Source organism: Mustela erminea, chromosome 17 (genome assembly GCF_009829155.1).
Source record: "Mustela erminea isolate mMusErm1 chromosome 17, mMusErm1.Pri, whole genome shotgun sequence".
Taxonomy (NCBI): Eukaryota; Metazoa; Chordata; class Mammalia; order Carnivora; family Mustelidae; genus Mustela; species Mustela erminea.
The window spans coordinates 68,997,943-69,102,328 of NC_045630.1; the positions used below are offsets into that span (position 1 = coordinate 68,997,943).

The 104,386-nt window shown below is 60.4% G+C and overlaps 8 protein-coding genes across 32 annotated transcripts; 4 read left to right on the forward strand and 4 right to left on the reverse strand.

Annotated features, from left to right (window-relative positions):
• The first annotated feature begins 733 nt into the window (after positions 1–733).
• MEX3A (mex-3 RNA binding family member A) lies at positions 734–7,382 on the forward strand. Its single transcript, XM_032317168.1, has 2 exons — positions 734–1,960; positions 5,548–7,382. The coding sequence occupies exons 1-2, from the start codon at positions 1,507–1,509 to the stop codon at positions 6,651–6,653; spliced, it is 1,560 nt and encodes a 519-aa protein (XP_032173059.1). The 5' UTR covers positions 734–1,506; the 3' UTR covers positions 6,654–7,382.
• A 4,506-nt stretch (positions 7,383–11,888) lies between these two features.
• On the reverse strand, positions 11,889–17,579 carry RAB25 (RAB25, member RAS oncogene family). Its single transcript, XM_032317778.1, is given in 6 exon segments — positions 11,889–12,154; positions 12,157–12,254; positions 12,666–12,746; positions 13,533–13,726; positions 14,436–14,631; positions 17,260–17,579. Coding segments are annotated over 6 exon segments (858 nt in total). The 5' UTR covers positions 17,303–17,579; the 3' UTR covers positions 11,889–11,908.
• Positions 17,580–18,614: 1,035 nt separating this feature from the next.
• LAMTOR2 (late endosomal/lysosomal adaptor, MAPK and MTOR activator 2) lies at positions 18,615–21,273 on the reverse strand. The gene is made up of 4 exons (XM_032317780.1): positions 21,161–21,273; positions 20,797–20,959; positions 18,996–19,085; positions 18,615–18,809 (listed from the first exon to the last, which is right to left on the reverse strand). Exons 1-4 carry the CDS (start codon positions 21,226–21,228, stop codon positions 18,753–18,755), a joined length of 378 nt encoding a protein of 125 aa, XP_032173671.1. The 5' UTR covers positions 21,229–21,273; the 3' UTR covers positions 18,615–18,752.
• UBQLN4 (ubiquilin 4) lies at positions 21,202–36,819 on the forward strand. Of its 2 annotated transcripts, none has more exons than XM_032317776.1 (11): positions 21,202–21,745; positions 23,689–23,840; positions 24,412–24,629; positions 25,220–25,482; positions 26,825–26,983; positions 31,647–31,872; positions 32,859–32,998; positions 33,402–33,485; positions 33,606–33,721; positions 33,896–34,082; positions 35,324–36,819. In XM_032317776.1, exons 1-11 carry the CDS (start codon positions 21,227–21,229, stop codon positions 35,474–35,476), a joined length of 2,217 nt encoding a protein of 738 aa, XP_032173667.1. In that variant the 5' UTR covers positions 21,202–21,226; the 3' UTR covers positions 35,477–36,819. The 2 variants fall into 2 exon arrangements, with proteins under 2 accessions (XP_032173667.1, XP_032173668.1); XM_032317777.1 differs by lacking the exon at positions 21,202–21,745 and adding an exon at positions 22,147–22,314.
• A 5,994-nt stretch (positions 36,820–42,813) lies between these two features.
• LOC116576614 lies at positions 42,814–45,095 on the reverse strand. 2 transcript variants are annotated; one of them, XM_032319036.1, is made up of 4 exons: positions 44,848–45,095; positions 44,621–44,749; positions 44,069–44,116; positions 42,814–43,774 (listed from the first exon to the last, which is right to left on the reverse strand). In XM_032319036.1, exons 1-4 carry the CDS (start codon positions 45,073–45,075, stop codon positions 43,478–43,480), a joined length of 702 nt encoding a protein of 233 aa, XP_032174927.1. In that variant the 5' UTR covers positions 45,076–45,095; the 3' UTR covers positions 42,814–43,477. The 2 variants fall into 2 exon arrangements, with proteins under 2 accessions (XP_032174927.1, XP_032174928.1); XM_032319037.1 differs by lacking the exon at positions 44,069–44,116.
• Positions 45,096–50,467: 5,372 nt separating this feature from the next.
• Positions 50,468–56,447, forward strand: SSR2 (signal sequence receptor subunit 2). Of its 2 annotated transcripts, XR_004280101.1 has the most exons (7): positions 50,488–50,561; positions 50,869–51,087; positions 51,938–52,036; positions 53,480–53,588; positions 55,287–55,364; positions 55,578–55,670; positions 55,911–56,003. XR_004280101.1 is itself a non-coding variant. In XM_032318376.1 (6 exons), the coding sequence occupies exons 1-6, from the start codon at positions 50,553–50,555 to the stop codon at positions 56,019–56,021; spliced, it is 561 nt and encodes a 186-aa protein (XP_032174267.1). In that variant the 5' UTR covers positions 50,468–50,552; the 3' UTR covers positions 56,022–56,447. The 2 variants fall into 2 exon arrangements, 1 of the variants encoding a protein (XP_032174267.1); XM_032318376.1 differs by lacking the exon at positions 55,578–55,670 and having other exon boundaries at positions 50,468–50,561; positions 50,933–51,087; positions 55,911–56,447.
• A 432-nt stretch (positions 56,448–56,879) lies between these two features.
• LOC116576724 lies at positions 56,880–60,167 on the reverse strand. 2 transcript variants are annotated; one of them, XR_004280260.1, is made up of 3 exons: positions 59,877–60,167; positions 59,174–59,255; positions 56,880–57,963 (listed from the first exon to the last, which is right to left on the reverse strand). XR_004280260.1 is itself a non-coding variant. In XM_032319200.1 (2 exons), the coding sequence occupies exons 1-2, from the start codon at positions 58,642–58,644 to the stop codon at positions 57,577–57,579; spliced, it is 900 nt and encodes a 299-aa protein (XP_032175091.1). In that variant the 5' UTR covers positions 58,645–58,820; the 3' UTR covers positions 56,880–57,576. The 2 variants fall into 2 exon arrangements, 1 of the variants encoding a protein (XP_032175091.1); XM_032319200.1 differs by lacking the exons at positions 59,174–59,255; positions 59,877–60,167 and adding an exon at positions 58,132–58,820.
• A 3,845-nt stretch (positions 60,168–64,012) lies between these two features.
• Positions 64,013–103,045, forward strand: ARHGEF2 (Rho/Rac guanine nucleotide exchange factor 2). Of its 21 annotated transcripts, none has more exons than XM_032317229.1 (28): positions 64,014–64,163; positions 66,084–66,397; positions 67,550–67,667; positions 75,938–76,055; positions 76,643–76,682; positions 78,205–78,298; positions 88,680–88,824; positions 90,812–90,879; positions 91,187–91,250; positions 91,819–91,948; positions 92,170–92,279; positions 92,364–92,510; positions 92,949–93,199; positions 93,341–93,466; positions 93,803–93,920; positions 94,021–94,269; positions 95,738–95,814; positions 96,548–96,717; positions 97,853–97,920; positions 98,877–99,074; positions 99,396–99,515; positions 99,608–99,690; positions 99,797–99,832; positions 99,989–100,091; positions 100,241–100,478; positions 100,635–100,684; positions 100,943–101,060; positions 101,964–103,045. In XM_032317229.1, exons 2-28 carry the CDS (start codon positions 66,105–66,107, stop codon positions 102,334–102,336), a joined length of 3,705 nt encoding a protein of 1,234 aa, XP_032173120.1. In that variant the 5' UTR covers positions 64,014–64,163; positions 66,084–66,104; the 3' UTR covers positions 102,337–103,045. The 21 variants fall into 21 exon arrangements, with proteins under 21 accessions (XP_032173117.1, XP_032173119.1, XP_032173118.1 ...); XM_032317238.1 differs by having other exon boundaries at positions 64,015–64,163; positions 100,041–100,091; positions 100,877–101,060; positions 101,964–102,070; XM_032317240.1 differs by having other exon boundaries at positions 64,015–64,163; positions 100,041–100,091; positions 101,964–102,070.
• Positions 103,046–104,386: the final 1,341 nt, after the last annotated feature.

The window sequence follows — 104,386 nt, forward strand, 5'->3', positions numbered from 1 at the left end:
TTACTTTCACCAAATGTCCAGAGTCAAAGGAGCTGCAGTAATGGGTTTTCAGTGGCGGGGGGGGGGGGGCGCGTGGAATGCTGGTGGAGGCCAAAGAGCAGACCCCCCCAAGCCCCCAGCCGTCCGCGGGGCGCGGGCCTGAAGCAAGTTTGGGTCCCGAGTCGACCCCGTCTCCCCTCCCTCCTTCTGCCGAGCCCTGCGCTCAGGGCTCTCCCCCGAAACCGTTCAGTCCCATCTTGCCTTTAAGACTCCCCCTGCCTCCCCGCTCCCGGCGCTCCGCTTCCCCCTCTCCCTGCGCCCGCCCATCCTCCACAGTCCGCCCGCTCCCCTCTGCCGCTCGGAAGGACGAGAACTAACTCACCTCCCAGTCGGTGCCGCTCAGATCTCCGAGACTGGGGGGCGGGAGGGCATGGGGGGCGGCCTGCCGCTCGGTGGGGAGCGCACCCCGTCGTTTGCCAGGGGGTCCCGCCCTCCAGCCCCGCAGCCCATCCTGGCCTCCACCGCGCGCACGGCCCGGCGGCGCCCGCATCGCGCTGCGGGCTTTGTCTGCTCTGCGGAGAGGCTGTCCCCGCGGCCCGCAGCCCGGACGACTCCGGGGGAGGGAGGGGCGGGGAGGCCGCGCGCGGGGAGGGGGCGAGGCCGGGGAGGGGGCCGCCGCGACCCGGCCGGGCGGCTCCCGCCCCTCGCCCCCTCATTACCATAAGAAGGGGGGACCCGGGCCGGCCGGGCGGGGGCGGGGTGGGGGTGGGGGTAGGGGTGGCGGTGGGGGGGGGGTGGGATCCCGTCTGGGGAGGGGGCGCTCCGCTAGCCTTTTCCAACCCGCTCCGTTTCCGTCCCCCGCGCCCGCCCCTCGGAGAAATTAGGGACCTCGCCTTCCACCCCCCCCCCCGCTTCGCCTCCGAGCGGGGCTAGAGACCGAAGGCACGTCCCCATCCTCCGCGGGGCTGGCAGCCCGAGCCCGCGCCCCCGAGGGCGGGAAACTACAACTCCCGGCATGCCCCGGGCGCCCCCGCGGCCCCCCCGCAGTTCCATGCTGCTCCATCCAGTTCATTTAAAACAAAAGAGTTTGAGCGCTGGAAGGGGCTGGGCTCGACTGGGGGCCACTGGGCGCCGCTCCCGGACCGGGGCTTGGTGCGGGAGCCCGAGAGGGGCGTCTGGACGGCGGGGTCTAGAGCCGCCCGGGTCGGAGGCGGGAGGGGTGGGGGCAGAGATCCCGCAGCCCCCCGCCCCCCGTCACCCCCGAGAGGAAAGGAGAGCTGCTTCCTCGGTTTTGCTTCTCTTTCCCCCCACCCCCACCCCGGGGGCTGGGGCGAGGGGAGTCGGGTTACAGGGTGTTTGGGGAGGGGGGCTTAGGGGGAGGGTCTATCTTTCTATCTCGCTTTCTTCCCCCCTCCCCAGTTCTTTGTTCCCCCCTCCCCACACGCCCCCCTCCTCTCCCCTCCCCTCCTCGCTCCTCTTTTCCCTTCCACCACCTCTCTCCCTCTCTCCCCCAGCTTTTGTTTCGCCATGCCTAGTCTAGTGGTATCTGGAATAATGGAAAGAAATGGGGGCTTTGGAGAACTAGGATGTTTCGGGGGAAGCGCTAAGGACCGAGGGTTGCTGGAAGACGAGCGCGCCCTTCAGCTGGCTCTCGATCAGCTCTGCCTCCTGGGTTTGGGGGAGCCCCCCGCCCCCACGGCGGGCGAGGACGGGGGAGGTGGGGGGGGCGGCGCCCCCGCGCAGCCGGCCGCCCCCCCGCAGCCGGCCCCGCCGCCGCCGCCCGCGGCGCCCCCGGCCGCCCCGCCGGCGGCCCCCGCGGCGCAGACGCCCCAGCCCCCCACCGCCCCCAAAGGGGCCAGCGACGCCAAGCTCTGCGCTCTCTACAAAGAGGCCGAGCTGCGCCTGAAGGGCAGCAGCAACACCACCGAGTGTGTCCCCGTGCCCACCTCCGAGCACGTGGCCGAGATCGTGGGCAGGCAAGGTAAGCGGGCGCCGGGACCGCGGGACTGGAGTGGGGGGCACCCCATCCCAGCACGGAAAGTTCATTTCCTCTCTCCTTGCCCGCCTCTGGCTCTGTCCCTTCCCCACAAAGGGGGACCCGCCCCCTACCCCGATTCCCGAGTGCCACAAAGTTCCCTGCCGCCCCCAGTCGGGACTGTTCTTCAGATAGTTCCTTCCCGAGGGCCCTGCCTGCAGACAAAGAAATACCCTCTCCTCCAGAGAGGGAGAAGGGAGGGGATGGGTCTCCCAATGCCGGGAGGCTGTCCGGAGGGGATGTCCACTCCTGGCCCGAAAAACTGGCAGAATGTGCAAAGAGTTACTCAGAGGCCCCTGCTCCGGGATCCGCTGGTGGGCTGGGGAGGGGGCACCCCTGGGACCCCCTACAGCTGGAGTTACAGACTTTGGGGGAGACCTGGCCAGGGAAGCCAGACTGAGTATCTGTCTCTTTGTTGGGCTGAGTGCAGGAATGGAAGGGGGTGTGGCTCATGGGAGGGTCCCAGCCCAGGGGAGAGGTGGGGAGGGGGGCTGCTGGGAGGAGGGAGTCCTGTGGTCACCCACACACCAAAGTTGAACGGTCTGTGGGGTTTGGGAAGGGTTGCCTCTGGAGAAGTGCGGCGTCCTGGCGTGGACCTGTCCTCCTCTCTCTCAGGCTTTTGTTCTGGGCTGGCCACGGCCAGGGGCCAGAGGCCTGGAGAGGGGTCTCTCCTAGTACAAGAGTAGGACAGGGCAGGAGGGGGCATGCCGGGCGGGGGGGGGGGGGCAAGAAACCTTCACGTGGAGCCTTGGTCGGAGGGCGTGTGTCTGGGTGTGCTGTGGGGTGGGGGGTGTAGAATTAACCCAGCCTAGTGTGTCTGATACCACACCCTCCTGGGCTCCAGCATCCCTGGGCGGGTGCGGGTCGGAGTATTGGTGAGGGTCCAGATTCAGCAGACGGGATCTTGGGGACCTTTCCCTCTCCCCGTTTCCCAGAGGAGAGTGGGGGGGGGCGGGATTTGGAAATTGCAGGAGGGCTGGGCTGGGGAGGTCTGGGGTGGGGGAGGAGCGGGGGAGGAGCTGTCCCACAGTGGGGAACAATAGAGGGGCTGCATTCCGGCTGGGAGTGAGGGAGAGGCCGGCTGCCGGCAGGGTGGGGGAGAGGGGAGGCGAGCCAGGGGGGCACCCCCCCAGCAGCACACCCCGTCTCATCTCCCCGAAGTGCTTGGAGGTTGGGGGCATTTTGCCGTGAGATCCAGAATGGAGGAATGGAAGATACCACTCCCCATGTACGGCCCTCATCCCTCTGGGGTGCTCCATCTCCTGAGATTTCTGGTTCAAAAAGTTGGATCTCCTCTTGTTGCCAGAAACTAGGGACCTGGAGCCCTGGAACTGGGTGGGGACACTGATATCTTCCCTTGGGCGGCTGGCCTTGGGGGGCCCCAGGATTTCATGGAGTCATCCTTCTGCCTCTCAGCACATGGGCCTGTCTCTCTTACAAGTGGGGGCATTTCTCCTATTCTAAGAAAAGAGGCTTCCCCTTGGTCCTTAAGTACGTGGAAGTCCTTCCTCTTGTCTGACCTCCCTCCCCCGCTGCAGTGCCAACACGCCTCTTTCTGACCTCTAGAAAGGTGAAGTCCCGTGGCCTTCCCTTCCAGACATGCTTGTCCAGGGCTCCAAACCCCAGGGTGAGGCCCACCGGTTCTGCACCCCGGGGCCCCGCGTGTCTGCCTCACCCCAAACCCGAAGATACCCAGCTCCCACTTAAGTTGATGGGCCCAGAACTTAGAGCCAGCACCCAGGTGCCTCTCAGAGGCTGTGGGAGTAGAGAGTCGTAGGAGGAGGAGTCCAGGCCCCTCACCCCTTGGTGCCTCACACTTAGGACGAACGCTGACTGCATTAAAGCAGCAAGGGTGTGGGCTTGACAACAGGTAGGACTTCTCAGCTGCCCAGAGGTCTGAAGACAAAAAGGGAGGAGCAAATTCTCCTTCCTGAGGTCTCTTGAAGGTGAGGAACTCCACCCCCAATCCACTCCGTCCCCCACCCCCAGGCCAGTCCAGGGGGTTAGAGAAGAAGCATCTGGAGTGAAGGAAGGATGCAGGAAGCCCGTGAGCTCACCGCAGGCCTGGGGCTGGAGGCCCGGGGCAGCGTCAGAGAGCCCGGACGGACGGCTGGCCTTGGTTTTGGGGGGAAGAGGTCATGTGGTGGGGGAATGAGAAAGGGGTCAGGGAGTGTGTACCTGGAGAGGGGTGTGAACATGTGTGTGCGGGTGCCTGGGGGGCAAAAGTTGTGGGTGTGTGGAGGGGCGTGCCCTTTGAGGGCCGGGGATGTTGGAGGTTAGAGCGTGGGGTGTATGGAAGGTCAAACACAGGCCATCCGTGTGTGTGTGTGTGTGTGTGTTGTGGCACATGTGTGCACGGGCATGTGCATGCGTGTGCACCCTGGGTGTGCCCCGCCAGTACTGTTTAGATAAAGGCACACAGGGCATCGTGACTCTTAGGTCCATGTGTGTGCGAACTCACACACGTGTAGCATGTGTGCCCCGAGAAAGCGCGTGAGCCTGGCTTTGCGTGAAGCTCGGGGCAGGGAGAGGGAACTTGGGAGAGGAGGAGAGGGGCCCGCCCGTGGGCCATCGTGGGGCCGCAGCCTCGAGAGACACCGTGGCGGTGCCGGCCTCCGTGGCGGTGCCGGCCTCCGCGGCTCCCCTTCCCCTTCTCTCTCTTTGTCTCTCTTTGTCTCGGCTCTTTCTCTTCCTGCCTCTCCCTGCAGTCTTCGAGCTGGAACCCACTCCTGCTTCAGAGCACGAGGATGGGTCCCCCCAGAGCCTTAGTCCCCAGCCCGGCTCGGCTCCCCCGCCGCCAGCAGACAGGGTGGCCCGAGTGTCCATGGGGGTCAGGGGTGGGCCCTCAGACATCATTCTCGGCATCTTCATACTTCTTTCCCTCTCCAAACTCTGGTTCTCAGACCCTTCCCAGTCTCCCACACTCAGCTAGCTGCTGCAAACTTGCTGTGAATCTGCGGCCCTCTGAGAGGCATTCATGGGTGGAAGGCATGGGAGGGGGTCATAGGTCACACAGCAAATGGGTGCCAGTGGTCCCTGAGTAGACCGGAGGACACTTATAATGAATGGAGCTCAAGTCAGGAGTAGATTGGGGGGTTCTTGAGTACTTTGGGGTTCTGTGGAGAGCTCAAGGTCAGTGACAGGCTCCGGTGGTGGGAGGGAGGGGTGTGTGAGGAAGTGATCTGGAAGTCTGCGAGTGGCCAGGAATCAGAAATTGAGGGCAGGGCGCATGGTTGGGTGGAGTTAGTCGATTTGAGGTTAGCAGCTTGTCTGGGAGGGTCAGTGGCTTTTTTCCTGGTTGCAAGGAGTGACTGGGATGGGAGGGTCCTGCGTGGAGCTGGAGGGAAGGCTGGCACGTTTGGAGATCTGTGGTTGACGTGGCGGAGATCTGAGAGGCTCTGGGCGGACTGCTGGAGGCGGGGTGCGCTCGTCCCCGCGGCCGGCGGTGGTGATGGGGGAGCGGACTGGCCCGGGCGCAGACCTTCTTGCCCTGTGAGTTTCCTTCTCTCTGCACTCCCCCCCGCCCATCCCAGGCTGCAAGATTAAGGCTCTGAGGGCCAAGACCAACACGTACATCAAGACGCCGGTGCGCGGCGAGGAGCCCGTGTTCATGGTGACCGGACGGCGGGAGGACGTGGCCACAGCCCGACGGGAGATCATCTCGGCGGCCGAGCACTTCTCCATGATCCGCGCCTCGCGCAACAAGTCCGGCGCCGCCTTCGGCGTGGCTCCCGCCCTGCCCGGCCAGGTGACCATTCGCGTGCGGGTGCCCTACCGCGTGGTGGGGCTGGTGGTGGGCCCCAAGGGGGCCACCATCAAGCGCATCCAGCAGCAGACCAACACGTACATCATCACGCCGAGCCGCGACCGCGACCCGGTGTTCGAGATCACGGGGGCGCCGGGGAACGTGGAGCGCGCGCGCGAGGAGATCGAGACGCACATCGCCGTGCGCACCGGCAAGATCCTCGAGTACAACAACGAGAACGACTTCCTGGCGGGGAGCCCCGACGCCGGGCTGGACAGCCGCTACTCCGAGGCCTGGCGGGTGCACCCGCCGGGCTGCAAGCCGCTCTCCGCCTTCCGCCAGAACAGCCTGGGCTGCATCGGCGACTGCGCCGTGGACTCGGGCTTCGAGGCGCCGCGCCTGGGCGAGCAGGGCGGGGACTTCGGCTACGGCGGCTACCTGTTCCCGGGCTACGGCGTGGGCAAGCAGGACGTGTACTACGGCGTGGCCGAGACCAGCCCCCCGCTCTGGGCGGGCCAGGAGAACGCCACGCCCACCTCGGTGCTCTTCTCCTCCGCCTCCTCGTCCTCGTCGTCGTCCGCCAAGGCCCGCGCCGCGCCCCCGGGGGCGCACCGCTCCCCCGCCGCCTCCGCGGGGCCGGAGCTGGCCGGCCTGCCCAGACGGCCGCCGGGGGAGCCGCTGCAGGGCTTCTCCAAACTGGGCGGCGGCCTGCGGAGCCCCGGCGGCGGGCGGGACTGCATGGTGTGCTTCGAGAGCGAGGTGACCGCCGCCCTGGTCCCCTGCGGACACAACCTCTTCTGCATGGAGTGCGCAGTACGCATCTGCGAGAGGACGGACCCGGAGTGTCCCGTCTGCCACATCACAGCCACGCAAGCCATCCGAATATTCTCCTAAACCCCCTGCCCCCGGCCTCCGGGCTCCCTCCCTGGGCCGAGGGCGCCCCCACCCCCACCCCCACCCTCCCGCCCTGGATCTGTTTTCCACCGGGGCCTTTTGGAAATCAGTGGGCTCAGTGGGCAAGGTGCTTTGACGTACTCGATCCGTGGGGAGGGGTCGGGGAGGCGACGGTGGCTGGGGGGGTGGGGTGGGCCACCTTCAGAGCCTCTGGCCACCCAGTCCTGGAAAGGTTGGGAGGGGGCCAGGCAGGAAATTTTACTAGAGTTACAACTCTGATACCTCAACACACCCTTCTATCTGGAAGCAGCTACAAGAAACTTTTGTTTGGCCAGAGGGGGCCTCCCGCTAAGGCATCCTGACCCCCTCTGCCCAGCCCCCCATCTGCGCCACACCACCCCTTCCTCTCTGGGGGGGATTGGGTAAAGGGAGGGGGAGCATTACCATCTGTATCTGGAGGTGCTCTTTCCAGCCCTCGAGCCCGCTCTGGCCCTGACCTTTGACCTCCTTATGTGACCCTTAAAATACCCCCCCGCCCCCCCCCAATGCCATATCCCCTTTGGGCATCTGCTCCTGAGTTTCCAGTGGTCTGAGGGAGTTGGGGCCCTTTCAGAAGTCTGCACAGATTCCCTGGGGTTGGAGGGGAGGCGTGTCCATCCATAAAGGGCTCAGAGCTGGATGGAGGGGTGTGGAGAGCGATTGCCTCTCACCCTCTCCTCCCCACCCCTCCTCCCCCTGGGCTGGCCTCGCCTCTCCTCCGCCACCAGCTCTCCGCTGTCGCCTGTCGGCTCTGTCCTCCTCTGTCTCTCTTCCCTCCCCTCCTTCCTGGCCCTTCTAGTCCAGCTTTGGGCTCACCATCCCCCTGGGGAGAAGTAGGGGAGAAGAGCATTTGGGTGACCCCCCAATTCCTCTTCTGGCACCTGGAGGCCCTCCCCACTCCTCCAAAGAAACACCTCAAATTCTTGATAGAATGTATCCCCATTCTCAGTGAAAATTTGAGGAGGGGACTAATACTGGGGTACATCAGGGGTCAAACCTCTGCCTCTACCATCTTTGGGCATTGTATTTAGGGAGCAGTTCTCGGGCTGGATCTTCTGGCGGCAGGCGGAGGAGAGACAGGGTCCCGCGTCTGCTGTTCAAGGGGCAGGAAGGAGCCTGAGGCAGGTGGAGAGGCTGGTCCACGGAGGGCCTGCCTCTCCCAGGGCCTGCGCCCCCTCTCTGGACCTGACCCAAACCCCTATTAGCAAGCAAATCATGAAGTCTCTGTCCCACCCTTCGTGGTTGTGGGGAGAGGCTGGGTCTTCAGAGAGAGTTCAGTCCTGGACCAGGCGGGATTGGGGTGCGACATTCTGGTCCAGTATTGCTAACAAGCCTAGGACCCCGCCCCACCCCCACCCCCACTGCTTCCCTAAGGCTCACTTGGGGCTGCCACCAGCCTCCCACCCTCCTGGTTCCGCTGGCCGGCCCAGGAGAGGGTGGGGGATGGGAGTCCCTGGGGGGGTCCCAGGCGATTCTTGTATATAGTGGGGTGGGACTCTGTCCTAGGTGACCTCTGAGCACGTAGGCTCGGGGAGTCCCATTCTGTCTGCTGGAGAGGGGGCGCGGGGATGGAGGCACAGGGGGGATTTCCTCCTCTCCTTCCTCCGGTTGTGAATTCACTCACCTCTCCTCAGCCTGCCCCTCCAGACCACCAGCCAGGGAGGGGAGAGGAAGGAGGTCCCAGTCCGGAAAGTGGCCTGGGACAACTTCCCTCCTTCCCGCCAACGTGAGCCATCCTGAGATGTGTGTACAATAGAAACCAAACCAAATGGGCGCCCTCGGTGGGTCGGTCGCCGAGGGGGGTGGGGAGGGGGGTGGGAAGAAGGGATGTCTGTCTGTCGGTCCCCCTCCCCCTCTCCACTTCTTACCCACAAAGGCAGAAGACTGTTAGGCTAGGGGGCTCAGAGAATTCAGTCCCGCCCTGACTAATTGAGCCAAACCTAGAAACCAACGCAAAACACACATAGTGAGAGACAAAACAGAGGAGAGAAAGCGCGAGAGGGAGCGAGATAGGCGAACAACACAGGAGACAAAACAAAAATAGCAAAAAAAAAAAAAAAAAAGCAGTTCTTTATAATTTAATATTCTATTTTAATAAAGGCGTTTATTACCGTATAAATGTAGCAAAGAACCTGGGCTAATATGAAAAAAAGACTTTTTATTAGGTAATTTATTATATGAAAAGGATATTTTATTTTATGATAAAGTGATCCTTAAAAAAAATAAAAAAACTTTAGAAGGTTTAGAATATATGTAGGGAGAGAAGAAGAAAAAAAAATACATTTGTATTCAGAGTTAAATCTTAAAAAAAAAAGTGTTTTTAATATATGTTCGGGTTTACGTTCCTTTTTTCCCCCACTTTTATTTGGGGAGGAATGTCATTTGCTTTTTGTGGGGAGCGTCCTGGGATGTGTGGTGGAGCTGGGGGGCCTGGGGGAACCTGGTCCCTCTGGGGCCCCGAGTAGATTGGATTTCACTCCATGGGCCCCCTCCCCACTCCCCTCCCCCTCGGGGGAGCCGGCAGAGCCAAACAAAGAAAGGGATTAACAAGAAAGGAAGAGCGCTTGGACTGAGGATCCTGGGCTGCCCCCCCCCTCCCCTGCCCTGTCCCAGGGGCGAGTGGGGAGGGGAAGTCCAGAGCTGAGGCCTAGCAGGCCTGCGGGAACCCTCAGAGAGGTGCGAGATTTAAGAGAACTAGTTTTGTTTTGTTTTGTTTTGTTTAACCAAAAATGAGAGAGAGAGAGAGAGAGAAGAAAAAGAAAGAAACCGAGGGGTTTAAAAGAAAAGAATACTACAAAATAATAATTATTAATAATAATAATTCAAATTTATTTCATATAATCCTAGAGAAAAAGAAAGAATTACTAGTTACTTAGTAGATGATATTCAGATAGCTTAAAGTTTAGTAGCATCGAGGGCCCCTGGGTCCAGTAGAATGTATAAAAGTTGTAACGAGAGGAAAGTAGTTGACGGAAGCGGTCAAGTGCACCCTGCATGTGGGGAGCCCCCATCTCCAGATACCGGGCAGGAGCAGGCCGCTAGCGGAGCTTGGAGCTTCTGGTCTGCTGGGGTTGATTCTGAGAATCCTTGGATTTTTAAATTGTAGGACAAACAGATGAGGGGCTCCATCCCCTGGGTCTTTGAAAGATGGACACTGATCCATTTCAACTACATGGGAGCTGGGCCGGCCAGGGCGGAGGGGAAGGTGAGTGCCTTCGCCTGTGCCCTTGCCCCTGGGGGCCCACCACCCTGTCGGTCCCCAGGTCTCTGCAGAGCAGTCCTTACTTCTAAGTGCTGTGTCCTCTTGGGGCTCTCTGGGAGGGTGCAGGCTTCCCAGCTCAGACCCTCCCGGACCTGCTTCTCCCAGGCCCCAGGAAGTCCTTAAAGTGCAACCTCGATTCACCCCGCGGGGAATTGATTCAAGAGCCTGGTAGGTCATTCTAGAAACAAGACACACACACACTTCCCACCTTCCTGGAGCTTCATGAGGGCTGGGGGTCAGGCCCCTGTCCTCACTCCCACACGGTATCCCGCTTAGTTTTTGGCCTCTGTGGGATTAACAATCTCAGTCATGGCTCTTTCTCTGGGCCTGCTTTGTCTCCTAGAAGTTAGACTCCAAGAAGGACTTCCCACCCACTGGGGTACAGTGTAGATACTCCTTGAAGGCCTGGGAGAACTGGGGCCCCCAGGGGTATGAAGGCAGGGGGTGGGCAGCAGGGACTGGGGGGGGGAGCACTGCCCCTAGCCCTGTGCTCCAGGCCACCTGCAGCTCTAAGTGTTCAGGACACAGCCTCGCCCCGGGTGCCCTGCCCTGGGGGCACCTCGCCCTCCCCACAGGAAACCTGGGAGCGTGGCTTTGCATGTGAGAAATCACCTCCTGTTTTCTAGCACTTGCCTCCCACCAGCGGCTCAGGGCCGGCCCTCCGTCCCGCCCCAGGGAGCACAGGGGACCTGCTCCAGCGTCACACCTGAGGCTCTGTCGTGCCCCTCCCCGGCCCTCAGCCCCCAACACATCTCCCTCTCCCCGGTTTACTCTTCTCACCCCACCTAGGGAGAGTCCCCCCTGCTCTTTTTGTCCTAGAAACCCCGCTAGTTTGGGAAGGTAGAGTCTGGGGTGGGGAGGGCTTCCCCTTCCCGCCGGAGGGTGCGGGTGGGGTAGGGAGGGAGGGGAGACAGCCCTGGGGCAGGGGGTGGTCTCCACGGTAGAACGTAGAGTAGGATTGTGGTCAGACTTAATTTGAGGCATCTAGTGAGGACACGTAAAAATCCACCAAGGAAAAATATTTCAGAAACAAAATAAAGGCAGGAAACAAAACGAACCCATGGATAATCAAGTCAAAGTGAAGTTGCACAAAACGCAGAGAAACCAAGAAGGGGAGGGCTACTGTATTAAATGTGCTATTAAGAACTTAATTTTATTAAAAGTATTATTAATTAAGGCTCTGGCCTCTTTCTCCGCGTGTGGGTCTGACCTGCGGTGGGGCAGAGTGAGGGGCCACCTCAGGAATTGCCGGATTGGGGCAAGTGACTCCGGGGGCCCTGCCCCCTTGTGGGAAACGCCACAGGGCACTGTTGGGCGCTGTTGGGTCTCCAGGTCCCTCCCGTTCCTCCCCATTTACCACCTAGTCCTCCTGGGGGTGGGGGTGGGGGTGGGGGGGCGCAGCTTGTCCTGCAGAGCAGGGGCCGGCCAGGCCCAGGACCGACGCTGGGAGACTCTCCCCAGCCATCCCCCTGGAGTGGGGCCCTCGCCGGACCCCACACTCCCTCTCTCTGGGGTCAGGACTGCGTCCTGGGCAGGAGGCTCGACCTCCCACATCCCGGGCTGGCTGTGACCCACCCCCCCTCCCAACACTTCCCCTGCCTCCTCCCCTCGCCCCTGGCATTGGAGTGACCTCAGTTCTTGGCACCAGGGCCCTGGGCACCAGATGGTGCCTGACGGTGAGTTCCTTTGTCTCTCCTTCCGGACACCCCTTCTTGGCCACGCTGTCCCCCTCCCCCACCTGCCCTGGGGGTTGGCAGAGGGAAGGGTGGGCACCTCCCTCCCCCTTGGCACTGTCCCCAGACCACAGGACTCCAGAGGCAGCTGGCCCTGGGGGGCAGTGGGTGTGGTGGGGCGGCTGGGGGTGGGGGAGGGGAACAGGAGCTCAGAGGGGCCAGAGGTGAAGGGGGACAGGGATGGGAGGAGCAGGCTGGCCAGACATTGGTACAAAACGGCTTTATTGGAAGGCTTGGTCTGTGTGGTGGTGGCGGTGGTGGCGGGGCGGATTCGGGGAGGGACAGGTCATAGAGATACAGGGGTCGGGGGACGGGAAGCTCGTGGAGCTCCGTGGGGCCACTCTGGCATCTGGAACCACAGGGCAGGGAGAGATCCTGGACCCGGGGTGGGAGTGGGGCACCAAAAAGCCAGCGGGGGCCGGGCAGGGGCGGGCCGGGGTCAGAGGCTGATGCAGCAGGCCCTCTTCTCTCCTGGGCCCTGCTCCTGCCCCGCCTGGGCACCGCCTAGAGTGATGGCGTTGGTCCGGCTGCTGCTCTGCCTCTGCTTGGACACTTTGGTGAGGATCTCTGAGGGGGTGCGGAGGGCAGTGATGGGGTCAGAAGACCGAGAGCCCGCACTCCCCCTACACACCGGAGGCTCGCCAAACACGGGGTGTGACCACACTTCAAGGAGGCTTTGCTGGAAGAAGTGGAGTTTGGGCACCGTGGCCCTTCTACTGATTCGGGTGGAGAAGGGCTAATGCTTAGCTCCGAGGGAAATGTGACCTTCTGGTTCCCTCCCCAAACCCTGGGCTTAGGGGTGGGGTGGGGTGGGCGCTGGGGAGGCTCTGAGGAGGCTGGGGGCCCATGGAGGGGCGGAGGGATCATTGGGGTAGGCCAGGGCCGGCGCGGCCAGGGCCGGCGGGACTGCACTCCAGCCACTGCCCACAGAAGCCTCAGGACCGGAGTGGGGCCGCCAGGAGGAGGCAGGGCTCTAACCTTTGAGGACCGTCTGGAAGGCCAACTCGACATTGGTGGAATCCAGGGCTGAGGTCTCCAGGAAGAGCAGCCCATTGTTTTCTGGCAGGAAAGGCAACACAGTAATAATAACATTGACCCTGTGTTTACTGGGTACATCTGCAAGGTGCTAACCCGTTGGCATGTGCAGTTCAATCCATGCTTGAAACCACCTGCCAGGGAGATTTGAATAGGACCCTTTCTCGCGCAAGAGGCCGGTGAAGGCCAGCGGCACAGAGAGCTAAACAAAGGCCCGGCCAGGCAGGGGCGCGGGACACCAAGCCTGTACCCTTGACCACCGGCTTGCTGCCTCTGACCCCAGAGGCCTCCTGGGGAGATCGTGAATGGAGAAGGTCATGGGGAGCGCACCTCCCACACCCTGGGGTCTCGCGGAGTGGCCGGCTTTAAAGTCAAGGACAGGGGCGCCTGGGTGGCTCAGTGGGTTAAAGCCTCTGCCTTCGGTTCAGGTCAGGATCCCAGGGTCCTGGGATGGAGCCCTGCATCGGGCTCTCTGCTCAGCAGGGAGCCTGCTTCCCCCTCTCTCTCTGCCTGCCTCTCTGCCTACTTGTGATCTCTGTCTGTCAAATAAATAAATAAATAAAATCTTTTAAAAAAATAAAATAGAATGAAGTCAATGATAAGCAATCGCCCATAAAGACAATCCTGGGGCAAGTGGTGGGACCGGATGAGGGACCCAGGGTGACTGAGAGGAAGGGCTGGGAGACTGCGAGGAAGGAGTGACGCTCGTGGGGGCTCCGTGGAGGAAAGCCAGGCTGGGGCCCCGGGGCAGGAGCAGGGGCTGGGGAGGTGGGAGCTGGAGGGGCCGGGCTGGTGGTGGGGGGCTCTCACCGGCAAACATCCGGGCCTCTTCTGTTGGCACCTCCCGGGCCTGCTGGAGGTCACTCTTGTTGCCCACGAGCATGACCACGATCGTGGCCTCGGCGTGGTCGTAGAGCTCCTTCAGCCAGCGCTCTGCCACAGCGTAGGTCTGGTGCTTAGTGAGGTCAAACACCAGCAGGGCCCCCACCGCACCACGATAGTACCTGGGGGGTAGAGCGGGGGACAGATGCAAGGTCAGAGGTGGGTACCGGAGATGGAGAAGTACGACAGCTGAGGTCAGGGGACCCGCGTCTCCAGGCTCGGGGCCTGACACTGAGCCCTTCTGGCTTGCTGGTATGACGGGGCCGGGGACCCCAAAGCGGCCCCTGCTTCTCTGAAACCACCACCTCCATCCTGTCTTTCTAGCCACGGCTTCCTTGGGTCTTTTGTTCCGACGTTAGCCCTCGCGGTCGACCCTCGAGCGCCTGGGCCGCGGTCAGGCCGGCCTCCCGGATCCCGCCTTCCGTGGCAGGTTCCTCATGTTCCTCCTGCCAGGGTGTCCGCCCTTCCGGGGTGTCAGAAATGGCCAAGTGCGAGGCAGACGCGAGGCAGACGCTTCTCCATCCGTCCCCCAGCCTCCCCCAGCCCGGGTGCCTCTGACACCCTGCTTGAGCCTGGGGTTCTTGTATTAAGCAGGGATTAATTACAGCATCTTAGTCCTCCGGAACTTGGAGGATTACACCACATGCCCGACGGAGAGTGCCTGGTACCCCCCTCCCGGCACGCAGCAGAGGCTAGGGCAGTCGGTACCACTGTACCCGCACCTGGGGCTCACGGGGTGGGGGGGGAGGGGCACAGAGCGCAGGGCCCCGCGGCCTCTCCTCCGGAGGCACTCCCGGACTTCCCCAGCACCCCCCAGCCCCGGGGGCTCACGCGGAGGTGATGGCTCGGTACCGCTCCAGGCCAGCCGTGTCCCAGATCTGCGCCTTGATGGCGGCCGTGCCCAGCGTGACCGTGCGGGTGGAGAACTCGACCCCGATGGTGGTGCGGCTGTCCTGCTTGAACTCGTTCCGTGTGAACCGGGACAGCAGGTTGGTCTTCCCCACGCCCGACTCGCCGATCAGCACCACTGCCGGCCGGGGAGAGACAGGGCTGAGCTGGGGGCCACCCATTGGGAGCAGGAGCCGAGCCCAGGAAACCAAGGGAGGAGCCCGGCCTCCTGGCGGAGGGTTCCAGACTCCCAGGTGAGGGGCTGAGAGTGGAGGCTGCAGGCCTGGCAGGGCTCTTGGTCTGGTCAGCCTGCACTTCCGCTGAGGGGCGCCAGCCACTGGCTGTTTGTGGGTGTCGGTGCTGAGGACTATGAGGTTGGCAGGGTGTGGATGCGGTTGGGGCATAGGTCTGGGAGGGCTCCCGTCTCTGGACCAGGCCGTGTGACGGCTTTGTGCCTGCCTGCGTGCGAGCCGTGAGGACGGGGAGGCTCGGCGTGCAGGTGTGCGTGCGTGTGTGTGTGCACGCGTGTGTGTGTGCATGCAGGGAGCCGCCACGTGAAGGCAAATACAGGGAGAAGAACATTCGGCAGCGACACGCCTGGGGAGGGAGGAAAGTTCAGGGGGTAAGAAGTTAGGATCCGAGGGGTGCCTGGGGGGCCCAATCTGTTAAGCATCTGCCTTCGGTTCAGGTCATGATCTCAAGGCCCTGGGATCGGGCCCCACATCGGGCTCCCTGCTCAGTGCCCCCTGCTTCTCCCTCTCCCACTCCTGCTTGTGTTCCCTCCCTTGCTGTCTCTGTCAAATAAACAAATAAACTTAAAACAACAACAACAACAAGAAAACAAGAAGTTAGAATCCAGCTGTCTCCAAGGAGGGACACAGGTAAGAACACGGGGCCAGCCTACCCTGACATGCGTTTTCACAGGAAACATGGGAATAGAAATACTGTCTCTCTTCCAGATGGTGGTGAGAAGTGAGACGCTGCTCAGGCTGATTGTTGCGGGCCGGCCGCGCTGTCGCCGTTGGGTTTCCAGGGGCCAGGATCTGCCAGGGGCCATGAAGAGCCTCCGGGCTGATGTGCGATGTCCAGGGCCTAGCCTGACCCACGCCGCAGAGCTGGGGGCTGGCTGGGGGTGCGGGGCCAATGCAAGGACAGTGCACAAATTGCGTCACCCCGAGCGACACCTGGGATTACAGGGGGACCCCCAGCTGGCGCCCGGGGAGCCACATTTTCTGGGCACTGGCCTCTCACTCGCTAGAGACCTCGAACGAGCGGCTCAGCTCTTCTAGGTCTTGGGCTCCTTGTTACAAAATCTAACAAGTCCCCTGGAAGGTGTGCAGGGAGGGAAGAGGGCTGGGAGCAGTGTGGGCGTGGGGGGGTGTGTTCCTGACCCTTCCGTCCCCCTGCTGGGACCCTCCTCCTGGCTCACCAGGCTCACCCCTGCAGGTGGGTGGGCTCCTCGCGCTGCCCGCATGCCCAGAAGGTGCTCCGGGCAAGGGCCTTCGAGCCCCACACCCTTGGGTTCGAGTGTTGACTTTGTGACCATTTCAGCTACTCCCTGCCTCATCCTCATCTCCAAATCCGAGACACGAGGTGGTGGCAGTGGCCAAGGGCCTGACACTATTGACTCCTTTAGTCCCCAGCACGGCGCCCTGACGCCAGTACCGCGATCACGAGCGTCCCCTTTTTACAGATGCGGAAAAGCAGGCACCAGAGGGAGAAGGGGCTGGCACCAGACAGCACGGCTGGCCTCGCACACACAGAGGTGTGCTGCCCCAATCTGCCTCCGAGGAAGGCCAAGCCCCCAGCCGCCAGCCCCCTCCGCGACACCCTGTACCCCGACTTCTCAGTGTCTGCTTCTGGAGATCCCCACCTGCACAAGCTAGTCAGGGACAGAGCAGAGATCTGAAGACTCAGTCTGGAGGCTCCCAAACTCCTGGCTGGCACAGAGGAGGGCTCTGGGAAGGGCAGCAGACTAGCAACAGCCACCTGGCCTCCCCTTCCTAGAACAGGGCCCGGAGTACAGCTACCCCAACCGGAGCAGCCTGAGTCCCAGCTTCCAGGAGGGTGGGGCATAGGCCGGGAGAGGCAGTGGGGTGGGGTGGCTGCCTCTGTGGTCTACCCCGCCCTGAAGGAGACGGGGAGGTGGGGGGCCGGGGGCTGGGGTCTGAGGGGTCCCACGCAGGGGCAGAGGTCGAGGAGCAGGAAAGATGCCTGTGTGCCTCCAGGATCAGCCAAGTGGACCCTGTGCCTGGCACATGGGCCCAAAAGGGCTGCCAAGGGACAGCAGACAAGGCCGCAGCCCTCATAGTCTTCTGGGCTCTGTCAGACCCTGCTCTCAACCTACTACATCTTCCCTGCCTTCACCCCGAAATGGACAAAGCTCTCCTTTCTCTTCTTGCCTGTATGTCCACTCGGAAACAGGACTTCCTTCCCCTCCAGTGATTCCCTCTCTTCTCCAGAGGGAAGTTCCCTCGGAGATCTCCTGTGCTACCGCGCTTGACGGCTCCTAGGCCCGGGCTTCCTTCGCCAACTGAGCAGAGGGACCCAACCCGGCCCCACCGGGGCAGTGGCCAACATCATTCCCTTCAGGAGCAGGGCACCCCGGAAGTTCCAGAACTTCTGCCCCAGTAACCAGACCCCCCCCCCGCCCCGCAGCCTTCTCCTCTGTGAAGGAAGGACGGCCCAGGAGGGTCCTAGGAACAGGTAAAAAGACAGGAGACGCGCTCTGGCTCTGATGTCTCGCTCCCTATGGACCCCAACTCACCCTTGAAGACAAAGTTATAATCTTCCTCGGCTCTGTTCCCCATCCTGGCTCTGCATGGAGGGGAGGAGGGGCTTCAGGGGCAGAGGTGACAGGTCTACGCGCTGGCTCAATGCCCTCCACCCTGGGTTCTCCGGAGACCCAGATCCGCAGCTCCGCTCATCGGGGGGTGAAGAGACTTCTGCAGGCGGAGGGCTTGAGGGCCTGCTAGAGGCTGGGGAGGGCCTGGGAGGCTCAGCTCGGGCAGGTGGGGGTGCTGCAAGAAGCCACGGCGAGGAAGCTGAGAACAGGAAGAGCCGGTGCCGGACCTGCCGCCCAGGGGGGCGGGGAGAGGATGACGTCAGACAGGTTAGGCAGGTTGAGTGTCTGCTCCCCGGGCTGCCGGCGAGTGGGCGGGCCAGGGGCTGGGGACGCAGAGCTGGGGGGAGCTGAGACAGGCACAGGACCTTCAGAGAGCAGCTGATGGCTGAGTGCGTGGTGCTAGGGCTCCTGGGGCCCGGGACCTACCTGGGCAGCTACCAGTGAGTGAGAAAGAGCCTCTCAGGCGAAAGCCTGCTTCTCCTGCTTTTCCTTCAGCGCCTCTGGTTGGGGGGTGATTGGGGGCACCAGGGGAAGGGCTGTTGGGGCGAGGGGCTGGGGCTGACGGGTGCCATCCACCCTGCCGCAGTTCAGAACTCCAGGAGCAGCACTGTGGACACGGCATCTTCCGCCCCTCCTGACAGCCCAGGGCCTGGGATGGGCCATGTTCCTCACCCAGGGTGGGGCTGAGACTCACAACCTACCCCCCCCCCCCCCCCCGCCGGTCCCTTCCCATGGCGCCCGGCTAGGGGCTAGTAGCACCCTGTCCGGACCCGCTGTAAGCACCCAGGCTAGGGGGAGACCTGCCGCAGAGACAGACGGGCGGACTCAGGTGGCTGAGCGCAGCACAGGATCTGGAGATGGAAGGCTCCTGAGAGGCCTTGGACACTCCCTCCCCAGGACCTGTGGTCCAACCTGCCTGCAAAGGGCTTCAAGATCTGGAGGGTCTGTGTGAGTGTGGGGCCTTGGTAGGCGTGCACACTCTTCCAACCCTAAGAGCAGAAAAGCCATCCCCCACCCCCCCCAGCTTGGGACTAAACGACGCTGGCCTTACAGGGCCCTATATTCTTGCTGTCCAGGACAACCACCACCAGCCCCCTAGCAGCGCGCTGCTCCTCCGAGGTCACTCCCAAACGTTTGCCCGACAGGGAGTGGAACTTCCGGAAGCTCAGAGGCAGGGCTGAGCTGTCAGAGGGCAAGGTGCCAGGCAGGTTCTCCGGAGCATGCTCGCTCCGTCCCACCTCCCTGGGCTCCCCAGGGTCAAGAAAGCAGTCAGCACGCAAGATAGGAGTTCAAGTTTATTCTTGGAAAAAGCAAAGTCTCGCTCTCCCCTCCACCACCCAGAAAGGGCTCCATGGGGGCCCTGCCCCTCCACACGGTCATTGTTCTTTTCCGAGCCCAGCTTCAGCCGAGGCCCACTAGGAGGCGGCCACTTGGGTTAGGGGTTCCTCCAGGTACCGCACCAAGGCCTGGGCCTGCAAGAAGGGAGAAGTCAGGCCGGCCCGGGGTCCGCTGCTGGACTCCCGCTGCTGAGCACCCCTCCCCGCCCCGCTCCTGGGAGCTGGCCCACAGCGGACTCCAGGAAGGTGGGGGGCTGGGAGTGGGCCGTGAAGAGCACAAAGGCTGGGCCCACAGGCCCAGAGGGATGGGCATATACACACCTTGGCCTTGAGCATTCCGAAGCCCACTGTCTCCTTGGCATACATACACAGCAGAAGGTTGGCCACCCGGGTGATGGCGACACGGCCCTCCTGGTGGGGGTGACATTGAGGAATGGGAAGTTCTGCTTGGCACCCTTAGCCCTCGCTTTTCCCCAGGGCCCCTCTTCAGAGAGCCTATCATCTTCCTCCCATGCCCTGGGCATGGCAAGGCTTCAGACGAGGGGCTCTGGCCGCAGCCCTGGACGTGGGGTCCTGAGCTCAGACTCCAGGATCAGCACAGCCCCTGCTAACTGACCTCCCCTAGGAAGCTCCACCTCACAGACCTTGGTTTCCCTTCCCATGACTCCCGTGTCCTCCCCGCTGGTGAGGGTGCTAGTACACAGGACGGAGTTTTGAAACTGGCCAGGGCTGTCCAGATGGGTGACGTCATGATTACGGGTCCGCCCCAAAGACCCCGGAAGGAACATGCAAGCATAGAGTTTTCTTTTCCCAAGGTAAAGCTTTTCGAATTGCAGGTCTGACTCTAGGGTTCGATCAGTTAAGGGGGTGGGTCGGCATGGAAAAGAGTAACGGAGCACGCTGCGTGTTTGTCTTAGTTGAGGGGTGTGGGCTCGGACTTCACAGGTACTTCTTACGGCTGGGGTGCAGATAAGACACTGGAAAGCTACGGCCCTACAGCACCAATTCGAGGGTAGGCAGCACGCAGGAGTCATCAGCAGAGCGGAAATGGCATCCTTGGTTGGATATGGGGTGAGGACGAGGCAGGGGGCCCCAGGACAGTGGAAATCCTTTGGGAGGAGTTCACTCCGGGCCTTTTCAATTTGGTTCAGCACACTTCCACTGGGCATCTGCTGTGCGCTGGGGCCCAGGGGCAGCACTCCCTGCCTCTCTGGCCTCCCTCCTACTCACCTCCCCCATTCCCAGGCCACTTGAGCTACATCAATCTTGTTGATCCTCGACCAGACATTAGTGCACCTCAGGGCCTTTGCACCTGCTGTTCTGTCAGAACTGTTCTTCCCCTAGAGGGCCGGGCGGCTGCCCAACTTCCTTTGGATCTTTAATGAACTATCTTTTCAGTGAGACTGTCTTGAATACGTGCCCTCCTCACTTCCGTTTCGCGTAGCATTTCCGGTATCTTACATCCTAGTGTTCTGACTCACATACATATTTTGTAACACACATAAAACCCTGGGCTGCCGTGAGATATCAAGGCCGCAGTTTGGGTCCTGTTTGCTCCTCTCTCCCTAGTGCTCGCGAATACTGCAGGGACCTCAACATCAACATCTGTTGGCTGAACAAAAGAAGGTGCGTGAGACAGTTTCCGGGAAATTCACAGTCTAATGGCCACTTCCCCTTTCTGGACTGCAGCTCCTTCTTCTGTAAACTGCAGGGACGGGCCTAGGGTCTGGAGATTCTGCTGTGCTTCCATGAGCCTGTGGCTCTGGGGTAAGGACACTGCCCAGTTTACATCCTTTTGCATGACCTTCACAAGCCAGTGTGTATGCGCTCCCCGCTGCGTCAGGGAGGCGGTAAGGAAGTTCAGAGAGCTTCCCAGACACACGCAGGGCTCCGGGACTGACCAGCGGCCAGCAGAGACCAGAGGCCCAGGCAGACACTGGGACCCCGGCTCCCTGCTCACCACCGCAGGCTGTCTGGGGTCCTGCCTACCACAGAGCTGCAGACCAGCTCTCAGTAGCCCTGGGAGATCCTGTCCCTGCCCCTCCAACCATCCAGGCTGGGAGCGAGGGCGCCCCACGGGGATCCCCTCGGGGGACAGAGGGGGCGGCTCTGTTCTCCATACCATGCAGTCCATGAGGATGAATTTGAGATTGTCTTCGTTAAACGCTTGGTTCCCGTTGCGGTCGTAGGCAGCCCAGATGTTGCTGGCGATGGCCGCGGTGACCCGGGCGTCCGTGTCCCCGTAGCCGGAGTAGGCCAGCAGGGATCCCTCGTTATTCAGCAGCCTGGCGGGCGGCGGTAAGCGACAGGGACGCGCTCGGGCGGCGAGGACAACGCCTGCGCTCTCGCCCCACCTCCCGCCGGGGCGCGTCCAGAAAGCAGGGTCCGGGCGGAGCGCGGTGCTCCCCGCGGGCCGCGGCCGCTCTGCCCCGGCCCTCCCCGAGCCCCGTCCCCAGCTCCCCTCCGCGCCCGCCGGCCGCACTCACAGCGTGCTCTGGACACCGCCGGTGTTGGCCTGGCTTAGCACCTGGGTCAGAGCCTTGGGACGCAGCATGCCTGCGGCTCCCAGGCCCGGGCCTCCGCGCCAGGCCCCGCGCTGCCTCCCGCGGGCCCCCGCGGGCACCTCCCTGAGCTCCCGGCCGCTCCGCAACGCCGCGCGACCCGGAGGTCCCGGCCCGACTCCCGGGAGGCGACGCAACGCCGCCCCGCCGCGGGGGGCGCCGGGAGTTGTAGTTCCGCGGGGCCTCGCGGCGCACCCTGGGAACTGTAGTTCGCCTTTCCCCGGGGACCACGCGGTTGTTGGGGGGAAAAGAGCGGGAGCGAACGGACGGGGACAGGACCGGAAGGTCCCGTCCCCCCACCCCGGGGGGAGAAGCGTCAGCATGCCCGCTTCACAGTCCACGACCAGAAACCGAAAGGGCAACCCCAGTCTTTGTCAGGCACACGTCCGGTCACTGTCCCGAGCGGTTCCCTACGTCACGCACGGCCCCGTGAGCCGGGCCGAGGCTCCGAAAGGCCCCTTAGTAGACTCGCGCGGGCCACGGCCTCCGGGGACGTGGTCGGTCCTAGAGGTGAGCCCTGGGCGCACGTCCAGACGCGGCCCAGCCCAGCCTCCGGGACGGGAGAGGCCCGGGGCGGCGCGGCGGCGACAGGGACACGGCGCTTTGTCCCGGAGCGGCCGTCACCGCGGAGGCTGCGGGCCCGGGCGGGCGGCCGGCTGTCTCGGGGAGCCCGCGCCGCCCCGCCGCGCCCCGCCGCGCCCCGCCCCGTCCCGCCCCGTCCCGCCCCGCCGCGCCGCGCCCCGGCTGCAGTGCCCCCACCAGGCCGCCCGGGGCGCTGTGGGCGCGGCGGGTCCCGAGGGCTGCGCGGCCGCGGGGAGGGGAGGGCAGGGCAGGGGAGGGCGGAGGGCGGAGGGGCGGAGGGGCGGAGGCCGGAGCGGAGCCGGCCGGGCGGCGGGGCGGGGGGGGAGGAGGAGGAGGAGGAGGAGGAGCCGGGACGGGCTGGCGGGCGGCCGGGTGGCGGCGGCGGCGGCATGGCGGAGCCGAGCGGGGCCGAGGCCAGGCCCCCCATTCGGGTCACCGTCAAGACCCCCAAGGACAAGGAGGAAATTGTGATCTGCGATCGAGCCTCCGTCAAGGAGGTAGTGCGCGCGGCGAGGGCGGCGGCGGAGGGCCTGCGGGGAGAGCGGCGGCTCCGAGGCGGCGGGCGGGGAGGGCGGGGGCCCCGCGGGCTCTCGGAGGGGCGGCGGGGCAGGAGCGCGGCTGCGGGCGTCCCGCGCGGGAGCTGGGGGAGCGCGGCGCGTGCGGCGGACGCCAGGCCGGGGCTCGCCTTGTGGCCTGGGCTGGGGGCGTGGCGGAGAGCGGGGAGGGGGCGCCTCGCTCCGCGGAGGGCAAGGGCGCGCGGGCTGAGGGCAGCGTGCGCCCCGAGGACAGGTCGGGGGGTCGGGGGGCCGCGGCCGGCCGGCCCCGGGCTCGGCGCTGCGCCGGGGGAGCGGGCGGGGGGCGGCCCCGGCTGCCAGGGCGCGGGGCGCTGGGGGAGCGCTTCCCTCGGTGCTCGTCCGTCCACCGCCTCACGCTGAGGGGGTTCCAGCGGGCCCTCGGCCGCTCCGGGGCTTGCGGGGAGCCGTAGGTGCTCAGTGGAAGCGCGGCGGTTGAGTGAGTGAGGGGACACGGCCCGTGTCCGCCGCCCCCCCGCCCCGTGGCTGCTCCAGGATTTGTCACAGGCGGGGCGTGAGGTGGGCCGTCGGGTTGGACGGAGGGAGCAGGCAGCGGCCTCGCGGAGCAAGTGCACTCCGGACGGAGAGGGTCCCGTTTGGGCTGGTTTGGTTGTTTCTGGGGGGGAGCTGATAGATCCGGGCGGTCTGACCCTCCCAAGCCAGTCTCCGGGGCCATCACTGCCCCCTCCCCTGCCGAGAATGCCCAGTGCCCGCCTGCGGCAGAGCTCCGCTGGGAATCAGCTTAGCTCAGAGCCCTGTGTTGGGTCCAGAGCCAGGGCTTCGGTGTCAGGGCCGCCCAGGGTGAGTTACCTAACTGTGCTGATCCCCAGTTTCCTCATCCTGAAAGTGGACGTGGAACTTCTTATCTGTCTCACAGGACAGAGACTCGCTGCTGTGAGATCACCGGGGTCTGGGTGCGGTGATGGGCGCAGGAAGGCTGGACGGCAGGGGAACCCGGAGTCTAGAACCGAGGGCTGGAGGGAGGCAGGCCTGGGTCCAAGCCTGCCGAAGGAGTTGGGACAGAGACACGGGCACAGCGCCGTGGTCCCCAGGGGCTGGGGGGAAGGGGCAGAGGAGGGAGGCAGAGGGAACTGGCTGGGCCTTCTAGGGCACACGACCCTGGGGTTAAGCTGAGACAGAAGCCTGTCCCTGGTCGTCTCTTCGGTTAACAAGGGAGTTGCTCGTGGCCGCTTGGTGGATGGGGCCTTGACTGCGGAGGGGACTCCGCAGATCAGAGGCAGGGTCCCTGCGGGTGGAACCCAGGGGAGCCGAGCCGTGACCTCTGCCTCTTGACCACAGTTCAAAGAGGAGATCTCCAGGAGGTTTAAGGCTCAGCAGGATCAGCTGGTCCTGATCTTCGCAGGCAAGATCCTCAAGGACGGGGACACCCTGAGCCAGCACGGCATCAAGGACGGGCTCACTGTCCACCTGGTCATCAAGACCCCGCAGAAGTAAGTCCAGGGCGCCCGGGGGGCAGTCGGTGAAGCATCTGCCTTCTGCTCGGGTCGTGACCCAGGGTCCTGGGATCAGTCCCAAATCGGGCTGCCTGCTTGGTGGGGAGCCTGCTTCTTCGGCCTCTCACCCTGCTCATTCTCTCTCTCTCTCTCTCTCTCTCAAATAAATGAATAAATAAATAAAATAAAACAAAAGAAGAAATAAGTCCCCAAGAGGAGCAGATGCCGCTGCTGACTGGGCTTCCCCATCCAGGCCTCACTCTCACCTGTGGCTCCCCTGAACCCGGAGGGCCATGCAGACACCCAGGAAGGCGGCTCCCAGAGGGATTGCCAGGCAGCCCTGGGGTCTCCCCTGCAGGGGAAAGGAAGCTCACCTCCCTCTCCCCAGTGCCCCAAGGCAGATAGGCGGTACCAGTTCCTCCCTCATGATCCCCACCCCCTGCCCCCAGCACCACCCACCACCGCCTCAGGGTGGCTTCCGAGGCGGCTAAGGTTAGGGCAGGAGATGCACGGAAAGGAGCTCCTGTCTCCCCTTGCCTGTTCATCTCAGCTAGGACTTTGTCCTCAGGGCTCAAGACCCGGCTGCTGGCGCTGGGTCCTCCCCCTCTACTCCGGACCCTGCCTCCGCGCCGTCTACCACGCCCGCCTCGCCCGCCACCCCCGCCCAGCCGTCCACCTCTGGCAGTGCAGCTTCAGACGCCAGCAGCGGCAGCCGGAGGAGCAGTGGGGGGGGGCCCTCCCCGGGGGCTGGGGAGGGACCCCCCAGTGCTGCCGCGTCCATACTCTGTAAGCCCTCAGGGAGTTCTCTGTCCTGTCCGGGGCCCGGGAGTCAGGGAGAGCCAGGAGGAGGCAGGAATGTGGTCCCTGCTCCCAGGCTGATGGGCCCAGGGCCCCCTGGGCCTGCGGTTCCAGACACTGGGACTTGGGAGGAGCTGGGGCAGAAACTGGCCTCCCGGGGCCTCTCGGAGGAGGGGAGCGTGGATGAGCCTTAAGAGGGAGGGACGCAATGCAGCTAGGGGTGTGGAGCACGGCGGGTGAGGCTTTCGGGGCGGGGACGAGGGCGTCCAGCAGCCGCTGGTTGGGGGATGTTTGTTGTCCATGTGGCAGCCCCCGCAGGGCACCGTCTCTGTGCTGTGCCCAGTGCTCAGCCTGTGCCACCAGCGAGGTCTGAGGTCTCTGTCTAGGAGGGCAGTGGAGTGGGGTGGGGGTGCGGGGGTGCGGGGGTGGGGAGGATGGAGGGACCGGCAGGGGAGAGGCAGGGGAGAGAGGAGAAGCCGAGCAGCTGGTCCTGGAGCCCCGAGCATGTGGCCGCCCTGGCTGTGGCCCGGTGGGGGCGGGGTCTCGCGGCCGCTGGTGACCCCGGCCCCTCCCCACAGCTGGCTTCGGGGGCCTCCTGGGCCTGGGCAGCCTGGGCCTGGGCTCTGCCAACTTTATGGAGCTGCAGCAGCAGATGCAGAGGCAGCTGATGTCCAACCCCGAGATGCTGTCGCAGATCATGGAGAACCCGCTGGTCCAGGACATGATGTCCAACCCCGACCTCATGCGCCACATGATCATGGCGAACCCGCAGATGCAGCAGCTCATGGAACGGAACCCCGAGATCAGCCACATGCTCAACAACCCCGAGCTCATGAGGCAGGTACGTGGGGGGCACGGCGGGGGTGGGGCTGCCTCGTCTTGCCCGGGCTCATGCGCGCGCATGTACATATACCCCCCCGCCCCCCGCCCCCCGCCCCAGGCACCCGTGTTGTGGACCCTGCAGCTGGAGGCCTCGCTTTCCGGGAACATCCGGTCTCCGAGGCGAGTGGGCCAAGCGGGCTTGTGGTTATGGTGCCGAGCGGTGGGTGCCATCGGAGAGGCACCCGCAGGAGCTCCCAGGAGCCTGGACGGGGCTCCCAGCCCTGCCCTGGAGCTCAGGGGAGGCTTCTGGAGAAGGTGTCCCCAGAGCTGAGACCCAGAGGAGGAGAAAGAGCGCACCCAGGGCTGAGGGACAGCAGGTGTGAGGGCAGGAGGGCACTTGTGGAGCCCTGGGGCTCGGCAGGGCTGGTGGCAGCCGGAGACCCTGCAGACGCAGTGTCGCGTTGGCCTTTGGGAGCTGCGGCTCCCCGCCCAGCGCAGCGAGGGACGAGGACAGATGCTGGCAGCAGGGCTGTGGGCACCGGGGCTGCGTTCACCAGGAGAGAAATTCCTTCAGAGCGAGGATTTGAAGGTGTTTTCTTCGCCGTCTAGAGCAGTGCCTGGTGCGCGGAAGTCCCCAGGCAAACACTGAATGCGGGCGGGAGTCACAGGACCAGGAGTCAGGGTCCCAGCGTGGACATAAAGGTGTCACAGAGGCAGGTGCGGAGCGGGCTTGGGAGTAAGGACAGGAAGGCATCCCCGGTCCTTGGGGACAAGAAGGCACAGTGTGCGGTTACCTGCGTCACGGACTGCTTGTCTCCTGGTCGACACTGACATGGGCAGCCCTTAACTGACACTGAGCCTTGCTGGCTCCAGAGAGAAGCCCCCATCTTCGGGTTTCGTGTGGTCTGGCCAGCCAGAAACCCCAGGCCGGTGTGAGAGTGTGGGGAGCGCTGTCCTGGCTTGAACGCCTTCCCTCCCCGACTCGTAGTCATCGTCAGGAACCACAGTCGGTCTCGGGCAGACAGACCTGCCTGGCCCGGAAACCTGGTTCTGCCACTCCCTGGCTCCATGTCCCCAGTGAATCTCAGCCGGTTTCCTCATCTGCAGAATAGGGACAGGAATGTCTCCTTGGGACGAGTGTTGTGGGGATGCCATGACTTTGGTCGTGTACATGGCTGTGCCTGGTGTCTGTATGCAGTAGGTGCTCAGTTGATTTCTTCTGCTGCCTCTTCCTCCTTCTCGTGTCCTTTCTTACTTGGTTTGCCCGTCTGATGCAGGACCCCCTCTGCAGCGCCCACCCTCTTCCAGGCTTGGTACGTCCCTGGTGCTAGGATTCTTCCTGTCTCTCCCTTCCCCACCAGACCATGGAGCTTGCTCGGAACCCAGCCATGATGCAGGAAATGATGCGGAACCAGGATCGGGCCCTGAGCAACCTGGAGAGCATCCCCGGGGGGTATAACGCCCTCCGCCGCATGTACACAGACATCCAAGAGCCGATGTTCAGTGCTGCCCGGGAACAGGTGGGGCTGGGGGCCGGGCTGGGGGAGGGCTGCTGGGGCTCAGGAGTCCCTCCCCCGACCCACGCAAGCCTGGGGTGATGTCTGCTCCCCTCTTCTGCTCCAGCTCTCCGGGAGTGGGCCTGGGCTTGAAGCACTTCTGCAGCAGAGGCAGGGATGGTCCAGCCTGGTGAGGGGCCGAGGCAGTGGGGCAGCCAGTAGCAGAATCCCCTGGGGATGCTGGGCGGGCGTGGCATCCGGGGATCCGACTGTCTCGTGCACCAGGGGCTCAGAGGTCGTGAGGCAGAGTTGGAGTGGGACAGCCGAGCCCAGCACATGCGTCTCCTGTGTGGCCCACGGGTCCTCTGTGTCAGCATCACCCTGGGGGCTTGTCAGAAAGGAGCTTCCTGGACCCTTCTTTGAGCTCTTCATTGGTTCAGTCTCTGGGATCAGGCTTGGGAAGATGTGCTTTCGAAAGTGCCTTAAGAATTATTCCAAGTGCAGAAAAAGTATAGAAAAAACACAGCGTTCTTTTGTGTCCATGCTGCCCTAACGTGCTGACGTGTGTAGCTTCATAAGAGCTTTGGCTCTTTTTTTAAGTTTAATTTATGCTAAATATGTTATACATTTATACACTTCCCCGTTCTGAAGTTACACAAAGTAAACCAAAGGGGTCCTTCTATTTCCATGTCCGGGCCACCTCTTGTCCACCCCAGAGGCATCTGATGTTAGTATTTTTTAGTTTCCTGGACGTGTTTAGTGTTTGCGAATAAGATGTTCCAGATAGAATCGCAGCCTCCAGGTACCCCTGCTCCATTTTACCCTTTTCCGTCTCTAGAGCGAACTGGCTCCGAGAAGTCGGGCTGTTTATCATTTTCCTTCTTTTATGGCCTGTGTTTGTAGCCATGAATAACCCACAGCACTGATCTGCATGTTTTTAAACCTCACAGAAGTGGTATCTTGCTGTTCGTATCATTTTTAACTTGCTTTTTCAAAACGTTTAAAAAATGTCTTTCTGGAGAGTAATACAACTTTGGAAAGGTACCCCTGTTGTAAGTGTGTGTCTTGATGGAGTTTCACACACTGAACACCCCCCAGCCCCTGCCCGACCCTGTGCCCAGGTGGGATGGTGGGGTCCCACGTTATCTTTTCCTGGGGGAAGAGAAAAGCCCCAGCTCCTTGTGGTTCACAGTAACCCAACAGATTCCCTTGTCCACGCCGCCTCCGGCCTGCAGCACGTCTCCAGAGATCAGTGTGTGTCTTGCTGACTGTCCAGGGTTCCACTGGTCGGTCTGTCCCTACAGTGATACCACATTGTCTTCACTAAGTCTGGGTTCCCCCGTAGAGTAAACCCCCCGCCTTAGTCTCCAACGTCTTCTTGGTTAATCTTGGCATCGCTCTTTCAAATTTAGAAAGTGCGTATAGGGATCAGTTAGGAGTCTTTTAAACAAATTTCTTCTTTTTTTTTTTTTTTTTTTAAAGAATAAGCTTTTTGGGGGGTACCTGGGTGGCTCATTGGGTTAAAGCCTTTGCCTTCGGCTCAGGTCATAATCCCAGGGTTCTGGGATCGAGCCCCACATCAGGCTCTCAGCTAGGCAGGGAGCCTGCTTCCTCCTCTCTCTCTGCCTGTCTCTCTGCTTACTTGTGATCTCTGTCAAATAAGTAAATAAAATCTTAAAAAAAGAATAACCATTTTTCTTTGTAAAAGATTTTATTTATTTATTTGACATACAGAGATCACAAATAGGCAGAGAAGCAGGTAGAGAGAGAGGAGGAAGCAGGCTTCCTGCCTAGCTGAGAGCCTGATGTGGGGCTCGATCCCAGGACCCTGGGATCATGACCTGAGCCAAAGGCAGAGACTTAACCTTAACACACGGAGCCACCCAGGTGCCCCCATTATCTGCTTTTTCTTTCTTTTTTTTTTTTTAAAAGAAGATTTTATTCATTTATTTGACAGAGATCACAAGTAGGCAGATAGAGAGAGAAAGAGAGGAGGAAGCAGGTTCTCCGCTGAGCAGAGAGCCCGACGTGGGACTTGATCTCAGGACCCTGAGATCATGACCTGAGCTGAAGGCAGAGGCTTAACCACTGAGCCACCCAGACGCCCCCATTATCTGCTTTCTAAAAGAAGAATTTATTTATTTATTTATTTATTTATTTATTTATTTATTTGACGGAGAGGGAACATAAGCAGGGGGAGTTGGAGAAGCAGCTTCCCCAGAACAGGGAGTCCGATGCAGGGTTCGATCCCAGGACCCAGGGATCATGACCCGAGCCAAAGGCAGAGGCTTTAACCCACTGAGCCACCCAGGTGCCCTGAAACAAATTTCTTCTTAAGATTTTTCTTATTTACTTGAGAGAGAGAGAGCACGAGAGGGAGGAGGGTCAGAGGGAAGCAGGCTCCCCACCTAGCAAGGAGCCTGATGCAGGACTTGATCCCAGGACCTCGGGATCCTGACCTGAGCTGAAGGCAGATACTTAACCGACTGAGCCACCCAGGCGTCCCTTAAAGAATTTATTTTTCAGAATTTATTTTTTATTTTTTTTTTAGATTTTATTTATTTATTTGACAGAGAGCGATCACGAGTAGGCAGAGAGGCAGGCAGAGAGAGAGAGGAGGAAGCAGGCTCCCCGCTGAGCAGAGAGCCCGATGCGGGACTTGATCCCAGGACCCTGAGATCATGACCTGAGCAGAAGGCAGCAGCTTAACCCACTGAGCCACCCAGGCGCCCAAAGAATTTATTTTAATAAAAAGTTATATAAAGTAAAAAAGGAACTTATTTATTTGAAATTACATGTAAGTAGTTAATTTAAAATGTTCATAAAAGTAATGTGTGCACATGGTTCAAAAAAACCCGGTAGCTGAGAAAGGTTCCCGGCAAGCACTCTGGCTCGCTCTGACGCACGCCAGGCTGCAGGAACCCCCCGGGGAAGAGCCGAGAGCTGGTGTCCGCAAACCAGGCTTCGGGCGCTCACCCCCGTTCCTAGTGGTGCGGGCGAGTCCTTTCCTTCCTGAGACTTAGCTTCCGCGTCTGCAGACTGGAGGCAATGCAGCAGAGCAGAGGTTCTTGATCCTTGGGGCCTTGGACCACCTTAGACGGTTAGGAACCGCTGGGGACCCAAAGAGCTTCTGTTTCTGTGGGTTAGAGCTGTCCCTCTTCACCGCATCTGAATTACACCTGGGAAATGCAAGGAAGGTGTAGTAATTGGTTTTAAAATAAGAGGAAATGCACTACACATTAACATAGATGGCATAATCTTCTAAAAAAATAACTTCGTTTTCCTAAACGAAGGAAACGTGAGCGGAGCGTGGCCTTGCTTTAACGTTTGCCGACGTCTTTAAGGTCTTTAAGGTCTGGCTTTACCGCCGGCTGGACTCCCAGCCGGGCTTCGGCATTCGGGCTCTTGCCATGTCCCATGTCACGGAGCCTCTGGAAAAGGCCACTGAGCAGTCAGGAAGACAACAAAAGGGAAGAAAAGCAAACAACCCCCCAGAACTATACAAAGCTGTGGACCGGCCCCAGGACCACACTTTGAGAGCTGGTGTATCGGAGGGCTGCTGTAAACGTTAGAATAAATGTGCCAGGTGCAGAGTAGGTGCTCCGTAAATGGCGCTCTTACTGCTGGAGGGAGGTTGGAAAGGGGTTTGGTCGCCAAAGCGTACCGGAACCCAGCCATGGTGGGTGTGGGGCACCAGGACAGGACGGCAGAAGCAGGGACAGAGCCTCGGGGTCGTGCGTGGGCCTGGGCCCATTGTCAGCAGTCATCTGGTCAGACGGGGGAGGCGTGGCTCAGGGCTGGGGTCCTGGTGAGCTCTGCTCCCCATAACCCACTTTGAATAAGCAGGAAGCCCCACGGCGAGGAGGGCCTGCCATTGTTCAGTGCCTCCTGCTTAGGTGCGGCCCACCCAGACCCTCCGGAGAGGGAGCCTGAGCGGGAGCATAGGGTGCGGATAGCCCTGCACAGGGCTTTCCCAGGTGCAGTGGGCCCGGAGGGAAGGACTCCCAGGGCTGCCTTAGGCAGCGCACCATCTGATGGGGTGCAGACCCCTGGGCAGTGTCACAGCGGGGAACCTGGTGCAGAGGACCTGTTTAGCTGAAGGAGGCCGAGGAGGAGGAAGCAGCGGGGTGGGGGTGGGGGGCGTGCTCAGCCAGAGGTGGGCTTGTGGCCCTCGGGGGATGGAAAGCCATTTAGGGTCCCGGTGGGGGGGGGTGCGGATTCTGGGGAGTGGGTGCTGGAGCAAGATGGCTGGAAAAGGGGAAGCCTGGAGGCCGATCTGGGCTGAGCTTGAGGCCGCTCCCATCAAGCCAACAATTCTGTCAGGGGAAGGTGCAAAGAGGAGCCTGTTTCTGCCCCTTGAGCGCCAAGGAAGACAGACCCATGGTTTTGCAACGGGAAGCGTGTGTGTGGAGTCCCACGGGGCGCAGAGGAGACTAGAAACCAAAAGTTGAGAGGCACCGGGACGGACGGGAAGTTTCCAGTTATCTGTTGTGGCCCGGGTCGCCGGCACTGGCCAGCTCCTACGCTGTGGGATGAGGGGTAGCTGCCCATTGTGAGCTGCCCTCGGGGGTCTCAGGCCCCTGTCCCTTTTCCAGGGAGGGGAGGCTGTAGGAGAGAGGAGGCAGGGGCCTGGCCCTAAGCCCTGGATTGTTTCGGTCCTTAACCCAGAGCCTTTCCCTCCTCCCAGTTTGGCAACAACCCCTTCTCTTCGCTGGCCGGGAACTCCGACAGCTCGTGCTCCCAGCCTCTGCGGACTGAGAACCGAGAACCCCTCCCGAACCCCTGGAGCCCCTCACCCCCCACCTCCCAGGCCCCCGGGTCCGGGGGGGAGGGCACCGGAGGATCGGGGACCAGCCAGGTGCACCCGACAGTCTCGAACCCGTTTGGGATCAATGCGGCTAGCCTGGGGTCAGGTAGGTCCTGGGGGGGGAAGGAGTTTAATGGGGTCATCAGGGTGGTCCCTGTGCCCCAGGACTGAATGGGGCTCACACTGCCCCAGAATATGAAGACAGGTGAGACTATTGAAGCCACGGAGGGGCTCTGCGGCCTCAGAGGACGTGGGGTGGTGTGTGCTGTGTCTCCTGTCCCTGGGAGCAGCCTGAGTGGTGGCTCACCTCCGAAGTTCTTGCAGCCCCTAATGGAGCTGTCCAGCGTCACTGGGTCGGACTGGGGAGGAGCTTGCGGGGGAGGACTCGGCACACGTGGGGCAGGCAGGTGTGAGGCTGGGGGAGAGGGATGTGCAGAGCTGCACGGAAGGGGGGGTTACGCACTGCACAACTGTTGGGGATGCCCCATGTATCTGGACTATGACTTTACGTATGAGCCTGGGGGTATCTTTGGTAGATGCCCTGATTTCTCTGTGCCCCAGGCCAGGGGTGGGCAGGTACCTTGATCTGAAAGTCCCTTTCCCTCCATATGCTTCATTTCCCTTGTTTGTAAAATCAGGGGTTTGAACCTGATCCACTGCTTTAAAATTGTACTCCAGTCCTGGGGTACCTGGGCCAACCCCGGGAGAAGGAAGGACCCAGTGGGAGGGGCTCCAGCCATCCTGCCGGGCTCTGAGCAGACCGTTGGCCTACTTGGTTTTGGAATGAGATGTGGTTTGAGGAAAGGCTTCCGGCACGAAGACAAGCCTGCAGACCGCAAGTCTAGGTGACCTCTGACTGACCCTTTCCAACCCTGACGTCGAGCCTGGGGCAGGAGCAATTGGGGGACACGAATGAGAGAGACCCAGTTTCCAACCGGGAAGAGGGACCCGCGCCCCTATACTTGGGGGCCTGTGTTAGCGCTGCCCTCTGAGCCGTGTCGCCGGGCAGCATTACAAGGAGGGGGTGGAAGGGCGGCACCCGGGTTCCACCTGGACCCTTGTTCTCCTGCTGCCTTTTCTTCCGTGTGCCAGGGGTGTTCAACAGCCCAGAGATGCAGGCCCTCCTCCAGCAGATCTCTGAGAACCCCCAGCTGATGCAGAACGTCATCTCGGCCCCCTACATGCGCGGCATGATGCAGACGCTGGCCCAGAACCCCGACTTCGCTGCTCAGGTATGCAGCTGCCCTGAGGGGTGCGCTGGGGGCAGTGGCTCGCGCTGGGCAGCTCGGTCCCGAGTCAGCCGCGGGGCGTGGGTCTCAGGCCCACACGGAAGCTCCGGGTTAGTTGGCTTGCCAGCGGTCTCGGCAGTGGCCCCTTCCTCCCGGAGCTGTGCAGGCTCCGGGAGTTCTTAGCGGTGCCCAGAACGGGCGTGGTGCCGCGGGCACCGTGAACTGGCCGTCGCTGCCATCAGCGCCCAGCGTGGGGTGAGCGCCTGGGCTCGCCGCCCGGAGTGTGCCTCCAGGGTGCCCTGAGACCCGCGCTGCCCACAGTGGTCAGGCTGCGGAGGGAGACCGGGGCTGTGGGGACTCTTGGGGCGGACGGGCCCAGCCTCCCCTGCTGCCTTCACCCCTGCAGATGATGGTGAATGTGCCGCTCTTTGCGGGGAACCCCCAGCTCCAGGAGCAGCTCCGCCTGCAGCTCCCCGTCTTCCTCCAGCAGGTGCGTGAGGCCCTGAGTGTGGGCTTGGAGGGCGGGGCAGAGCTCTGGCCTCGGGGCGCAGGGGGCCTCCGAGTCCATCAGGCTACCTCCCATGGCCTTCCTGTGACTGTTTCCCACCAGATGCAGAACCCGGAGTCCCTGTCTGTCCTCACCAACCCCCGCGCCATGCAGGCCCTGCTGCAGATCCAGCAGGGCCTGCAGACCCTGCAGACCGAGGCCCCTGGGCTGGTTCCCAGGTGAGGGGCACCCTGGGGGGCAGCAAGGTTCGGCTCCTCCTCCCTTCCCCCTCCCCTGGCGGCCTCACAGCCCCGTGGTCTGCTCTCCTGTTCCCACCTCTCCCCCTCCGGACCTCACGTGCCCGCCCCGATCGCAGAGGCTGTCTCCCACCTCTTGGTCTCTCCTGCCTGCAGCCTTGGCTCCTTCGGGATGTCCCGGACCCCAGCCCCCCCAGCAGGCAGCAACACCGGCTCTGCACCCGAGGCCCCCACCTCTTCGCCTGCGCCCCCTGCCACATCTTCTCCAGCGGGGGCCCCCAGCGCTCAGCAGCATCTCGTGCAACAGATGGTCCAGCTGTTGGCTGGGGGAGGGGGCTCACAGGTATGGGGAGTGGGGCTGCGCTGGGGGGCGGGGCCGCAGGATGGAGACAGCCGAGCATCTGCAGTCAGCCGGCCCGGCCCTCAGGCTCTAGTTGGCCACCCGCCGGCCTCGGGTGGGTTGCTGCCTTCCCCGTGTTCAGTTCCTGCTGCTATGACACGGGGCTCAGACTAGTGACCGTCCCTGCGGGCTGCCACGCACCGTTCTGAGCACCTTCTGTGGGAGGGCGCATTTGTTCCATGTTCTCCCAGACACGAGAGGGGAAACAGAGGCCCAGAGAGGCCAGGTGGCTTGCTCAGGGTCACACAGCCAGTAAGTCGGTGACAGAGCCGAGATTCCGACCGAGGCACGCCGGTTCCCGAGTATGAACGTCAGCCGCCGTGTCCCAGCGCTGGTGCTGCCATCAGGGGGCTCTCAGGGTCTGCAGCCTCCTCCAGCACAGAGGCTGGGGAGGAAGCTTCTGGGGGACGAGGTCACTAGAGTCCTGGAATGCCAAGTCAAGGCCTGGGCATCGGCTGGGGAGTCAGGTTGACCCCGGGCGAGGCCCTTCTTTTTCTGGCCTCCGTACCTCCCCTGGGAAAAGCCTTTCAGCAGAACCGTCAGCGGGCCCAGCTCCATAGGAGGCTCTGTGCTGCAGAGCCCGCGGAAGGCTGGCGCCCAGAGTCCCTGGGGCCCAGCCTGCGGCGGGGGACGGCACAGAACCGCCAAAGGTTCTCGCACATTTCCTGTGGGGGTGCCACTGTCCCGTCAGAGGCCGGTGGGCTCCCAGGTCAAGATCTAGACTCCGCCCGCCTCTGTGTCCCGCAGGGAAGCACTTCTGGGTGTTTACAGGAGGGTCCAACATGAAAAGTCTTCGCTTTTGTAAATGCGTGTATTTGTCGATTGGCTGAGCAAAACCCAACGGGTTCTTTCTCGCCCGGGCCCTTCTCCGGCCTCTTCCCTGGCAGAGTGTGGACGCGGCCGGGGTTGGCTGCGTTTGGCTTCCAGAACCCCGCTAACGTGTCCCTAGCGCTGAGGGGAAGCAGTCAGGACCGTGGGCTGAGGAGCTGGACGTGAGCCACGCCCCACCTTCTGTCCCACGGTCGTTTAGTGGCCTGGGTGCGGGCTCCTTGGCCCCTGTTGGCCGATCACCCCGCCCTGCCCACTGGTTGACCCTGAGGACATGCGAGATGACTTCCTGCTCCCCCTCCCTTGGCCCCGGGGGGTGGGTCCTGTGTGCCCCTCACGAGGCCTGTCCCCTCCAGGTGCAGACACCAGAAGTGCGGTTCCAGCAGCAGCTCGAACAGCTCAACTCCATGGGCTTCATCAATCGCGAGGCCAACCTACAGGCCCTCATTGCCACGGGAGGGGACGTCAATGCAGCCATCGAGAGACTCCTGGGCTCGCAGCTCTCCTAACCGCGCGCCTGTGCTCCTGCCTCTCCCCTCCCCGGGCGCCAGCCCCCGCCCTCTGTGCCTGCCGCCCCATCGCTCCCCGTCCTCTCCAGAAAGGAGGTTGGCCTCAGGGCCGCGGCCTGGCCCCGGAGCTCTGACGATTCTGGTTTCACTTGCACATCTCCCACGGAGTCTTCTGTACAGGTCCTGCAGGGTTGTGCGGGCTGCTTTCACAGTGTCCCGGCCCAGGCCCCGCTCCCGGCCCCGCTGCAGGGCCCCTCGTGCAGCCTGCAGACGCCCCGGGGGTGGGGCAGGGATGGGGTCTTCCGCAGGGCCCACAGGAGCTTGTATCGATGCTCGCGGAGACTCCCCCTGCCTCTGCCCCCTCCTCCCACCGGCAGCCTGGCCCGAGCCAGGGTCGCACGCTCGGAGGGAGGAGCAGGTGCACAGGCTCTTGGCCTCCTCACCCCCCTCCTGGCCCCCTCATCCAGACTTTGTTGGGATGTCCCAAGAGAGGAAGCAGCCTGTCCTCCCTGCCTGAAGGGGGAGGCGACCGCCCTCGCTGTACAAGGAGCGAATGAGCCCCGGACCAGCCCCGTGGAGATCCGTTGGAGGAAGGGAAGGGGGAAGGACTGAATCAACGGCTCAGAAGTTGGACTTGACACTTGGGGACAGAAGCCCTGCAGCTGCTTTAGGAGGGAGAGTGCGGGCTCAGGCCGGGCAGAGAAGGCCTCGAGATGCTAACAGAGCTGGAGCTGGAGGAAGGGGTTGCTCCCGCCCCCGGGGCCAGGACCCACCAGTGTCCCCGCGTACCGCTGGTTGGAACCCCCCTCGAAAGACGTGAAGGGGTTGGGGTCCCGGCAGTGGGGGTGTGTGCGCGTGTAAGCGAGTTGCACAGGGGGTGTTTGTTCCGTTCCGCGCTCTCCCACCAGAGAGAAGGGGGCAGAGGGCCGGTCTCGGGCGGGAGCACAAACAGTCCACAGAGCTAGGCCCCTCGGGCCCCTCGTGCTGCGTCCCCAAGGGTAGTGTGGCCGCCCCTCCCCCTTGTGGGAGGGGGTCGGTACAGGAGGCTCCCCCACGCCCCCACGTCCTTGGCCTTTGGAATCTTCACTGTTTGCTTCCAGGCCAGAAAGTTCTATTTGAGGAAGGAAGGGAAGGGACAGGGCGCAGTCATGCCTCTGATCTGGAATTGGACGTGGCTCTCGGAGCGCCGGGAAGGCTCGTGCACAGCTTAGCGCGTGGAAGCAGGGTCTCCTCCAGGTGGGCAAGGGTCCCAAGCAGTCCAGAGAGGATGGCTGTGTGGCTTCCCCTCCCTCCCCAACGTCCACACTGGCCTTTGTAAATAAATGACGTGGTCTTTGATGTCACCGTGTCTCGGAATCTTGTTTTCTGGGGGCGAGGAGGCTCGCCGAAAGCAGCTTGGTTCCAGGATTTTTACCAGGCGGGACCTGGTGGGAGTGGCTCTTGGGTCCAGTCCACCGAGACGCTGAGCGTTGAAGGTGCGGGGAGAACTGCGGGGCACAGCCGGTCCCCAACCCCTCCGGGCTGAGGGAGGCGCAGAAAGGTCCTTCCTGCCGACCGATGCGTTGGCAAGACTAGCTCCCCTCACCTTGGACAACAGGCAAAACACCAGGGAGCCTCGCCGCCCGGACCTTCTCCAAGTGACCTTTAGGGGCTTCTGGTCTTGAGCTCCGAGACCAGGCGGGGCTGGCTTGTCCCGCCGCTCGTGCCAGCTAAGGAAAGTCGAGTGCTGATGGTGTCCCGTGCACGAGGTTACGGACTAGGCCACAGTGTGACACGAGGGAGCCGTGCGTGGGAGCCCCGCTTCAGGTAACGTGGGCTACACGTCCCTCGCCAGCACTTTAACTACAGGGTTTGGGGTTTTTGTTTTAAGATTTAAATTTATTTGACAGAGCAAGAGACCACAAGCAGGGGGAGTGGGAGCGGGAGAAGCAGGCTCCGCACTGAGCAGGGAGCCCGATGCGGGGCTGGATCCGAGGACCCTGAGATCATGACCTGAGCCGAAGGCAGACGCTTAGCGATGGAGCCACCCAGGCACCCGTCACTACTGGGTGAAAAAATAACTGAAAAAGCGTCAAAGGGCCACCGAGAACCGGTGGGGGCACTGCGGGGAGGGGGAAGGCCACTGCCCTGCAGGAGCCCTGCCTCGGACCCTGCGGCTGCTGCCCATGGGGAACACGACGGAGGGGCCGCGCTGTGCTTTGAGAGCCTGGAAGGACAGGAGCCGGGGGAACAGCAGGCCGGCGTCCCCGGGTGCGTGGCAGCAGCAGCAGAAATCTCCAGAACGTACTGTCAACCGTGTAAAAGTGAACGATGCACCAGTGAGGACAAGGTGCTGCCCGTGAGGCCAAGCGGGAACGAGGGACAACGGACGGACCCACGGCGACTCCAGCACCTGGGCTTACAGATGAGCACAGCTGCTTAGGGTCGCAAGATAAAGACCCAACCTGGAAGTTCCGGCGAGACTGGAAACTACCAAACCAGACAACGTCCCGGTGGCAGAAGGACCAAGTGGAGAGGTGAGCAGGGCGTGGAAGCCACGGGAGCAGGGCGTCCGTGGACGGGCACACTAGCCAATGCCACGCAGCTGCGCTGGGAGCTGGTGCAGACGGCCAGGCCACGAGGATGGGCACGGGCTCCACTGCACGTCTAGGTCACATCACAGTGACAGAACTGATGAAAACCACAATTTACAGATTCAGGAAACCCAGTGAGTTACAACAGACTTGCATTCTGCAAATAGGTCAAAAGCAGCGAGAGAACGAGGGCCGACGAGCCCGAGAGGGACCGGGCCCAGCACCGCTGTGTCCACAGCCACATGGGAGCCTGGTGGGTGGGCCAGCCACCTCCAGGTCCTCAACAAGATTTTTTTTTAAAAGATTTTTATTTATTTGACAGACAGAGATCACAAGCAGGCAGAGAGAGGGGGAGGAAGCAGGCTCCCCCCTGAGCAGAGAGCCCAATGCGGGGCTCGATCCCAGGACCCTGAGATCATGATCAGAGCTGAAGACAGAGGCTTTAACCCACTGAGCCACCCAGGCACCCCTCAATAAGATTTTTAATTTATTATTAGGTAGAGACCACAAGCAGGGTTGGAGGGGCAGAGGAGAGGAAGAAGCAGGCCTCCCGCTAAGCAGAGAGCCTGGTGCAGGACTCCATCCCAGGACCCTGGGATCACGACCGGAGCTGGAGGCAGATGCTTCACTGGTTGGGGCTCCCAGGCGCCCCCAGGATGGATGTTTTCTCGCTCAGCAAACAGAAGCACAATGTGTTCCTGCCAAACGACTGGAGGGAGAAAATAAAGTGAGGGCTCTGAGGCAGGACAAGAAGGAAACACCATGTCAAGAAATCTGGGAGCTTTCCCAGCACGGCGGAGCCATCATGCATGGTCCTGCCCCGGTGGATATGTGACACCGCCGGCACGTTTACCAAGACCCATAAAACCTTCCAGCAGAGGACCCTAGGATATGCAAACGAGAAACATGTCATCTAGGAGGTCAGGGGACACCAGGACAGGATGAGGAATGTAACCAGAGGCTCAAGCCATGTCATAAATGGATGAAATCAACTCCCCGAGGAGGGGCGTCAGCTGCGGACCCAGAAACTCAGAAATGAGTGGCATCTGTGAAAACAGCGGCAAGGAAGCCTAGCACTGGGCTTGGGGCGACACGCATCCCTCGGATGTCTTGTTAACAAGCCTGGTCTAGCCCACGGGGATAGACCTAAGTAAATGCTGGATCCCTGGGGCGTGCGGTGCTCCCCGGGGAAGCGGGAGTCTACAGACAAGTGAGGGGCTGAGTCTAGAAGGACCTGAGTCGTCCTGGATTAGAGGTGAGACACCAGCACGTACTCATGTTTAGCTTAATGCAGCCGCAGAGGCAAACGCCCGGGGAACATGAGTTGGCACCGCCTGCGTCCTGGCTCTCCGTGGCAAGGGGGCCGAGGAGGTGCGACACGTGGGGGCGTCTTGGGCACCTGGCTGCCAGGCCTTAGTCTCTGACACCATCCTCCAGGGAAGTCCCCCAGGTCTCCCTGAGGAACGGCCAATGCCGGGACAGGGCACCTGCTAGATGAGCGGGGAGCACACCGGGGGGACCGGCAGACCCCCAGCGACCAGGGTGTGGCAGGTGACACGGGAGCCCCTGGAAGGCCTCCCAGTGGCGGCATAGAATTGAAACCCAGAGTGCAAAGTATGCCCATGAATCTACTGATGCACATCAATAATGGATCAAAAAATAGGCGAAGAGAGACAAATGTGTGCAGGAGAAGTTCCCAACAGCGTATGGCAATCTTCCGCCTAAAGGAGGTCGAGCAGATCTGCCCGCTCCTCAGGTGTGGGCTGTACAGGCCTCCCTTCCAAAGCAGGGAAAGGGCACGGCCGGGTGACTTTAGAGAGGGGACGCGACCTCAGCACGGGGGTGGAGGTCAACAAGAAATCACGCCGATAGCATGTGCTCATGACAGGAGGCGATGCAATCAGCATCTGACCTCAGTTCTCTTCCCCCGAAACTCCTATCTCCCGTCCAGTCACGAGGAAAACACCGCGCTGTCCCGTCTGCGTCCTCCTCGGAACCGTCAAGGTCATCGGAAACAAGGAGAGTCTGAGGAACTGTCACGGTCGTGAGGAGCCTAAGGAGACGCGACCATCAAAGGTGACGGAGCATCCGGGGTGGGCGCCCCAGAGAAGACATCGGCTGAAAACTAGAGAAATCTGAGTGAAGTACAGATGTTAGTTAATAACAACGCATGAGCCACGCGGCCGCCTTAACACCCGTGACAGTGAAGGGTGACCGTAGGTGGGGGAACCGGGCCCAGGGTCTGTAGGAACCCTCTTTGCTGTAAGTTTTTTTATAAATCTAAAATTCTGCACAATAAAAAGTTTATTTAAGATGAGAGAGGGCGCCTGGGTGGCTCAGTGGGTTCAGCGTCTGCCTTCAGCTCAGGTCATGATCTCAGGGGCCTGGGATGAGCCCCACATCGGGTTCTCTGCTCAGTGGGGAGCCTGCTTCCTCCTCTCTCTGCCTGCCTCCCCATCATGTTGTTTCTCCCTCTCAAATAAGTAAAATCTAAAAAAAAAAAAAAAGAGAGAGAGAGAGAGAGAGAGAACATTGAGAGCACCATAAAGAGAACAGGGAAAACCCTCAGTCACGGCCCTGAATACGCATCTCTCTGTAACTGACGGCTGCAGGCCGAGACATAGCCATAGGGTCCAACAGACCATGAATTCTAAGATACAGAGTTTTTTTCAGGGTGTGTGGGTGCCTCAGTGGGCAGATTGTAGAACTGTTGATCTCGGGGTTGTGAGTCTTAGCCCCATGTTGGGTGCAGAGATTACTTAAAAATAAAATCTTAGGGATGCCTGTGTGGCTCAGTTGCTAAGCCTCTGCCTTCAGCTCCCGTCATGATCCCAGGGTCCTGGGATGGAGCCCCACAGTCGGGCTCTCTGCTCCACGGGGAGCCTGCTTCTCCTTCTCGCTCTGGCCCTCCCCCTGCTCATGCTCTCTCTCTCTCTCTCTCTCTCTCTCTCGAAGAAATAATTTATTTTTATTTTTATTTTTTTTAAAGATTTTATTTATTTATTTTACAGAGAGAGATTGATAGATCACAAGCAGGCAGAGAGGCAGGCAGAGAGAGAGGGGGAAACAGGCTCCTCGCTGAGCAAAGAGCCTGATGCGGGGCTCGATCCCAGGACCCTGAGATCATGACCTGAGCGGAAGGCAGAGGCTTAACCCACTGAGCCACCCAGACTCCCCTCGAAGAAATAATTTAAAAAAACAAAAACAAAAACAGGGTGTCTGGGTGGCTCAGTGGTTAAGCGTCTGCCTTTGGCCCTGCCTCGGGCTCCTCCCTCTTCCACTCCCCCTGTTTGTCTTTCTCTCCGTGCAATAAATAAAAGCTTAAAAACAAACAAGCAAACAAAAAAACAGCAGCAGCAAGTGCTGGTGAAGATGTGATGAAACTGGATGTCGGCATTGTTGGTGAAAATGTGAAATGGTTAGAGCAGTTGTGGAAAACGGGGTTGTAGCAGCGTCTCAAAACACGGAAAATGGAGCTAGCACACGGCTCAAATTCCACTCCTGGGTCTAAGCTCAAAGGAATGGAAAGGGAGGTCTTGAAGAGATGTTCGTACACCCGTGTTCATAGCAGGATTATTCCCAAGAGCTAAACCGTGAAGTCAGTCAGCTGTCGGCCCATGGGTGACAGGAGCCGCAGAGTGCGGGACCGTCGCTGGGGCCTGAGGAGGAGGCACCTTCTAGTTTCGTTGCGACAGGCACGAGCGTCGAGGACGTCGCAGCGCCCGAAATAACCAGTCACCGTCAGGAGGAGCCCGCATGGTGCAGGAGGCCCGGTCGCGTGGCCAGCCCCGCAGAGACAGAGCAGGGGCGGCCGCAGGGCGGGGGCAGGAGATGGAGGGACCGGGCGCCGCGGGCCGGGGTTTCGGGGCTATGCGGTGACGGGTTCTGGAGGCCGACGGCGGCCGCGTGTTGGCTGCCCTGACGTGAGCCCTTGAAGCGGGCGACACGGTGGATGTCCTGTCGCATATCTTACCACAATGGAAAAGGATTTAATCAATAAAATAGAAAACACAACAAAGCCAACAGCGTGGGGAGGGATAACGAAAGAATATGCTGTATCGTTTCACATACATAAAAATCTAAAGTGGGCAAAATTAAACTTTACTTTTTAAAAAAGATTTGTATCATTTATTTATTTATTTATTGAGAGTGAGCAGTCAACAGGGAGGGGCAGAGGGGAGAGAGAATCTCAGGCCAAACTCCCTGCTGAGCGCAGAGCTCCATCCCGGACCCTGGGATCGTGACCTGAGCCCAAGGTAGTCGCTTAACGACTGAGCCACCCAGGTGCCCCTGTTTTTATTTTTAAGCACGCTGCTGTAATACACTTTTTAAAGGTTTTATTTATTTGACACAGAGTGAGAGAGCGCACAAGCACGGGCAGAGGGAGAGGGAGAAGCAGGCTCCCCGCTGAGCAGAGAGCCCGATGTGGGACTCGATCCCAGGACCCTGAGATCATGACCTGAGCCGAAGGCCAAGGCTTAACCCACTGAGCCACCCAGGTGCCCCATGTAATAAACTCTTCAAGCACACACGGAGCATTCACAAAACTTAAATACACCCGGGAAACAGGACGAATGTCAGTGAATTCGAGGAGCTGTTATGATGGCCCCTGGGCCGATCCCGGGGCACCCACCCCGCTCCTCCGGGGGACTTGCCAACCGCTCACAGCAGGGACCTCCACCCCCACCCCGGGGGGGCTTCCAGTGGTTAATGGGCCACTGAGTCTTTGCGACAACTGCTGCCCCTGAGCCCCCAGAAGGGGCCGAGGCCACAGCCCACTCAGCCTTTCTCCCGGCGGGTCCTGTGTCCTCACCGCCCTTCCCCGCGGGGCCCTCAGCCTCAGCAACCTGCGGGAGCCCCAGCTAGGACGGCTGCACGTCTCCACTTGTCCCCACGGGCCGCCCTCCCAGCCAGCCAGGGGCAGGGCCCGAAGGAGGTCCTGGAGGGCGAGGCCCCTCTGCCCCTCGCTGAGGCGGACGCCAGGCGGGTTCCGGCAGGCGAGGCGGCCAGCGGCCTTTGTTCCCATCTCAACTTTTGCTAAGTGAGGAGCCCACAAGCCTTGTCTTGACCTGAGCATCTGGGTGGCAGCCGAACTCTGGAGGGGGTGGGGGGCTGACGAACGCGCCCCCAGGCCTCGCCTTTGGCTCTTTCCCTCTCCAAGCCGCAGCCCCCCCACCCCAGGCCTCGCTCTAGGGACAGAGATTCCGACGCAGCTGGAAAGGTGCTCAAGCGCCCAGAGAGGACAGGAGGAGGAAAGCGGGTGCGTGTCCCCCCCCGATCCACTCACCACCGTCCCATCTGTCCGTCCCGCGGTCAAGGGGCTGGCACCGGCCTCCTCGAACAGAAACTGGGCTTTATTTACAAAGGTTGACCGTCTGGGGCTCCCGGCTCCGGGCCAGGCCTCGCCCGGGCACAGCCCCCGCGAGGCCTAGCCGTCGGGCCGGGGGGCCCCGGACCCCGACCCCCGCCCCGACCAGCGAGCGCAGCAGCAGCCGCACAGACAGCGGCGCAAGCCGGCCAGGCTCCAGCGGGAGGCCGGGCTCTGGCTGTAGGCGCCGCTCCCCGGGGCACTGGGGCTGGGGCGCTCCTTCTGCCGTGGCCTCCGGGACCGCCGGGGCGGGGGGCCCCTGTCGGCCTCGTCCTCCTCCTGCTCATCCTTCTCCCCCTTGTGCTTCCTCAGGCTCCGCTTTTGCCTCCGGGCCGGCGCCAGGCCAGGCTCTTCTTCCTTGGGGAATCCGAGAGCGAGGCATGACCCATCCCGCGACCCACGGGCCTCGGTGTCTGAGGGGGCAAGTGAGGCAGAGAAGGACCGAGGTCGGAGGGGAGGTCAGCGAAGCCTGCCCTTCCCCCTCGGGGACCGCGGGCAAGTCCCCAGACAGCCCCTGCCGGGGGGTTCCTTCGAGGCTCCCGACGCGGATACTGTGGTTAAACAAGACTCATTCTGCGAGGCAGATCCTGCCCCCCGGGGGTCCCCTCTGGAAATCCTGGCTGCTCCCGCTTCGGGGACGGATATGTCTACCGTGAGTGTGATGGTTTCCGAGGTCGCGCACCTTCCTCCTCGGCAAACCTGCACTTGAGATAGGAGCAACTTGCGGATCAGCGACCGCGGCCCCGACAGAGCCGCTCCAGCCCACAGGCCGCTCAGTCCCTCCACCAGCCGGTTTCCTGCCCAGAAATGTTGCGAGGAAGCCCCGGAGGAGGGGTGGAAAGGCGGTCCGGGACTGAAGCACTTGTGGGGGAGGACCTGGGGTCAGACACCCGGCTAGGCACCGAGCATCTCCACTTCTGACCCATGTCATCTTGGGAGAGTTATGTCCCTTGCCCGTGCCTCAGTTTCTTTATCTGAAAAATTGGGACAATAATAGCATCTACCCAGAGAGGCGTATGTAAGCTGTGCTTTCGATGACTGTGGGCCTTTTACTCTGGAGGCAGTCATTTGAGCCACGCCTAGTGAGGATGTGGGCTGGAAGCATGCGGGAAGGTCAGCAAGGTGGCCGCAGGCCATTGCCGGGCACGGAGCACGGGCCGGGGGCTCCCAGGGGAGGCAGGGTGCGGGGGAGGCGGCACTCACGCTGCTCAGCTCCCGGCTCCCTTGGTAGCCGAGGTCATCAGTGAAGCTGTGGACGGACGTCGAGGATCCGGCACAGGAGTTAAAGGAGGGATCTCCCGTCCCTGGGGCTCTCCTAGCTTCTTGGGTCCCCTGAGGGCGAGGAGGGGTCAGGAGGGTGCAGCTCACACTGAGCAGGCGCCTGGGGTCGGGGGCCTTGCCCCGGCCTGTGCCCCAGCCTGCCCGCTGACCTTGAGGGAGGAAGATGAAGACGTGTTCTCTTTCTTCCTCATGATCATGAAGTTGTCGGAGCGCGCATGCGGCGAGTCCGCGTCCCTCCCTGCCCACCGCACACTCACGATTCTAGTCTCCATGTCCTCACAGAACTGGTTGTCATAGCAACAGGAGGGTGGGGACCCAGGGCCTGGGGCTCCGGGGTGGGGGCTGCTCTGAGGGGCCGAGAGGGCACGTGCGCCCATTCACACACACACTCCTGCTTCGCTTCTCTCGGGAGGAGGCTGGAAATGCTCATTCCCCGGCCCCGACCGCCCAGGGCCAGCAGAAGGAAGACTGGGCTTAACTACAGACTGCGGTCCGATTCCGAAAAGGGCGCAGACCCTGCAAGGGCTTCAAGACGAGGCTGACGCAGACTCGAACTTGGCTGACGCAGCCAAGAACTTCAGGTACCGGGTCTGTCTGAGATATTCAAGGGACCCAAGGACTTAGAAGGGCCCCTCGAATGTCTGTGCCAAGAGCCAGAGCCACCTCTCCCGTTCTCCTCTCCCTCAAATGGCACACTGCGATATGCAACCCTTCACAGGACCTTAGGGTCTCTTTGAAAGTTCCTAGAGGGTGTTTGGGAGAAAACTGAGTATGGACTCTGTAGCAGAAAATCGTAGATTATGTCAGCGTCAAACTTTGGGGGTGCAATAATGTTATTGTAATTACAGGAGAAAATCTTGCTTTTGGTCCGCTCTGGGATGTGCCCAGGCAGGGGGCCTAAGGCATCCTTCAGAATTTCTGCTCATCCTAGTGCCAGCCCAGTTTGCAGATCTGAGGAATGCTCTCGAGTAGCAAGGAAGGCGTGATTGGCTTGGAGAGGCCAACCAAGTCCCCCGGGACGCAGGAGAGGAGGAGAAGTAGAGGGACAGTTAGCAGGGAAGGGGACTATGCCAGGGAGCCTGGGAGAGGGCTGAGGGGCTGTGGCTAGACTCAGAGGGAACCTGTAGTCTGAGAACACACAGGATCAATGTCTTAAGGGGTGCCAGAAAGGAAAAGTATTGATAACCAGGGGGCACCTGGGTGGGTCATTCGGTTAAGAGACCGACTCTTGATTTCGGCTCAGGACATGATCTCAGAGTGGTGAGATCGGTCGGACCCCACATCAGGCCCCACGCTCAGCACAGAGTCTGCTTGAGTTTCTCTCCTTCTCCCTCTGCCCTTCCTCTTTCTCTCTCCCGCCTCTCTCCCTCTAAAATAGATAAATAAGGGGCGCCTGGGTGGCTTTGTTTGATAAGTGTCTGCCTTCGGCTCAGGTTATGATCTCAGGGTCCCGGGATTGAGTTCCGCATCGAGCTCCCTCCTCAGTGGAGAGCCTGCTTCTCTCTCTGCCGCTGCTCCCCCTGCTTGTGCTCTCTCTCTGTTAAATAAATAAATAAAATCCTTTAAAAAATAAATAGAACCCTAGATGGCAAAGAAAGGTATACTTCTAAAAAATAAAAATAAATAAATAAAATCTTTAAAATATACTCTCCTGATGATTCCTAAGGACTTCCCATAGCTAAGAGAGAGAGAGAAAAAAAAAAAGTATTGATCACGAATCACCCTGCGTCTGGCACGTCAGAAATCCTCCCGAAAAGTAGAGGTGGCTCTGGAGAAAGTGACCAGGAGTCCGTGCATTAGCAGAGATCAAGTTGTTGCTGGTCTGTGGAGAAAAGACTGGACACAGAAATGCAGCCTGGTTCCAGAAGAACGAAACGGCAGCCAGCAGTTCCTGGGCATCAAAATTTGCATCCAGACATTTAGACTCACTATTTCAGTATTTGATTTTGTTTCACTGAGAATATAAGCCTGAATTACTTCTGTAAAATAAAATGAGTTCGTTGCTTGATTCCACTGACAGGAAGTAGCTAAAGTAATCAAATTCATAGAAACAGGAAGTAGAGTAGTGGTTGCCAGGACTGGGGCAGGAGACAGAAACGGGCATTCCTACTTGGTGGGTACGGAGTTTCCGTTCACGAAGTTGAAAACTTTCTGGAGAGAGATGGCTGACAGCCAACAGTGTGGACGCCCTTCATGCTACTGAACTCTGGCCTCTAAACGGTTAAATGGCAAATCCCATGTTCGATATATATTTTCCGCAATAAAAAAAAAAAAAGACTCTAAAAGAGAAAAAGTTACAACATTGCTGTCATCCTGTGCTTCTGGATGCTTCTTTTTTTTTTTTTTTAAGATTTTATTTATTTATTTGACAGAGAGAGATCACAAATAGACAGAGAGGCAGGCAGAGAGAGGAGGAAGCAGGTTCCCTGCTGAGCAGAGAGCCCTACTCAGGGCTCGATCCCAGGACCCTGGGATCATGACCTGAGCCGAAGGCAGAGGCTTTAACCCACTGAGCCACCCAGGAGCCCCTCTGGACGCTTCTTGAAGAGTGGCGTGGCTCCGAGTTAATCTATAACCACTTAGGGAACGCCCCGCCCGCTAGTTTGTGCCCATCAGAGCCGCCTCCATCTGGCAGTGAGGCTCCTTCCGGGTGCCTGTTAGGCCACCAGCCAAAAAACAGTTGGCCATTTCCTTCTCAGCTTAGCCACACACTATCTCGGTTTCCTTCTTGTTTCCGATCCCGAAAGAGAGGTCAGTGGGCAGCGTGGGCTCCATCTTGACCATCGGGGGGAACAGGGCAGGAAAGCAGCAAGCAGCTCACACGGGCCCCACACGCCTGGCCTTCTGGCACACGGTTCCCTGCACGCCTAACAAGGTTCTACCCAATCTCTTGGTCTGTGGTTCCTCTGAGGTGGCAGGAAGCAACCGTATTTGTTTGGGAGTCTTTCAGCAGAAACATTTCCGTGACGATTAGCTGTGAAACCTCTCCTCTAGCCGGAGCAGATTCTAAGAGGGAGAATGCAGACCGAGACGGCGCGTCTTCACCGGCCCTGGCCTCGTCCGAGACACTCCCATCCGCACGGGGATGCCGGGGGTGAACTGGGCTGTTAGCCCAGCATTTTCCAAGGTTTTCTCTGGTTCTAGAGAAATAAAGGAAAAAGCCGTCTATAATTCCAAGGGGTTTGTGAAGCAGCCTCACTTGGATATAGGTCCCTTTAGTTAACCGTGTTCGCCACTGTCGGTGGGGGACGTAGGTGATATGTTCTGTCCTAACTCTGGTGTCTATTTCTTGCCGGAACGTCCGCCGTCCACACGTGGGCCCAAAGCACCAAGAGGCAGAATTTCACAGGCAGGATGAACTGCGTGTTTTAGAGAACATTATAATTAAAATGAAGAATCCTTATTTGGGGAAAAGACACAATGAAGAGAATGTGAAGGTAGACCAGGCCTTGGAAGCCCCACACTAACCTTTTTCAGAACACTTAGTACAGGGGCACCTGGGGGGCTCTGTGGGTTAAAGCCTCTGCCTTCGGCTCAGGTCATGATCTCAGTGTCCTGAGTCGGGCTCTCTGCTCAGCGGAGAGCCTCTCTCTGCCTGCCTCTCGGCCTACTTGTGATCTTTCAAATAAATAAAATCTTTAAAAAAAAAACAAAACCCACTTAGGACAGCGTAATGAGTGTGTTCATCTGTCCCCCATTCCTGCCGCCCCCCCCCCATTCCAAACTCTTCCGAGTCCAGTGTGTCTTCTACGTGCTTGTTCTCTTGGAAACTAGCATGGGGCTGGTGACAGTAAGAAGTCCATGAAAGCAATTGCTTTTTGTCCCAATAACTCGCACTGATCAAACGTCTGAAAGTGAAAAAGTGGGCAAGAAGAAATGGTTCGTTTGGCTAAAGCAGAGAGGGGTCGGGGTGACAGTGAGCATCTCGGTTGTCAGACAAAGGGATAGGATTCCATGAACAATGTGCAGCACTGTTGTGTGTGTGTGTGTGCGTGCGTGTGTGTTTGTCAAATCGTACTTGACATTCCATTCACCTTTTCACTCTAGTCATGGGGCTATCTGACCCCATTACTAGGTTCTAAGCTTCTTGAGGGCATACCATACCCTGTTTCTGTGTCTCCCAAAGTGACTATCGCAGCTCTTGGTACACGACAGGTACCCCCCAAAACGGAGGCTCAGTGGATCCACGCATGAGCAAGAGACTCAACCAGAAGGGGTACAGGCAGAAGGGTCAGTGTATAAACGGGCAAAGTAAGGATGGAGACATTTCTGTCCGGGATCCAGAGTGGCTATTGGTAGGGAATGTCCACGGCGTGTGCTGAAGATATATTCCTTTTGTGTACAGCTGAGTCCAAGAAACAAGGACATCCACACTTGGTATTTCTCCAAGCCTGGAGAAATTGCCATGAAAACAATGCTTTGAAAAGGGGAAAAAAAAAAGTCCCTCAATCAACAAGGATTTTTTTTTAAAGATTTTATTTGTTTATTTGTGAGAGAGAGCGAGAGAGAGAAAGAGCGAGCACAGGCAGGCAGAGGCAGAGGGAGAAGCTGGCTTCCCCTCCAAGCAAGGGGCCCGACGTGGGACTCAATCCCAAGACGCTGGAATCATGACCTGAGCCGAAGGCAGCCGCTTAACCAGCTGAGCCACCCAGGCGCCCCAGACTTTTTTTTTTTTTTTTTTTTTTAAGATTTTATTTATTTGACAGAGAGATCACAAGTAGACAGAGTGGCAGGCGGAGGGGGGGCAGGAGCAGGCTCCCTGCTGAGCAGAGAGCCCGATGCGGGACTCGATCCCAGGACCCTGAGACCATGACCTGAGCTAAGGCAGAGGCTTAACCCACGGAGGCCCCGGCGGCCCGGGGGGACTCCAGGAGCACCCCCTTTGCGCGCAGCAGCATGGCGGGACCGCGGGCCGAGCGCGGGGGACAAACAGCGTGTCCTCAAGAAGACGGAGACCAGGGGCAGGACGGTCAAGGCCAGCGCTGGAAGGAGCCACGGCGTCGGGCAAAGCCGGGGCAGCCTGCGGGGGGTGGGACGCAGAGTTCGCCCGAACGAAGGCGGAAAACGTGCGTTTCTCCGCAGGAGCGTGAAGCCCCAGCGAGGAGGCTCCTCGGTCCCCCGCGGTCCCGGGGCAGCGCGGGCGCAGGAACGGCGGCCCGAGGGCAGACGCGCCGCCCGCAGACCCCGACCGCGCAGCGCTGTGGTCGGCCGCGCCCGCACCGTCCGCGACCTGCACGCCCGGGACGCCGGGTCTCGTCCCGGAGCCGAGCACCGGGGCAGAAGTGACCGCCGTGAGGGTGCGCGCCAGCCGCAGCCCTGAGCCCCCGGTTCCCGACGCGGAGCCCCGGACACCCTCCCCGGAGCGCGGCCTGCGGGGTCTGCCCGGAGGAGCCCAGGCGCGCGCGCCCTGCGAGAACACGGCCGCGGGGCTCCCGGCGGCCGCGGCGAGGCCACCACTGCCCTTCCCGGCCCTCGAAGGCTCGAGAAGCTCGGGGCCCGGCGACTTCCGGGGCGCAGGGGGAACCACGTCGGTCGCCGGGAGGCAGAAGGGAGGCCGGCAGCCCTGGGGGGAGGAGCCTCCGCTGGTTCGAGGTTCGCGGCGCCCGCGACGCCGCAGACTGCGGACCCGGCCGCAGGGCACCTGCCCCGGGGCGGCCGCGCGCGGGGGCGCAGGCCCGCTCGGGTCCCCAGCCCCGCGGGGCGCCGCAGAGCCAGAGGCGGGGCCTGGCCCCGGAACTACAATTCCCAGGAGGCATCGCGCGAAGCACCGCGATTTCCGGCCCGAGGTCACTTCCGGCCTTCGGGCCGCTGACGCTCTCTTCCGGTCTCGGTGGCCCACCGAAAGGCCTGTGGGATGCGCACGGTGAGTGCTGAGCCCGGGGGTGCGGGCGGGGCGCCTCCCGGGTCCGCGCGGTGGCCGGCGGCGGCGGGGTTTCTCAGCCGCGGCGGGGACGGGAGGGCCGCACTGGCGGGGGAACCCTAACCCGAAGGGACCCACGGAAGGGAGGTGGGGGCCCGGGCAGGCGCGTGGGGAGGGCCCCGTGGGGCTGGGCGGAGGCCGCCTGTGCGGGGGTCCCCGGCACCCCCCACCCGCCGACGGCAGGAGGGCGGTAGGGCTGAGAGGTGGGCGATCGCGGCGTGTGGCTCAGCCCTGCTGGGTGATGGGGAAGGGGCTGCCAGGACTGCGGTGCGCTTCGTGCGGGGCTGACGGCCCACGGGCGTTTTCCCGCGAAGATGAGGCTGCTGGCGTCCGTGCTGTTGGCCCTCTGTGCTGTCAGTCATGCGGAGGAAGGAGCGCGGCTGCTGGCCTCCAAGTCGCTGCTGAACAGATACGCCGTGGAGGGGCGAGACCTGACCTTGCAGTACAACATCTACAACGTCGGCTCCAGGTGAGGCGGCCCGGGCGCTGCGGGCGGGCCCTTGTCCTTCCCAGCCGGCCGGAGCCTGCGGGGGACCTGCAGCCACAGGTGTCAGCACGGAGGGAGCGCTGCTGGACCCATTCGCCCAGGCTCCCAGAAACCGCTCCCGCTGGTCGAGCTGGGGGAGTCTCGGGGGGGGGAGGAGGGAAGGACGAGCCTCCAGTGGGGGGCGGAGGAGGAGCCCCGTCCTTCCCCCTCGGGCTTGCAGGGTTCGGCTTCCTTCCTGCCATTAACCTGTAGGCTCGTGTGTGGCCTTTTTGAACTCCTATTTGCGTCCATTCTCTCTTCCAAGTGCGTCTTGCTCGGTAGGACACTCTGTCCCCTCTGTCCACGTGACACACGTACACATAGAAGGTGGTGGGCCTGTTCCTTCCGTGGCGCTTCTCAGCCAGAGAATCCAGTCCGTGACCCGGATTCTCCGGTGCAGCAAACCCAGCTTACTGTGTGGCTCGTGCCTGGCTCGGTAGTTCTGATTTTTGGGACAAGTGGGCAGATTTAATTGGTGATTACTTTTTTTTAAAGATTTTACTTATTTGACAGAGAAAGTGAGAGAGGGAACACAAGCAGGGGGCGTGGGAGAGGGAAAAGCAGGCTTCCCGCCGGGCAGGGAGCCCGATGCGGGGCTTGATCCCTGGACTCCCAGGTGCCCCAAGAGTTTATAGTTAAGTAATCTCTCTACCCAGCAAGGGGCTCCAACGCAGAACCCCAAGATCAGGAGTCCTGTGCTCCCACGACCGAGCCAGCGGGGCGCCGCCAGTTGCCGGTTACTGTACTTCTGGGTCCGTTGCTTACTAAGCTCTCTTGTCCCTCCGTTGCGCAGCGCTGCGTTGGATGTGGAGTTGTCTGATGATTCCTTCCCTCCCGAGGACTTCGGCATTGTCTCCGGAATGCTCAATGTCAAGTGGGACCGGATTGCCCCGTATCCTTGACGCTGGGTGGTGAAGGCTGGTGTTGGGGAAGACACGGACACAGCAAGGTCACTTCACATAGTCTGGCTGCGCGTGGCCGTTCTGTCACCTCTGCTGAAGAGACGGGACAGTGGAAAATGGGGTGTGATCGAGGGGAGACCTGGGGAAGGAGGGTCCTCGAGGTCCGGTTGTAAGGTGCTATAGCACGCTGTCTGGGGAACAGGGGGACATTTAAGAGGCTGTTTGTGGCTGGACGAGGGTATTTAAGCTGCTTTTACGGGAAGGTCAGTTGAGAGCTAGCACGGAGCCCCAGGGGGTCTCCTAAAGATACTTCTTGCCCAGTGGGTCTCTTTCTGGCCTCCACCAGTTAGTTTCCAAGTGGGATTAGCTAAAACTCTTCCCCCGTGAATGAAAGTATTTAGATTTTCTGGTGAGGGTAAGTGTTCTTTCTTTTTTTTTTCTTTTTTTTTTTCTTTCTTTCTTTCTTTTTTTTTTTTATTAAGATTTATTTATTTATTTATTTATTTATTTTTTAAGATTTTTATTTATTTGACAGACAGATCACAAGTAGGCAGAAAGGCAGGCAGAGAGAGAGGAGGAGGCAGGCTCCCTGCTGAGCAGAGAGCCCAATGTGAGGCTCGATCCCAGGACCCTGGGATCATGACCTGAGCCGAAGGCAGAGGCTTTAACCACTGAGCAACCCAGGCGCCCCTAAGATTTATTTATTTATTTATTTATTTGACAGAGAGAAATCACAAGTAGGCAGAGAGGCAGGCAGAGAGAGAGGGAAGCAGGCTCCCCGCTGAGCAGACAGCCCGATGCGGGACTCGATCCCAGGACCCTGAGATCATGACCCGAGCCGAAGGCAGCGGCTCAACCCACTGAGCCACCCAGGCGCCCCTTTATTGATTTATTTGAGAGGGAAACACAGCGAGAGCGGGAACACAGCAGGGGAGTGGGAGCCGGAGAAGCAGGCTTCCCGCCCAGCAGGGAGCCCGATGCCGGGCTCGATCCCAGGACCCTGGAATCATGACCTGAGCTGAAGGCAGAGGCTTAACAACTGAGCCACCCAGGCGCCCCTCTTTCTTTTTTGTTTGTTTGTTTTGTATTTTCAGTTCTCCCTTAGTTAGTCAGTGAAAGAATTTCTGTGGAAATGACTTTTCCAGTCATCGTATGTGTTGCTTTGAACGCTGACTTCAGAAACCCCAGGACCGAGTCCAGCTTGAACCTGCGTGTTGCGTGTCTCGGAGACCCCTTGCGCTGGGCTGGGATGACGTCCTGTCACGCCCCACGTTTCAGGCCTAGAGAACGGTCTGTGTTGATTACTCCCGCGGAGGATTGCAGGCATGAAGCCCCCGCGTGGGCCCCCCTTTCTGTGGACGGTGCGTCCGGCCTCCACGGTGAAAGGGCGCTTCACCGGCTGCTTCTCCTTGCTTCCTTGACGGCCGGGCCAGCGCTAGCAACGTCTCCCACACCGTGGTCCTGCGCCCGCTCAAGGCCGGCTATTTCAACTTTACCTCGGCCACTGTGACCTACCTGGCCCAGGAGGACGGGCCCGTCGTGGTAAGTTGCCCAAACCTTAGCTGGACGGGCCTAGATCTGCCTTTAGAAACTTGCAGAGACCGAGGCAGCCGCCGCACTCAGGATGGTAAGAAAGCCCAGAGGCTGCGTGCCGCCTGGGGAAGCAAGGCGGTTGGTTTCCAACTGGAAAGCTCAAGAATGAAGCAGTTGAGATGGTGGGACAGGAGAACCGCGGCCTCGCCTCCTCATTCTACCCCCCCCCCCCCCGCTTGCTTTTAACCTGGACGGCGCTGCTTGCCGCGTGGTGGGCGCTCGTGGGTCGCCTGGGCCCCTCCCGCCCCACCGCTGCGTCCGCCTTTCCCTTGCTTCGACCGCTCCTGCCGCAGACACTCTACTGGTGTAGCTGGTCTCTGCCTCCAGCTTTCCGGCCCATTCCGCCCGCCGCGCCCTCTCTCGTTCTCATTCTCTCTCTGTTGGAAGGGACCCCTCCTCCCAAGGCCCAGGTGTGGACGGCATCCCCTCATTTCTGTCTTCTGCTCTTAAACCCCCGGCTCTGTCCTGCTCAGTCTCTCAGCAAGTGTTTGCTGACTGCATAGAAGTGTCTCGAGCCCTGATGGCCTCGCTGACCGGAAAGTATGGTTGTCTGCTGTCTCCGAGCCTCCTTTGCTTACGTGTAGGTCTTCAGCCACTCCCGCTCCCAGTGCAGTGGTAAACTCCTTGAGGCTGGGAACTACCTTTGTCTTAGATGACTCCGTTTCTCACGTACAATGGAAAATAAACAGCGAATTGTCCCTCGGTCGGCTGTTGAGAAGGTCGGCAGACACAGCCCCGGCAGCGTGCTGGGATCTAGGGAACAGCCGGGAGGTGGGGACGCGGTCTCCGGCCGGAGTTTGTGAGGCCTCCGACAAGACGCTGTGGCTGGGCTGCCGGCTCCACGGCGAGTGTGCAGCCCCGGAGGCGCTCGGGTCAGCCGCTCGGGTCGGCCGCTCGGGTCAGCCGGACAAAGCCAACAGCCTCTGGCGCTCACTGCACTTTGTAAATTTTTTTTTTTTTTTACCAAGACGTGGGACCATATTCTTGCAAACCTCACTCAGTTTTCACATCCTGGGTCCTTTCTGCTTTCAGAACTGGCCCCAGGACTCTGGTTCTACCTGGTATTTGATAGGTTAAGAGACACCGGAGAGACACAGGCTGTTTGCAGTGTGCTCCGGCGCCCAGCCGTGCTCCGGGGCGGGACTGCTCCTGGCCCCGGCCCCCCGGGCCGTTGCAGTTGGGTGAGGCGGCCCGGCCCCCTGTCCCGTGTGCGGTTGGGTGAGGCTCCGTGGTCCGCCAGATTCCCGTCAGGTCGCAGGAGCCTCCTGTCCGTTGTGAAGTGGGGAAGAGCATTTCCGCTGGAGGAGCAGGGTAGCCACGGCCAAGGGCAGTGCCTTCTGTCCCACACCTCGTCCTGCAGAGGGGCCGAGACAAAGAGGAAGGATTTGGTCTAACTCAGCCGCTCGCCTGGCCTGCCCTGTTGAGGACAGGCTCCTCGTGTATCCCCTGGCTCCCGGCGGACTCCTTGTCGGCCTGCTGAGCATCGGGCAGCTCTCTCGTTCAGAAGCGTTCCCGCATCTTCTGGACGCTCTCTTGCGCCTCGGGGAACCGAGAACGTCAAGCTTTGGCTTGGGTCGGCCGGAGCTGCCGGTCGTCCCAGGAGGAGGTCTGGGACCCGCGCTGACGCCCGCCCTGTCGTCATTTCAGATCGGCTTCAGCAGCGCCCCCGGACAGGGAGGAATCCTGGCCCAGCGCGAGTTTGATAGGAGGTTCTCCCCGCATTTCGTAAGCTCCGCGCTGTTCTCTCCCTCTCTCCCTGGGTCCCTTTCGGTTGTGGGACCTCCGGGTCTCCTCAGAAGGTCGTTTGGTTCTCGTCACACCTGCTTTCTCAGGTCTGACTCAGCCACCACCGAGTGTCCTCACTGAGCCGTGATTAGAGACTCCTGGCCGTGGGATGACCGTGGCCAGAACCAAAAAACGGCCCTTTTCCCTGTGCAGCCTCGAGTCAAGTCCCATCTTGGAGTCCTGGGTCTGTTTTGAGGTTTACAAGAACAAGTGTGTAGACTCCCAGAGTTGCAGAGCACTGGGAAGGTAGAGTGGGAGCACTAGTGGTCCAGAGAATCTTCTCGTCCATTCTGGGTCGGGTCAGGCAGGGCCTGGGGCTCCATGGCTTGGAAGATAGGTGGGTCTGGAGAGAGCCCTTCCTGCCGGGAGCAGTCGGAGGCGCCTCTGCCGGGCTCGGCCGAACGGGCGCTCCCTCCCCCGCCGCCGCCTTCCCGGCCCGCCGTGGCCTCGCCCAGACTCGTAAACAAGGGCCTCTGTCGTCCACAGCTGGACTGGGCCGCCTTCGGGGTCATGACGCTGCCCTCCATCGGCGTCCCCCTGCTGCTGTGGTACTCCAGCAAGAGGAAGTACGACACTCCCAAGACCAAGAAGAACTGAGGCCTTCCTCGGGCCGCCCTGCCAGGGGGTCCGGGGGCTTTCCAGGCGCCGGAGGGTCTCTCGAGTGCAGCCTCTTGGCCCCCAGCCCTGCCACCTTCTGGATCCTGCCTGCTCGACCAGAGTGCGGGACCGGGCCGCAGGTCTGTGACAGCCGCCTCGCTCCGTCCCGACGCCATGTGGCGGGAACGCCTCGGGCAGGGAGCCTTGAGGGCCCTCGGTGCCCCTGCGGGCCGCGGTGTGAACTCTGAGGGGCGCAGGAGGGGGCACCCCGGAGACTGCCTCGACCTCCTTCCCCTACCCGCCCCTCTCGGAAGAGGCAGGAAGATCGGACGAGGGCTGAGGGACACTCTGAGGCTCCCCAGTCTCTGTTCTGGGTCGGGGGGCGCTGACCAAGTGGGGTTTTCTAATAAAAACATGCCACGCTGACTCGTCTGCCTCCTCGTCACCCCTGGGCACCCCGGCTCCTGGGCAGGTGAGCGGACCTCCCGCCGGCTTGTTGTGGCCTTTGGGTCTGTCTGTGCGGACGTCTGCCCCCACCCCGGATGCCTTTGCCCACGTCCCCCCCTTCCCCTCCGCTTTCGCCGCGCCGCTCCCGCCACCCTGACCCGTCCTTGCTGCGGCCTCTCCACGGCAGGAGGACGCAGGGGGAGAGGAAGGGCCTCGACGCCCGGTGAGAGCTTCTGGTCTTGATTTGTTCACTGACCTACCTACTGAAAGAACTATCTCTCGACACCTGCTTCTAGCACTTCCTCTTTAACAACTAGCTTTTCTTTCTTTCCTTTAAATTATTTAATCTCTACACCCAAGGTGCGGCTCGAACTCACAACCCCGAGATCAGCTGCTGATCTTGGGGTTGCGAGTTCGAGCGCGTGTTCCCCGACTGAGCCAGCCAGGCGCCCCAAGAACTAGCTTCTCTTAACTTGAATTCGTTTTAGTTCCACGCACCTGCAGCCCTCGAGCTGTGCCCTCAGCACGGCCTGTGGCAAGGCCGTGGTTCTGGCTGCCGGAGCAGCGGCCCAGAGTTGCCTCCATCCGAGCCAGGAATGCCGTGGTCCGAGAACAGCCTCCCAGGCAGGAGGGAAACCCAACAAACACCGGCTTTGTTCCTGCCACCAAGTTGCCCAGTTTAGATGCTGTTGGGGGTTGAGCGGGGAGAGACTGCCCAACCGGTTTAACCTTTCCTGGGCCCAGCGCGCGCGGAACCCGGGCCCAGGAAGGATGAAAAGGACCTGGAGACAAAGGGAGGCTCCCAGCGGGGCCGCCGTCCGCCAGCTCACCTCCCTCCTTCGGGGGCTGCGGCTCGGACACCCCAGCACCGGCCAGGTCAGAGGGCGAGGACGATACGTTTGCTCTTGTTCGTTGTGTCTGGGGGAGACCGGGGCTTCGCAGAGGGGGGGAAATTAATAGGTCGGAAGCTTGAGGTTGAGAACAAGGACACGGAGGAAGCACGGGGCCGGCCGGACAGCGGGCGTCTTGCTCCCAAGGACTGGGACACTGGTCTTCTGAGGAGGGAACACACTCCTCTGTCCGCGTGGTCCCTGCCGGAAACAGGCGTTCACCTATAGTGGGAGGCGCTGCGGTTTAGAGGACGAGGTAGAAGCCGGGGTAGGGTTCCTGACTCTGGAAGGTGCCACCGGAGCCTTCCTCCTAGCCCGAGCCCCAGGTGGCAATCCTTTCCCTCCTGCCGGGCGGTCTTCAGGGAGAACGCCACACGGGGGGCCGGGGGGCACCCAGGTCTGATGCAGATGACAAGAGAAGCATTGAGAAGGCAGCTGCTGTCACAGGCCCGTTGAACAAAGGCCGAAGCCAGGCTTCCTCTGGAGAGATCAGGCTCCCTGCAGTCAGGATGGGGCGGGAGGCTCGGGCTGGGGCTGGCACAGCCGGCAGTCCCGTGGGCAGACCTAGCGGGGGTAGCTGGTCCTGGCTCGAGCCCTCGGAGCTCCTGGAAGAAATCTAATGGGAGACGACCAGCAGACGGCACCCCTCCACCCTCCTGGAGACCACCGCGGGAGGTGTGACCCGCAGGCAGTACAGATGGGGGACCCAGCCGTCATGTCCCGGACCCTCCCACGCCGGCAAACCAGCCCTCCATCCTCCACGTAGGCCAGACCTGCAGCTGGTAGCGGCTCCCCCACACCCCACCCTGGTGCCGGGAGGAGCCAGGGGTCCAGATTTCCACGCGCCTCACAGACTGGGCCCTGGGACTCCCCCTGTAGAAAGTCTGCGGGGACCGGTCTAGGAATTCCCAAGAAGCCGACAGGACGGAAATCCGGGAGGCCGGATCCCCTGGGCTCTCTGGGACTTCCCCTGTGACCGCCCAGAATGCCACCTGCCTCAGAGTCTGTGTCCTCGTCTGGATGCAGGTGGTTTGAGGGGAGGCTCCGCAAGGACCCCCACCCATAAAATGAGGCGGGGTCCCCCTGTGTTCTTGTGAAGCGAGGAAGAGCCCCTGGGGCTCCTGTGGTTTGGGGCCTGGCCAGCGGGAAAGGGCCGGTTTCCACGTGTGGCGGCAGCTGTCCCGTCTGAATTCTGGGGCCTGGCCCGCCCACCAGGGGTCGGCTAACTCAGTCCTCTGGTGTCCCTGCTCAGGACCCGGGAGCCCACGGTGAGGGGCAGCCAGCATGTCACCTGCATTAGGGCTGTGGGTGCAGCATTCCTGTCCCACTGCGGGCACACCTGTCACTCCAGGTCCCCGCTTGACGGACAGGGAGACAGGCTGCCGGCTTCCCCGGGCCTGTGGGGCCCTGGGCCTGGGTGGGACCTGGCAGAGCCCGCCAGGTCCTTGACCACCAGGAGGAGGGCGGGGAGGGCCCTAAGGTCAGGACCTCCTCCGCCAGGGGGAGCTGTGAGGGGACTCAGCCCCCAGAAGCTGGGATGGGGTGGGGGCAGGCTCCCGGCCAGGGCCTGGTAATCGGCCCTCCCCCACCCCACACCTGGAAGCTGCCTCTTAAAGGGACCAACAGGAGATTTGCAGCCTAATTAGAGAGAGGACAAAGGTCCTCCCTGGTTCTAGGAGGACCGTGCTGTCAAGTAGGTTTCCAGCTGTGGGCCTTCCCTGGGATGCTTTCTCCCCCCTCAGCTGTCCCCGACCCGCTGGAGTGAAGGGGACGGTGCCCAGAGTCTCCGGGTGACCCCAGCTTAGCTTCGTCCACCTGTTTCCATGTGGGCCTGAGTCCAGTGGCCGCTCTCTGTTCAGGGAATGCTGAGGTCAGGGGACCCAGGGATCCTCGGGACCTGCCATGGTATGCAAGGGGTTAAAGGCCTGGGCACTGCACCACAGGCTGGGGTGTTTGAAGTGGGGGGAGGGCTGTGCATGCAAACTCCTGGACCAGCCCCCACTGAGGTGTGGGACTGGGTTCCTAGAGAGTCTCCCTGGAGCCGCTTGTCCCTGTGCTGAAGCCAGCAGCCCACAGAGGAGTGAGTTTCCCTCTTCCCTTGCCCCGGGCCCTCACCCCAGGAGCGGGGATCCCCCTGGAAGCAGAGCTCCTCGACCCCTCAACACCCAGGAAGAGGCCATGTGTAACTGTCCGGCCAGCTCCGGCTTTCGGCGCCCAGTTTTAATCCGAGAATATCGTGTCTTTGGGGGACGGTGTGAGTGTGTAAATGAGGGCTCTCAGGTTCCGCCAAGAGTTCACACTTACTCTCGGGTGACAGGTGATGCCAAGTGCGTCCTTAGAAGCCTCCCGATCCCCACTCATCCAGGCTCCCTCCCTCTGAGGCCTGACACGGGTCCCATACTCTTGGCCACCCACTATGAGATTTCAGGGGCCACAAGCTCCTGCCAGAGAGTGAGGGACTCCTAGCTCCCAGTTCAACCCGTCCCGTCCACCTCCCACTGTGGCTGTCCCCTGAGACCTGATGGGTTCATTCCTTGGGACGCAGTGGCCAAAGTCTTCTCAGGTGTGTCCCTCTGAACCTCAGAGCCTCTCTTGCCCCACCCTTCTGGCGCTGAAAACCCTGACCGCCTGCCAAGGAACAAGTGGGCCGGAGTTTGGAGAACACTGGTGGGCCCTGCCCGAGGCTCTCCACTCCGAGGAGCCCCTGGTAGGATGAGTTCGCAGGCCCAGGGAGGAGGAGGAAGGCGGGCCCTCAGCTTCAGTTTGCAAACCAATTAAACAAAAAAAAATGGTTAGCCTTGGAAGCCTGAAGCAGCACAATTCCTTTTTTTTTTTTTTTTGAAGATTTTATTTATTTATTTGACAGAGGTCACAAGTAGGCAGAGAGGCAGGCAGAGAGAGAGGGGGAAGCAGGCTCCCCGCTGAGATGCGATCCCAGGACCTTGCAATTGTGACCTGAGCCAAAGGTAGAGGCCCAACCCACTGAGCCCCCCAGGTGCCCCGAAGCAGCACTATTCCTGATTCCTGAGCCTGGCATATCCAAGAGGAAGGGCGGTTTCGGGCGGGTGTCTGGAACACACTTGTGCTGGCTTAAGTAGAGGGAGGTGTGCTCACCGGAGAGGGCTGGGGACACCCAGCTCTCTGGCTTTGGACTTCCAGAATTAAGTGCGAACAATAACATCGATAAATTCGCCCTGTGGGTCCTGCACGCAGGTGGGCGCCTCTCAGAAGTCAGCCTGGAGGGCCTCTGGGGGGCCCAGTGGGTTAAGTGCCTGCCTTCAGCTCAAGTCATGATCTTTTTTTTTTTTTTTAATATTTTATTTATTTATTTGACAAAGAGAGATCACAAGTAGGCAGAGAGGCAGGGGTGGGGGTGCAGAAGCAGGCTCCCCGCTGAGCAGAGAGCCTGATGCGGGGCTCGATCCCAGGACCCTGAGATCATGACCTGAGCCAAAGGCAGAGGCTTAACCTGAGCGCCCCACCAGGGCAGGATCTTGGTCAGGTCATGATCAGACTCCTTCTGCCGCTACCCCTCCCCTCACCCCTGGTGTGCTCTCTCTCTCAAATAAATAGATAAAATCTTTATTTTTTAATTTTTAATTTTTAAATTTTTTTTATATTATTTTTTTTTTTTTAAAGATTTTATTTATTCAGGGGCGCCTGGGTGGCTCAGTGGGTTAAGCCGCTGCCTTCGGCTCAGGTCATGATCTCAGGGTCCTGGGATCGAGTCCCGCATCGGGCTCTCTGCTCAGCAGGGAGCCTGCTTCCTCCTCTCTCTCTCTCTGCCTGCCTCTCTGCCTACTTGTAATCTCTCTCTGTCAAATAAATAAAAATGAAATCTTTAAAAAAAAAAAAAAAGATTTTATTTATTCATTTGACACAGAGAGATCACAAGCAGGCAGAGAGGCAGGCAGAGAGAGAGAGAGGAGGAAGCAGGCTCCCCGCGGAGCAGAGAACCCGATGCGGGACTCGATCCCAGGACCCTGAGATCATGACCTAAGCCGAAGGCAGCGGCTTAACCCACTGAGCCACCCAGGCGCCCCTAATTTTTAAATTTTTGAAGGATTTTTATGTATTTGACAGAGACAGGGCGAGAGAGGAAACACAAGCAGGGGGACTGGGAGAGGGAGAAGCAGGCTTCCCGCCAAGCAGAGAGCCCGGTGCGGTAAAATATTTAAAAAAATTTTTTTTTAATTAAAAGAAAAGAATTCATCCTGGAAGCCAATGCGGGCAGATAGACGGCTTTTGCCTGTCTTGCCCCCGACCTGCTAAGGGACCGACCGTGCGGGGTTTGTGCACAGACCCTCTGGGTCCTCCTCTCCAGCCAAGGCAAGGTCCGCTGAATGAACACCAGCCCTCGGCACACACCCTTGGCCTTTGGACCGTGGGAATCGGTATCCTGCTGTCCGGTATTTGGCAGGACACCTTAGCGACATCTCATGTGCTCCCCACCAAGAAACAGAGTCGCGGGAGGTTGGGGGTGGGGTGCTGGGCTCCTGCCATAGAATGGGGTCAGGGGAGCTGGGCGGAACCAGCGGTGGCTCCTGCAGTTTCCTTGATCTGAGGCAAGGAGAAGCCCAGCTCTGGTCCTGTCTGGGGTCACTGCTGGATTCATGACTCACTGTCCAGGGCAGAAGCAGCAGGAAGATCACATTTTGAATCATCAGAGGGTTTTCCATGACCCTGTCCCCCCAGGGCTGGGAGAAGCCAGCCGAACAGGACATCTGGCTCCGTCTTCCTTCCCATTCTTTATTACCTGGTTCTTTTGGGGGTCGTCTTCCTGATTGTCACCCTTGGGGAGACTCAGGACCCCAGGGCCAGGCCCAGGAAACCCCCAGGCTGTGAAGGGGACTGAGCAGAGTCCCCCGCAGTCCGCTCTGCCCGGCCGGGTGGGTGCAGCAGCGGCATTCACAGAAGCCCTGCCCGCCCTCCCCCAATTTCTAAGATGACAGAGGGAGTAGGAAGAACACATTCGGTCTCTCTGAGAACCCGTCTGATCGCCTCCTTTCTTGGGCTGGCGGAGGGGCAGACGCGGAGCGTTGAAGAACAGCGGCACTGCGGGGCGCGCCTGGGGGGCTCAGTGGGTTAAGCCTCTGCCTTCGGCTCAGGTCATGGTCCTAGAGTGCTGGGATGGAGCCCCGCATCAGGCTCTCTGCTCCGTGGGGAGCCTGCTTCCCTTCCTCTCTCTGCCTGCCTCTCTGCCTACTTGTGATCTCTGTCTGTCAAATAAATAAATAAAATCTTTAATTAAGAAAAAAAAAAAAAAGAACGGCAGCACTGGGGATGCTGTATTTCACAAGATGACTGTGAGGGTCCCACAGGACAGCGCAGGCTGGAGGGGGGAGGTTCCCACGACACCACGGGCTCTGCACAGCTTAGCTCCTCCTCCGCGGGCTCCAGATCCCGGTTAGGAAAGGCCTTGGGGACTTCAGCGCCCCCGCCCCAGGCTTGGCGCCCAGCGCCTGCTCCGGGGACCTCAGCAACCCTCCTTTGCGTGCCTTCTTGTCCATCCTGAGATTCGGAAACCCAGTTGCTCTAGATCAGGAGTCTGCAAACTTTCTGTAAAGATCCAGATACTATTTTAGGCCTTGTGGGCCAGACGGTCTGTGCCGCAGCTACAACTTTGCTGCCGTAAGGCCGACCCCGCCGCAGATCGTATGTAAGTGAACGAGCGGGCCGTGTTCCAAAATAGCCTTTATTTATGCTCACTGAAATCTGAATTTCATAGAACTTTTATGTGTCACAAAGTAGTGTTCTTCTTTGGATTTTTCCCCCCAGCCATTTAAGAAAGATAGCAGAACAGATCTGGCCCACAGAGTCCACTAGCCGCTGCCCCTGAGACCAGAGCGCTCTGCCCCCGCTTCTCCCCCAGGCTCCGCCGGCCCTTCTCGCCCCGGACGCTGGCTACGGCCCGTCCTCTCCATCCGAGGGCGTCCATGGCCACAAGTCCCCGTCGTGCTGTGTTACTGCGCACCTGCCGGCGAGCTCTCCAGACGTCCCGGTCTCAGACTTGTGAATAACGGAGATCTCTCTCTCTCCCTGTGTGCTCCTGTCCCTGCGCCCCGGTGTGCCCCACAGAGTACGGGTGACTCGTGTGGTCAGTGGACGGCCCCCTCTCCGAGCAGGGGCAGGTGACGCTGATGGTGTGCGCTGGTGGGGAAACCATTCAATCCAGAGACAAGAAGATAACACGACTTCTTAGAGCCCCTTCCTGCTTTCCTCCCGGGCCTTCCTCTGGAGCGTCTGACCCCAGACCTATTTCAGAGTCTCCTATCTCTGCTCCGCGGCAGCGGGTAGTGACATGATGGGATCTCATTTGGGGGCTAAATACAGCCATTGTGCGAGAGCCAGCCCTGGCCACTGCCCGGCACCATTTCCTGAGCTCCGGAGGCTGGGGGAGCCCGGAAGGGCCTGGCGGGAGCTGGCGGAGGAGAGGGGAGAAGGCGACCATGCGGGCAGCTTGCGTTTCAGAAAGCGGAAGGAGGAATGTCTCCGGGAGGGGTTGAGGCCGCCTTGCTGCACCTCATCCCTTTGAAGGACAGAATGGACATTATTGACATTGTGGCGTGGAGGGGGCGGAGTTGAGAGACCAGGACAAATGGAGAGAAATGGAATGAAGATATGAGGCAGAAGGAGCCCCATCGGGTACATTTGCACAGAGGGCGGAGGCCGGGAATGAGTGACGCAGGCGCTGGGCAAAGGTGGGTCTCCCCGCAGAGGCCAGACTCCAGCTGGTCGGAGTCCGAGGAAGAAGGGTGGGCGTTCAGGACCAGAGCCTCTGTCTCCCACGGACCGTCTGCAGCAGGTAGCATCCCCAGGGACAGAGGGGAGGAAATGCTTCCCACCAAAGCCAGCGCCACACACGCCACTGGGACGGGCGTAGCAGACAGAAGCTGGGGCTGGTGACTCGGCCCGTTGGCCTCTTTTGTGAGGTCTCTGCCCCCTTTCCAGCTCCCCCTGCTCCTCTGTTCCCAGGGAGCACCCGGTCCTCCTCTTGCCTCCGCCCCAGCCTCTCACAATACTCTGTGAGCATTTCCCCTCCCTGCCCCCCCACCAGCTCTGGAGACCCTTAGAGGGCAGGCTGAGGCTCTGGCCCTGGGACCGTGCCGTGCTGGCCGTGGCGCTGCCCGTCCCATTTCTAGCCGGCACATCAGGTGCACCAGGCCGTGTTCGCAGACGCAGAAAGCGCGGACCTGTCCTGGCGGCTGGCTGCGGGCCCCACGCCCACCCCCCACCCCCCCACCCGTGGCTCCCGGTGTGAGGAGCGTGGCCCAGCTTTCCAGGCCTCTCCCTTCCCCCTCTGTCCCCAGAGCCGTTGGTGGGGCCGCAGGTGCACCTGCCTTGGCCCAAGCACTCACCCCCTTCCTTCCGCGCTGTGGCCGGGACAGCACAAGGGCCTCTCTCTGGTGCTGGGTGGAGCAAGGGGTGGGGACAGGTTGCAGGGACAGTAGGAAGAGTGGCTTGAAGGAGCCACCTTCCGGCAGTGGGACTTCTGGTGTGGGTGGTGAGGAGTAAGGTGACAGGCGGAGGCTGGGCGCCCTTGTGGAGAGCCTGCGGGTCAGGGGAGGGCTCTGGCTCCCCGCCGGCTGGTCCTCCGGGGCCCTCCCAGCAGCTCCACTGGGAGACTCCCCGCTAGCAGAAGACCCCATAGGGACAGGGCCTAGGACACAGCAGCACAGGGGCCGGCAGGAAAGGAGAGGTCCCGCCCGCCCCCCACCTCGGGTCCTTGGTCCTTTGTTGAGGAGTAGGGCGTCTCAGCTTCAACTTTAAGAGCTCCTGAGGGTTCTTAACTCTGAGACACACTGAGGCTGGCCCCGAGGGCCGCCGGGCGCGGGGGTGTTGGGTGGCGAGAATAGTGCTCACGTCAGGGACAGAAGAAACTTCCAGGTGGCGGCCAGTGGTGTCCAGCGCTCTGCTTCTGGAGAGAGGACTTCTGGCTCTGCTCCTTCCACATGAGCAGCCTTGGAGGGGCCAAGCTGTCCTCCCCGCCCCTCTGTCTGCCTAGACTCCCCCCTTGAAGCCAACCACTCGCCCCTCTGGACCCCTCAAGGGCCACTCACTCCCTTCGGTTTCCTCTTCCTGAGTTTTCTTTTCTTTTAATTAAAGATTTTATTTATTTATTTGGTAGACGGGGTGGGGGGAGCCCGATGTGGGGCTCGATCCCAGGACTCTGGGATCGTGACCTGAGCCGAAGGCAGACACAACCCACGGAGCCACCCTGGCGCCCCTCTTCCTGAGTTTTCTGAGGGGCTATGAGCTCACTCCTTCCACACCCCACAGCCTTCTGTCGCACCTCACTAGCCACTCTGGCCACTCAGTCATCTGTGATTTGGGCTTCTGTCTCTGCACACGCACACATGTGCACACACGTAGGCATGTACGCACACACTCCTGCACACACACGCATACACGCGTGTGCACAGGGGCTGTGAATTCCTTGAGGACAGGAATGGTATCTGTCTCTTTGCTCGGCTGGGTTTTCTGCTGTGCTGGTCAGGGCTCAGGACATGGGCGCATCCTGGGGCAACGAGGATGTCCTCACACCCTGGAGAGAGCACCGGGCTGGGAGTCAGCGATGCTGCTTACCCCTCTGGGCTCCGCGCCGGCCACGCCCCAGCTCCCCGCCTCAGGAAGGGAAGGGTTGGCTGTGATACCCCCCCAACCCCCCCATCCCAGGATTCCAGGATTCTAGAACTCCTCTCGCCCCTTTGTCTTCTTGACTCAGACTGGCCCGTGGGTGCCTCCCATGAACGGAGACGCCCCAGAAGTGTTCCTCGCAGGCGGAGACCTGGTGTCCCAAGGCTACACTCGCCGCTGCCTATCCGCAGTCGAGTCCGGAGAGCAGCTGGAGGAAGACGAGGAGGAAGACGAGGAGGAGGAGGAGGAGGAGGAGGAGGAGGGAAAAACAGAGAAGCGAGATGGCTTCCACGCTGTACCCCTCCGGAGGTCAGGGGCCTTCCGTGCCCATGGCCACAACCACAGCCCGTTCAAAAGACACAGCTGGGGGCCAGGCAGGGAGCACGAGGATCCACTGAGCAGGTAACGCCCGTGGGCCCTGCCCCTCCTCTCCTCAAGTCCCAGACCCTGGAGAAAGGGGGAGGCAGGGATGCCGGGAGCTGAGGGTACCTGGGCCCTGGCCCTCCCTGGAGAGTCTGAACCCGGCCTGTCTCTGGCTTTTGGGGGAGATGACCCTGCTTTTCAAAGTGCGGCCCCCCTCGCTCCTCTCCGGCTGGTCTGGGGGCAGATGGGGGAGGCCGTGGAGGGGAAGGGACAGGCCATATTGCCTCCACCTCCCACTCTGGGTTTCACTGACCCATAGAGCTGGAAGGGACTCAGGCATCATGAGGCCCGAACTTGTCCCTGTGCAGCTGAGGGAAGTGAGCCCAGAGAGCTTCGGAGACCCCTTGGGCAGCGTCCCCGGGCTGGGGCATTGCTGGTTCTGGGCTGACCCAGACGCAGGACGTCGTAGGCTTGTCCGTACAGCAGCGCAGGGCGGGGAGAGGGCTGTGTGCATCTTCCTGCCGAAGACGGGGACCGGCTCTCCTCCCCTTCTGGAAAACCCCAGACCACTTCCCCAAAGACAGGGGAAGTCAGAGTGGAGGTCTGGGGGTCAACGTGGAGAGCTCAGTGTGACGGGTCTCTGAGAGGAAGGGCACTGACCGCTCTGGCCGTGGTCCCCAGGGGCAGGTTCGCTCAGCTCAGGTGAGTAGACCAAGCTCCTGGGCCCAGCTGGCTGAGCTGCGGGAAGGACAGGGCCCTGAACGGACTCGACTGGGAAGCCTGGCCCACGGGGCTCATGAAACCTTCCAGAGAGCAGCCCGTCGGAGGCAGAGATGCCCTGGGGATCGCCATGGGGGGCTAGCTGTATCGCAGGGCCTTTCAGGGGTCACCTTTCGCCGTCAGGCACTGATTCTGCCCCTTGGGCTTTGAAGGGGCAAAGCTGGGCATCAGAATCCGGGCAAGGAATGAGACTGCAGCTTGCCCTGGGGTCTGGCGAGCGCCGGTGTCCCTTCCGAGGACAGTACTGCCCCGTGGCCAGCAGGGGCCACCCTTGCCCGCAGCTTCGCAAAAAGCACAGCCCCAGAAGCCCAGTTTGGGTCATCAGGAAGGGCCCGGTGGGGCGGTGCCCCTCCCTGGTGCCCGTCACTAGCCACTAGGTACTGAGGGCAGTGGTGACAATGTGTGTTTCAGGCACGAACTGCAGGCACCGGGATGCACAGGCGCCAGGGAGGCCGCCTTGCTGCAGAGCCGAGAGGAGCTGGACAGCTTTCTGGGGCCGCAGAGCCAAGGCAGTCAGCCCGGCCGCGCGGTATGGACAAGCATCCCCACGGAGGCCAGCGCCTTCTCCCCGTCTCCTGCCCCCTTGTCTGTCCAGCCACCGCTCTGTGCCCCTCTGTCCTGCCAGCCGCCGGGTCTGTCTGTGCCTGGACCTTGTCCCGACTCCGACTCACTGAGGCTGTGTCTGCTGTGTGTGTAGCCCTCTGTCCGCCTCCCCGGGTCCGCACGCCCTGTCCCCCACTCCTGGTGTCCTGCCCCTGCCTCTCTCTCTACGACTCGCTGTCCCCACCTCTCTGAGTCTGAGCTCTGCGCTGATGTGGGCCTCTCTGCTCCTCTCATGAAAAGGCTCCTGTTCCCCTAATTGTGATAACCACTTCTTCCTGTGGGCTTCACAGTTCTCAGCGTGGAGCCCGACTTAGACTATGTGGGAAGAAACCAGGCGTCTCGTGCCCTGAAAGGCAGTGATCTCTAACAAGAGAATCATAGACTGGTGCATGAGAAGGGGCACAGAGTCTGCCCTGCCTTCTGGCTTAAGGGAACGCATCTGGCGGATCTCAAGCCAGGACCTAGGGACCCCTGGGGATACACGGGCCTTTAGGCGCACCCCTGCGTCAGCTAAGCTCAGTCCCTCAGGCTCCTCCTCTAGCTGGCCAGGAGCCCCAACACCAGCCTCCTAGGGCCAGCCTGTGGCTTGGGGGAGAGGGTAAGGGAGATGGGCCGCTGCAGACAGTAGCTGGACCCTTCTCGTCCCGCCGGCATCCCCACGGCCCCCCTCCTCCAGCGCGGCGCTGCAGGAGGAACAGGGTGGGGAGGCAGACCAGCTTCCAGATCCTTCACGTACCTGCTAGAGGACCTAGCTCTCTCTCCAAAACTCAGGATAATAAAAATTGTCTTTTAAAGTTATGATTATTTTGAGGGCGCCTGGCTGGCTCAGTGGGTTAAGCCTCTGCCTTCAGCTCAGATCATGATCCCAGGGTTCTGGGATCGAGCCCCGCATCGGGCTCCCTGCTCAGCAGGGAGTCTGCTTCTCCCTCTCTCTCTCCACTGTCTGCCCTACTCGTGCCTCTCAGTCTCTCTGTCAAATAAAGAAATAAAATCTTTTAAAAATTAAATTAAATCAAAATAAAATAGGGCGCCTGGGTGGCTCAGTGGGTTAAGCCTCTGCCTTCAGCTCAGATCATGATCTCAGGGTCCTGGGATCGAGCCCGGCATCGGGCTCTCTGCTCAGCGGGGAGCCTGCTTCCTCCTCTCTCTCTCTGCCTGCCTCTCTGCCTACTTGGGTTCTCTGTCAGATAAATAAATAAATTTTTTTTTCTTCTTTAAAAAAAAAAAAAAATAAAATAAAATAAAGTTATGATTATTTTGAAAAGAAAAACAAAAAAGGAAGGAAGTTCAAGTGCCCAGTGCAGAGGCTGGCCCTCAGGCTGAGCCCGAGGACGCGCAGACCCTCTCCCCTGCTCTCCCTCAGCCCTGCCTGCCCCCTGCCTTCCTGCCCTGCTCCTCCCCCTCCCCTCCCCTCCCCTCTCCTAATCTTCAAGCCCTCCCCCTGTGCTTCTCCCCGTCTACATGTTGGTGTTTTTGTTTCTTCCTCCAGAGCCAGTGCGTACAAACACCACCGAGGTCTAGGGGCCAAAAGCTCGAGGCCCACGAGGGTGGCCCTCGGCCTGCAGAGGGGGTGCCTGGGGCCCCCAGGAGGTACTCTGTGTGGCCAGCGCAGAGCTGACCCTCTAAGACTCAGCACTGGGGCTGCTGGCCGGCTCAGTCAGGAGAGCCCGTGACTCTTAATCTCCGGGTCCTGAGTTCCAGCCCCACATTGGGCCTAGAGATAACATTTAAAAAAAAAAAAGAAAAAAAAAAAAGATTCAGACGTCTTTTTTTTTTTTCTTCCTCTTAACCAGACGCCACACCCAACGTGGGGCTGGAACTCAGGACCCGGAGATCAGGAGTTGCAGGTTCCGCCCCAACTGCGCCCACCAAGCTTCTCCTAGTTCAGACGCCTTAAGTGGGGCCTGCGCTCTTCCCTTTGCCAGAGTGACTAGGACCCCCTGCTGTATTTCCCTCTCTGTCTCTCTCTCTCTCTCTCTTTTTTTTAAGATTTTATTTTTATTTATTTATTTAAAAAAGATTTTATTTATTTATTTGGCAGAGAGAGATCACAAGTAGGCAGAGAGGCAGGCAGAGAGAGAGGCAGAAGCAGGCTCCCTGCTGAGCAGAGAGCCCAATGCGGGGCTCGATCCCAGGACCCTGGGATCATGACCTGAGCCAAAGGCAGAGGCTTTAACCCACTGAGGCACCCTTGATGCCTCTAAGATTTTATTTTTAAGTAATCTCTACCCCCAACATGGGGCTCAAACCCAGAGCCCTGAGATTAAGAGTCCCTTGCTGCACCTGCTGAGCCAGGACCCTCCCTTTCATCTTTAAGTCCATGTTTGAAATCGAATGCCCAGTAAATCAGCGCCTGCCTCTAGCCCTTGAACACTACCAGTGCCGGGGGGTCTTGGTCCGGCCCTTGTCCCCTCTGCTGCTCCCTCCCTGCCCCACCAGAGAGAATCACTTCCTTGAATTTTCTGTATAACCCATCCACATTTCTTTATAGTTGAACACAAATATATATGCATTACCTAATAATATATTAATTTTAATTTTAAAATGATTTTAAAACAATGATGTTACGTGGTACAAAATGGTCTATAATCTGCATTTTCAGTCCACACTCTAATTTTTATCAACGTGTCGCTGACGCTTCCGGTTTATTCGTTCCCATCCCACTCTGCCCTCGAACGTGTAGACAGTGTCGGCTCTGCTGTTCGAGCAGCGTCACCGTGAACCTGCTGTTGTCAGTCTTCTGGCCACATTTGTAAGCGTTTTCCGAGGGCAGACACCTCGGTGGGGGAGCCGAGGGGTGACAGCGCACCTCAAACTTACAGGATCGCGGCAGACTGTTTCCTCCCCCTCATAAGTGTGGGAGAGGCACTCTTGATCCTCGTCTTTCCCGGCATTCGGAGGCCTGAGACTTGGTAATGCTGCCGGTCTAGTGATCATAACCCCCACCGAGGCAGCAACCCCCACGGTACGTGGTACGTGCGGCTGAGCATCCTCTCCTGGGCACACAGGTCCTCTGTGCTTCCTCTTCCTGTCTCTGCCCATGTCTCGCCTTTGTTGTTATACACATTGCAATGATCTTTTCACCACATGGAGAAAAATGGTTTGTCTTTTCCTTCTCCTGTGGTGACTTTACATAAATAGAATTTCCTAATTTCTAATTTTATTTTAAAATATTTTCCTTTTAAGGAATCTCTACACCCCACGTGGGGTTCGAACTCACAACCCCCACATCAGGAGTCACATGCTCCGCCAACTGGGACAGCCAAGCACCCCTGAATTTCTTTTCTTTTTTTTTTTTTTTTCAAGATTTATTTATTTATTTGACAGACAGAGATCACAAGCAGCAGAGAGGCAGGCAGAGAGAGAGGAAGGGAAGCAGGCTCCCTGCCGAGCCGAGAGCCTGATTCAGGGCTTGATCCCAGGACCCTGAGACCATGACCTGAGCTGAAGGCAGAGGCTTTAACTCACTGAGACACGCAGTCGCCCCGCACCCCTGAATTTCTTAGTTTTTAAAAAGTAAACATTTATCAGACATTTATCAAAAGTAAAAAGTATAACACGTATATAAAACATGCATTAAAAAAAATAAAACATGCATTAAAACATGTTTGAGATTTTAACTAGAATTGTAATGAATCTGGAGAATAATTTAGGGAAAGTTGACATCTGTACAATGTTGCTTCTTCCTTTCTATGAAGAATAGTACACCTCTCTAATATTTTTTTTCCCCATACAGACCTTGTAGATATAGATGTATTCTTAGGTATATATATTTTTTTAAGATTTTATTCTTAGGTATATTATACTTTTGTTGTTTTAAATTTTAGTCATTCTGGTGGATGTCTTAGAGGTATCTCATTATGGTTTTAATTTGCATGTTCCTGTTGAAACAGTTTGTTGGGCATTTATCTTTCTTTTCTTTTCTTTTTTTTTTTTTTTTGAGAGAGAGAGACCATGGTAGGGGAGAGGTAAGGGCTAGGGAGAGAGAGAGAATCCCAAGCAGACTACAGGCTTACAGGCTCAGCACTGGATCTGATGTGGGGATTATCCCTGAGAAAACAACGTGAGCTGAAATCAGATGTTTAGCAGAATAAGCCATCCAGGCACCCCACTTATTCATATTCTTATTGGCCAGGTACATATCATCCTTTGTGAAACATCTGTCCAAGCCTTTATCCACTTTTTTTTAAAGATTCTATTTTATGGGGCTCTTGGGTGACTCAGCCATTAAGCGTCTGCCTTTGGCTTGGGTCCTGATCTGGGAGTCCTGGGACCAGGCCCCACCTCAGGCTCCCTGCTCAGCGGGAAGCCTGCTTCTCCCTCTCCCTCTCACCCAGCTTGTGTTCCCTCTCTCACTGTCTCTGTCGCTGTCAAATAAATAAATAAAATCTTTTTTTTAAATTCTACTTTTTGGGGCACCTAGATGGCTCAGTTTTTGGACTTCTGCCTTTGGCTCATGTTATAGTCTCAGGGTCCTGGGATTGAGACCCGAATCAGGCTCTCTGCTCGGTAGGGAGCCTGCTTCCTCCTCTCTGCCTGCCTCTCTGCCTATTTGTGATCTCTCTGTCAAATAAATAAATAAAATCTCAAAAAAAAAAAGATTTTATTTATTTGAGAGAGAGAGACACAGAGCATGAGCATAAGCAGGGGGAGGAAGCTGAGGGAGAGGGAAAAGCAGACTCCCGCTGAGCAAGGCACCGTGTGCTGGGTCGATCCCAGGACCTGGAAATCATGACCTGAGCTGAAGGCAGATGCTTCACCAACTGAGCCACCCAGGCACCCCTTTTTATAACAATTTATCTGTGATTTTTTTTCTTCTCTAAGTAGATAATTATGTCATCTGTAAATGAGCTTCGTTTCTTTTGTTCCAAAATTTATTCCTTTCCTTTCTTTTTCTTGCCCTCGGTGCTGGCCAGGATCCTACTGTAGTGCTGAGTAGGAATGTGATAACAGTAGTCTTGTCTTTTTTTTTTTTTTTTTTTTTAAATGAAAAAGCACTGTGCAGTGTATTTTGGTGTTTCTATTCACGAGAATGGTTTCCTTGTCTCTGATTTTAGAGGGACCACATGTTATTGAAACTGATTTTTGGCTGTAAGTGTTTAAAGAACACTTTTTATCAGGTTAAGGAAGATTTCTTCTATTCCTAACTGCCAAGGCTTTGGTTTAACAACAAATATTGAATTTTATTCTCTGCTTTTCTGCTTTTGCAGAGATAGTTATGTTCCTCCTTGAATATGTTACTGAGGGAAATCACATGTAAAGATTTTTCTCATGTTAAGCCACCCTTGTATTCTTAGGATGAATTATTTGTTTCAGGGGTACAAGTCTGTGATTGACCAGTCTTACACAATTCATGGCACTCACCATAGCACATGCCCTCCCCAAAGTCCATCCCCCAGCCACCCCATCCCTCCCACCTCCCTCCTCCCCAGAAACCTTCAGTTTCCTGAGATTAGTAGTATCTAATGGTTTGTTTCCATCTCTGGCTTTGTTTTGTTTCATTTTTTCCTCCCTTTCCCTCTGATCCTCTGTCTTTTCTGTCAAATTCCTCGTATCAGTGAGATCATATGATAATTGTCTTTCTCTGACTTATTTCGCTCAGCATAATACCATCTAGTTCCATTCACGTCATTGCAAATGGCAAGATTTCATTTTTGATGGTTGCATAGTATTCCATTGTAGACATATACCACATCTTTTTTTTTTTTTTTTAAAGATTTTATTTATTTATTTGACAGACAGAGATCACAAGTAGGCAGAGCAGCAGGCAGAGAGAGAGAGGGGGAAGCAGGCTCCCCGCTGAGCAGAGAGCCCGATGTGGGGCTCGATCCCAGGACCCTGAGACCATGACCCGAGCTGAAGGCAGAGGTTTTAACCCACTGAGCCACTGAGGCACCCCGACATATACCACATCTTTATCCATTCATCTGTCAATGGACATCTATGGCCTGGTGCATTTTGTTTTATTTATAGAAATTAATTAACTACCAATTCCATTTCTTTAATAGGACCATTCAGACTTTCTATTTCTTCTAGACTTAATTTTATTAAGTTATATATAGATATACATATGCATTTTTATAAGGAATTTTGTTTGCATTTTCAAAATTGCTATCATCAGGACGCCTGGGTGACTTGGTTGGTTAAGTGTCTGCCTTCAGCTCAGGTCATGATCCCAGAGTCCCAGGATCAAGTCCTACATCACCCAACGGGGAGTCTCTGACCCTGCCCTTCTCGTGCATGTCTTCCCTCTCTCTCACTCTTTCTCTCTCAAATAAATAAATAAAACCTTTTCTATTTTTAGAGAAAATTTTATACCACCATCACTCATCAATTATTAATTTTGAATCAAAAGCACTTAGTTTAATAAAAGTATAAATAAAATCTTTTTTAAAATTGCTATCATCAAGTTGTGGGCAGTTTTCTCCTGCTTTCCTTTTTTTTTTTTTTTTTTAAGATTTTATTTATTTATTTGACAGAAAGAGAGAGATCACAAGTAGGCAGAGAGGCAGGCAGAGGTGGTTGGAAGCAGGCTCCCCGCTGAGCAGAGAGCCCGATGCGGGCCTGACCCCAGGACCCTGAGATCATGACCTGAGCCAAAGGGAGGGGCTTAACCCACTGAGCCCCCCAGGCGCCCCTTCTCCTGCCTTTCCAATCACTGGGTCTGTCCCACATTCTTCCTCAGTTTGTCCCTTCCCTCCATCTGCCCAAAAGTTGTCTACAATTTTTGGCTTTATTGATCCTGTTTTGTGTTTACTGCTCTGTTGATTTTTGCCTTTTTAATTTTTTTTTTTTTTTAAAGTAATCTTTCTGCCCAACGTGAGGCTCAAACTCACCTCCCTGAGATCGTGATTCACATCCTTGGCCAAATGCGTCACCCAGGTGCTCAGCTTTCCGCTTTTATCCGTACTATATCCTTCCTTCTGTTTTCGTTGAGCTTCTTCTGTTCTTTTTCTAACCTTTTGAAGTTGACCTAGTTCATTAATTTTCAGCTTTTAAAATTTTTTGATATAAACATTTTAAGGCTATAAACTCCGTCCGAAAAACTACTTTGGCCATTTCTCACAAGTTTTGCTCTGTGGTTCTATAGTATTTTCATTATTGTTGTTATAAAATATCTTTTTAAAGAGATTTTATGGTTTATTTTTATTTAATTTTTTAAGATTTTATCTCATTTACTATTGTTATAAAATATCTTTATTTTTAAGATTTTATTTTTAAGTACTCTGTACACCCAACGTGGGGCTCCGAGATCATGACCTGAGCCGGAAGCAGATGCTTCACTGACTGAGTCCTCCAGGCACTCCTAGTTTTACCTATTTTAAACTTTATATGAATGTAATCATACAGGACGTACCTTTTTTGTGTCTTGACTCTTTCCCTTACTGTTGTGCTTGTGAGATTCACCCTTATTGTTAGGCGAGCTGCAGTGTGTTTCCTTTTCTCTGTTGACAAGTACTTTGATGTGATACACCCCGGGTTCCTCATCCTGTCCATTGGAAAGGGATTTCTGGCTTGTTTCCTGTGGTCTCTATGATACAGGTGATTTGAAATATGTTGAAATTTGCCTTATGACCCGATTCATGACCAGTTTTTATAATGCTTCATGTAGGCTTGAGAAAAACATTTATTTCCTAAGGGTTGGGTGTGTGGTTCGTGAATGTTCCTGCTGCCTTTTGTCTTACCCCCAGGCTGTCTCAGTCATGTCCTTTCCTTTTTATTACCTGCCTGGCCTCTATAGCTTGAGTCTGTCGTGTCTGGAAACACTTTGGGGTACATTTTTTTTTCTTTTTATTTATTTGACAGACAGATCACAAGTAGGCAGAGAGGCAGGCAGAGAGAGAGGAGGAAGCAGGCTCCCCGCCGAGTGGAGAGCCTGATGTGGGGCTCGATCCCAGGACTCTGGGATCATGACTCGAGTCGAAGGCAGAGGCTTTAACCCACTGAGCCACCCCGGTGCCCCTGGGGTATAGTTTTTCTAAGTGATTCTCTGTGCTGGGCTTGAGCTGCAGCAGAGGGCTGAAGGCTAAGTGGCAGGAATGACTTGCCAGGGATTCCCGGTGGAATGTCGCCATGTCGCAGCCGTGGGGAGCACAGAGAGGGTGTGGAGGTAGCCTTCTGCGGGAAAGTGGGTGCGCGCAGAGCAGGGGTGGGATGAAGCCTGACTTCCTGTGGGCGCTCTCCATGTGATTCTAGGGTCAGAATTGCTGTCATCCGTCTGCCGGCGCTTTGGACCACTCGGCCCCTGGCGTGCTCTCCAAGTCTGTATCCATGAGTGGCATCAGTAGCCTCTTGGGGTGCTCCGATCCGGCTGGTGAGTGGGGGTGGGCAGCGAGGCCGCTCTGGCCCCTTCCCTCTTCGTCTCTCCACCGCGCCTCAGGTGCGGCTGGGCGCTCCTGGGTTCCGTTTAACCACACACCCTTGGCAACACCAAAATGCCTCTGTTCCGGTGAGAGATGGGAATTCAGGACTTTGGCGTTCTAAGACTTTCCTTCCAATGAAGGAGAACGTGAGACAGATTGCGGCTCCCCAGCTCCCCCTGCCCCCGGACAGGGAGGACACTTAGCTGTGACGGACCTTGTCCTCAGGAGCAGGCCCTGGGAGCTGGGGGCTGGGGTGAAAGCTCTGTTCTCCCGGTTCCCAGAAGCAGGACTGAGACGTCCGCCCTCCGCCCCGCTCCGCAGAGCCCTCCCTCTCTGCTCCGTTCCCTGGCTCCCTGGCCCCTCTGCTCTGGTCCACTCAGACCCCACCTCCCTCCCTCCTCCTGAGCACCAGCCCCCAGGACCCGCGGGAGCACCTGCAGCTTGGGAACCTGACCTGGGTGGAGGGGGCGGGGGAGGCAGCCCCGGTGTCTTTGTCTGGCTTTAGCCCGACACCTCTGGTCTCCTTCTGTGTTGTCAGGGACCTTATGCCAGTCCTCCACCACTGCCCTCAGCCAAAGGTGAGTTTGGGAGACCCGCAGCCCTTCAAAGGCCTTGCTGGAAGAGGGGTGATGGGCCTGGACCGCGGATGTTGTAACTCCAAGGGTCTCTGCTTCCTGAAACGTTGCTCCCCTTAACATTTTTTTTTTAAAGATTTTATTTATTTATTTGACAGAGATCACAAGTAGGCAGAGAGGCAGGCAGAGAGAGAGGAGGGGAAGCAGGCTCCCCGCTGAGCAGAGAGCCCGATGCGGGGCTCGATCCCAGGACCCTGGGATCATGACCTGAGCCGAAGGCAGAGGCTTAACCCACTGAGCCACCCAGGTGTCCCTCCCCTTAACATTTAAAAAAAAAGATATTTATTTAGACCAGGTGCATGTGAGTGGTGGGGAGGGGCAGAGGGAGAGGGAGAACCTCAAGCAGACTGTGCGCTGAGTGGGGAGCCCGATGGCGGCCTTGATCTTGTGACCCCGAGATCATGACCTGAGCCAGAATCAAGGACATAACCTCTGAGCCACCCAGGCACCCCTCCCCTTAACATTTCTGTTCAAAACCCTCCAAATGCCCCTTTCTCCGAGCCGCCCAAGAATTCGACCTCTTCTCATTCTTCAGCCAAGGAAGGGTTAGAAATTTCCGGCAACTCCACTGGATAGTAAGGCAATTAGGGAAAGAAAAGTTGTACCCAGACCCCAGTTGGTCAGAGGAAGACAGCAGGACTCGTTTGCTGTTGTCACTGACAGAGTGCTGAGTGGGCAGATGGGCTGTTGGACCATCCCATGGAGAGACGGTGCTCAAGGACCCCACGGACAGCTTTGGAGGCTCAGATCATGGACCAATGGGGAGTGGCTGGGGAGGGCAGGGGCTTGCAGGCCTAGCTCGGGAATTGCGGTGGAGTCTGGGAAATTTTTGTGGCCATGAAAATCAGCGCATCAAATCAGCACCTGTCTCTTTGGTTCCTGCCACCCAAGCCGGCCGGATTGGCTTGGCCCCCCAGACAGTGCTGTGGAGCCTGCTGGCCGTGGCCCTTTAAGATGCGGAGCTCTGATCTGTGTCCTGAAGACCTCCGGCTGACACATCCTCCTGGCTCTGGGTTTGGGATTAGCTCATGGGATGGGGCTGATGAAATCCCAGGAAATCCAGTCCTTATTGGCTTCAGGCCCAGAGGCCCTTTCCAGACACACAGAGGGTCGCACAGAGGCGCTTGTGTTTTGAGGGGAGCATGGAGCAGGCTGCTCTGGAGCTCTCTCGGCCAGTGTATCTGTCCCTGGGGAGCCGAGCAAGAGGAGACTGAGTTAGGTAGGAGGGCGGGGGAGGAGCCTGGAGTCGTCCTCACAGATAGAGGGGCCTGGCCACATCTGTCTGCATCTGGGAAGTGGGGGTAGGCTGTGGGGTCTCTGTCTCCAGGCCCTCTAGGCTGTCCTCAGACCTCTAGGCCCAGGTTCCTGCGCTGGCCGCCGTCTGTCTGTCCGGGAGCAGCTTGCTGCTTTTCCCAGCTCCGTTTCTCTCTCTTCACCTTTCCTTCACCCCCCTGCCCCCCCATAGCTGTAGCCAACTGGAACGGGGCTCTGGAAGCTGGACAGGCTCCCCTCTGCAGCGCACCCTCAGCTTCCTCCTGGGCATGACCGGAAAGGCCAAGGTAGGAGACGCTGGGGAAGCAGGAGGCCTGGTCCTCCTCACCCCCCCCCCCACCGTCCGCTCCCCTCCCCAGCTTCCCGGGAGACAGACCTCAGGGCAGGGGTTCGCGCGCTAGCTGTCCCAGACTCCCTCGCTGTACCCAGGGCATCCGTCAGCTTTCCTCCGCAGCCGCAGCCAGCTTTAGCCGCGGACAGCTGGAAGAGGGGAAGGGCACAAGCTTTGGAGGCTAAAGGGCGCCCAGCTCCCTCCCTCGAGGCCTCCCGTAGCTACCCCAGGTGGACGGCGGAGATCTGAGCGTTGGATATAACCATGATCGTAATTACAGCAAGCCTTTTTACTTCTTTGGAGAGTATTAGGGTTTGCAGAGTGCTTTTACACTTATAATTGTATGGTTGGATGTGGCAGTGGAAGGAGTTGAAACGAGAGACTACTGGGAGGAGGGGCAGCCTGGGGAGCACACGCACACCCGTGCACGCCCGCGTGGTTCTGCCCCTGGGAGGTGCAAGTGTTCTGCCCTCCTGCTTCTTAGCACCGGGCCCTGCGAAGCCCTGGGCTCTGTGAACTGTGAAACCAGGAGCTCTCCTGCTCCTTGAATGCATTTCCACTTCATTTATGGGCAGAATGAGCCACCCCCTTTTCCTCTCCAGCGGTCCCCCCCCCCACCCCGCCGCTGCGCACCAAGTATGCAAGTACTTTCCAACCTGGGGCTGCTTCTGAGCATTGAGAGAAGCCCCAGCAGAAACACCCTCCTGAGCAGCTCCAAGAGCCATGGGACTCTGACCCAGGAAAGTCGCTGGGCTCCCTGCCCCCCTCCTGTCCCTTTCCCCAGTCCAGGCTCGCCCCTCGGCCAGACTCAGGAATGTGTGTGCGCCTCCCAGGGCCTCCCCCCTCCGCTGTCCCTCCCACTCTGGGCTTGGGACTGCAGTGAAGCAGGTAAACATGGGGGTGGGGCTGGAGAGAAGGCCGGCAGGGAGAGAGGAAGTGGCTTATTCCTTCCTATTTGACTAGAGTCATCATGTGGACAAAACACTTCTCCAGAGGTCATCTCATTTCGTTCTTATAACAAAGATAAGAATTTTATTTTATTTTATTTTTAATAGATTTTATTTATTTATCAGAGAGAGAGAGGGAGAGAGTGAGCACAGGCAGACAGAGAGGCCGGCAGAGGCAGAGGGAGAAGCAGGCTCCCTGCTGAGCAAGGAGCCTAATGTGGGACTCGATCCCAGGATGCTGGGATCATGACCTGAGCCGAAGGCAGCTGCTTAACCAACTGAGCCACCCAGGCGTCCCACAAAGATAAGAATTTTAATCTCCATTTTGCAGACGAGATAACTTCAGGGTCCCACAGTTATTAAGGGGCAGAGCTGTGTTGGGGACCCTGGGCTCTGACTCCGCAGGCCTCTGTCAGTGAACCTCCCCTCACCAGCTCCTCCCCTCTCTCCCCTTCCGCCATCTTGGGGTGGATGGCCCCTGGAGTCAGTCAGGCCTCAGTCTTTCTGTCCTGGAATAGACAAGGTCCAGAGCCACGGAAAGAACACACTCGTGGGCACCGTGGCTCTCAGGCCTGGGTGTCCCTGGGACTCTGACTGTCCATCTCCTGGCCAACACCAGGACCCTGCCTGGGACTGCCTCCCCACCCATGAAGTGTACAGACCACATTTGTCAAGTTGAAGGAGTTATTTTATTCTATTTATTTTTAAATAAATAAAAGGGGAGGGACGGGGGGACAGAGGAGAGAGAGGGGGAATCTTGAGCACCCTCCGCCCTGAGCCGGGAGCCCAATGCCAGGCTTGATCCCACCACTGGGAGACTGTGAGCCCAGCAGAAACCAAGAGTCGGAGTCTCCACGGACTACATCACCAGGTGCCCTTTAAGATTTTATTTGCAAGAAATCGTTACACCCACAGTGGGTTTTGAACTCACAACCCGGAGATCAAGAGTCGCAAGCTCTGGGGATGGCCACTTTAAGATTCTGGCCAAAATTAGGGTTGCCTTTCGTTTTAGGGTATCTAAAAAAATAATTTCTGAAAATCTGGGAAGTATCACTGGTAGGAGTGGGGTGGGGTGGCTGGAGGGATTGGGATGCAAGTGGGGTGGTTTTGGAAGCGATTCCAGAGTTACAGAGGATGAATATTAAGTCAGGCAGCTGGCCTAGCTCAGCGAAGGTCTAGGTGTGTCTCAAGGTGGACGGGTTTCCTGTACCCACTCCCAAGCCCCTGCCACTCATTTCCTAATGGGAAAAGGCAGATAAAGGGCGAGGGGCAGGCTTGGAGGCAAAGCCCACTGGAGATGGGGTAGAGGCAGAAAAGGCTGGAACCTTAGGTCTGCTTCTTTCATGGAGACCTTCAGAGTCTGGGGCGTGAGAAGCTCTCAGACCGCGGGATTCTGGTCCTGGCCTCACAGTCCGCCCACTGGGTCCCCACAGGGCAGCATATGGGCTTTTAAGATACCATCCGTAGCCTGTGGCATTGTCCCACCCCAGGCCTGGGAGAAAAGCTGAGGTCCTGGCCCACCCCTGGTCTCTGGGCCCCTAGTGGGTGGAGCCAGAGGCCTGGATTCTGGCTTCTGGTTGTCTGGTTTTAAATTTAGTACATTCCTCCGCCCTGCCTGCTGATTGCGGGGAGGGTAAGTCTGGGGTTCCAGGCCAGGATGGCTGGTTGGGGGGAGTTCCTAGGGCCTTCCCATGAGGTCTCCCCCACAGGTGCAAGCCTGGAGGAACCAGCCTCTCTGCTGAGCCTGGGAAAGTCCTTTTCTGCTTTCTAATTTCCATCCAGCCTGGGCTGGGTCGTCCCCTCTCCTCGTTTCTGGCCTTTGCTGTGCACAGATCCTAAACGGTGGAATGGGTGAGGAAGACGGTGATGAAGGAGTTGTGAGGCAGGAGGCCGGCCAGAGGAGCAGTGTGGGGGTGGTGCTGGGGGGTGAGGAGCCCAACCGGCTCAGCCCCCGTGAGACATGGAGCCCAAAATAGTGGCAGAGGCTAAAATTGGCACCTACAGGAGTGCTGAGTTGGGCTGCGAACCTGCGGCAGCCCGGGCAGGGCGGGGCGGGGCGGGGAGCCGCGGGCTCTGGGCTGGGCCTCGCGTCCCTCCTCCCCTCACACCTGCGGGGGGCCAGAAGCTGGCGGGATCGCGCGCGCAGGACGCTCTGTCCCAAGGCTCTCCGGAGATGCGGGAGCCTCAGGGACCGAGGTGAACTCTGATGTGGAAGGTTATACTGGGCGGGGGAGGGGGGTCCCAGCATCGGGAAACCCGGCTAAGGCGGAGGTTGGTCCAGGCTTCCGCAAAGGGTCCCGAACGAATGCCCCAGTCCACCCCGCCTCTTGCGGGGAGCCGGGCCAGACCCCAACTGCCCCCGGCCGGGGGCGGGCCGGTGTCTAGTCCGCCGGCTCCCGCCTGAGTGACCGCGGAGGGAAGCGGGGTTAGACACGGAAGGACTTTCCCGGCCTCGGGGCACCCACGGAGAGGGGGGCGGGGCCGTGGGCGGGGCCGGCCGTGGGGAGGGGCCGGCCCGGGGGCGGGGCCGGGGCCGGGAGCCGCGCGGGGCCGGGCGGGGCGGGGGGCTGGCGGGAGAGCTCTCGGGCGCGCACCCTCGCCTCCACGCCCGGTAAAGACCAGCCTTTCGCTTCCCCCGGCTTTCCCCGCCCTCCCCCTGCCCTGCCCCCAGCGGCGAGCGGGGCCTGGCGGCGCGGGCAGCGCGGGCAGCGCGAGCGGCGGGGCTCCCTGCAGAGCGCGCGGGGCTCCGGGGCCGAGGTCTGCGCGGACAGGGCGCGCGGGGCCGGCGGGGCGGCGGGCGGGCGGGCGGGCGGCGGGGCGAGCGGCGGCCCCCGCCCCCGGCCCGCGGGCAGGCTCGCGTTTGAGGAACTGCGCGGGGCCGCGCGCGCGAGCCGCCTTCCTGTCCCGGGACCGCCCGCCGCCGCCGCCCCGACCATGTCTCGGATCGAGTCGCTCACTCGCGCGCGGACCGAGCGGAGCCGGGAGCTGGCGAGCAAGGTGGGCTCGGGGCGGCCGGGCCGGGCCGGGGTGGGGGGGTGGGGGGGCGCCGGGGTCCCGGGGGGGGGCGCACCGATCGCGCCGCGTCGCGCCCCCCACCCCCACCCCCACCCCCGGCCCGGCCGCCCGGGAAGAAAGTTGCTCGGGCAGGGGCCGGGCGGGAGGAGGGAGGCGCGCGTGTGGTCGGGCGGGCGCCCCTCGGCCCCGGAGCCCCGCGTCCCGCGGTCGCCGGCGTGGTCGGCCCCCTTTGTCCCCGCCATCCGGCGCAGGGCCCGGGAGGCCCGGTTTCCCGGTTCCTCCCCGCCTGCCCCGCCGCCCCCCCCCCCCGCGAGACAAAAGTCAGCGCCCCCCCCCCCCGCAAATGGACTTTCCAGCTGTGATTCACTTCTCCCCGCGGGTGGGCGGGTGGCTGGGGTCGGGACGCCGAGGGACCGCGCACTTCCTCCCCGAGCCGTCACCCTCAGCCGCCGGGAGCAGAGGTCTTTGTGTCGCTGGGACCCTTTTCCTCCGCCCTTGCGGCCCTGAGCACACCTGCTTCTGGAACAGGGGGTCTCAGGCCCCCGTCCCTGTCTGGCCAGCCCGCTTCCGAGCCCCGGTTCTCCCGGCCCTGAAACCGCGCCCGCGGCGCTTTGCCTCCTCCTCTCCCCTCCTGTCTCCTCTTGGGACCCATTCACCTACCACTTCAGAGCCTGGGCTGCAGTTATCCTTGGCCCGCACTCCTCCCCAAGTGTCCTGTATTCCTTCTGTGTACCCTGGCTCTCTCTCAAAGGCCATGACCTCTGCACACCCCAGACCCCAGGAAGTGAGATGGAGATGAGAAAGTTAGAGCTGGGAGCGCTGGCCCGCGGGCGGGGCCCCTCCCAGCTGCCCGGACGAGCACACTGTACCCATTATCAGGAGGGCCAGGACCCCGCCAATGGCTGGTTTAATCTCCAGCCTCCCTCTGACCCCGGTGTCCTGCCCCGGGTCCCAGTCTGTGCTTGTCACCAACGCTGTTCTCTGGGAAAGGGGGCAGTACCCTTTGGGAGCCCAGGAAGATGGTGGAACGCCCTCCCCACACCTCGCTCCTAGCTCCTAGCCTGGCTGCCTGTCTTGAGGCTGAGTTAGGAGGGGTTCCATCCTGGAACTTCTCCTTCAGGGGCTGGGATGAGCTTCTGCCAACAGGAAAGCAACCCGGGATTGGAGTAGGGCCTAAGACAGGAAGTGAGCTGGAGCAGGGGTGGCCGCAGGGCTCCCGTTAGGCTCAGCTACACTCCTCTCACCCCTGCCCGGGCCAGGCCCCAGCCCTGAAAGTCTGTTTATTTTTCTGCCGTTGGAGCTGAGACCCTGGAGTAGAGCCAGTGGGGGCAGAGAGGTTTTCTGAAGCCAGGGAAATTTGGTTCCACCCTAAAAAGGAAAGCCAAGAGGGAGCCGTGGGGGGCAGACCTGGAGAAGGGCTCTGAGGGTAGACACTGGGGTCTTTTTTCACGGGGAGGAGCTGGGGGGCCAGATACCTGGGTCCTCATGCCTTCGTCTTTTTGGTGATGGGGGGACCAGGACTCCCGAAGCTTGGCTCTTTCTGTCCTGGGGCCGGCCCTGGGGGGTTGGGGGGACCGAGTGGGTGGATCTGAGGGCAACGCACCGCTGGAGGAGGCTGGAGGAGGGCGGCTGTCGGTTTGGGTTGGTCGGAAGGGGAGGGCCGCCTCCGGAAAGCTGTGGTTACAGAGGGGGAGTTGGTGCTTGGCCAACAAACCCTGGATCCCCTCTCCCCTCCCCCAGCACACCAGCTGTCTCCTTTCTTTTTATACTGTGGTGGGAAGTGGAGGGGAGCCTGTTGGAAATGAGATCGTTTGAGGAAGATGGTCTCCCCTGGTACCTATTTGGAAGGATGGGTTAGACCAAGCCCTGAGCCCACACCCCTGCCCCTTTCCTTGCCTGACACCCTGGAGCCTCCTTAGAGAAGGAGAAATTGGGCGGGAGTGTACCCGCTCCCCCCACCCTCACCAGGGCGACTGTGCGGCCCCTCCCCACGCTTCTGTCTTGTCACCCCTTCCTCTCCGCTCCTCATCCTCTCTGCTCTGCTTCCCACCTTCCCAGGCCCAAACCCCATAGGCGCCTTTCCCCCTGCTCTTCAGCTCCTCCGCCAAATCCTAACCTTCATATCTCCCCGAACAAAGGGTCCTTTCCTGTCGAGGAGTGCGCAGGGGCCCCCAGGATGGTCCGGGAGGCTGGGGTCCCCGTGGCGTCTCCAGGACCCCAGCACTGGAGCGTGCGGGGCAGGTGGGGTGGGAGAGAGGAAGAGGCGCTTTCTTTGTTCTGAGTGAGGAGAGGTGGCTGTCTTTGTGTGCGGGACGGGCTGGGAGAGGCGGCGGAGCCAGGGGGAGGGGTGGGTGAGCAGGGAGGGGCTGGCAGTTTTGCCAGAAAGTTTGGCAGGAATTGGGGGTCCCTCGGAGGTCGCAGCTTGTAGGGGCGCAGGAAGAGGTGCTGCAGGTCATGGCGTTCGGGACAGAGCCGAGGGTGGGGCAAGTTCCAGAGTGCCGCAGGTGGGGGGGGTTATTGTGTGGGGAGAAGGCTCCCCCCACCCCCCAGCAGAGGGCTGAGACAGGGACCTGAGCTCAGGCCTGGCTTCCCTGGGACCGACTTTGGATGGGGGAGGGGACAGGTGTGAATGTGTGACGCCCATGCGTGCGTGGGACCTGTGTGTCGGGCGCTGTGTCTGTCTGTCCCCAGACGCTCCGGGTTACTGTTTCAAGCGGTGGTCACCAGATTTAGGGGCTCCTGCTTTCTGGAAGTAGTTCCGTTTTGAGTTCCTGTCTCCGGTGTGAGGGCCGCCGGAGCCTGAGCGGGCAGACTGGTCAGGGCGCCTGGAGCCCGTGAGAGGAACGGCCGGAGGAGCTGGCCGGACCCTTCTGGTTTGTTTGTGTCTCCGGGGGCGGCGGTGTGGGCGGCCGCTGCCCCCTCCCGAGTCAGCCGCCTGCCCTGTGCCAGGAGGGCAGGGAGGCCTGGCGGCCATTGTTTGCCCGCACAAGCGCCCGTCTGTTCGCCTCCCCCGGCCCCTCCGCCTCCCTCTCCTGACCCGACAGGTGTGGCCGGGCAGGGGGCGGGCTGGGGGCCAGGAGGCCTGGGTGTCCGCTCCCGTAGCCCGGCGCCGCTCCGGGGCTTGGGCCGTGCTGCTGCCGCGTCGTCTGGGGCGTCTCCTCGCTCCTCCGGCGAGTGTTTAGGAAGCGCCTTTGTGCGCTCCGCGGGGCTTTTCCTCTCTTTTCTGGCTTTGGCGCTCGCGCCTCCGTTGGGCCACCTTCTCCCCGGCCGCTGCCGTCGCCTTGTTCCTGGAAGCCGGTGCAGAGCAGAGCCCGGCTGAGGCTGTCCTGAGCCCGGGGACCCGCTTGTCTCCCCAGTTCCCGTCCCCAAGCTCCTCCCCAGGACTCAGGGCCCTTCTGGGCGCCCCAGCTGGTCGGGGCTGGGCCGCAGGTGACAAATCCCAGTGCAGCCCCAGTGCGCCCCAGCAGGAGCGCAGAGGCCTCCCCATCTTGGGGAAGGGGCAGAGGGAGCACGGGTGACTCTGAGCACCATGAGCCGAGGCCTGGTGTGTTCGCCCCTGGCGGAGGAGCAGGCCCCGCAGAGTGCCTGGGCCCTCAGGGTGAGCTCTGGTGTCCCTGCTGCCCACCCGGGAGCTCCGGCGTCGCCTTCTTCACGTCTGTCACACGGGAGGCAGAGTGCCGCTGTCCCGGAGCTACAGGGCCCTCGGCCCTTCGCCCGAATTTCTCTGCCCGCCCAGCGTGACCAAGCTCTAGAAGGACAATGGAGGGAAGCCTTGGGTTGGCCTCTTCTGGCCTCCAGAGGAAACCCCGCAGGGCCTAAGCTCGAAGGAAGCGGAGGAGGAGCGAGATGGGGAGACGGGGTGGGTTTTAATGGCCCAGGGCGAGGGTGCTGCCGGGACCCGGTGTCCCTCGTCTGTCTGTCTTCCCAGCCATCCATCCTTCCCTTCAAGCGCCATCGACTGCCTGCCGTATGGGCTGCGGGCCAGGGGCTTGGAGCGACCTCCTCACGGCCTCCGGGGCTGGACGCTGGCCGGGCAGCAAGGGGCTCGGAGTGCGGGGGGTGGCCGGGGGGCTTGGCCATCATAGCCCGTGTCTCACTGCACGGCTGGGCGTGGAGCTGAAGGGCTGTGTCCGGCGGGTCGGTGGGTAGAGAGCAGACCGGGGGGACCATCTTAATGCCTGGAAGACAGTAGAACAGAGCCAAACAGAGCAAGCAAAGCCCACTCACTGCATCTCGGGAGCAGCCCCCCCCCGCCCCTGGGGCCAGCCCTGGGACCTTCCACTCTCCCAGCCGGGTGCTGGGCAGCCGCACTGCCCAGGACAATAGTGCTAGGCAGTGCCAGGGCCGGGCAGCAGCTGAGCTGGGATGTGCCTGGGGGTCCCTCGGAGAGAGGCTGAGTGTGGGGAGCAGGGGAGGCTGGGCCCAGAGCACCAGGGTCCTCTGGGGCCATCGATGCCAGGGAGGGAAGGGCCTGGGCTACTCCGTGCTCTGGCCCCTGTCCCCTCCCTCCTCCTCCCGCCTCTTTCCCAGGTGAGTCTCCAGGAGGCCGGAGGGCAGAGGGCGTGGGAATGGGGACCTGGGGCAGCCAGGGCCGATCCCCAGCACCCCCCTTCTGGGGTTCAGCCCGACCCAGATGTGTTCTACTGCATGTGGGCTGGGTGCGCTGCTTTCCGTGCAGACGCACTGACTGCTCCGTCATTTGTGTCCTAGAGAAGCCTGGAGGTGCTAGATCGGAGAGACCGAGGGACCTGGTCATTGAGGTCCCATGTCATTCAGAGGAGGATTTGATCTTCCAAGGAGCTATAATTTGGAGCAAGACAGATGGAAGTTAGGCCAGAGGGAGAATTTTCTAGTCTGATAGGTGCTGGAGTGGGACGGAGGCCTCCAGGGTTGGGGGCTGGTGCTGGAAGGCCGGGCTTCCCTAACCCGTCTTGGGGGAGGGGAAGGGGGAGAGAGGGGCCCCCTGGGCTGTAGTGAAGCCACTGGGGGAGGAGGTGGGAAGGGGAAGGCTGAGGGGAGCGGAGGCGACGAGGAAATAGGAAGAGGAGGAGGAGAGGAGAGCTAGGTGATGCAAGTGACGAGAGACACGCAGACCCCCAGGCTCTGCCTCTCAGCAGATGGAGCCAGGGGAGAGGGGACCCCGGCCCGGAGACCTCAGGGCACTGTGGCCCAGTGCCCTCCGGGCCCTTACGCTGTTGACTCAGCTCCTGCACACTTCCCCTTTCTGCCCGGAGCGCAGAGAGCCCTGCAGAGAGCCCTCCTCGCCCGCCCCGGTGTGTTTCCCTCCCAGGCTCTCCGCTGCTCTGGGGTGGGAGCCAAGTTGGGCACAAGCCTAGGGCTCTCGCAGGGCCCCAGCCCGTGTCCCCCAGCCTGGGGCGCCTGCTCTCAGGTCAGCCACCTGGACCCCACTCCGTTCCTGGGAAGCTCAAAAGTCTGGGGAGCGGGGAGTGTTCTTGACAGCCCAGTGCTGTTCACTGCCCAGGGGTCCGAGGTGACCGAGGAAGGTCCCAGAATAGGTGGGAAGAAAGGCGTCCCACACAGCCTCTTGGGGACAGAGAAGGGGTAAATGACTTGACCTGCCGCTGCTGGGGCAGTCGGGGTGGGGACCCCTGGCCTCTCTGGGCCTGAAGAAGGGTGTAGGGGGCAGAGGCCAGAAAGGACTGCGGTGGGAGCCTGGGGAGCAGAGGGAGCAGAAGGGGGAGGTCGGATTCCGAGGGCAGCAGAAGGAATAAAAGTCAGACTTCCTGCCGGAAGGAAGGAGACCCGTGGGCTGCGTTTCCTTCCTCAAAGAGCCCAGAGCCAGGCTCCGGCCTGGGGGCCCCGGTGGTTTGGGGTCCAGCCTCGGGGGTGGGGGCGGCCACAGAGGCTCTGGAGGGGCTCTCCCCCCCCCCCCCCCCCCCCCGCTGTGGCGGAGGAGCCCGCAGCTCCAGCCCCCGTTGTCATGGTTATCAGAGCAGCCAGCTCCCCTAGATCGGGAGCGCTGGTGAGCTGGCACCCTCTGCTTGGCCCGCTCTCCCCGTCTCTGCGCATCTCCCCCAGCTCGGAGGAGAGCGCGCCTCGCACCGCAGCAGCCGGGGGCGCTCTCAGAGGTACAGGGGGAGGTGCAGGAGGACGCGGGCCTCCGAGCCGAGCCGCCGGGGCCATGAGCGGCCACAGGAGGCAGCCTAGCCGCCGGGGCCAGGTAGGTCGGGGGCGGCTGGGCCCCTCAGGGCAGGCCCGGGCCCTCCCAGAGGGTCGGCGGCCTCTGGCGCCCTGCGGCGGGCCCTTCTTGGGGAAGTGGTGTCTTTGCAGCATCGCTCCCTGGTCTCTGCCCTCCGCCCGTCTCTGGGCGCCTGGTACCATCAGCCTCACTGCCTGTCCCTGCCCCTCGCACAGGCCCGGGAGAAGGAGAAGATGAAGGAAGCCAAGGACGCCCGCTACACCAATGGGCATCTCTTCACCACCATCTCGGTCTCGGGCATGACCATGTGCTCTGCCTGTAACAAGAGCATCACGGCCAAGGAGGCCCTCATCTGCCCCAGTAAGTTGCCTGGATCTGACTCACTGCCCGCTGACCCTCACCTTGCGCTCTGTCCTTTCTGCCCTGGATCCGTAGGGTCACTCTCTCGGAGCCCCAGCGGGGCCCTGGGCCGCATGCCTGACCCCTCGCCCCCCCTGCCTCCCTCTGCGGGGTACAAGCAGGGCCGTGGGAGTTGGGAGAGGGGAGGCTGGGGGGGCCCCCCTTGCAGCTGTTGTCCACTGGGCGTCCCCCGGGTGTCCCCTGGCTCTCCGAGCAGCTGCTGAGGGTTAGGGGAACTGCTTGGAGAAGGATCAGGAATGTCCTGCTGTGTGGGGAGCTGGGCAGGGTGGGGGCTGGGGGGTGGGGAGGTGGCTGGCCGCAGTCTTGCACCTGCTTCTGCCTGTCTTCCGGGGCAGATCTGCAAGGTCCGGACTCGGGGTCCCCTTTCCCCTCCCTTTCTCTTGGCCGGGTGGAGCCTGAAGTTTCTCATCCCTGCGGTCTGAAGTAGAGGACGGGGTCAGGGCCCCGTGTCTCAGACCTGCAGCGCGGCCGGAATGAGCGTGAGAAACGGAAAACAGCAGGAGAGTGTGTTGGGGGGTAGAGGTCAGAGCTGCCCACCTTCGCCCGCGTCTGAGGCAGTCCGGGGCACTCGTCCTTCCCCAGGGTGCCGGGATGCCTGCACAGAAGGCTCCTTTCCCCCCTAGTTTATGGCCCAGCTGCCTCGGGCCGGGGCACTGCCAGGTCTCCAAGCTGCTGATGGCAGGCCTGGGGCTCCAGCTCTCGGTCCCTGTGCAGCTGGAGAGTTAGGAGGTTGAGGAGGGAACCCCCAGTCTCGATCCCCCGAGACCTGACAGAGTTCCCCATCGGGAAGCTTGTTGCCAGGGGAACCGGGGAAGCAGGCGGCAAGCGCTATTTTGAGAGCAGGTGGAAAGCGGAGGTTTGATCCAGAGACACTGGGTGCTGGGGCAGAAGGAGGGAGCTCTAGGGGAGTGGGGCAGCCCCAGCCCCTCCTGCCCTCCCCCCACCCCACCCCGCTTGCCGTGTATTTGTGGAAGTGAGCCTGCTGCTGGGTATTGTCTGCGGGAGCCACAGTTTCCTGTGTTGTTGGACACGGCAGAGGGAGCAGGAGAGGGCAGAGGCACGCTGGGGACAGGGACAGCCAGCGGTCCCACTGCCAGGGCCCAGCCACGTTTCCTCTCCTGCCCCATGGCAGACAGAGTGTGGGGACCGTGGGTTCCCTGGGCCTGGACGTGGGGGGAGGGTAGGGGTCAGAGAGGAGCCATGGGGAAGAGGGCCGGCTCTGGGGGGGGCGAGACAGGGTCTGTCCCCGCTCTGGCACCGGGGGGGCGAGACAGGGTCTGTCCCCGCTCTGGCACCGGGGCCAGCAGCCTGTGAATTGCTTGGGCCTGGCCACGGTTCATGGGCGCACGCGGGGCACAGTAGCAGCGGCCTGGCCTCGGAACACGACCAGGCCGGGGTTTCAGTCCTGACTGTGCCACTGGCTGCCTGAGCTCTGGCTGGGGGCTCTGACCTCTCCTGGTGGCGGGCCCCTCTCTGTGAAATGACGATCCTTGACTCTACCCCAAAGGGTTGTTAGGATCAAGTAAACATGGGCCACGTGCTGGGAGCTCTGGGGGTGCAAGCCGCCCCCTGCCCCTGGCCCCCACCCCAGCTGCTCCGTGCCTAGTTCTGTCCCGTGGGCGTCCGCTCCCATCTGTCACTCTCAGCCACCCCTGTGCTCCTTGAGCTCGTCTCTGGCAGCCAGAACCCCTTCTTCCCTCCTGGGCCACCCTGCAGGTCACCTTTGGGTCGGGGTGGCCACCTGGGCCGCTCGCCTGCTTTCCTGCTGGAAGGGAGGGGAGGAGGAGGTGCGGGGAGCGTCGGGTCACTGGAAGGCTGGGGCATCCGCAGCTGTGTGGCTGGGGGCGGTGCGGGGAGGGAGCCAGGTGTCTGGATGCAGGCATGCGCCCCCTCGGCCCCCCCTCACCCTCTCTGCCCCGCCCCCCAGCCTGCAATGTGACTATCCACAACCGCTGTAAAGACACGCTCGCCAACTGCACCAAGGTCAAACAGAAGGTGAGCTGGAGGGCAGCGGGCTGGGGAGAGGGTCGTGTGCCGCCCTTTCCGTTCACTCCTCCCCTGTGCTCACCGCGGGGCGGCCCGCACCCTGCGCTCCAGGCCTTGGGCCCCGCGTGGCCAGCCTGCTGCTCTGGACGCAGCCCTGGCGCTGGGCTCGGGGTCCCTCATGCCCGGGATCACTGTGCCCCGTGGGGCCAGCACCCAGCTCCTGCCCCCCACCTCCACCAGCTCCACCCCCACCTCCTGTGGGGGTGACCCTTGGTGACAGCTGTCCCCCGTGTCTCTCTTTCACTCCGTCCCACAGCAACAGAAAGCCGCCCTGTTGAAGAACAACACTGCCTTGCAGTCTGTCTCCCTTCGCAGTAAGAGTGAGTCGTGGGGGCACACGTGCAGGATCCCCCTCCATGGGACCCCAGGCCTCTCTCAGCCTGCGGGCTCTGCTGCCCCCCACAGTCATTCCCCGGGCGGTACCCTCCTCCCCTCGGTTGGACGTGGGCGGTGGCCCAGTAGGGACGTCTAGCCTCTCTGGCTGAGGGGCAGGGCAGGAGTCTCACGGGGTGTTGGGGGGGAGGCTCAGGTTGGCTGGTTGTCTGAGCACAGGTCGCACACTCGGGAGCGTTGCTGGGGGCCGCCCAGCGCCAGTCAGACAACTGGTGCCACAGAAAGAGCAGGGTCCGGTCCCTGCTCCGCTGAGCGCCCCTGGACGAGTCCCCTGACCTCGTGAGCCTCAGTGTGCCTGTAGGCTTCTTTCGGGGACGAGATGAGCCAGGACATATGTTAGGAATAGTGCCCAGGTGTCCCCCAACCTTTCCTGGACTGGGGGCCGGGCGGGGGATGGGGTGGCGGAGGAGGCCTCATTTCTAGTCCACGAACCTGGGAGGCCCGGATTCCAGGAAGCAGCAGTGATGACGTTCGGCTGCTCCTGTCCCCTTGCAGCTACCCCCCGGGAGCGGCCAAGTTCTGCCATTTACCCCTCGGACAGCTTCCGGCAATCCCTGCTTGGTTCCCGCCGCGGCCGCTCCTCCTTGTCGCTGGCCAAGAGTGTCTCTACCACCAACATCGCTGGGTGCGCCCCTGCTTGGGGAAGGGACAGCCGGGCGGGGGCATGGAGGGTGGAAGTGGGGACCTGGAGGCCTGCAAGGGTGGTCCCTCCCGGCCCTGAGCCCGGGGCCATAGACCGGGAAGGAGGACTCCGGGCGCCTGCCCCTCAGACCCCAGCCCCGGGTCCCCATCTGGGGAGCAGGGCTCCGACCCCGAGTCGGGGTGACGTAGACCCTGTCCCCTCAGACACTTCAACGAAGAGTCCCCCCTGGGGCTGCGGCGCATCCTGTCCCAGTCCACGGACTCCCTCAACATGCGGAACCGGACCCTGTCCGTGGAGTCCCTCATTGACGAAGGTGACGGCTGGCCCGGGGAAGGCCTGCGGGGGGCGGGGCCCAGCGAGGGGGGTCGGGCTCAGCGTGGGCCCTGCTGACGTCCAGGTGCAGAGGTGATCTACAGCGAGCTGATGAGTGACTTTGAGACGGACGAGAGGGACTTCGCAGCCGACTCGTGGAGCTTGGCCGTGGACAGCGGCTTCCTGCAACAGCAGAAGAAGGAGGTGATGAAGCAGCAGGACGTCATCTATGGTGAGCCCAGGCCGCCAGGCTCCTCTCGCTGACCAGGGCTTGTCCACGACCTTCCAGCCGGTGGTCCTCCCCAGGGCCCTGTTAGCCCACAGGCCCCCCGACCCTTGCCTCCAGCCCCGCATTGCCTCTGGGGGCTCTGGGTCTCCCAGGCCCCATCTTTACTCCTTCCTTCGAGCCGGTTCTCCGCCTTTGCCCCCGTCCGGTGCCACCCCTGGTGCCACGCTGGGGACCCGTGGCTCTTGCCCCAAACAGCTTACGGCCTGAGATGGCAGGGCATAAAGGGAAAACATAGTTAAAGGAACACTCATACCATGCCAGTGCGGAACGGCACGCTGGAGGGGGCCTGGGAAACCTCCCACCAGGCCCGCGGTCCCCAGCCTGGGCCCTGCCCGTCCGGCCTGGCCTAGGTGCGGGGTCCGATGAGCCGTCGCCCCGCAGAGCTCATCCAGACGGAGCTGCACCACGTGCGGACGCTGAAGATCATGACACGGCTGTTCCGCGCGGGCATGCTGGAGGAGCTGCAGCTCGAGCCCGGCGTGGTGCAGGGGCTGTTCCCCTGCGTGGACGAGCTCAGCGACATCCACACGCGCTTCCTCAGCCAGTTGCTGGAACGCCGCCGCCAGTCCCTGTGCCCCGGCAGCACCCGCAACTTCGTCATCCACCGCTTGGGTGACCTGCTCATCAACCAGGTGGGCAGGGCCGCCGCCGCTGGGAGCCAGCGGGCGGGAGGCCGGAGCAGGGCTGGGGACTAGGCCAGGGACTAGGCCGTGGCTTTGTGGGACCCGCTGAGCTGGCCTGCCGCCCCCCCCCCCGCCGCCCCTGCCCTCTAGTTCTCAGGTCCCAGCGCCGAGCAGATGCGGAAGACCTACTCGGAGTTCTGCAGCCGCCACACCAAGGCCTTAAAGCTCTACAAGGAGCTGTGCGCGCGCGACAAGCGGTTCCAGCAGTTCATCCGGGTGAGCGGACCTGGCGCTGCCAGCCGACCCCATGGCCCGAACCCCGCCTGCCCATTTTGGGGGCCATGGCGCGCTGCTGCTGGCTCAGCCGGTTCCCACCAGCCCCTGTGGCGTGTGTCAGCGATAACCCCCTCCTCCGCCAGCGATAATCCCTGTTCACTCCTTGGTCTGGTTGGTCCTCATCCTCAACCCGGGGGGGTGCGCTCCCCATTCCCAGGCACAGTCACCTAAGGCCATGGGAGGGCACCGGTGCTTGGGTTCCAAGGGCTCCAAGGGCATGTTCTTGGACCCCCTCCCCGCGCGCGCCAGCCCTGAGCCCCGCCTGTGCCCTTGCAGAAGGTGACGCGGTCCGCGGTGCTGAAGCGGCATGGGGTGCAGGAGTGCATCCTGCTGGTGACCCAGCGCGTCACCAAGTACCCGGTGCTCATCAGCCGCATCCTGCAGCACTCCCACGGTGAGGGCGGGGCGGGCTCTGGGTTGGGGGGCGCTCCTGGTGACCCAGGTCGGGGCGGGAGGGGCACCGACTGGCTGCGCCTCTTGCTGCCCCCGCGCAGGGCCCGAGGAGGAACGCCAGGACCTGACCACGGCCCTGGGGCTGGTGAAGGAGCTGCTGTCCAACGTGGACCAGGATGTGCACGAGCTGGAGAAGGGGGCCCGCCTGCAGGAGATCTACCACCGCATGGACCCGCGGGCGCAGGCCCCGGTGCCTGGCAAGGGCCCGTTCGGCCGGGAGGAGCTCCTGCGACGCAGGCTCATCCACGACGGCTGCCTCCTGTGGAAGACGGCGACCGGCCGCTTCAAAGGTGAGCGCGTGGCGAGCAGAGGCCCCAGGGCGTGTGGGGAGGGAAGGGCCTCCAGCCTGTGCCACTTGTCTGCGCAGGGGGGCATCTGGGGAGATGCGGTCTGGGGGCCGGCAGCGAAGTCCAAATCCCGTATTTCCGCCCGTGGGCCACACGGGGCTTCCCTGCCAGGATGGGCCCCTGCGTGCCCGGAGAGCTACCGGTTTGACGAGGACAGAGAATCTCCACGATGGGGGTGGGGGTGGGGCACCTAGCAGGGCTCCAGAATGGGCAGGAAAGCCCGGGCAGGAAGCTGAGCCAGAGGAGTCCAGGAGGGACGGAGCGGACAGAGCAGAGGGGACTGGGGTGGGGCGGGGGCCGCAGTTTCCCATCCCCACTCCCCAGACCCGCTGGCCGCGGCCTTCCCACCTAGAGCAAGGCCCAGAGAGCAGCAGGCCTGGGCTTGGGGTGTGAGGCTGCCTGAGCCCCGTCCGCTGCCGTGAAATCCCCTCTCCACGGGCTGGGGGATGGCAGTGCTTACGGGTCCCTTCCTTCGTCCCTGTTTCTCTCTTTCCCATCCCTCCCACGCAGCAGCTAAGAATATAAACCGCGGGGTTAAAAATAGCAAGGCTGGAGAGCTTTATTTCTGAAGCATTTAGCAAAAGCCCTCCCCTCTGTGTGCCCACAGTTTAGTAAGCTCTCCAAGGACAGCGGGAGAGCATGTGTTCTCTTGACTGTGACCTCTGAGTTCTAGGGACTTGACCTTTAGCGCCCCCGCACCCCCCCCACCCCCGCACCAGTGTTGAGGTGGGGGCCTCAGGATCAGCGCGGCAGGAGGGCGGGGCAGAGGAGGGCGGAGAAGGAGGCTGTGGGGTCCAGGGAGCTGGGGTCACTGCTGCGGGAGGGAGGCATGAGAAGCCCCATCCGCTTCGGGCCGAGGGATTTCAGGGCGCGCAGCCGGAAAGCTCTGCCGTTAGCTGTGAGGTGGGGAAGCCCCTCCTGCTCTGGGAATGCTTTGGAACCTCACAAAAATTCTGCACCCTCTCACCTGGAAAGATACCTGTGCCTGTCGTATTCCTGAGTAAAAATACACCACCTCGGGAGGTTTGCAGAGCCTCCGCGGCCTGGCGGGGACTCGCTTGGGGTCTCTAGTCCCCAGGTGAACCAACCAGCCTCGGCTGGGTGAAGAGGGTTTTCCTCCGATGCCCTGGTGACCCCTTCCCCGCTCCTCGAGCCGAGATGCTCTTCAAGCTCGAAGGAAGGGCACATTTCCCCCCGGCGTCCCTGAGCTGGAAGGACGGGCAGGCGGGAGCTGCAGAGGGAGGACGAAGCCGTCCAAGGGGGGAGAGGCCGGGAAGGGAGTCGTCGGGGCCCCTGAGGAGGCGGCTAGCTGCTGCCCAGGCCTCTGACGCGGCGGCTAGCTGCTGCCCCGGCCTCTGACGCGGCGGCTAGCTGCTGCCCCGGCCTCTGACGCGGCCCGCCCTCCCTTCAGACGTCCTGATGCTGCTGATGACGGACGTGCTGCTGTTCCTGCAGGAGAAGGACCAGAAGTACATTTTTCCCGCCCTGGTGAGCTCTTCCTCCTCCTCTCTCGCCACAGACAGGGCTCACAGGCCCTTCTTCCTTTCCTACCCAGGCTGGAATCCCCCAGAGCCCAACAGTCAGGATTGTAATTATTACTACAGTATCGTGAGGAGTAAAAACAGCTAATACTGTGCACGGACACTTACGTGCTATGGGGAAGGCCCGGCATGATCCCTTTTTCGTAGACAAGGAAAGTAAACCTTAAAGGTGTTTGGGTTTTTTTTCCCCCAGTTTATTTGTTTATTTATGTTATTATTATTATTTTTAAAGACTTCATTTATTCATTTGGGAGAGAGAGATCAAGAGCAGGGGAGCAGCAGAGGCAGAGGGAGAAGCTGACTCCCTGCTGGGCAGGGAACGGGATACAGGGCTTGAGCTCAGGACCCTAGATCATGACCTGAGCTGAAAGCAAATGCTTAAATGACTGAGCCACCCAGGCGCCCCTGAGTTTATTTATTTTTTAGTAATCTCTACCCCCAACGTGGGGCTTGAACCCACAACCCCAAGATCAAGAGTCGCACAGTCCCCTGTCTGAGCTGGCCGGGCGCCCCAATAAACCTTAATGTCAGTGAATCTGTCAGAGGTTACAGGTGCTCCCAAGTGCCCTCTGGCCGTGCCAGAGCTGGGGCTCTGGAGTCCCTCAGGTACTGCAGAAAGACCGAAGACCAGAGACCCCAGGTCAGGTTCCCGGGCTGAGTCCTTCCTTTCTGACCCGCAGGACAAGCCCTCCGTGGTATCGCTGCAGAATCTGATAGTGCGGGACATCGCCAACCAGGAGAAAGGGATGTTCCTGATCAGCGCCGCGCCCCCTGAGATGTACGAGGTCCACACGGCGTCCCGGGATGACCGGAGCACCTGGATCCGCGTCATTCAGCAGAGCGTGCGCGTGTGAGTGTGTGCGTGGCCTCCAGGATCCCGCAGCTTCTGGCCCGGCCACAGCATTCCCTGGGGGAGAACCCAGGGTTCAGAGGGGAGGAACACGGAGGCCCCGGGGCTGGAAAGGTCATCTGTGCCGTCACACTGAGTGTGTCTTGTGCCATGACACCCCCGAGCGCTTCTTGGGAGTAGGAGTCGCGCAGTGTCCCACCTGCCGGCCGGCAGGACACCCACAGGGACAGGAGCACCTGAGGCTGCGGCAGTGGGCTGTTGCTGGGACCGTGTTACATTTTACCTTTATTTTCTAAAAACTAATGGGAAAGGAAACGAAGTCCCTGAGACTAGAGCCCAACCCCACACAGTCGAGGCAAGAAGGGAACTGTCCCGTGTGCTGAGGCTGCGGACTTCCCGCTTCTGGGGGACACGTGGGATTTGAGACCCTCGATGGTGCCTCTTTGTAAACTGCGTGCAAAACGTTCAAAACAGATTCTTGAAGATTATGCCAAAAAGAAACTCAATTGGGATAGTTATCGGTTCTTTTAGCATTAGAAACGGGTTTTTTCCACTCGGTAACGTGTGAGTTTTTGTTTTACTTCTGCGATTCAGACTTTTGAACCAATTTTTGAGAAACGCACACGAAGCAGGACATGGGCGACTCTAGGAGAATCGTGCCAAATCCCGTCCGGCCACACGCAGGCCCGTGGGGGCCTCTGTTAGCGTACTGATATTTTTCATCATGAACATTACAGTTCATACTTTCTGATCGATGTCTCGAGCTTCTGCCGTGTTCGGAGCATTGCTAGATTTTTCATTTAGTTCTAACAACAACAACAACAAAAACAGTGAAGAAGATATCATACCCATTTTAAAGATGAGAAGTAGAGGTTGCCGCCTGGTAAATAGCGGGGCCAGGATTTGGGCCCAGTTGGCTTCATGCCAAGGCCTGTGGTGTCCGTCCTTGCGATGCAACCCCCGCAGGTGGCCTGTGGAGGGGCATACAGACCAGGAAATTGGGATGATGGGCGTGAAGAAAAGCAGGGGTTTGGGAGTGAGCAAAGCCAGCGCTTGGGGCTGCAGAATCTTCCAGGGAAGGACTGTGTTCAGGAAGGAGGCGCCCAACCTCACCCCACTCTTACTTACCCTTTAGGTGCCCATCCAGAGAGGACTTCCCCCTGATAGAGACAGAGCACGAGGCTTACCTGCGCCGAATCAAGAGTGAGTCTGCCCACAGAGCTCGCCAAGTAAATTATAATGCATCCCCGTGACGGATGGTAGCAGACCTGGTCCGAGGGTCAGTGCTGGGGGGGACTGACGCAGACCCATGACCAGAAGGGACTGTGGAGGGATGAGAGCGAGGCTGAGCACGGCGTAGGGTGTTTGCTACCTCTGGCGCAAAAATAACGGGGTAGGTGTGGGTCACGTGTTGTGTGTGTGTGTGTACACATGTGTGTGATATCTCCGAAAGGGGAGCTGGGAGGACCACGGTAGAGACATTAATCTACTTTTTAGACTTTTATTAGAGTATGAATTAACTGCTATATAAAAAGACCAACAGGGGCGCCTGGGTGGCTCAGCGGGTTAAAGCCTGCGCAGGATGCCATCCGTGAGGGTGAGGGAGCCCTGACGGGGAGTCCAGCGCCATAAAATCTTTATTTCAAAAAAAAAAAAAGACCAACAAAAATCAGTTGGTTTTTTTTTTTTTTTTTAAGATTTTATTTATTTATTTGACAGACAGAGATCACAAGTAGGCAGAAAGGCAGGCAGAGGTGGGGGAGGGGGAGCAGGCTCCTCGCTGAGCAGAGAGCCCGATGTGGGGCTTGATCCCAGGACCCTGAGTTCATGACCTGAGCCGAAGGCAGGCGCTTTAATCCACTGAGCCACCCAGGCGCCCCAATAAATAAAATCTTTAAAACAAAAAGGAAAAAAGAAAGTTCATACATTACTTTTCCCAAAAAAGGGTTTTCTTTTTCATAAATGCCAAAAATCCAGAATTAAATACTACCACTCAGCCCAGCCCTGGGCCCCAAGCCCTGGGGCTGCCCTTCCAGCTTGGCTTTCTGGCTGCACATCCCCGCCCCGCCCAGTGCCGTCCCCTGGCACCACCCTTTCCCCTAGCCCCTCCCCCCCTCCACCGGCCCCCGCCGTGTGCTCATCTGTCCCCATATCCACAGTGGAGCTTCAACAGAAAGACCAGGCCTTGGTTGAGCTGCTGCAGGAGAAGGTCGGGCTGTTTGCCGAGATGACCCATTTCCAGGTGGACGAGGATGGTGGCGGCTTGACCCTGCCTGCCCTACCCAGGGGCCTTTTCCGCTCCGAGTCCCTGGAGTGCCCCCGCGGAGAGCGGCTGCTGCAGGATGCCATCCGGGAGGGTGAGGGAGCCCTGAGGGGGAGTCCAGCGCCATCCACTCGGGCTAGACCGGGGCACGGCCCCACTGTCCCTAAACTCCCTGTGGCACCCGGTGTGCGGAAGGCTGGGGAGGAGGCACGTCCTTGCTGCTGTCGGACACCTTGTCCTCCGTACATTTGTGCTGCCCTTTCAGTGCCCTTTGGTGACCTTTGCCCTGTGCAGGGTGGAATGAGTGGGGTCCCCGGGGTGCCTGACGGCTGCGTGGGCCTTGGGTGGAAGGCGCCCTGTGGTTCCCCGCAGGGTTCCGTGGGGCTCCCCCGCTTACCTCCCCCCTTCCCCGTAGTGGAGGGTCTGAAAGACCTCCTGGTGGGGCCCGGAGTGGAGCTGCTCCTGACAGCCCGGGAACCAGCCTTGCCCGGGGACCTCGACAGCGGCGGTAGCACGAGTCCTGGGGTCACTGCCAGTGAGTGCCTGGGCTGGGGCCACGGTGGTGGGTGGGAGGGAGGGCCTGGACCCGGGGACCCGAGCTCAGCCCGTGCTCTCCGCTCTCCGCAGATGGTGAGGCCGGAACCTTCAACGGCTCCACTGAGCTCTGCGGAACCGACTCGGACTCCGGCCGGAAGGTGGGCCTCCCGCAGGTGTGAGCGCTGGCCGGGGGCAGGAGGGGCCGAGGGCCTGTGGACCCTGACACAGAGCTGTGGGGGACAGGTGCCTGCGACTCCCCGTCCTTGCCTCTCTTTGCAGGACCGGAACGGAAATCAGCTGAGAGCCCCCCAGGAGGTGAGGTGGGAAGCTGCTGGCGGAGCCCCCCCAAAGGGCGGGCCTTTTGGCTGAGAAATGCGAGCCCAGTGCGGGGTGGCGGTGGGGAGAGCGGACGTCTGAGAGCGTCTGCAGGCCTGCTGGCCCCAGACCCACATTCAGTCACCTTCTGGCCAGCTCTCCCATCCCGAGGCTTGGGCCCTGTCCCCACCCTCTCCTCTGTCCTCAGGAAGCGCTGCAGCGACTGGTCAATCTCTATGGGCTTCTGCACGGCCTCCAGGTCAGCGGGGCCGGGGCTGGACCGGGCAGGGGAGGAGCCTGAGCGGGGCCGCCTGTCCACCGGGGTGGCGCGTTGCGTGGCCCTGGCCCGGGCCTCGGGGCCCCGCAGCGAGGGCTCTGACGCACCCGCGGGGCCCCCCTCGCCCGCAGGCGGCCGTGGCGCAGCAGGACACGCTGATGGAGGCGCGGTTCCCCGAGGGCCCCGAGCGGCGGGAGAAGCTGGCGCGCGCCAACTCCCGGGACGGGGAGGCCGGCCGAGCCGCGCCCGCGCCGCCCGCGCCCGACAAGCAGGCCACCGAGCTGGCGCTCCTGCAGCGACAACACGCGCTGCTGCAGGAGGAGCTGCGGCGCTGCCGGCGGCTGGGCGAGGAGCGCGCCACCGAGGCGGGCAGCCTGGAGGCGCGGCTCCGCGAGAGCGAGCAGGCGCGCGCGCGGCTGGAGCGCGAGGCCGAGGAGGCCCGCAGGCAGCTGGCCGCGCTGGGCCACAGCGAGCCGCCCTCCGCCGAGGCCCCCTGGGCGCGCAGACCCCTGGACCCGCGGCGCCGCAGCCTCCCCGCGGGCGACGCCCTGTACCTGAGCTTCACGCCCCCGCAGGTAAGGGAGCGGGCGCTGGCGGGGGGTGCGCGGGGGCTGCCCCCCCCAGGGGGCGGGCGTCGGCGGCGCCGGGGGCGCGAGGCCGCGGCCCGAGAGCTGGGGAGGCGACCGCGGCGCCGGCGGGGCATGGGTGCTGCGGGCCCGGCCGAGCTCACTCCCCGGCCCGCTGCCTTTCCTGCCGGACCGTCACAGCCCAGCCGAGGCCACGAGCGCCTGGATTTGTCTGTGACCATTCGCTCTGTCCATCGACCCTTTGAGGACCGAGAGAGGCAGGACCTGGGCAGCCCCGAGGAGCGGCTGCAGGACAGCAGCGACCCGGACACGGGCAGCGAGGAGGAGGGGGGCTGCCGCCTGTCCCCGCCCCACAGTCCGCGAGGTGAGGCCCGAATGGCCGTTGGGGGGGGTGCTGCCGGGACGCTTAGGGGGTCCCGGCCATCACATCTGAGGTGCCGGTGACTCTTGGGAGGGACACACGGGACACACCTGCGGCCTTTTCCGGAGCAGAGCGGGGAGTGGAGCTCTAGGAACCAAAGGAGGTAGCAGACCCCGCAGTAAGTCTGTGATGTCAGCCTTTTCTCTTTCTTTTTTTAAAAAAGGTTTTATTTATTTGACAGAGAAATCACAAGCAGGTGTGGGGTGCGGGGTGGGGGGGGGGGGAGGAGCAGGCTCCCCACTGAGCAGAGAGCCTGATACAGGGCTGGATCCCAGGACCCTGAGACCATGACCCCAGCGAGAGGCAGAGGCTTTAACCCACTGAGCCACACAGGCGACCCGATGACAGCCTTTTTAAGTAGAAATAGTTTGTTTTATTTTAATTTATTTATTTGACAGACAGAGCTCACAAGTAGGCAGAGAGGCAGGCAGAGAGAGAGGAGGAAGTGGGCTCTGAGTTGAGCAGGGAGTCTGATGGGGGACTGGATCCCAGGACCCTGGGATCATGACCTGAACCGAAGGCAGATGCTCAACCGACTGAGCCACTCAGGCGCCCCTAAACATAGATTTCTAAGTAAAAAAAAATTCTTAAGACTGTTGAAGTTCTTATAGTTGATTTAGGAAATACAGAATAACCTAAAGCTAGTGTGACTTTATATAACAATCTTAAAATATTTTGCATGGTATTAGCCAAAGTGTATCTCCCTATCCTCAGAAAGGATACACAGTAGGCAGGTGTGGGCACATTCCTTCCAGTGTGGACAGAGGTTTGGGTCACTGTTGGTGCAGGGGTGCACCTGCTGGCCAGAGCCTGTGTCCTCCCACTGACTGCCCCATCCCCCTGCAGACTTCACCCGAATGCAGGACATCCCAGAAGAGATCGAGAGTCGCGACGGGGAGCCTGTGGCTTCAGAGAGCTAAGGGGCCCCTCCCTCCGTCCTGTGCCCCCAGGAAGAACACACCAGGGGAGGCAAACTCTGGAGCCTCCAGTGTGGTCGGCAAGGGAACATTCGAAAGAACTGCCGACTGCCCCTGCCGGCTCTGGGGCTCCTCCGACCCCTGGGGCCGCTGGGAAGCTGGGGGGAAATGGGCCACAGCACCTCCTGCTGGTATCCAGGAGCTACACCATGGATGCCAGCTTTTCATGCCTTCTTCCCTCTACTTTAGGAAAATTTATTTATTTATTGTTTATTAGTTACACGGGGAGTGGGGAGATTTAGAGGACCAGGGACACGGGAACCAAGCCATAGGGATGAGGGGGCCTTGTCCTGCAACACTACTGGGGCTTATTCAAGCTAAACAACGCCCCCCCTCCAGCAACACCTGAGAGGCGGTGCCAAGGACCAGGCCACCCTTCCAGAAGGGCTGTGGGCGGGGCTGTGCTCCCTTTCCCTCCCCTGCTCACTGCTGGGCTCCCTTCTCTCCATCCATCCTGGAGACCCCAGGGAGCTAGCCTGGCTCCCCGGAGTCGAGGGCAAGGTGGCGGTGACGGCTCTGTTGGAGGGGGAGGGGAAAGCCCACGGGACCAGAATGTTCTTTGTTGTTGTTTTCTTTTTTGTACCAAAGCCAACTGCACGTGTTTTGTATTTTTAAGAGATGATTGTAGGCAATTAGAAATCACAGCCTTCTATCTGCGCTTATCAGAAGAGCTTGCGGGGTGGGGGGGAATGGCGTCCCCTCACCGGCCGTAAAGGGGGACCTACTCTGACCTCTTCTCCAGCCATTTCGAAAACATTTAGGGTGAGTTGGGGAATCTCTGTGAACCCTGACCTCGTCCGCACCTCAGCAACCGTGACTGAAACCTCATTGTGAATTTGGGGGATTTTCCAGTGGACCCCCAGTGCCCACCAGCCCCCGCCATTTTCTGCCAATTTGATTGTTTAAAAAAGAAAAGATAAAGCAAGGAAAATTAAAGACCTGGAACCCCCATGAGTTGCTGTCTCCATGCTTGCCAGCCCTGTGGGCCGCACCAGTGTCACCTCCCCCGGCACAGGCCACTCCCATAACAAAGTGCCAGGAGCCCTTGTTGTGGGCGCTGACGACCGCAAATACCTGGGTCAAAATGAAGGGCACTTAGGGTCCAGGGGCTGTTGGGGATTCCAGAATTAGAAAACTGGTCTCGGCCTCATTTGCGTGCCCTGCTCAGAAATGACCTCAGCCAGTGGCCCCCTCCCACCGGCGGGCCCAGTTCCTGCCGGCCTCTCTCCAGAGTCCTTCGTTTTCAGATTCAGCCCGGCTCTGCCTCAGTCTTCAGTGTCAGAGCCCTGGGGCAACCTCTTCCAGGGCAGGAGAGATTCGGTCAGTTTCAGTTCTGGGTTTTGCTCCATTTCACTTCCTGTTTCTGGCTACTACCCCTGGGGCTGGGGGAGGGGCAGAGGGAGGGCGGCGGGGCTGCCCAGGCCGGCCCCTGCGCACACCTCCTCAGGGGAGAGGAACTGAAATCCTCTGGCCACCTCTCCCCCGTACCGGCCCATCTGGCCTTCAGCAGGTGCTTTCTTGTCTGTACAAGGTCTGCCCCGGGGAGGGGGTGGGTCTGGAAAGGGAAGGCCCCCCTGGCCGGGGTGGCCCAGCTAGGGAGGCCCTGGCTCTCCACTTCCCTCCCAGCGTCTGGCTTCCGGACCTGGGGCTCCGCAGTGTGCAGCATCAGCTGGAAGCTGGGGCCCCTCCAGGGTGCAGCGACAGAGGACAACCACAGTGTGGGTGGGAGATACCAGCACTTAGTCCAAGAAAGGGGAATGCAGGTTCCTCCAACATGGTCTGATCCGGTGAAGGATGCGGGTCAGGAGAGATGCAGGGACCTGGAGACACAGAGCGCAGGGCGGGCGTGGAGAAGCCCTCGGCCCACAGGGACAGCACTGTGCATCCCCATTAATGCTGTCTCTCTGCCATTCCTTGACCCCAAGACCTGCTGTCCACCATTCTCTGATGCTGGACATGAGTCTGGCAATTTCGCCCGTTCTCTCCTGGGCCCTTGCTGAGCCCTTCAGAAATCCAGTCTCAGCCTCCATCCTTCCCACTGCGGTTTCAAAGCTCTCCGGCTGCTTGCTGCAGGGAGCCAGGCCCAGTGTCACCCAGTGCTCGCCTTCCTCACCAAGGAGTGCCCAGGCCCCTGCCCAGTCCTCTGCCGCACCAATCCTTCCCCGCCCACCCCTCTCCATCCGGAGGTAGATTTGCGTGCAGTCACTCATCTAGGACTTGGACCTGTTGAAACTCTGCCCCGATACTTAACCTCCAGGCTCCATAAGGAGAGATGTCCCCAGGGAGCCCTGA

Coding starts and splice junctions, on each gene's coding strand:
- MEX3A (XM_032317168.1), top strand. CDS start 1,507: ATGCCTAGTCTAGTGGTATCTGGAATAATGGAAAGAAATGGGGGCTTT. Junction 1,961..5,547: donor CGAGATCGTGGGCAGGCAAG/GTAAGCGGGCGC, acceptor CGCCCATCCCAG/GCTGCAAGATTAAGGCTCTG.
- UBQLN4 (XM_032317776.1), top strand. CDS start 21,227: ATGCCTGCGGCTCCCAGGCCCGGGCCTCCGCGCCAGGCCCCGCGCTGC. Junction 23,841..24,411: donor GTCATCAAGACCCCGCAGAA/GTAAGTCCAGGG, acceptor CTTTGTCCTCAG/GGCTCAAGACCCGGCTGCTG. Junction 33,486..33,605: donor TCCCCGTCTTCCTCCAGCAG/GTGCGTGAGGCC, acceptor GTTTCCCACCAG/ATGCAGAACCCGGAGTCCCT.
- LAMTOR2 (XM_032317780.1), bottom strand. CDS start 21,228: ATGCTGCGTCCCAAGGCTCTGACCCAGGTGCTAAGCCAGGCCAACACC. Junction 19,086..20,796: donor TCATCCTCATGGACTGCATG/GTATGGAGAACA, acceptor CACCCCCACCAG/GAGGGCCGTGTCGCCATCAC. Junction 18,810..18,995: donor TCGGAATGCTCAAGGCCAAG/GTGTGTATATGC, acceptor CCCTTCTTGCAG/GCCCAGGCCTTGGTGCGGTA.
- LOC116576614 (XM_032319036.1), bottom strand. CDS start 45,075: ATGGGCGCACGTGCCCTCTCGGCCCCTCAGAGCAGCCCCCACCCCGGA. Junction 44,750..44,847: donor CTTCATCTTCCTCCCTCAAG/GTCAGCGGGCAG, acceptor CCTCGCCCTCAG/GGGACCCAAGAAGCTAGGAG. Junction 43,775..44,068: donor CGGAAACCATCACACTCACG/GTAGACATATCC, acceptor GGATTCCCCAAG/GAAGAAGAGCCTGGCCTGGC.
- SSR2 (XM_032318376.1), top strand. Junction 52,037..53,479: donor AAGTGGGACCGGATTGCCCC/GTATCCTTGACG, acceptor CGGCCGGGCCAG/CGCTAGCAACGTCTCCCACA. Junction 53,589..55,286: donor AGGAGGACGGGCCCGTCGTG/GTAAGTTGCCCA, acceptor TCGTCATTTCAG/ATCGGCTTCAGCAGCGCCCC.
- LOC116576724 (XM_032319200.1), bottom strand. CDS start 58,644: ATGCTGGCTGCCCCTCACCGTGGGCTCCCGGGTCCTGAGCAGGGACAC. Junction 57,964..58,131: donor GGAGCCGCTACCAGCTGCAG/GTCTGGCCTACG, acceptor GATTTCTTCCAG/GAGCTCCGAGGGCTCGAGCC.
- ARHGEF2 (XM_032317226.1), top strand. CDS start 66,105: ATGAACGGAGACGCCCCAGAAGTGTTCCTCGCAGGCGGAGACCTGGTG. Junction 90,880..91,186: donor GCACCAAGGTCAAACAGAAG/GTGAGCTGGAGG, acceptor TCCGTCCCACAG/CAACAGAAAGCCGCCCTGTT. Junction 97,921..98,876: donor TTACCTGCGCCGAATCAAGA/GTGAGTCTGCCC, acceptor CCATATCCACAG/TGGAGCTTCAACAGAAAGAC.